Genomic DNA, 144,179 nt, shown 5'->3' with positions numbered 1-144,179 from the left:
GTTGCATTTGGAAAATGCATTTGTTTTCATCCAATCTTCCCAGATTCAAACTGAAACTTTCCATTTTGTTCTGTCTTTGCCAAAACTGGAAGAAGGATGCTGAGTGGTATTAGATGACGTACTCCAACATTCCCCTCAGATGGACTTGGTGAATGGAGAGTTGTCTTATTTTATTATTTTATTTTATTTAAAACATTTGTATCCCTCCTTATATCATCAATATCTCAGGATGGCATACTGATAAAACCAATTTAAACAGTATAAAACAATAAATAATTGAAACAGCTAAAACACATTAAACAAGCTAATACTAATTTCAATCTCAAACAATAAAACAGTTATAACAGTGTGCTACTTTAGGGAATGTATTTAGCCCTCAAAGGCTAAAGCCATGTTTTTACTTGGCGCCGAAATGAGACCAATGTCTGCACCAATCGGGCCTCCAAGGGGAGGGCATTCCACAACCCAGGTGCCATAGCGGAGTGTATGTCTCGCACTGGGGGGATGCAGAGGAGGGCCCCTCCAACAGATCTCAGTCCTCGGGCAGGCATATATAGGGAAAGGCTCTCCCTCGAATATCAAAGATCTGAATTGTGCAAGACGATCTGATATGTGGATATTTCTGCCTTTGGAGAAGGTGTTGCGGAGCATTTCTAGATCTGTGATTTGAGGATTTTCTAGGTCAACAGGACAGTTCAGTTTCAATATTCACTGGCATGGTTTCCAGCAGACCTCGGCACTTGACTGGATGGTTTATGAACGGCTATGCATGAGGTGTTCCCCACTGTGTATCTTGCACAGTAATACAAAGCGGTGTCTTCAGCTTTCAAGTTGGCCAGCTGCAAATATGAAGTGCTGATATAGGTGTCCACAGTGATGGTGACTCGACCTTCAAGAGCTTTAGTATAGGTTGTCTCAAAGTTATCTGTCCTAATTCTACTGACCCTCTCCAGCCCTTTCCCTGGTGCCTGCTTGCTTCACCCAATGCATTGCATGGTTGGTAAATGTGTATCCAGATGCCTTGCAGCTCAATCTCATTGACTCTCCAGGGATTTTTTACTTCAGGACCAGACTGAACAAACTGGATTTGGGACTGGACACCTGTAGATAAAGAGACAGGACACAACTCACAACTGAGTTGTGTATTCATGTTGTACGCTAAGGATGCAATCCTACACACATACTTTTGTGGGAGTAAGCTTGACTGTACATGGTGACATTTACTTCTGACCAAACATGCATGGGGTTCTCCTGTCATTCTCATGTACTAGCCAATACAAGTATGATATCACATATGAAGGAAAGGTCAAACATCTCAACACGCTGTTGATGCTTCTTCTGAAAGGCAAGGAGATATTAAAATACTCTAGTTTTTTTTTTTATTTGTTACATTTATATGGCACCCTTCCTTTAAGGAGGAAAGTTGACATTCATGATCCTCCTCCTCTCTGTTTATCCTCATGGCAACCCTGTGAGGTAGGTTAGCCTGATAATCAGTGACTGGTTCAAAGTCACCCAGTGAGTTTCATGGTTGAGTGGGGACTAGAACCCAGGATTCCCCACTCCTAGTCCAGCACTCTAACCACTACACCACACTGGCTCTCGATCACACTGGCTCTCAGTTTCTGTCACATGACAATAATGTAAAGGTTCACATCACATTCCACAAAGACAATCCTGTTTTGACATACTAGTTGTGTATAGGTCATGCCAAGAAATAGTCACTCTATCGTTTCTAAATAAATATTACATTCATACATTTAATATTTTTATGGTTCCACTAACTTGCACGGTGCTAACATTAGGAGTCAGGTCCTGCCCAGAAGGATCTTACAACCTAAATTTCAGCAGTTAAGACACGACTGAGAGAGGGGAGGGGTGGAAAGGTGGGGTGCAAATAAAATAAAATATAACATAAAATAATACTAGGGGGTGAATGTGGACAAATGCAATATTTCTGCATACTAAGGCTTCCTTTCAGTTGAGGACAAAGCATTTAAGTTAGGGTGGGCCCTAGCCACCCCATGTTGTGGCCCCCACCACACCTTGGTGCCTCCCCCCCCCCAAAAAAAAGATGTCTGTAGCAACTACAGAGAGCCCACTTGGGGAAAATAAGTAATTATAGTGTTCTCTAAGAGGATCTAAAGAGCCTCTTGTTGAGGGTGAAAGAGGAGAGTGCAAAAGCTGGTTTGAAACTCAACATTAAAACAACCAAGATTATGGCATCTGGTCCCATCACTTCCTGGCATATGGAAGGGGAAGAAATGGAAGCAGTGACAGATTTTATTTTCTTGGGCTCCAAGATCACTGCAGACGGTGAGTGTAGCCATGAAATTAAAAGACGTTTCCTCCTTGGAGGAAAGCTATGGCAAATCTAGACAGCATATTAAGAAGCAGAGACGTCACCTTGCCAACAAAGGTTCGTATAATCAAAGCTATGGTTTTCCCAGTAGTAATGTATAGCCGTGAGAGCTAGGGATGTACGAAAATTCCGCCACGGATCTCAGGGAGGCTGAATGCCAGCGCATTCGGCCCCCCGAAATCAGTGGCGGAATGGCCTGCCACCCCCCCCCGGTACGCGACGTACCTTGGGTGGATCTTCCTGGCGGCGACGGCGCTGGTGGTGGCTCCGGCAGCAGTTCAGTGGTGGCGGCTCCGGCGGCCGGTCTTCCGACCGGCTGCTGCCGCCGCCATTTCCAGTTTTAAAAAAAACACACGTGATAGGCTACGTAAAGATTTACGTAGCCTATCACGGCTAGGTTTTAAAAAAAAATGTGATAGGGTACGTAAATGTTTACGTAGCCTATCACGGCTGACTTAAAAAACAACAACGCGCGTACGCAAATGGAAGCGGCCATGGCCGCCGCCATTTGCGTTCCTTATTTTGGCATGTCTTAGTCTACGTAACCATTTATGTAGACTAAGACAGCAAAAATAAGGGGAACGCAAATAGTGTAGCATCTACACTATTTGCGTTCCCCTTATTTTCGCCGTCATAGCCTACGTAAATGTTTACATAGACTAAGACGTGCCAAAATAAGGAATGCAAATGGCGGCAGCCGTGGCCACTGCCATTTGCGTACGCGCGTTGTTGTTGTTTTTTAAGTCAGCCGTGATAGGCTACGTAAACATTTACGTAGCCTATCACGGCTGACTGCAGAGACGCAAACGGCGGCGGCTACGGCCGCCGCCATTTGCATCCCTGCTAGCCAGCGGCCGGATGTCCAGCTGCTGGCGGAGCCGGCCGGTGGCTCCACAGAATCCCTGTGGAGCACAGCCGGCTGGCCAGGATTCTGGAGAGGGGGAGGAACGGAGCGTCTCCCCCCCGGTGAGGATTCTGGGGGGAGGGATGGAACGCCTCCCCCCCAACCATAAACATAATCCGTGAAAGGTAAGTACCTTTCGTACATCCCTAGTGAGAGCTGGACTATAAGGAAGGCTGAGCACTGAAGAATTGATGCCTTCGGACTGTGATGCTGTAGAAGACTCTTATGAGTCCCCTGGACTGCAAATAGGTCAAATCAGTCCATCCTACAGGAAATCGACCCTGACAGCTCATTGGAAGGACAGATACTGAAGCTGAAGCTCAAATATTTTGGCCACCTAATGCGAAGAGAAAATTCCATGGAAAAGACCCTGATGCTGGGAAAGACTGAAGGCAAAAGGAGAAGGAGACGGCAGAGGATGAGATGGCTAGATAGCATCACCGATGCAATGAATATGAACTTGAGCACACTCCGGGAGAGAGCGCAGGACAGGAAGGCCTGGCGTGCTATGGTCCATGGGGTCACGAAGAGTTGGACACGACTTAACGTTTGAGCAACAACAGCAAACTGACTATTTGGGGGCTATTTTTTTTCCTTTTGTGAAGGGATGGCCCATGGGCTGGAGCAAGTGTCTGGGGGGGGGCAAGAGTGCCCCCCCATGGCTTCCAGAAGTTGCCCACACCTGATTTGCCAAAGGCTTCAGAGAAGAAGTGGACTTTGTGGGCTCTGTGGTGTTCAAAGGATGATGTGGCAGCATGCAGGCGTTTTACATTTCAGTTCAAGGCATAAGGGGCTTCAAGGGATGAAGCACAGATCCATTTCACAGAAGTCCTGAAATATATATATACACACACACACATGTGTTGATTGGGGCATTTTACTATTCCATCTTATTTTCCAGTGCATCTCAGACTGGTAAAATGCGTCACAACCAGAAATGTGTCCATGGTGTCACAACAGTACATTTAAAACTTGAAATGTTGGAACTTGAATATCATAAACTCTCAAGGTAAACTTTAGGTAAATGGTATGATTACTAATAACTAACATTTTTGGTCTTATAGGGTATTTTTCTAACCCCATAACAAATATATCTGGTGAAGCAGATGTCCCTCAATGAAATACCATCGGTTATGCCAAACTACTGACACCGAGCTTGCTTCCCTAGACCAGTTTCCTTTGGAAAAATATGCATGGGGACTAGGGATGTCAGAGAATTCCACCACGGATCTCGGTGAGGCCGAATGCCAGTGCATTCGGCCCCCCAAAATCTGTGGCGGAATGGCCTGCCACCACCCTGCCCCCCCCCACGGATTCTCCTGGGATGAGACTCACCTGGGGCGGATGTTCCGGGCAGCAGTGGCTCCGGCGTCAGCTTCAGCGGTGGCAGCAGCAGCGTCTGGTCTTCTGTCCGGCTGCCACCACCACCTTTTGCAGTCTTGTCTTGTAAAAAAAAACAACGATGTGATAGGCTACGTAAAGATTTACATAGACTGCCATGGCTGGGTTAAAAAAAAAAATGCGTACGCAAATGGTGGCGGCTATGGCTGCCGCCATTTGCATTCCTTATTTTTGGCTGTCTTGGTCTACATAAATATTTACGTAGGCTAAAATAGTGAATCAAAAAGGAACGCAAATAGCACCCGCTACACTATTTGCATTCCCATTTATTTTCGCCGTCATAGTCTACGTAAATATTTTCATAGACTAAGATGGCCAAAAATAAGGAACGCAAATGGCGGCAGCTGTAGCCGCCGCCATTTGCGTACGCGGGTTTGTTTGTTTTTACCCAGAGCCCTCCGCGGCCGGAAATCCAGCTGCGGATGGCTCTGGGCTGGGCTGGGCCTGGCCGGCTGCTCCGTGAAGCTGCCGCGGAGCACAGCCGGCCATGGAGGATTCCGGGGGGGAGGAACGGATCGCCTCCCCCCCCATCAATGTTTCCGGGGGGAGGGACGGAATGCCTTCCCCCCCACCATCAACATAATCCGCGGAAAGGTAAGTGACTTTCATACATCCCTAATGGGGACATTTTTGTGTGTCCCACAGTTTTGGGAACATAAAGACACCACCGTCAATAGATTTGGGGGGCTATTTTATGACCCGCATTGTTCTTGTTTTGTTTTGTTTTGTTCTAGAACAAATACGGTTGGAGGTAAGAGGCTGAAATGTGGGGGTATTATGCATGTGACAGAAGACAACAATGTCACGACAGTACTATACAGATCTACTTCCCTGTAAACTGTGCAATGCTTAATTTTGCACTTTTGAGTCAATACGAAAACTGAAGTTCAGTTCTCCTTTGAAATGCACACATCTCCAAATCTTGCAATGGAGTTCTCCAATTCAAAAATACATACAAAAATGTCCATATAAGGGAAAAATGCATGCAAATATGCATACGCTCATGAAAATAATGCATGATACTACAAGAATAGCTTGCAAAACGTGTGCATATTAGGCGAAATTGTGTACACAATGCAGGTAATAGGAGAAATGTAAACAGCACGTATATGGATTTTTTTTGTGAATTTGTTTTTAAAAACCTCAGTGCTTGGGATGAAGCAAATTTAAGATTAGACAAAATGAGAAACTGAGAGAAACTGTGCAGAAAGAGTAGCAGCTGTGAGCATTGCCATGGGAATCCACTGCATGCCCTCCACAGTTTTCTGCTTCCTCCAGGTTGCAGTCAGTCAGAAAGCCTCTAGCGGAGCACTGAGGCATCCAGGCTCTGTGGACGACATTGTGTGGGCCCCATCTGGGCTACTTCTAAGGAAAAGCATTGGTCGAGTGCTGGGTCTGTAGCAGCAAGAAAGAAAAGTGCCCCGATCCCAGGGTGAGATTTGAACTAATGTAGGGATGTACGAAAGTCACTTACCTTCCCGTGGATTATGTTCATGGGGAGGGGAGGCGTTCCCTCCCTCCCCCCAGAATCCTCGATGGGGGGGAGGCGATCTGGTCCTCCCCCCCAGAATCCTTGACGGCTGGCTGTGCTCCGTGGTGGCTCCGCGGAGCAGCCGGCCAGGCCCAGGCCAGGGCCATCTGCAGCCGGATTTCCAGCCACAGAGGGCTCTGGGTAAAACAAACAAACAAACAAAAACGTGTTTTTTACGTGTAAAAACGTGTAAAAATATTTACGTAGGCTAAAATGGCAAATCAAAAAGGAACACAAATAGTGCCCACTACACTATTTGCATTCCCCTTTATTTTCGCCGTAATAGTCTACGTAAATATTTACATAGATTAAGATGGTGAAAAATAAGGAACGCAAATGGCAGCGGCCATAGCCGCCGCCATTTGCGTACGCCATTTTGTTTTGTTTTTTAAACCGGGATGTGATAGGCTATGTAAGTCTTTATGTAGCCTATCACATCTCTGTAAAAAAAACAAAAACAAAAACCAGGCGACCAGACTGCAAATGGCGGTGGTGGCAGCCAGTTGGAAGACCAGTCGCCGCAGCCACTGCTGCAGAAGCTGCCACCGGAGCTGCTGCCGCCCGGAACATCCGCCCCAGTTAAGTCTCATCCCGGGGATGATCTGCGAGGGGGCGGGGTGGTGGCAGGCCACTCCGCCACAGATGTTGCGGGGCTGAATGCACTGGCATTCGGCCTCACTGAGATCCGTGGCAGAATTCTCTGACATCCCTAAACTAATGGTTCTGTGACATTCACAAAAACTGATAGGGGAAGGGAGGTACAGTATAGGGAATCAATATACATTTATGAGCATATGTTCCATTCAGTAGTCAATACACTTCCCAGGTCAACATTCTCTAGCACCACCTGCAGGCCCCTTTCGTGTTAGGCCGAGGTTTTTGTCTGAGCTCAAGTTCCAGGTCCACCACTGTGTGTCTCTGGCACAGTAATACACAGCCGTGTCTTCTGGTTTCAGGTTGCCCAGTTGTAAATAGAAATTTGATCTCTCTTTGGAGGCAGAGAATCGCCCCTGGATGGTCGGGGAGTAGCTGTTGTCCGAAGGTGAATAATAATACACCAGCCATTCAAGCCCTTTCCCAGGAGCCTGCCGGATCCAGTACATGTTATAGCTGCTAAGATCAAACCCTGATACAGAACAGGTGAGTCTGGTGGATTCTCCAGGTTTTTTCACTTCCGGGCCTGACTGGGTGAGGACGACCTGTGAACTGGCCCCTGAGAAGAGAAGGGACACACAGCTTAATGATGTGAATTAAACACACAATGAAACGTAGGAGGAAATGCTCTTTGCAAACAGGGTCTTTTACCGAAACAGCCCACCCCAAATGAAGTGACTTGCTATGAGAACAGTGGATAATGTCTAAGAACTTTGACTTACATGACAACCCATGTATGAACAGCAAGGAATTTAAGAGCCATAACATCGTGAATGGTGGAGATGAAGGCCTGCAAAGCCGGTGAAACGACCAAATGAGGCTGAAGGAGTTTTGTTGTCCCCTGAGGAGCCTGAGGACGGCTTTTAAAGAGGAAATGAGAACCCTCAGATTTGCGTATCTTCGGCAGGGTTGATGCATCCCGGTTAAAAGAGGTGAAGTCCATTGCAGCAAGTGACTGGGTGCAGGGACCAAGGCCAAGGCAAGACATGGGAGGGGGGCTAAAGTGCAACCTAAACGGTGCCCCCAGCTCCCTAAAAGTAGGAAATGACGCAGTGGGACATAACCCCTTCCTCACTTCCTTTTGCATTGTGTCCGTTTGGTCAGATGTGTCCATCTCCCACCCAGCCAACCCCCCCGACAGTCATGCAAAGCACCCCACATCTGCCAGCTGAGGCAGCAACCTCACTTTGCCTCTGGAGGGAACACATCTGAAGAGCGTGGGAATGGAGAGACCCACACCCAGACAAGTAGGGCCTGAGGACCCCTCACAATGGCTGGGTGCTGCACAAACAGGGCTCACCCGCATAGGTTAACCACCCAGTCACCCAGTTAAGTGCGGCAGCAGATTTGAGGGGGGAAATGCCGAAAGTACAGGCCCCTCCAGAGGGAACGCGGCCGAGGCTGTGAAAGGGGAGCAAGGCAACGTGGAATGTCCTGCTGCTCCGCTGCTGCTCCCAGGCGGAGGCAGGGAGTGGGAGGCTCCCCCAAGAACAGCCACACTTTGCCCTTGGGGGTCTGAGCCCAGGGGTTGGGGGTGCCTTGTTGGCCGTGTCACCCCCAGGATTCAACTGGGACCCTGGATGCATCCGGCTGCTGGCTAGCAGGGACGCAAATGGCGGTGGCCGTAGCTGCCGCCGTTTGCATCCCTGCAGTCAGCCGTGATAGCCTATGTTTACGTAGCCTATCACGGCTGATTTAAAAAACAAACACGCATACGCAAATGGCGGCGGCCATGGTCTATGCTATTTGCGGTCTACACTATTTGTGTTCCCCTTATTTTTGCTATCTTAGTCTACGTAAATGTTTACGTAGACAAAGACGTGCCAAAACAAGGAACACAAATGGCAGCGCCCATGGACGCCGCGATTTGCGTACGCACGTTTTGCCTTTTTTTTTTTAAGTCAGTCATGATGGGCTACGTAAACATTTATGTAGCCTATCACGGTGTTTTTTTAAAATCTAGCCATGATAGGCTACGTAAATCTTTACGTAGCCTATCATGTTTTTTTGTGTGTTTTTTAACTGGAAATGGCGGCGGTGGCAGCCGGTCAGAAGACCAGCCGCTGCCGCCGAACCGCCACCAGAGTCACCGCCGGATCCGCCACCCCCAGGAAGATCCGCCCAAGGTAAGTCCCATCCCAGGGGGTGGCGGGGGGGTGGCAGGCCTTTCCACCACCGATTTCGGGGGGCCGAATGAGTTGGCATTCGGCCTCCCCGAGATCCATGGCAGAACTTTCGTACATCCCTAGTGGCCAAAATATTTGAGCTTCAGCTTCAGTATCTGTCATTCCAAAGAGCACTCAGGGTTGATTTTCTTTAGTATGGACTGATTTGACCTCCTTGCCATCCAGGGGACTCGTAAGAGTCTTCTCCAGCGCCACAGTTTGAAAGCATCAATTCTTCGGCGCTCAGCCTTCCTTATAGTCCAGCTCTCACAGCCATATGTTACTACTGGGAAAACCATAGCTTTGATTAGACGGACCTTTGTTGGCAAGGTGATGTCTCTGCTTCTTACTATGCTGTCTAGGTTTGCCATAGCTTTCCTCCCAAGGAGCAAGCGTCTTTTAATTTCATGGCTACAGTCACCATCTGCGGTGAATGTACGCACATGCAAAGTATGCATACTCTGCATATGAGGGATGTACGAAAATTCTGCCATGGATCTCAGGGAGGCTGAATGCCAGCGCATTCGGCCCCCTGAAATCGGTGGCGGAATGGCCCGCCCCCCCGCTTGCCCCCAGGACAAGACTTACCTTGGGAAGATCTTCCTGGCGGCGGTGGCAGCTCCGGTGGTGGCTGCGGCAGTGCTGCAGTGGCGGCTGCGGCAGCCAGTCTTCTGACTGGCTGCCGCTGCCACCATTTCCAGTTTAAAAAAAAAAAAGTGATAGGCTACGTAAAGTTTTACATAGCCTATCACGGCTAGGTTTTAAAAAATAACTTGATAGGTTACCTAAATGTTTACGTAGCCTATCACGGCTGACTTAAAAACAAACAAATGCCCATACGCAAATGGCAGCGGCCATGGCCACCGCCATTTGCATTCCTTATTTTGGCACGTCTTAGTCTATGTAAACATTTACGTAGACTAAGACGGCGAAAATAAGGGGAACGCAAATAAGGGGAATATAGATGGTACGCTATTTATGTTCCCCTTGTTTTCGCCGTCGTAGTCTACGTAAATGTTTACGTAGACTAAGACATGCCAAAATGAGGAACGCAAATGGCGGCGGCCGTGGCAGCCGCTATTTGCGTACGCGCGGTTTTTTTGGTTTTAAGTCAGCCATGATAGGCTACGTAAACATTTACGTAGCCTATCACGGCTGACTGCAGGGATGCAAACGGTGGCATCTACAGCCACCATTTGTGTCCCTGCTAGCCAGCGGCTGGATGTCCAGCGGCTGGCGGAGCTCGCCGATGGCTCCGCAGAATTGCTGCGGAGCACAGCCAGCCGGCCAGGATTTCGGGGGGGGGGGAGGAACGGAGCTCCTCCCCCCCAGCGAGGATTCCAGGGGGTGGGTCAGAATGCCTCCCCCCCAACCATAAACATAATCCGCGAAAGGTAAGTACCTTTCGTACATCCCTACTGCATATAAGTTAAATAAGCAGGGTGACAATATACAGCCTTGTTGTGCTCCTTTCCCAATTTTGAACCAATCGGTTGTTCCATGTCCGGTTCTTACTGTTGCTTCTTGACCCTCATACAGGTTTCTCAGGAGACAGGTAAGGTGGTCTGGGACTCCCATCACTTTAAGAATTTGCCACAATTTGTTGTGATCCACACAATCAAAGGCTTTAGCGTAGTCAATGAAGCAGAAATAGACGTTTTTCTGGAATTCTCTTGCTTTCTCCATGATCCAGCGAACGTTGGTGATTTGATCTCTAGTTCTTCTGCCTTTTCAAAACCCAGCTTGTACTTCCGGTAGTTCTCGGTTCATATACTGCTGAAGCCTAGCTTGTACGATTTTGAGCATCACCTTGCTGGCATGTGAAATGAGCACAATTGTACGGTAGTTTGAACACTCTTTGGCATTGCCCTTCTTTGGAATTGGAATGTAAACTGACCTTTTCCAGTCTTGTGGCCATTGTTGAGTGTTCCCAATTTGTTGGCATATTGAATGCAGCTCTTTAACAGCATCATTGTTTAGGATCTTAAATAGCTCAGCTGGAATACTGTGAACTCCGCTGGCTTTGTTGTTAGGAATGCTTCCTAAGGCCCACTTGACTTCAATCTTGAGGATGTCTGGCTCAAGTTCAGTGACCGCACTATCATGGCTATCAGGGACATTCAGATCTTTCCTGTATAGTTCTTCTGTGTATTCTTGCCACCTCTTCTGAATCTCATATGCTTCTGTTAGGTCCCTGCCTTCTTCTTTGTCCTTTATCATGCCCGTCTTTGCACAAAACGTTCCCTTGAGATCTCCGATTTTCTTGAAGAGATCTCTAGTCTTTCCCATTCTATTGTTTTCTTCGATTTCTTTGCATTGTTCATTTAAGAAGGCCTTCTTGTCTCTCCTTGCTATTCTCTCAAACTCTGCATTCAGTTGGATATATCTTCCCCTTTCTCCCTTGCTTTTCCCTTCCCTTCTTTCCTCAGCTACTTGTAAAGCCTCATCAGACAGCCACTTTTCTTTCTTGCATTTCTTTTTCTTTGGGATGGATTGAGTTGCTGCCTCCTGAACAATGTTACGGACCTCCGTCCATAGTTCCTCGGGCACTCTGTCTATCAGGTCTAATCCCTTAAATCTATTTGTCACCTCCACTGTATATTCATCAGGGATATGATTGAGGTCATACCTGAACGGTTTAGTGGTTTTCCCTACGTTCTTCAATTTCAGCCAAAATTTTGCAACAAGAAGCTCATGAACTGAGCCACAATTAGCTCCAGGTCTTGTTTTTACTGACTGTATAGAGCTTCTCCATCTTTGGCTGCAAAGGACATAATCAATCTGGTTTCGATACTGACCATCTGGTGATGTCCATGTGTAGAGTCGCCTCTTGTTCTGTTGGAAGAGAGTGTTTGCTATGATCAGCATGTCCTCTTGGCAAAACTCTATTAGCCTTTGTCCTGCTTCATTTTGTACACCAAGGCCATGCCTGCCTTTTATCCCGGTGATTTCTTGACTTCCTACTTTAGCATTCCAATCCCCTATGATGAAGAGGACATCTTTTTTTGGTGTTATTTCTAGAAGGTGTTGTAGGTCTTCATAGAACCAATCAACCTCAGCTTCTTCGGCCTCAGTGGTTGGGGCGTAGACTTGAATTACTGTGATGTTGAATGGTTTGCCTTGGATTCGTACTGAGATCATTCTTTCGTTTTTGAGATTATACCTCAGTACTGCTTTTCCCACCCTTTTGTTGACTATGAGTGCTACTCCATTTCTTCTAAGGGATTCTTGCCCAAAGTAGTAGATATAATGGTCACCTGAATTAAATTCGCTCATGCTTGCCCATTTTAGTTCACTAATTCCCAAGATGTCAATGTTCAATCTTGCCATCTCATGTTTGACCACCTCCAGCTTACCTTGATTCATTGATCTTACATTCCAGGTTCCTAAACAATATTGTTCTTTACAGCATCAGACTTTCTTTTCACCACGAGACACATCCACAGCTGAGTGTCCTTTCGGCTTTGGCCCAGCTGCTTCACTCTTTCTGGCGCTACTTGGAAATTCCCTCTGCTCTTCCCCAGTAGTATATTGGACACCTTCTGACCTGAAGGGCTCATCTTCCGGCGTCATCTCTTTTAGCCTTGTGATATGCTCCATGGGCTTTTCTTGGCAAGAATACTGGAGTGGGTTGCCATTTCCTTCTCCAGTGGACCACATTTTGTCAGAACTCTCCACCATGACCTGTCCGTCTTGGGTGGCCCTGCACGGCATAGCTTACGCTTCACTGAGTTAAGCCCCTTCGCCACAACAAGGCAGTTATCGATGAAGGGGTGGTTGGGTTGACTCTTCCTTACATGAAAATACAAGCAAACTGTTTTCCAGTTTACCTAAAACTCAGCCTGGATCTGCCCTTGCGGTTTCCGGGTGGGGGCTCTGATCGTGTGGTTCGCCTAGGGTGCCAGTTGCTTGCATCTAGTTGAGGTCCACCCCTGTTCGCAAAGAATAGGAATAGAAGAGGCACTGGGCTTCCTATCTGAAGGACAATACAAGAGAATTTTGGAGCAAAACAAAAGCTAAATGTGAATAAAAAGGAAGCAGAATCCATCAAGACCATCCAGAGCGAATCACTGTCACAGCCGTACACCAGGAGGGTAGGACCTGCACTGAGTTCTCCTGCAGTGGCTCAGAATCCAGACCGTTCCATTGTTCAAGTCTTCCCATCCCACCCCCGATCAGCTCTGAAACATCTTCACATCCTTAGGAGACAGTTCTTGGGGCTGATCAGGGGATGTTTCAGTGAACACTGGATGAGACAATGCCAGGAGAGGCAGCATTGAGTTCCTCCTGGCTCAGTTGACTGAGGGGTTTCTGTTTTCTCCCTTTTCCTCTGCTGCTCTCAGGTAGAATGTGATACGGATCCCCTGCAGAAAGGGCCTCACTCATGTCCTCACCCACCTAACTGCTCTCCCAAGTGGCCAGGTGGGAAGCATGGGGACCCACTGCATGGGGGTAATCCACAGCTCTCTCCTTCCTCAGAGTTGCAGGGAGTCACACAGCGTCTAGCAGAGCACTGCACAGCCAGCCTCAGTATGGGCAACCTTCTGGGCAACCTCTAAGGAAAACCACTGGCTGGTTTCAGAGGCGTTGTCACTGAGGACAAGCCACCACCACCCCAGGCTGTTAATCTGCCCCTGGCTGATGTTTGTCCCTTTGGAAATGCTGAAACTAGGTCTCTAATGTCAGGAAGTAAGTGGGCCACAATGCCAGAGAGAGCTTTGAAAGAAAGAAATTGAAAGGAAGGGATCGGAGGCCAGTGTAGGCATTAGATATGCGTTTCTGTGCAAATGCTCGATATACCCTTCCCTGTTCAAAGTTCTCTAGTGCCACCTGCAGGCCCCTTTCATGTTAGGCCGAGGTTTTTGTCTGACCTCCAGCTCCAGTTCCACCACCGTGTGTCTCTGGCACAGTAATACACAGCCGTGTCTTCTGGTTTCAGGTTGCCCAGTTGTAGATACAAGTTTGATCTCTCTTTTGAGGCAGAGAATCGCCCCGGGATGGTCAGGGAGTAGCTGTTGTCCGAAGGTGAATAATAGTACACCAGCCATTCAAGCCCTTTCCCAGGAGCCTGCCGGATCCAATGCATGCCATAGCTGCTAAGATCAAACCCTGATACAGAACAGGTGAGTCTGGTGGATTCTCCAGGTTTTTTCACTTCTGGGCCTGACTGGGTGAGGACGACCTGTGAACTGGCCCCTGAGAAGAGAAGGGACACACAGCTTAATGATGTGAATTAAACACACAACGAAACGTAGGAGGAAATGCTCTTTGCAAACAGGGTCTTTTACCGAAACAGCCCACCCCAAATGAAGTGATTTGCTACGAGAACAATGGATAATGTCTAAGAACTTGGACTTACATGACAACCCATGTATGAACAGCAAGAAATTTAAGAGCTGTAACACCGTGAACGGTGGTGTCAAAGGCCTGCAAAGCTGGTGAAACGACCAAAGGAGGCTGAAGGAGTTTTGTTGTCCCCTGAGGAGCCTGAGGTCAGCCTTTAAAGAGGAAACAAGAACCCTCAGATTTGCGTATCTTCGGCAGGGTTGAATGCATCCCTGTTAAAAGGGGTGACGTCCATTGCAGCAAGTGACTGGGTGCAGGGACCAAAGCCAAGGCAAGATATGGGGGGGGGGGTAAATTGCAACCCAAACGGTGCCCCCAGCTCCCTAACAATGGGGAATGATGCAGTGGGACATAACCCCTTCTTCACTTCATTTTGCACTGTGTCTGTTTGGTCAGATGTGTCCATCTCCCACCCAGCCACCCCCCCGACACACATGGAAAACACCCCACATCTGTCAGCTGAGGCAGCAACCTCACTTTGCCTCTGGAGGGAACACATCTGAAGAGCATGGGAATGGAGAGACCCACACCCAGACAAGTGGGGCCTGAGGACCCCTCAGAATGGCTGGATGCTGCGCAAACAGGGCTCACCCACATAAGTTAACCAGCCACTCACCCAGTTAAGTGGAGCAGCAGATTTGAGGGGGGAAATGCCCAAAGTACAGGCCCCTCCAGAGGGAACACGGCCGAGGCTGTGAAGGGGAGCAAGGCGACATGGGATGTCCTGCTGCTCCGCTGCTGCTCCCAGGCGGAGGCAGGGAGTGGGAGGCTCCCCCAAGAACAGCCACACTTTGCCCTTGGGGGTCTGAGCCCAGGGGCTGGTGGCACCTTGTTGTGTATGTCGCCCCCAGGATGCAACTGGGACCCTTCTTCCAGGGACCTCTCTTGGGTGTTGCGGATGGGGCGTCTGTTTCTTCCTTCTGAGGGTGAAGCAAGGAGCTGAAACTTAATCCAGACAAGACGGAGGCACTGAGGGTTGGGAAATCATCAGCTTCAGATAGAGGCTTGCAACTGGCCTTGGATGGGGTTGCGCTCTCCCTGAAAGTCCAAGCACACAGTCTGGGAGTCCTCCTGGACTCAGAGCTAACTGGGGAGGCCCAGGTGGCCACGGTGGCTGGGAGTGCGTTTTACCAGCTCAGGCTGGAACGCCAACTGCAGCCCTATTTGGAGAGGACAGAACTTGCCTCAGTTGTCCACACACGAGTCACGTCCAGGCTGGACTGTTGTAATGTGCTATATGTGGGGCTGCCTTTGAAGATGGTTCAGAACCTCCAGCTTGTGCAGAATGCGGCCGCCGGAGTTTTGGTGGGGGCTGAGCGATTCGATCACATAGAATGAGATATGGATCCCCTGCAGAAAAGGTCCTTCCTCATGTCCTCACCCACCTAACTGCTCTCCCAAGTGGCCAAGTGGGAAGCATGGGGACCCACTGCAAGGGGGCACTCCACAGTGTTCTCCTTCCTCAGAGTTACAGAGAGTCACACAGCTTCTAGCAGAGCACTGCACAGCCAGCCTCAGTATGAGCAACCTTCTGGGCAACCTCTAAGGAAAACCACTGGCTGGTTTCAGAGGCTCTGCTGTTGGGACCTCCCCCCGCCCCGGTGTTAAACTACCCCTGGTAGATGTTTGACCCTTTGGAAATGCTGATACTAGGTCTCTAATGCCAGGAAGTAAGTGGGCCACAATCCCAGGGAGTGCTTTGAAAGGAAGGTTTTGAAAGTTAGGGAATGGGGGCCAGTGTAGGTGTTCAATATTTCTTTATCTGCTTATGTGCAATTCAATACACTTCCCAATTCAGAATTCTCCAGCGCCACCTGCAGCCACCTTTGGTGCTACGCTGAGGTTTTTGTCTGAGCTTGAGCTCCAGTTCCACCACTGTGCGTCTCTGGCACAGTAATACACAGCCGTGTCTTCTTGTTTCAGGTTGTCCATTTGTAGATAGAAGTTTGATCTCTCTTTGGAGGCAGAGAATCACCCTTGGACCGTCGGGGAGTAGCTGTTGCTAGATGATGAATAATAGCGCACCAGCCATTCAAGCCCTTTTCCTGGAGACTGCTGGATCCAGTGCATGCTGTAGCCACTAAAATCAAATCCTGTCATGGAACAGGTGAGCCTGGTGGATTCTCCAGGCCTTTTCACTTCTGGGCCTGACTGAGTGAGAACAACCTGCGAACTGGACCCTGAAAAAGGAATTGGCATGTATGGTGCTGTGAATTAAACACCAAGCAAAAGCCCCAAAGATGGACTTCTATCCCTGCCCCACCAAAATGAAGCATTTCAGCCACAATCAAAGGAAGAGGTGAACAAACAATCACTTGCATGACAACCCAGTTATGAATAGGAAGGAAAGGAGGAGCCCCATAACATGTTGAACAGTGGAGTGAAAGGCTTGAAAAGCCATTGAAGGAGAGGGTTTCTTCTTCTTCTTTTCCCTGAGAAGCATGAAGCCAGCCTATAAGAGGAAATAACCACTTTGGGGTTTGCATATTTCGGGCAGGCAAGGACGCATCCAATTTAAAAGGGGCAGCCCATCATGGCAAGTGATTGGGTGCCAGTCCCAGGGCCAGCACAGGACATGTTCAGGCCTGAAGCACAACCCAAATGGCCCTCACACCTTGCTAATCAGCATGGGGAATCATCCACTGGAAAATGGCACTCCTGTGTCATGTAAACAGCCTTGTGGACTGTGCCCCATTGCTCTCATGTGTCTCTCTCCCACCTAGACACCCCCAAACACCACCCAAACCTGCTACCTGAGGCAACAACCTCACTTCCCCTAGTTATGTGGCTGCCTCTGGAAAGATCATATTCGAAGGGTGCAGCGTGGAAAGAGCAGTACACACAGAAGTGGCACTTAAGAACCACCTGAAATGGCTAGACAACAACAGGACCCACCTGGAGCCTTACCACTAAAGGTAAATTTACAGACTTTACAGACAATGGAAAAGCTAAACAAGAATGAAAAGGAAGCAGAATCAATTAATAACAACCTGAGGGAATTGCAGTCACACGTTAGTAGACCTCTCCCTTCCTGTTTTTAGATCCCGCCTTTGGTAAGACCCTTATCAGTTCTGAAATGTCTTCAGCTACTTAGAAAACTGTTCTTTGGGCTCACTGGAGGACATTTTAATAGAGACTGCATGAGACAATGGTGGGAGAGGCAGTGACAAATGGGAGTTCCTCCTAGCTGCATTGATTGAGGGGGTTGCTGTCTCACTTCTCCCTCTGCTGCTCTCAGGTGAGACGATTGCTGATGGAAGCAGTTGCAGGAGGGGAACATGTAGCAATGGGCAGGTGTGTTAGGTCTGATTCTGTGGCGTTCCTCTCTTTCCCAAATCCAGTCCACTCCAAGCTGGTTCCATGAGGAACCTCTCTCTCTCTCTCTCTCTCTCTCTCTCCTTCTCACCAGAAAAAAAGAAGTAGTGTATGGGGTTTTCTTTGCATATAAAAAGTGATGTGCACTTTTTTTCAAATTCTATGCCTTTTTTGTACACATCCACCCATTGACTCAAGTGTGATTTGATGCATTTTTGAAATGTATGCATTTTTCTTCTTGTGCTTTTCAGCTGTGCGCTCTTTATCGGACATGTTCTTCCTGTTGCATGGAACTCATCCCTGTCCTGAAATGTACAGATTTTCAAACGCAAAGTGCAACAGGGTCTATTTCAATTTCTGGGTTGTGTGGATTGGGGAAATTCCACTGGAAAAACTTGACAGGGCAGATTCCTCACACATCTGTAGGAGCCAAGTCGATGCACTGGAATGCTGGGATAGAAACCAAAGGAATGAAGGAATGAAATAATGAACAAACTGCAGGATTGCTGTGAGCCTCTACTCCTGTCAGGATACAAACTGGGATTATGATAGGGATGTCTGAAAAATTTGTTTCAGTTTGCAAATTAACTGAAAATGCCCCATTCACATGTCCAGCTGTGAACGAGGGGAGGAGGGGGACATGTTCCTTAAAAGGGTCTGCAAATTCCAGAACTTGCATTGGCAAAATGTACACTTGAAAAATGGACCAGGTTCTCAAAATTCATTGATTGATTACATTTTTATACTGCTTTCCGGGGAGTTCACATTTTAAATGCACATTTTTTAAAAAAAACAAAAATGAGCAACTTTTGAAAAAATGTGCAACTTTCCCCACTAGAATGAAATGAAAAGCAGGTTTCAAATGGGAATGGGAGCAAGCGAAGCCAAGTTCTAAAGTAAAGTTTGGAGAATTTCAGTGAGCTCAAGCATCCCTGCTTCCCCCATCCCTAGATTATGATCATGTGGTGTACCCAGGGCCCCAGTCCCGGCCTTTGAAACAGGTATGTATTGAAGTGGGTCAAGGCAGTGGTAGCATGTTGATTCTGAGGTGAGAAATCACACTTCTGGAAGAGGAGTGTTGGAAAGCAGCATGCAGAAGTGGATAGCATAGATAGAAAGGTGGTGAAAGCTGATTCAAGGAAGTGCCTGGTGCATTGACATCTTTGCTGAGCTCCTTTGGAGTACCTCCTTTTCTCCATGCTGAACACTTCTGAGGTTTGCAACATGGAGAGGGATGCAAAGGCCCAGCAGCTCCTATTTCGAGTCCTGGCTGACCCTTTGACTACATAGCTTTTAGCTTGGCTTGGCTTGTCTTGGTTTCCTTGCATCTGGAGCTTCTTGCACCCTATACATCTTTCAGTGGCATATCTGTTCTTTTCTCTGTTCTGGATTAACTAGCTGGATCTGTAGAAGGGGTTGTAGCAGAAATCAGAGTCAGAGAGACCACGGAGTAAAGAAAAATGAGTATTCTTTACTTAACGCGCGGGCTTAAGGCTGGAATCTTTTCCAAAGAGCCAAAAGCCCCGAGGCATAGCCACACATTACTTTTATAGAGATGATGACACACAAGCGACCCTTTCTCCCACCCCCTCTCCTGCGGTTTTATAGTTGGTACAGTTGTTTATAGTACAGGAAATGGGCCATAGGACATGCTATGTTGAGAACAAGGATACAGTCTTGCAGTAAGCAAAAAGGCAAAATCATGACTGTGTTGTGCAATTCGGCTTGCTGACAGGGGAAGTCTCTACATTGCTGTTCCTGCCTATGCTAACTATGCTAGCTCAGCAAGGACATGAGACCGCTTAGTCTGACCCCCGACATGGCTGCTACATTCCCCCCTTAAATGCATAATTTTATTACAATTATAGCATTTCATTACACAAGTAGACATCTCGGTTGGCAAGGCATAACACAGGATTATTATGGCAACTTTCTTATTTTATTTATTTATTTATTTATTTATTGCATTTATACCCCGCCTTTCTCCCTCTCGCAAGGAACTCAAGAATATCTTGTTGAGCTATTAAAGCATAGCGGGCGGCTGTTTTTGTGGCTGAGGCAATAAACAGATTGTTTAAGCAACGCATAAACCAGAGGATGCAGAGGCATAACAGTACCCCTACCACTGCTACTGGTAAAATCAGAACAAATAATGCTTTGACCCAGCTGAGATCTGGAAGCTAAGAGGTCAACCAGTCGAGCCAATTATGTTGCTCTATTTTGATGTCAGTGACTATTTGGTGCAGTTTGTTGATCTGTTCATCTACAGCATTGCCGTTATCAGTTAAGTTAAAGCAACAGAGCTTTTGGTGTGTCTCACAACCTAAATGATGAAGAAGGAAGAGGTAATCTATACTAGCTCTATTTTCTAGAACCGCACCTCTTAGATCACGCAACTTCTTTATTTAATAATGACAATGCTCATGAGGTGGCATTTATACTTTTGGCCAAGCTGCATGCTAACCGGTTGATTTTCAGACCATCAGCCAAGGCTAAACCTGGAACACCAACTAGTGACATCACTAAGGCCAATTTTTCTGAGTCAGAGTATAGCTGCACATGACTATTACAATCTTCAGTCAGTTGAAGTGCTCGAGGCTGCCGTTGACAGATTTTTTTAGGCCACGGGGGAAGGAATGGCACTAGGCGACTGAGGCAACATGGTTGGTTATCGGACAAGTTGGCAGGAATAAATGACCAAGTGCGGGAACCACATGTCTAAAACTATCCATGAGGCAAAAGTATGTGGGCCTCATTAAAAGATATATTTTGAATTTTATTACAGTGGAAGGGGGGGACCAGGGATGGCTTTACATTTTCCAGAAGATTTTTGACAATTGGGCATTCGCGCACACGTAGCATTTGTTCCAGCAACAATGGGGGTTGCTTCAGTGTGTGTGTCACACAAAACTATATGGCAGTATCTTCAGGCTTCAGGCCACTAAGCTGCAAGAGGACCTGGTCTTTAGAGGTTCCCTTCATATCACTCCAGATAACTCCAGTCCACTCCAGTTCCTTTCAAGCTGGTTGATGGGGCTAGTTGATGAATATGCTTGGTACAGTAAATCCAGGCTTGGTACAACTTAGTTATAGATCCTGTACAAGCTGCCACCAAACTCTTTCATTGTAATCTGGGACAAAATGTCTGTATCAGGAAGAAAAAAAAATGAAAACACGCACGCACGCACACAGAATTATGAGAAAACTACTGCGTAACCCTTAGATTGTCTACAAAAGAGAGGAATTTGTAGATCCATGAAAGATCATTAGGGGCACAATCCTATTGCCGCTAGACAGAGGCTAGATGGCCATAGGATTTTTTGGTTTATGGGAACTGACTTCGGAGCCAGTGTTCCAAGGTCGGTTTCCCAAAACCGCCTCCCTACCCCACCGCCTTGTAAGAGGCATGGTTCGTCTCCAGCTCTGTGCTCGTAAGAGCAGCATGGAGTGGGGGAAAAGGGGGCATTCCTGGGCGTGGGGAGAGGAGGGGATGGTGGAAACATCATTATGACGCTTCCTATGTGCTGTCCGGCCTCCCCCCCCGACCCACCCTGGCTAGACAGTTGAAATCGGCCATCTAGCCACTAATGCTGGGTGGCTGGAGTGCAGAGGAAAAGATACACTCCGCCTGCTGTGCATTCGATAGCTGGTCGCCTCTAATTTCGGAGGCGGACAACTATCCCCATTGGATTGCGCCCTAGGAAACTTTTTAAAGTCTTCATTTCCTTATTTAATTTTAATTAATCTCAAAAAACCTACCAGGACTTGAAGGGGAACTGAATGATATCAAGGATATCCAATGCTGTATCTTTTACATTTGGCCTCTGTTTAATGACTGCTACACCAGAAGGTCATTCGCATGATGCCACCAATCCTACAAAAATAAGAGGCAAGCAGAGTCAGAAACTAGTCCTCATGTAGTATGTGTGGTTTGTAAAGAAAGAAGCAGTCCCTCCTCTCCTCTCCACATCTGTCAATTCAATTCTAATGAAAGCAGACCACTGATGCGCTGCTATGACAATTAGATGTTTCCTTGGCTCCTGAAAACAGCATCCAATGAACAGTAGCACTTCCAGACACCCCCCGATGCTATATACACAAACTATTTTGATTCTCTTCCCGTTGACTCTACCTTTCCATGAAAACACAATTGGAATGGTCCCAAGGCCTTGATTTGTGAAATTCCATTTCTAAGCTTTTCACATTGACTGGTAGTAGGGATGTCAGAGAATTTCTCCACGAATCTCTGGGAGGCTGAATGCCAACGCATTTGGCCCCCCAAAATTGGTGGAGAAACGGTCCATCACCACCCCGCCACCACCCCGGGATGGGACTTACCTTGTGCAAATGTCCCTGGCGGCAGTGGCTCCCGGTGGCGGTTCAGCGGTGGCGGCTGTGGCAGCTGATCTTCCGACCGTCTGCCGCCGCCGCCGCCATTTCCAAGTAAAAAAACAACAACAACAAATGTGATAGGCTATGTAAAGATTTACATAGCCTATCATGGCTAGATTTTCAAAAAACACCGTGATAGGCTACGTAAATGTTTACGTAGCCTATCACGGCTGACTTTGGAAAGAAAAAAGTGGGCATGGGCCCATGGGCCCCCGCCATTTGCGTTCCTTATTTGGGCACGTGTAGTCTACGTAAACATTTACGTAGACTACGGCGAAAATAAGGGCAATGCTATTATGCCCAAATAAGGAACGCAAATGGCGGTGCCCATGGGCGCCGCCATTTGCGTACGCGCTTTTTTTTTTTTTCAAAGTCAGCCGTGATAGGCTACGTAAACATTTACGTAGCCTATCACGGCTGACTGCAGGGACGCAAATGGTGGCTACAGCCGCCGCCATTTGCGTCCCGGCAGGAGAGGAGGTTTCGCGGCCAGAGGGACGGGGCGCCTCCCCCCTGGCTAGTATTTCGGGGGGGAGGGATGGGGTGCCTCCCCCCCTGGCCAGAATTTTGGGGGGAGGGACGGAGCGCCTCCCCCCCACCACGAAGCAAGCTGCGGGATCAGGTAAGAGACTTTTGTTCATCCCTACTGGTAGTTGCATTTCTCCTGCTGGCATCTTGACTGACAGTAGCTTGCCAGTCGCACAGTAGAAGCAAAGAAAAAGGAAAGACACACTGGAGAAGCAGTTGCCACATGTTATTAGTAACAATTTGCTCTGGCCTGAGATGAAACGCCCCTGATTTCACCTCCCTACTTATAGGTAGGGGAAAGTTGGGGACATATTGTAGACTGGAGGGGGCACACAAAATGGAGATAATTGTAAAACAATAAGGGGCTTTACCAAAGGCAGTGGGACTCCTGTTGTTGGCCATCAGCTCCCTTTTTAATTTCCCAGAAGTCCTGTAGGAATACAATGAGGACATCATCCAATATAATTCCAAGGGGACATCTAGGAAATTGAAATTGCAGCCTCCCATCACCCAGGATCCTGATCCAAACTGGGATAGATCCATTTCATATCTGCAGTGGCACATCATGCATTTGAGACTGAGGAAGCAGGATGAAAAATGAAGTTGCTGCCATCTGTTGCATGTAAAATAATTGCTGACTTATACCCGTTTTCCAGGAAATGAAGTTTTTGTACCACCTTTCAGAAGGGTTTCCTCAGTGTGTCTCTCTCACACAGTAATACATGGCAGAGTCTTCAGGCTTCAGGCTATTCAGCTGAAGGAACACCTGGCTTTTTGAGGTGTCCCTTGTGATGGTGATCCGATTTTGGAGATCATGGTTATAGGCATTGCTTCCATCACTCCAGATAATACCAGCCCACTCCAGTGCTTTTCCGGTGGGTTGATGAACCCAGTGCATGTTGTAGCTTGTGAGAAAAAACCCAGACACCATACAGGTCAGCCGGAGAGTCTCTCCTGGCCTCTTCACACCACCACCGGACTCTGTAAGGCTAATCTGGGATGAAACGTCTGCATTCATGGAAAAAGAACATAGACAGATGAGAATGTAGCCTTACAAATGCACAGGAAACTATTGGCTTGTCTTCATAAAGAGAAAACTAAAGCTTATCTTACATGCAGGGAAGATCACTAGGAAACTTATCAAGGATGTCAATTCCATGACTTGAATGGATACAAAACAAAACAAAAGAACACCCTAGGACTTATGTCAGAGACATCAAGTTCTGAATCCTGTAGATGTGACTCCTCCTTCTACTTAATGAAGTCCACACCAGAAACTCATTTGCATGATGCCATCAGCACAAGCGATATAAGCAGAGACATAAAGTGGCCTGCGAAGTGTTCATAAAAAGTAGTTGAAGTGCACATTTTCCAAAAAGGGTGGATTGAAGAGCACATTTTGGATTGAAGAGGATTGAAGAAGTGGACTGAAGTGGACTGAAGTGCACATTTCATGGACTGGAGTGCACACTGATGTGCACATTTTCCAAAAAGGGTGGATTGAAGAGCACATTTTGGATTGAAGTGGATTGAAATGCACATTTCATGGATTGAAGTGCATTGAAGTGCACATTGCAGTTCATATTGAAGTGCACATTTCCCAAAAAGGATGGATTCTGTGACTGTGATTGCAATTGCAGTTGCCATCATGATTGTGATTGTGTGCTTTCTCCGGGGGCAGAACCACACACACACAGACCCAATCCCTTTTGTGCTCATGGTCAGGGCTGTGAGCACAGCATGTTCAGCGGGTTTTTGAGAAGAGACTAAATTCTCATACATCCCTAATCTCTTGAGGTAAAAATCTGGATAATAAGGGTGTTGTTGTTGGAGGGGGAGGCATTAGGGAGCAAGGTTACCCACACACACACATTCACATACCACAGTCCCAATCCAAACTGGACCAGATACATTATCCCCACCATCATGCCCAGTTTGGCTTTTGAAATGAGTTGCAGCAAAGGAAGCTTTGTCAACTGTTAGTGTCCCCCCCCCCCCCGCTCCACCTTAACAGATTCACTATAAAACTAGGGATGGGGGAGAATTTCTCCCCGAAACTTCGGGGGGCCGAGTGCCAACGCATTTGGTCCTCTGAAGGTTGTTCGGGGAGAAATTCTTGGCCCCCCCGCCACCCCCAAGATGGGACTTACCTTTCCCAAATGTCGCTCCCGGCGGCGGGTCCCGGCGGCGGTTCGGCAGGTCTTCGTCAGGGGCGGGGGCAGCAGCCGGTCTTTCGACCGGCTGCCGCCGCCGCCATTACAAGAAAAGTAAAAAAAAAAAAACGCCCCTGTGATAGGCTACGTAACGATTAACGTAGCCTATCACGGCTAGATTTGCAAAGTCAGCCGTGATAGGCTACGTTAATCATCACGTAGCCTATCACGGGTGACTTTGAAAAAAAAAAAAAGCGCGTATGCTAATGGCGGCCCCCATAGGGAGCCACCATTCCCGTTCCTTATTTGGAACCTTATTCACTATATGCGTTGCCCTTATTTTCGCTGTAGTCTACGTAAATCTTTACGTAGACTACAGGGACCAAACAAGGAACGCGAATGGCGGCTCCCTATGGGGGCCGCCATTAGCGTACGGGTTTTTTTTTTAAGTCACCCGTGATAGGCTATGTGACAATTAACGTAGCCTATCACGGCTGACTTTGCAGATCTAGCCGTGATAGGCTATGTAAATCGTTACATAGCCTATCACGGGGCTTTTTGTTTTTTTTTACTTTTCTGTGGCGAGATGGGAAGCCTCCCCCCCGGCCTGAATTTCGGCCTGGCGAGGTGGGAAGACACCTCCCCCTCGCATGAACTTCGGGGGGAGAAGCGAAGTGCCTCCCCCCCACCACGAAAAAAGCTGCAGGACAAGGTAAGTCCCTTTCATACATCCCTATATAAAACATGTTGGGGATCCCTGTAAGTCTATGTTGGCAATTCTAACTTTGCAATTCTAGCTTTATCATAAGGAATAATGTTCTACTGTGAATTGCATGGAAACAGACTTCTTTTCTTTTTTTAATGAAAAGGGATGTGCAAATCAGCAAAACCTGACTTCACCGAAGTTATCTGAGTTCCATCTCAAAGCTTACTTGGACTCGAGTCCATGTCAGATTGTGAGCTTTGTTTTCTGTTATTTTTGCATGGAAATTTATGTGTATTTTCATGCATACTTTTCCAACGGTACGCATCAATTCTGTGCATCTTTGAGGTATATGCATTCTCCTCGTATCGATTAACGAGGATTTGTGCATATTTTTCAAAAAGTATGCATTTTTATGCACATTTTTAAAAGGCATGCATGCTAATGAACACATGGGGGGGGGTCCAGAAATAACACTGGAAGCCCGGAAATGTATAGATTTCAACTGCATATTGCATCCAAGTATGAGTTCCGTGCGGAAGGTGTAAACTGGGTATGTTGCTGTTCAGTCATTAAGTCATGTCCAACTCTTCGTCATCCCATGTACCATAACACACGAGGCCTTCCTGTCCTCCGCTCTCTCCCGGAGTGTGCTCAAGTTCATTGCATCGGTGATGCTATCTAGCCATCTCATCATCTGCCATCCCCTTCTCCATCCAGAACATCCACCCCAGGTAAGTTTCATCCCAGGGGGAATCCATGGAAGGGTGGGGGGGCAGGCCATTCCACCATGGATTTCGGGGGGGTCGAATGCCAGTGCATTCAGCCTCACTGAAATCCATGCTGGAATTCTCTGTCATCCCTAGTTTTTTCTCTTCGCATTAGGTGGCCAAAATATTTGAGTTTCAGCTTCAGTATCTGTCCTTCCAATGAGCACTCAGGGTTGATTTCCTTTAGGATGGACTGATTTGACCTACTTGCAGTCCAGGGGACTCATAAGAGTCTTCTCCAGCACCACAGTTCAAAAGTATCAATTCTTCGGCGTTCAGCCTTCCTTATGGTCCAGCTCTCACAGCCATATGTTACTACTGGGAAAACCATACTTTGATTATACGGACCTTTGTTGGCAAGGTGATGTCTCTGCTTCTTACTATGCTGTCTAGGTTTGCCATAGGTTTCCTCCCAAGGAGCAAGCGTCTTTTAATTTCCTGGCTACAGTCACCGTCTGCAGTGATCTTGGAGCCCCAGAAAATAAAATCTGTCACTGCTTCCATTTCTTCCCCTTCCATATGCCAGGAAGTGATGGGGCCAGAGGCCATGATCTTTGTTTTTTTTAATGTTGAGTTTAAAACCAGCTTTTGCACTCTCCACTTTCACCCTCAACAAGATGCTATTGAGATCCTCTTCGGTTTCTGGCATTAGGGTGGTATCATCTGCATATCGGAGGTTGTTGATCATTCTCCCGGCAATCTTAATTCCGACCTGTGATTGATCCAACCCGGCGTTTCTCATGATGTACTCTGCATGTAAGTTAAATAAGCAGGGTGACAATATGCAGCCTTGTTGTTTTCCTTTCCCGATTTGGAACCACTCGGTTGTTCCATGTCCGGTTCTTACTGTTGCCTCTTGACCCTCATACAGGTTTCTCAGGAGACAGGTAAGGTGGTCTGGTACTCCCATCTCTTTCAGAATTTGCCACAGTTTGTTGTGATCCACACAATCAAAGGCTTTAGCATAGTCAATGAAGCAGAAATAGACATTTTTTCTGGAATTCTCTTGCTTTCTCCATGATCCAGCAAATGTTGGTGATTTGATCTCTAGTTCCTCTGCCTCTTCGAAACCCAGCTTGTACTTCTGGTGCTTCTCGGTTCCCATGCTGCTGAAGCCTCGCTTGTAGGATTTTGAGCATAACCTTGCTGGCATGTGAAATGAGCGCAATTGTACGGTACTTTGAACACTCTTTGGCATTGCCCTTCTTTGGAATTGGAATGTAAACTGACCTTTTCCAGTCTTGCGGCCACTGTTGAGTGTTCCAAATTTGTTGGCATATTGAGTGCAGCACTTTAACAGCATCATCTTTTAGGATTTTAAATAGCTCAGCTGGAATACTGTCATCTCCACTAGCTTTGTTGTTAGGAATGCTTCCTAAAGCCCACTAGATTTCTCTCTCTAGGATGTCCGGCTCAAGTTCAGTAACTGCACTATCATGGCTATCAGGGACATTCAGATCTTTCCTGTATAGTTCTTCTGTGTATTCTTGCCACCTCTTCTGAATCTCATCTGCTTCTGTTAGGTCCCTGCCTTCTTCTTTGTCCTTTATCATGCCCGTCTTTGCACAAAACATTCCCTTGAGATCTCCGATTTTCTTGAAGAGATCTCTAGTCTTTTCCATTCTGTTGTTTTCCTCCATTTCTTTGCATTGTTCATTTAAGAAGGCCTTCTTGTCTCTCCTTGCTATTCTCTGGAAATCTGCATTCAGTTGGATATATCTCCCCCTCTCTCCCTAGCTTTTCGCTTCCCTTCTTTCCTCAGCTACTTGTAAAGCCTCATCAGACAGCCTCTTTGCTTTCTTGCATTTCTTCTTCTTTGGGATGGATTTCGTTGCTGCCTCCTGAACAATGTTCTGGACCTCCGTCCGTAGTTCCTCAGGCACTCCGTCTATCAGATCTAATCCCTGAAATCTATTCCTCACCTCCATTGTATATTCATAAGGGATATGATTTAGGTTATACCTGAATGGTTTAGTGGTTTTCCCTACGTTCTTCAATTTATGCCAAAATTTTGCAATAAGAAGCTCCTGGTCAGAGCCACAGTCAGCTCCAGGTCTTGTTTTTACTGACTGTATAGAGCTACTCCATCTTTGGCTGCAAAGTACATAATCAATCTGATTTCGATATTGACCATCTGGTGATGTCCATGTGTAGAGTCACCGCTTGTGCTGTTGGAAAAGAGTGTTTGCTATGATCAGTGTGTTCTCTTGGCAAAACTCTATTAGCCTTTGTCCTGCTTCATTTTGTACACCAAGGCCATGCTTGCCTGTTGTCCCGGTTATTTCTTGGTAGGGATGTACGAAAGTTCTGCTACGGATATCAGGGAGGCCGAATGCCAGCACATTCGGCCCCATGAAATCGGTGGCGGAATGCCCCCCCCCCCGGGATGCGACTTACCTTAGGTGAATCTTCCTGGCGGCGGCGGCAGCTCCGGCAGCAGCTCCGGCGGCGGCTCCGGCGGCGGTTCGGCGGTGGCAGCTGGTCTTCCAACTGGCTGCCGCTGCCACCATTTCCAGGTAAAACAAACAAACAAACAAAAAAACATGATAGGCTACGTAAAGATTTACATAGCCTATCACGGCTAGATTTTAAAAAAACTCAGTGATAGGCTACGTAAATGTTTACGTAGCCTATCATGGCTGATTAAAAAAAAAACCAAAAAATGCGCGTATGCAAATGGCGGCGCCCATGGGCACCGCCATTTGCGTTCCTTATTTTGGCACGTCTTAGTCTATGTAAACATTTACGTAGACTAAGATGGCGAAAATAAGGGGAACGCAAATAGCATAGCGTCTACGCTATTTGCGTTCCCCTTATTTTCGCCGTCTTAGTCTACTTAAATGTTTACGTAGACTAAGACGTGCCAAAATAAGGAACGCAAATGGCGGCGCCCATGGGTGCCACCATTTGCGTACGCGCGTTTTTGTTTTTTTTAAAAAAAAATCAGCCGTGATAGGCTATGTAAACATTTACGTAGCCTATCACGGCTGACTGCAGGGACGCAAATGGCGGCGGCTACGGCTATGGCCGGATGTCCAGCTGCTGGCGGAGCCGACCGGTGGCTCTGCAGAATCCCTGCAGAGCAGAGCCAGCCAGCCAGGATTCCGGGGGTGGGGAGGAACGGAGTGCCTCCCCCCAGCCATGATTCCAGGGGGAGGAATGGAACGCCTCCCCCCAGCATCAGCATAATCCATGTAAAGGTAAGTACCTTTCATACATCCCTATTTCTTGGCATCCTGCTTTAGCATTCCAATCAGCTATGATGAAAAGGACATATTTTTTTTTGGTGTTAGTTCTAGAAGGTGTTGTATGTCTCCTTAGAACTGATCTACCTCAGCTTTTTCCACCTCAGTTGTTGGGGCATAGACTTGAATTACTGTGATGTTGAACGGTTTGCCTTGGATTCATACTGAGATCATTGTATTGTTTTTGAGATTGTACCCCAGTACTGCTTTTCCCACCCTTTTGTTGACTATGAGTGCTACTCCATTTCTTCTAAGGGATTCTTGCCCACAGTAGTAGATATAATGGTCACCTGAATTAAATTCGCTCATGCTTGTCCATTTTAGTTCGCTGATTCCCAAGATGTCGATGTTCGATCTTGCCATCTCCTGCTTGCCTTGATTCATTGATCTGACATTCCAGGTTCCTAAACAATATTGTTCTTTACAGCATCGGACTTTCTTTTCACCACCAGACACATCCACAGCTGAGTGTCCTTTCGGCTTTAGCCCAGCCACTTCACTCTTTCTGGCACTACTTGGAAATTCCCTGACCTAAGGGGCTCATCTTCCGGCGTCATCTCTTTTAGCCTTGTGATACGTTCCATGGGATTTTCTTGACAAGAATACTGGAGTGGGTTGCCATTTCAGTGGACCACAGTTTGTCAGAACTCTCTGCCATGACCTGTCCATCTTGGGTGGCCCTGCATGGCATAGCTTATGGCTTCACTGAGTTATGCAAGCCCCTTTGCCACAACAAGGCAGTGATCCATGAAGGGGATAAACTGGGTATATCCTGATGGAAAACGAATTGAAATGGATTTCTCATACCCCCCCCCCCAATCACTTGTTTCCATCTGTGGCACTCAAACCCATGAATGATGATTGCTCAGATTCTGTGTCCTCTACAAGTTACTTCAGTTTAATGAATGCCACACCAGAAGGTTCTTTGCGGCATCATGATGGTGCTACTCATAGAAGAGATGAGCAGAGGCACAACACTATCCTTATGCAGCATGAAAGTAGTCTTCAAAAAGGGAAGCTTGGGGCCTCTAAGTGAAGTGTAGCATTTCCAAACCCCTGAAGCTCTTTTTAATTATGAACTACTATGATGGTTATTCCACTAGCTTGACTCTCCAATAATTCACAACTGTATTTGCCCCAGTGTACAGACTCAAGGCCTTCGCAGTTTTAATCTGGTGCCATCGACACATGGGCATGTTGGTTCTGCTCGGAGGTTGACTTGCAGCAGCAGCTTCTTCAACTGCCCCACGGGCACAAGAAAAGCAAAGGAGAAGCAAAGCAGTCATGAAGAAGGAAGTCACCACATTTTATGAAGAAAAAATATAGTCTTGGGCTCAGCTGTAAGCACCCTTCCTTTTGAAACCCAGCTTACAGACAGAGAAAATATATTTCAGATTTGAGGGGGCAGACAAAACTGAAGAAAAGGGTAAGCATGTGTGTGTGTGTGTGTGTGTGTAGTGGTGTGGGGGTTGCCAATGGTGGTGGTACTCCTCCAGGCAGGCAGAAGGTTCCATTGTAAATTGCCAGAGGTCCCCTTGGGTGACATATGCACTATGATGCCACTCAGTACCACTCCAAGGAGACTTCTGGAAAATTAAAATGGCAGCTTCCTACCATACTGAATCCTGACCAAAATTGGGAAGTGTGCTTAACAGATGCCTAATCAATGTCTAGTTTTAACCTAAGATGGGTTGGAGTGACACTTCAGATCCATTAAGGAAAGTGTAGAGAGCAGTTTCATTATCCCATGGCTGTAGCAGATTCAGTATAGAGTGTTTTGGTGATTCCTGAATGCATTTCAATGAATACACTATCCATGGTGTGAGACATCATGCATTTGAGATTGGAGAAGCAGACAGGGTGAAAAATGGCTGTGTTTCAGCTGTTGCTCACACACCTGTGAATGACTAAGGCCTGCTATTTTTAAGAAGGCATGTTTTTGTACAACCTCTAAGGACGTTTTCCTTGGTGTGCATCTTACACAGTAATATATTGCTGTGTGTTCGGGCGTAAGGCCACTCAGTTGCATGAACACCTGGCTTTTTGCAGTGTCCCTCGTGATGGTGAGCCAATGTTTGAGAGTGCTGTTATAGTAAAGTCTACCATCATGCCCCATACATCCGACCCACTCCAGTCCCTTTGCTGGGGATTGACGGATCCAGTTCACATCATAGGTTGCTAGAGAAAATCCAGACACTGTACAGGTCAGCTGTAGAGTCTCTCCTGACCTTTTCACACCACCACCAGACTCTGTGAGGGTAAGCTGTGAAGAAATGTCTGCATTCATGGAGAAAGGACATAGAAGGACAAAGATGAGAAAATGCCCAGGGAACCATTGGATTGTCTTCATAAATTTAAAACATTGTTGTTGTTGTTGTTGTTGTTATTCTCATATGCAGGCAAGGTCATTAGGAGACTTATTATGAACAGCTTCAGTCCCATGACTTCTAATGACTTCAACAACCTCCCAAACCCTGAAGAGGAACTGAAGTCCATCAAGGATCCTGAATTCTGTTTCCTCCGCAAGGCACTTCTGATTAATGAAGGCTACTTCAGAAAGTCATTTGCATGGTGCCATCAGTCCTACTAATAGTATAAGAGATGAGCAGAGGCACCAACTATGACTGCTGTTATATGTGTAACATGTAACATATTTGTGAGGGGTTTGCGGGGCTCGCCGCCTAATGAGATTAGCCACTTTTACTTCTCTCTGTTGTGGTTTCTTTCACTCATTTGTGGTTTCTGCTTGCAGATAGTTTTGCTCTGTTGTGCCATGTTGTACGACATGTGCGCCACCCACTGTGCTGAATTCAGCTAATTCCCTTTCATGCAAAGCTCTTTAATGCCACTTGTAATCATTTACTTTCACAGCCTCAAGTTTGTAGTCTCAGCTCATATACTAATCCCACTGCAGTGTCTCTTTGGCGCAATACAAGACAGCCATGTCTTCCTGCTTCAGGTTGTCCACTTGTAGATAAAAGCTGGACCTAACTTCATATGAACAAATAAAGCTGCCCTTTATCAGATCTGATCATGCTGGCCCCAGTGATGTCTGTTCAGAGAGACCGTGGAGGCTTACTCTCAGGTGTACTCAAGCAGAATTGCTTCTGAGTAGAAGCAAGTTCTAATTTGTGCCTCTGCTCCTCTTTTATATGAACAGCACTGATGGCAATATGGAACTGTCTTTCTGGTGTAGCCTTCAGTAAATAAAAGTAACATGTCGAGGATACAACATTTGGAGACTGGGTGTCCTGGGAGTTTTTGCACCCATGACTGTAATGGAAGTGAAATTCTTGACAAGTTTCTTAATGACCTGTCCTGCATGTAATAAAAAACAAGGTATTCCCCTTATGGAGACAGTCCAGTGGATCTGACTATTTTCTAATGGTATGTTTTTGGCTTTCTATGCTCCTTTCCCATAAATATAGACATTTTATACCAGGTAACCCTTGAAGACGCTGGTGGTCTGGTGAATAGGCCAGGACCGCCTCAACGACTGAATTGTACAGTGTCTGGAGTATATATGTACATGGCTGCAGGGAGGGGATGTAAACCACCAGTTTAGAGACACATGAAAGCAAAAAGTACAGTCAGTGAATGACCTTATTAATAGAGGCCATTCACAAAACAAGTTGTGTTGAGGAGCTGATTAACACATGATGCAGCACATTTTCAAGCCACAGGAGACAGAGTCTAGTAAAAGATCAGTTTGAGCCAATGTTTAATGTTTAGGTGCTGCTATCATTTATGACATCACATCAAATTCTTCTTCTCCCTTCCAATGCCAGTTCATAGATTGTTCTCTCATTGCATCATGGGAAATCCACCAGAGTAACCTCTTCTGTAAGACAATGTGCACTTAGTAGCTTCACTATCCCCTTCATAGATCACTGCCTTGTTGTGGCGAAGGGGCTTGTGTCACTCAGTGAAGCCATAAGCTATGCCGTGCAGGGCCACCCAAGATGGACAGGTAATGGCAGAGAGTTCTGAGAAAATGTGGTCCACTGGAGAAGGAAATGGCAACTCACTCCAGTATTCTTGCCAAGAAAACCCCATGGAACGTATTGACTGCTCATTGGAAGGACAGATACTGAAACTGAAGCTCAAATATTTTGGCCACCTAATGCAAAGAAAAAACTCACTGGAAAAGACCCTGATGCTGGGAAAGACTGAAGGCAAAAGGAGAAGGGGACGGCAGAGGATGAGATGGCTAGATAGCATCACCGATGCAATGAATATGAACTTGAGCACGCTCCGGGAGAGAGCGCAGGACAGGAAGGCCTGGCGTGCTATGGTCCATGGGGTCATGAAGAGTCGGACACAACTTAATGACTGAACAAAGCTTCACTATGTGCACAGGAACCTTCAGTTTTCAACATAAAGGCTAGAATGGCTGCTTTCCTATTGTTCATCATCTAGCAACCATCCAAGAGAAATTCACCACCTCTTGGACTCATGCTTGACAGCTCACTGGTCCTTTATTTGAAATTGGGTAACATGGACTGTGGCAAGGCCTAGGAATGAGTCTGTGTAGTGGTAGGTCAGATTGCCCTCCGAATTGGGGACTCTGAACAATGGAAGCTGGGATGAGGAGAGAAAGCAGCAACTGCTAAGAGGGTGGATACAGGAGGGTGGTAGGAGACAGAACCCATTGATTGCCTTGGATTATGGAGCCCCTTGGCCTGCTGGGCAGGACATATATACCTTGCTCTTCCTCCACTTGAAAGCCTTGAATGGCAATGGCTCTTCATGATGAACAACAGTCAGGAGGTGTCTGTTTTGAATCCTGGCTGGCCTTTGCACCTTACACAAAGCAGCTTGGCTTGGCTTGGCTTGATTCCATATGGAGCATCTTGGTCTCTAGAAACATTTCAGTGGTATATCCAGTTCTTGTTTCTCTAAGATCCGAATTGTCCAAGTTGTTCTATAGAAGAGCTGATCTATGACGATTTCTGTGTTAGGACAAGGCTCTGCAGAGAATTTAACTCCTTTCTAGCTCTATGATTTGAGGATCTTCTGGGTCAAGGACAGTTCAGTTTCAATGTTCATTGCCATGGCCTCTGGCAGAAATTTCTCAGCACTTCGCTGGAAGGTTTATGAAGTACTATGCATGTGGTTTTCCCCACTGTGTGTCTTGCACAGTAATACATAGCCACGTCTTCAGATCTCGAATTGGCCAGCTGCAGATATGGAATGCTGATAGAGGTGTCCACAGTGATGGTGACTCGACCTTCAAGAGCTTTAGTATAGGTTGTCTCAAAATTATCTGTCCTAATTCTACCGACCCACTTTTGAGTGAACATGCATGGGGTGGTGCTGTCAATCTAGCATACTAGCCAACACAAGTATGATATCACATGAGAAAAAAAGTTTGAGCAGCCCAATATGCTGCCAATTAGGGATGGGTGGAACACCTACCTTCCATTCCATTCTGTTTCCACTGGGGGGGCACTCCATCCCTCCTCCCAGAATCCTAGATGGGGGGGAGGCGATCCGGTCCTCCCCCCTGGAATCCTGCCTGGCCAGCTCCGCTCCACGGCCAAGCTGCCATTTGTGTACGCTAGTTTCCCCCCCCCGCTGTGATAGGCTACATAAATACTTAAGTAGCCTATCACGGCCTCTGCAGGGATGCAAATGGCATCCCTGCATTAGCCGTCATAGGCTACATAAGTATTTACGTAGCCTATCACGGCGATGTAGAGGAAGCGAATGGTGGCCACAGGACAGCCGCCATTCGCAAAGCAGCGTGGACGGGAGCAGGTAAGTGCTCCATTTTGCATGCTTTTTGAGGGTTGGGGGCGGCGGGGACTTCGTCCCACATGCCTTTCATGGGTTGGGGGGCGGGGGCTTCATTCCGCGACAGATTTCAGGGGGCCTAATGCACTGGCATTCAGCCTCACCGAGATCCGTCGTGGAATTCTCTGACATCCCTACTGCCAATACCATTTCTGAAAGGCTAAAGGTATTAAGATAGTCCAGGTTACTTATTTGTTACTTTTATATTCCACCTTACCTCCAAGGAGCCCAAGGCAGTGTACAAGATCCTCCTCCTCTCCATTCATCCTCATAACAAACTTGTGAGGTAAGTTAGACTGAGACCTGTTGATCTGGTACTAAAAAGGGTTAACAAGGAGTAAAGATGGCTGATTTAATCTGGGGGAGGCATACAAGATGAGCCCCTAGAAGACCGCAGACTCATAACCAGCTTTATATTCCAGACTCTTGACCCCTGGGCGAGAAGACGGTGAAGTGTGATTCTATACTAAATGATGTTATTTCACTAACTGAGACTCTAACTGAGATTTTGCAGGACTGTCTTTGATAGGGATGTCAGAGAATTCCGCCATGGATCTTGGTGAGGCCAAATGCCAGTGCATTCAGCCCCCTGAAATCCATAGTGGAACGAAGCCCCTCCGCCCCCCCACCCCGCAAAATGGGGCTGGAACAGAGCACCTACCTGCTGCCATCTGCGCTGACTTGCTAATGGCGGCCGCGTCTGTGGCTGCCATTCTCTTCTTCCATGTAGCCATGATAGGCTATGTAAATACTTACGTAGCCTATCACGGCTAATGCAGGGATGCCATTTGCGTCCCTGCAGAAGCCGTGATAGGCTACATTTGTATTTACGTAGCCTATCACGGCTTAACTAAGGGAACGCAAATGGCGGTGGCTACAGCGGCCGCCATTTGCATTCCCTTTTTTTTGCCGTTTTAGCCTACATAAATATTTATGTAGGCTATCATGACCAAAAAAAAGGGAACACAAATGGCGGCCGCCGTAGGTGCCGCCATTCGCGTCTGCTGTTTTTTTTGGTATTTTGCTGTGATAGGCTATGTAAATATTTACATAGCCTCTCATGGCAAAATACAGGGACACAAATGGTGGTGGCTACGGCAGCCGCCATTTGTGTCCCTGCAGGCTGCCCAGTGGCCGGATGTCCAGCTGCGGGCAGCCCCGGCTGGCAGCTCCATGGAATCTCCGCAGAGCAGAGCTGGCCAGAGAGAATTTCTGGGGGAGGGACGGAGCGCCTCCCCCCACCGCGAATGTCACCCTTCGAAAAGGTAAGTGACTTTCGTACATCCCTAGTCTTTGAAGAAGGGGAAAAAAATTCAGCTGTCTTTACAAGAGGCTTTACAGAGCTTGCTCAAGGCCATGATGTACTGGTAGAGTGTCTAAGTGAGATGAACAGCAGAACTGAGCATGCTCAGATGCCTGCTGAGAGAAGGACAAGTACTGTTTTGACTTCTCGTGGTGTACACCTGCTGATAAGAGAATGTCCTTACTCGATGCTAGTTGGGCAGGGAAGTGTAGCCCTGAGCACAAGCAACAATTAGGAGGAGGTGTTTGGGCGGATATGACCAAACATGGCCAAAGATGACCGGGAGTTCAAAGAAGATATACCAAAGAGAAATGTGTCAATCAAGATAGCATGTCCAGATGGTCGACTTTGGGTCATATGTTGGGACATTTCAAAGTAGCCCATTTGTAATGGTGCCAGACACGTTCCCGAGACACATGAAATAAAATTATGGGAGATAGATGGGACACCTTGTTTCTGATTGGTGAGCAAATGCTCTAACCACACGCACCCCATTTCCTAATGGAGGGTGATTGTCTCATTGTTCCTTAGGCCCCACCTTTGACCAGAGCAGGGGTATAAAGCCCAGAGAATGAGAGCTCTGGGTGATGCTTTTTGTTCCTGCTGCTGCTGCTGTTCCACTTCCCTCTTTCTGCCGTGCCACCAGATCCACAGATTTAGGTAACTATGGACCCCTTTAGACCCTTAGACTTTGGGACTCAGAGTTATTTCTGAGTTTGGGACTTAGAATGATTTCCAAGAGTGGCACTTAGAGTGATTTCTGGGTTTGGGACTTGGACTGTTTTCTAAGCTTGGGACTTGGAGGTTATATCTGACGAGCGGATTTGGAATCCCCTCTTCAGAGGTGACAACTGGATTATTCCCAAGTCTTGAGTTTTCTGTGCACTTCAACTCCTTCCTCTATTCTTCCTATGCCTCGAGGAACTTAGTAATGCTTCAGCATACGTTTTTGTATTCAAGTAAGAAGCAGGAGGAGGCCATGGGAGGGTTAACACATAGGTGGAATTGTTTTCCTTTAGCTTTGAACCGCAAGTAGTAAACAGGAGTAAGTTGGAAAGAGGAGTCATAACAATGTTAGAAGCTCAAGTGGTTATCTTATTGGCCACGTTCATAGTACCAGCTTTGGCAATTTCAATTCTTTTGATTTGATTTATCTTCTGTTTTTGTTCCATTCTCTTTCCCTGTAATTGGAGAGAAAGTTTCTAATGCTCATATAACCACCATGCCATTTTCTTTATTTTTTTATTTTCCCCAATTTCCTGCAAAAAAGCCATAATATGGTTTCAATTTACAATCTCGTCTGTATTGTAGTGATGTTCTGTGGTGATGTTTACCTGTTGGGATTAGCTTGGTTACCCACTGGGGTGCTTCGGACCCATTTGGTGCAGGTTCTGAGGTTAAACGGGACCGCATTTACAAGACCCAGTGGCTGGCCCAATGTCACCCAGTGAACTTTATGCCAGAGCAGTGACTAGAACCCGGGTCTCCCCATTCCCAGTCCAGGACTCTAACCACTACACCACCCTGGCTCTCAATTTCTGGCATACAAGCCCAAACATTTACTTTCACGTTACATTTGACCAGGCCAGTCCTGATTTGTCATACAGGTGGTCTATAGATTGTACCAAGAAATGATGACTTGATTCCTTGAGGAGGGAAAGGTGTACGCAGAGGCATGTGAAGAGATAATGACAGAGGGCTTCCGCCAGCTTTTGGGGGATCTGGGCAAGAGACAGTGGACCCTGTTCTCCCTCTCTCTCCCTCTCCCCCTCTCTGTCACACATAGGGATGTCAGAGAATTCCGCCACGGATCTCGGGGAGGCCGAATGCCAGCGCATTCCAAGGTCGAAGGAGAGGGTTTCCTCTTCTTCTTCTTCTTCTTCTTCTTTTTCTTCTTCTTTTTCTTCTTCTTCTTCTTCTTCTTCTTCTTCTTCTTCTTCTTCTTCTTCTTCTTCTTCTTCTTCTTCCCCCTGAGGAACCTGAAACCAGGCTTTAAAGAGGAAACGGCTGCTTTGGGTTTTACATATTTAAGGCAGGCATGGACCCATCCAATTTAAAAGGGGCAGCCCATCGTGGCAAGTGATTAGGTGCCTGTCCCAGGGCCAGCGCAAGACATGTTCATGCCTGAAGCACAGACCAAATACCCCCCCACACACACACACACATCTTGCTAATCAGCATAGAGAATCATCCACTGTAAAATGATGCTCCTATGCCATGTAAACATCCTTTTGGACTTTGCCTCATTGGTCTTATGTGTCTCTCTCCCACTTACACACTCAAAAAGACCACCCAAACCTGCCACCTGAAGCAACAACCTCACTTTCGTATGTTATGTATCTGCCTCTGAAAAGAACAGATTTGAAGGGTGTAGCATGGAAAGAGTAGTGCTCAGAGAAGTGGCACTTAACAACCACCTGAAATGGCTAGGAATACCACAGGCCCTGCCTGGAAGCTGGCCACCTAAATGCAAATCAAAGACATTTTACAGGCAATGGAAAAGTCAAATGAGAACAAAAAGGCAGCAGAATTATTTAAGAAAAACTGGAGTGAATAGCTGTCACAAACTAGCAGACTTCTCCCTTCCTGTTTTTAGATCCCACCTCTGATAAGACCCTTCTTAATTCCGAATCTTCAGCTACTGAGGAGACAGCTATTGGGACTTAGTGGAGGATGATTTACTGGAGACTGCATGAGACAATGGTGGGAGAGGTGGCAACTAGTGAGAGTTCCTCCAAGCTGAGTTGATTGAGGAGCTTTATGCTCTCTCACTTCTTCCTCTGCTGCTCCTCTCAGGTGGAGTGATTACTGATAGAGGCACTTGTGGGAGGGGAGCAATGAGCAATGGGTTGCTCTGTTAATTTGATTTTGTGGAGTTCCTCTATTTCTGCACCTCCATTCCATTCCATGCCAGCTCCATAAGGAACGTTTTTTCTTTCTTTTGTTCCTGAAACCGTAGAGATTATTTGGGGGTGATTTTTTTTTTAAAAATGGGCATTTTTCATTTTTTTTGTATTTTTGTATACATCCATGTATTGACTGAAGTGTGACTGTACACATTTTTGAAATGTATGCCTTTTTCTTCATGTCCTATTCAAATGTGCGCATTTCATCGGACATGTCCTTTGTCTTCTGCAGAATAATCCTATGTCCTGACATATAGAGATTCCCAAACGCAAAGTGCATCAGGGTCCATTTCCATATTTGGCTGATGCAGACTGGGGAAATTCCAAGAGGAAAACTTGATAGGGCAGATTCCCTACACATCACTAGGACACTAGGAGCCATGTGAATGCATTGGAAGGTTATGATATAAACATAACGAAGGAAGGAAGGAAGGAAGGAAGGAAGGAAGGAAGGAAGGAAGGAAGGAACCACAGGATTGCTGTGGGGCTGGTCCTGTCAGGATACAGATAGGTCTTATGACAGGGATGTATGAGAATTTTGTTTCAGTTTGCAAGCCACGCAGAAATGCCCTGTTTGCAACCACGAGTGTGAGCGGCACTCCGCAAATGTTTGCAAGTTCCAGAACTTGTGTTCATGATCATAGTTTGGGGGTTCTCCTGGAACCATCTTTGTCCCAGTCCTCCACCTAAGGTCCTCTGAGAGTTCTCTGCTGCAGATGCCTAATGTGAGATTAGCAGCCAAACGCAAGAGGACCATTTCCTTTGCTGGCCCTCCGTTGTTGAATGACCTGCTGGTTGAAATAGGCCTGCTCACCTCTTTGATGGTCTTTAAGTGGGAATTGAAGACTCTATTATTCCAGCAGACCTTCCCTTTTTAGAACTCTCCTTCCTTTTTGTTGACTTTTAGATACTGTTTTTATGCTGTATTGTTTTTATTGTTGGGTTTTGTTGTTACATTGTTTTTAACTCTATACTCCACCTAGAGTATTTGTATACAGGCAGGTTATAAATTAAAGCAACCATCATCTTCATCATCTTCATCATCATGATCTTTGTCACTTGAGGCTCAGGTGGCCTCAGCAGCATGGAGTGCTTTCTACCAATTTTGGTAGGTGGCCCAACTACACCCGTTATCTGGACAGGGAGAACCTGGCTTCAGTTGTCCATGCTGTGGTAACTAGGGATGTCAAAGGAATCCAGTTTGGGGCTCGAGCTCAGTGAGTTTTTGCCAGCTCTCCTCGCCCCCTGGACACCAGCTCGCATACCCCCGAGCTTGCCTGACTCAGCGCACACCAAGTTGAACAAGCTCGTGGCGTCCTGCTTGTCCACGAGCCACCATTTTGGGTAAAATCGCAGATACGCCTTTTACAGAAATGGCATTTTGTGAGCAATCGCACTTCTGGAAGAAGGACATTGGCAAGCAGCACGCAGAAGTGCAGGCAGGTCGATAGAAAGCTGCTGAAAGCTGATTCAAGGAGCTGACTGGTGCATTGGCATTGTTGCTGGGCTGTGTGGGAGAACCTCCTTTTCTCCATGCTGAAGCCTTCCAAGGTTTGCGACATGGACAGGTGTGCAAAGGTCCAGCAGCTCCTATTCTGAGTCCTGGCTGACCCTGTGACTGCATAGCTTTTACCTTGGCTTAGCTTGGCTTGGTTTGCTTGCATCTGAAGCTTCCTGCTCTGTATATGTCTTTCAGCAGAATATCTGTTCTTTTCTCTCTTCTGGATTGCCTAGCTGGATCTGTGAAAAGTGTGACATGTGAAACATTCTGCCTTTAGTCAAGGGGATGGTGTTACAATTGGACCTCGGGGTGCTACAGGAATTCTGTCTCTGCAGACTCTGATGCAAAGAGATCTGAATCTGATACACATTTCTTGGGCTGAGTTTCCACAACAATGGAAAGAGAAGCTAATGGAGGAGTAATGGCTTTTTTCTAAAGTATTGGCTGTGCTGCGAGCAGGGCTCCCCGAGCAGGTTCTTAACAGCAGTAAAAATTGCTTCACGGAACATACTTCCTGGTGGGGTTCGGGGTTGGAGTGAACATAATCTGAGTGGCAGGGGCTTCTCAACCTATAAGAGAGGCTTCTCCGTTCTCCCCCTTGCCCCCTTTCTCTTTTCCCCTGAAAGTCCAGATGAACCTGCATTTCAGGAGCAAGCCTCACTGAGCACAACAGGAGTTACTTCTGAGTAGACACACATATGCTGGGAAAGCAGGGGGAGAACACAAAGATGGCCACCCCCCCCCATTTTAACCCACAGGATCTCTCTAATGAATTCGGCAGGCAAGCCTCAAAAGGAGCCCCAAGCTCCCTTAAGCCTTGCTGAGCTCGATTGCTGTAACGGAGGAGTGGGGGAGTTCTTACTTCCTATGTGCGCATTTGGCAGACAAGTGTCAAAGAACACAATGGCTGTTCCTTCTGAGTAGACGCTACTTGGTTTGTGCTGGGAAACACAGGGGTGGGAGACAGGAAACACTCCTTGACCGGGGTCACAGTGAAAGTCACACCCCCGTGCAGGGCTAGCACACCCGAGGTCAATGCAGGGGTTGGGTCACACAGCAACCATATGATGGAGAACCTGACTTAAAGAAAAGAATCAGACTTTAAGCAGTCTCAGGAAATCTGGGTTTTCCCTGATAAGCTCTGGCGTGGGTGCTGGATGGCCACAGCATCACCTCTCCCTAATGACCTCAACACACAGCCAACTCAGAGTAAATCGCTGGTGCAAACAGGCCCCTGGACTGATGTGTGGACCAGAACCTGATTATCCTTCAGAGTCTGCACTTCTCTGAATATTGTGAAGCAGTTGTCAGCTCAAGACATGAACCAAATGCACGTAACCAAACGTATTTTAGGATAAAATGTATTTTCATCAATGAACACTGCAAAACTGACATGGACTGGAAATAGACGGAGCTGTCCATTCCCAAGTGGAGCAGGTGGTGTGTCTGTGTTTTTGCCTCCCCTCCCCCAGCTCTGCAATGCCAGGATTTTGTGGGTCAACAGTTCAGCGGTTCAGCCATGCTTTTCTTGTTAGGACTTTGTCAGCTGCTCCCTGGAGGTTTTATGAGAGCCTCTCTATGTGGTCTCTCCCACTGTGTGTCTTGCACAGTAATACACAGCAGTGTCTTCAACTCTCAAGTTGTCCAGCTGCAGATATGAAGTGCTGATGGAGGTGTCCACAGTGATGGTGACTCGACCTTCAAGAGACTTCTGATAGAATGTATTAAAGTTATCTGTCCTAATTGTACCGACCCACTCCAGTCCTTTTCCTGGTGCCTGTTTGATCCAACTCATGCTATAGTCAGTAAACGTATATCCAGATGCCTTGCAAGTCAGTCGTGTTGACTCTCCAGGCCTTTTGACTTCAGGACCAGACTGGGCAAATTGGATTTGGGATTGGACACCTGTGAATAAAGGAGACAAACAACTATAATATTTGAGTTAGTTGCTTACGTGGTTAAAACATGCAATCTTTATCATTGCTTCCAATTTTACAACATTTGGCTGCCTTTTTCTTTCTTTTTTTTACGTTAAATAAATTTGAAAGGAGACAAACATTTTGGTGTTTCTCCTTCATATCTGACAGTATTGATACCCAGCCAACTCAAAACAAAATTCCATCTCCCATCTGTAAAAATGGCACCCCAGAGGGTATTTTGTGGGAGCTGCAATGAAGGAACTCTGGGTGCAAGCATGGATCTGGCCCTGAATGATTAGGGGAAGACTCCTTCTTCTTCTTCTTCTTCTTCTTCTTCTTCTTCTTCTTCTTCTTCTTCTTCTTCTTCTTCTTCTCCTTCTTCTTCTCCTTCATCATCATCATCATCCATCTGAACCTCTTTGTCTCTGGAAAACCCACCTTTGTCTTTCCTTACCTGATGATGAAGCTGCCAATAGGAGAAGACATGGCCAAAAAGACATGGCTTTGATTAGCTGAGATGAAGAGATGATGACATTGCTGAGAAGAGTTTTGCTTTTAAAGGTGTTCAGAGAGGAAATCAGCATTTGCAATTTGCATATGGATATTACAGTAGCTTTAATAAGCTGGCTGGCTGGCAGTGCAGTCTTGAAGGACATGTTCGATTTTCCACAGGTTCATCTACATTTTTGCTATTACATACAGTTTTGGGGAGCTAGTTTTACAACTTCACTTTAACAAGAAAAAAAGACAAGCATATCAAGGGTTAATACTTGTAACAGGGATGGGCAACCGAAAGACCTAGGTACATATGTGGCCCTCAACCTAATTTCATGTGGCCCTCAGCCAAATTTCTAAACCCTCTGCATGCAATCAGCAAAGGGAATTTTAGCTGGTGCATCTTGTCACTCCATGACATTGCAAGAGTAAGAAAAGCTGCAGAGCCCACATTCTCTCTTCTGTGCCATTATTAATGTTACAGGTGCCCTGTCAATCATGTCATATGAGACAGAAGGGAACAGAAAGCTCCAAATGGGACCTTCAGACAAAATGCTGCATCGTGGAAGGCCTCCTGTTCAGAAAGCCAGCCACTCTACTCCACCTCTCCCCCCAGTTTCCATTCCCCCACCCGCACAACAGTCAGTTAGCATCCTGCAGCCACTGAGCTTGTACTTTCCTCACTGGGCTGTTTCTGTCCTCCCCTCTCCAAAGGGTGTGCACCTCTACAAAATTGAGTGTTTCCCAGACTCTGCTCATACTTCCCTCTTGTGCGGTGGTGCCATTTTGGATCCATATGTACTCATGCTCAAGGAATTGTGATCACTATTAATATATAAGCTCTAGTCCCAATGTCATAGAATCATAGAATCATAGAATCATAGAAACATAGAATAGTAGGGTTGGAAGGGGCCCACAAGGCCATCTAGTCCAACCCCCTGCTCAATGCACAACACAAGGGTGTAACCATCAACTTCGGAGAGCTGTGTTCTGCCCTAAAACTCTCTTCCAAGTATTTGGTGGCTGGAGTGTGTGTGTGTTTGTGTAATGATTTCAAAGGGGAGGGACAATTTCAAACAAGTAAATTTCCACCAGTTATCCTTGGTTTCATGGAAAAAGAAAACAAAATCCACAGCAACCTTGGGTACCCTACGTCTGAGTGGAAGAAGAAATTGTGGTGAAAGGTTGGTGAGTCCTTTCCCCTCTGATAGTTTCTCAACTCAAAGTCACCCCCCACACACACACAAGCTGGGTTTTCACACCGGAGGGGGTGGAGATACTGGAGAAAATGCAAGGATCTTCCCCTCTGTGGAAGAAAGAACTTGGTTTGTGTGTGTGATATGACCAGATCTGAAGACATAGACATAGAATCAAAGGGTTGGAAGGGGTCTACAAGACCATCAAGTCCAACTGCCTGCTCAGTGCAGGAAGCCTGATTCCCTCCCAGGCGGTCTCCCATCCAAGTACTAACCAGGGCTGACCTTGCTTAGCTTTCAAGATCAGCCCAGGCACATCCCCCCCTTTGCTCGCCAGTATAAGGGCAAGAGCTTTGAAGGGTTAAACAACCCCTAAGAGCTTTTGCTAGAAAAATATTGTGTTGTAAAGAGAGAGAAAAACAAGGCAAAGGGAGATTGTTTCATTTAGCAAATCATTTTTGCATTTGGAATCCAGTGCAGGATAAGGAGCTAAGCAGGCTTCACCGACTGTTCGTGGGTGGCCCAGCTGTCTTCCTTCCTCACTATGGAACCTTCCCATCTTGCACAGTAATATACAGCAGTGTCTTCATGCTTCAGGCTCTTTATTTCCAGAAATAGCAAGTTGTTGGGGTTGTTTCTAGAGATTATGAAGTGTACTTTGAAAACGGTCCCATTATACTGAATGTCTCCCATTGCTATGGGTAATGGAAGGCACCCATTCCAGCCCTTTCTCTGGCCTCCTCCTTGCCCAGTGCATCCCCTTGCTGGGATAGGTGTAACCAGACAATTTGCAAGAAAACTTTACAGAATCTCCACGTTGTTTCAGTTCATTGCCAGACTGGACCAGCTGGATTTCCAGCTTCACACCTGTATGGATACAGTGGTTGAAGTTTTCTCAATTTAAACTGAAAACCCACAAGCCCTGCTCTCCAAGCTCCTGCCCATGAAATCTAAATGCCTAAGTTCTCTCTTGGGTTGAATAGTCTGTGTAAGGTCTTCTTTGTAGAGGAGGAAGACCCTAGAAAGATGTAACTGTGGTGGGACAGTGTGCATTTGTGTATGTGTGCAGGGATGTTGGTTTCTGGAAGAATGCCAACGGGCAGATAAGGCGTAATATTAGAAAGGTGAAAAACACCTTAAACCTTCTGCAGGTTTCCACATGTATTATTGGAATTTAGAGACAGCATAAAGTGTTGGAATATACTGTAAAACATTGAAAGAATTTGAAACCGGGATGTAGGAAGCTGCCTTATGCCAGGTCCGACTGTTTGTCCATGTAGACAAGTATTGTCTACACTGATTGGGAGCAGCTCTCAAGGTTCTCAGGTAGAGAGAGGTCTTCTACCTGATCCTCTTAGTGGAGATGATAGGAATGCAACCCGGGACCTTCTGCATGCCACAGGTGTGCATCAACACTGTGCTAAGCCCCCTCTCTTATCCTACTCTGACCATTCTGGTAAAGTTTGCTCACTTGAAAATCCTGCCACAAAGCAAAAGAAGAACAAAAAGCAATGCTTCCCCATGTCATCAATTTCCGTAATCCCCTCTTTTTCTAGTGATCTTAACCTCCTCTGCTAGTGTGATGGTCTGGACAGGAACAAGCCTCAATTTAACAAAGATGATCTGTCATTTAATTTGCATTGCAGTTTGACAAACAAATGGGATCTACTCATGTTTTCACCAGTTCCATGTTCATTAGTCCCTAAGGCTAAAATGAAGCTGGTTGTCCACCCACAGGGGAAAGGACACAGGAAGGCTATATCTTCCAAGGTGGAAAAGCAGATGGGGTGGTGGGTGGGGGTCGAAGCGGAGAAGCAACAGGAAGAAAAACAATAGTCCAGTTCCTCTCCACCCCTCTTCTTTTTTTGTGTTATTTACATTATATTTTTTTATTGGGATTTATGCTTACCAATCAGGGCCAACCCTATAATGAGGCAGAGGGAGGCAGCTGACTTTGGGTGTCATGAAATGGCAGCAAACAGTTAATGACTTGATTTATTATTGTTGTATTTTTACTGCCAGGGCGAGGAAGTGGCATTTCCTGCCTCAGGGGCCAAAATACTTTGGGTCCTAGGCCCATTAACCACAGGGGAGGGTGGAGATGTGGAGGGTGTCATGCGCTGTTCTCCCTCAGGCAGCACAATGTCTTGGTCTTTATTTATTTATGTGTTTGTTTGTTTGTTTACAATATTTATTGGCCACCTTTCAGGGCAGAAGCCCTCCCAAGGTGGCTTAGAGCAATAAAATACATAAAAACCATTAAAACATTTGATAAAAATGTAAAAACAATAAAAGCCAACAATAAAAACAACCATTAAAACCAACAATAAGAACAACCATTAAAACCAACAATAAAAACAACCATTAAAACCAACAATAAAAACAACCATTAAAACCAACAATAAAACCAACAATGATGTTAACAGCAGCAGCAGCAACAGTAGCAGTCATATCAGTAGAAGGCCAAGGTAAAATAATATGTTTTCAAGGCCTTCTTAAAAGTCTGTGATGATGGAGCATGGCAGGCCGCTGATGGCACCTTGTTCCAAAGGTGTGGGGCCTAGGGATATCAAGAAGATTCTGCCTCGGATCTCAGTGAGGCTAAATGCCAGCACATTCGGCCCCCCGAAATCCATGGCAGAACGAAGCACCCCCACCCCCCCACCCCGTGAAAGGTGCGTGAAATGGAGCACTTACCTGGTGCCGTTCACGCTGCTTTGCGAATGGAGGCCACGTCATTCACATCCCCATTTTTGCCGTGATAGGCTACGTAAATACTAGGGTTGGCGGAGAATTTCTCCCCGAAACTTCGGGGGGGCGAGCGCCAATGTGTTCGGCCCCCCGAACAAGTTTTGGGGAGAAATTCTCCGCACCCCCCGCACCCTGCACCCCCCCCCAGGATGGGACTTACCTTTCCCGAATGTCCCTCCCGGCGGCGGGTCCCGGCGGTGGTTCGTCGGGTCTTCGTCAGGGGCGGGGGCGGCAGCCAATCTTTTGACCGGCTGCCGCCACCACCATTCCAATAAAACTAAAAAAAAAAACAACGCCCCCGTGATAGGCTACGTGACGAGTAACGTAGCCTATCACGGCTAGATTTGCAAAGTCAGCCGTGATAGGCTATGTAAATCGTCACGTAGCCTATCATGGGTGACTTAAAAAAAAGAAAAGCACGTACGGATAATGGCGGCCCCCATAGGGAGCCGCCATTCCCGTTCCTTATTTGGTCGCTGTAGTCTACGTAAAGATTACGTAGACTACGGCGAAAATAAGGGCAACGCTATTTGCGTTGCCCTTATTTTCGCCACAGACTACGTAAAGATTTACGTAGACTACAGCGACCAAATAAGGAACGCGAATGGCGGCTCCCTAAGGGGGACGCCATTTGCGTACGCGCTTTTTTTTTTTAAGTCACCCGTGATAGGCTACGTGATGATTTACGTAGCCTATCATGGCTGACTTTGCAGATCTAGCCGTGATAGGCTACGTTACTCGTCACGTAGCCTATTACAGGGGCGTTTTTTTTTTATCTTTTAATTTCGCGGCCGGGCGAGGCGAGGCGCCTCCTCCCCGGCCTGAATTTCGGCTGGGCGAGGCGGGAAGCCTCCTCCCTGGCCTGAATTTCGGCCGGGCGAGGTGGGAAGCCTCCCCCCCCCGGCCTGAACTTCGGGGGGAGAGCAGCGAAGCGCCTCCCCCCCACCGCTAAAAGCTGCGAGACCAGGTAAGTGGGTTTCGTGCACCCCTAGTAAATACTTATGTAGCCTATCACGGCTAATGCAGGGACACCATTTGCATCCCTGCAGAGGCTGTGATAGGCTATGTAAATATTTATGTAGCCTATCACAGCAAAGAAAGGGAATGCAAATGGCAGCCACTGTAGCTGCCGCCATTTGCTCCCCTGTTTTTTTTGCCGTGATAAGCTACGTAAATATTTATATAGCCTATCATGGTGAAAGACAGGGGTGCAAATGGCGGCCACTACGCCATTTGCGCCCCTGGTTTTTTTTCTGTGATAGGCTAGGTAAATATTTGCGTAGCCTATCACAGCAAAAAAACAGAAAAAAATAGGAATGCAAATGGCGGCCGCTGTAGCCGCCGCCATTTGTGTCCGCAGGCTCCGCACGCCTGCAAATGCACCCAGCCGGCGTCTCCACAGAGTTGCCGCAGAGCGGAACTGGCTGGGTTAGGATTTAGGATGGAGGTGCAGAGTGCCTCTCCCTGACTGTGAATCACCCCTTTGAAAAGGTAAGTGACTTTCGTACATCTCTAGTGGGGCCACTGCAGAGAAGGCCCTCTCACGTGTGTTCACCCACCTGACTGCCCTCATGGGTGGGCAAATGAGAAGGGCCTCTCTTTCTGATCTTAAAGTGTGGGCAGACTGATATGGGTGAAGGCGGTCCTTCAAGTAACTTGGTACCAAACCGTTTAACACTTTAAAGGTCAAAACCATCACTTTGAATTTGGCTGGGAAACACACCGGTATCCAGTGCAGCTGGTGCAGTATAGGCGTTATGTGATCGAATTGCCTCGCCCCCACCAATACTTGGCCAGCCGCATTCTGCACAAGCTGGCGTTTCTGAACCATCTTCAATGGCAGCCCCATGTATAGCACATTACAGCAGTCCAGCCTCGACTTGACTAGTACATGGACAACTGCAGCAAGAAAGTAATTTGTTACCAGTAGAGACAGACCAGAACAGAAGAGGGGTGGGGTGAAAGCTTGAACTGTGGAACAGGTTTGGCGTCAGCTGATATTATTTACCTAGACAGATGTTGCGAGTGCCTGGCAGGGTCTGGGACTCCAGTGGATTCCCCCCCATCTGCCCCCTGGATCCCACTCGCTGAGCTGTGGGGCACTGACGGACCCGGTCTCCATGCACCCAGGGCTTTGCTGAGCATACAGGAGCAACCCGCCCTCAGTGTGAGCGGCTGCCATTGTGCACAAAATGGTGGCTCGGCCTCTTCCGGGAAGAGGGCGCACTCCCACTGTATGCACAATGGCAGCTGTTGGAGTCCAAGGCACCACGCACCAACCACTTGCAATCTCTTCCATTGCAAGCAGACGGCCAACAGTTGGTGCACAGAGACATGGACTCCTCCAACCGCACTCTCTCCCCTCCATGCGCGGGTGGGGAAAGTGCACTGGTGGCGGGTGACTCCTGCCTTCACCAGCTGGCTCAAGCCTTCCTGGGCTCTTTGCAAGGAAGGAGCCCATGAAGGCTTGACCAGCAGCGGAGGCAGGAGTTCAAGTCTTCCAGAAAACAACAACAACTGGATAATGGATCTGAAATGGGCTAACAAAGGAAGTATCTTTTGCATTGACATAGCTATAATAAGGCTCAGTTCCCTCTAGGGCTGTGCAAATCAGCAAAACTAAAGCTTGTTCAGATTCTCCAGTTTCCACATTGAAACTTGGTGTGGCTCGAGTCCATTTTGGATTGTGAGTGTGGGCTTTTTCATGAAAATCTATGCATATCTTCATGCACTCCCCCTCCCACAATTGTCTGCATCGATTGTGTGCATGTTTGGACCATATGCATTTTTCTCCTGTTGCCAAACATCTTTGTGTGCATTTTTCAAATGTATGCATGTCTGAACTAGGGATGTATGAAAGTCACTTACCTGTTTGCGGATTATGTTGATGGTGGGGGGGAGGCGTTCCGTAAGGCGTTCCGTAAAATAAGGAACGCAAATGGCCGTGGCAACTGCCATTTGCGTACGCGCGTTGTTCTTGTTGTTGTTGTTGTTTTTAAGGCAGACGTGATAGGCTATGTAAACATTTATGTAGCCTATCACAGTTTTTGTTTTTGTTTTTAAACCTAGCCATGATAGGCTATGCAAAACTTTACGTAGCCTATCACGTCTTTTTTTTTTTTTTTAAACTGGAAATGGCAGCGGCGGCAGCCGCCGAACTGCCACTGGAGCCACTGCCAGAGCCGCCGCCGCCCGGAAGATCTGCCCCAGGTAAGTCTCATCCCGGGGGGGGGGGGAGGCCGTCCCGCCACCGATTTCGGGGGGCCGAATGCCCTGGCATTCAGCCTCCCCGAGATCCGTGGCAGAATTCTCTGACATCCCTAGTCTGAACACATTTTTTATTGTGGAAATCACAGTGCAAGCTTCGACATTTTCAGACTTCCATCTGCAGGTTGTGTTGGGGTCTGAATTCAGTTCCAGGAGGTGAAACTGGATAAATTCTTTTTTAAAAAGGAACTGAAACTAATTTCTCATCCATTCCTAGTAGAACATAGCTTTCTTCTTCTTCCTTGGAAGATGGCTCACTCTAGTGGCTATGGGAAACCATAGTAGAACTCATGGCACAGTAAAATGGTTGGTTCTTAAGGATTGTTGTTTCGGTCATGTCCTGCTTATGGATTTGCCATGGGGAGCTGTTTGGCCACTGTGTGAACAGAATGCTGGACTAGATGGACCCTTGGTATGATCCAGCAGGGCTCTTCTTATGTTCTTATGATTGTCTCATTTTTAGTCAAGAAGGAATCTTGCCCCCTCCTTTTCCACACAGATTCGTTTCCTGCAGCCTATGAATTGTCTTTGTGTTAATTGCCTTCTCAGTCCAAGTGCCTAGCATGAACTTTTGCAATGCATCTGCTTTCATGTGTATATAATGAACACATGTTCCTACCTTGTGGTCTGTATGTATGCATAGTGAATCAGAAGGCCTTTGAGATGGTTCCAGATTTGTAATTCTGTGATTTCTGGGTCAACAGGTCATCAGTTTATTTTTATTTTCCATGTCAGAGCTTACTCAGCATTTCTCTGGAGGGTTTATGAATTACTATGTATGTTGTTTTCCCCTCTGTGTCTCTGTCTTGCACAATAATACAGTATATTGCTGTGTCTTCACCTTTCAAGCTGGCCAGCTGCAGATATGTGGTGCTGCTAGAGGTGTCCACTCCACTGTGATGGCGACTTGTCCTTCAAAAGCCATAGCATAGCTTGGCTTGAATGTATTTGTAGTGATGTAACCAATCCATGTCAGTCCTTTCCCTGGTGTCTGTTTGAACCAGAACATTGCATAGCTGGTAAAAGTATATTCAGATGCCTTGCAGGTTAGTCTTGTTGACTCTCCGGGGCTTTTAACTTCAGGACCAGCTTGGACAAACTGGATTTGAGATTGGACCCCTGTGGATAAACAAAGAGAAGAGGTGATATTTCCCTACTCTGCTTTAGGGAAACATATAATGCTGATTGTTGGTTCCTATTCCACAATCATTGTCGTTTAGATTGGCTAGATTCCATAAAAGCCAATAGCTTCCTTTGTCACCATGAGTTTTTCATTTCAGGCAGAAAATTTGTAGCACCAGCATCACACTCTCCACACCTTGCTGGTCCATTGCCAGCAGCTGCTCTGGTGAAAATAAAGTATAAAATCTGGGTGCATGAATGGATCAGAAGAACTAGGGGACTGAAGATCATAGATTATATCTGTGATCTCCCTCTCCTTTTCTTCTTTACCATCCACCTCAACCTCTTTGGAGTCTTTCACTGTCTGGCCAATAGATTAGTAGAAGGAATCCACCAGTGGCCATTGTCTTACCTGATAACATAGCTGCCCAGAAGAGAAGACATGGCCAAAGAGACATGGCTTCCATCAGGTCAGGTGAAAAGACGAAGTCATCCTGTTGGGGGAAGTTTTGCTTTAAAGGGTTTTAGAAAAGGAAATGCACATTTTCAATCTGCATATGGATTTGCTGCTTAACATGATCAATTTGCCGCTTAACAAGATCACCCTCTGATGGCCTTCTCTCTGTCCCATCCACCAGGACAGAGGGAGCCTAGGCAGGTGAGGATGAGGGAGAGGGCCTTCTCTGTGTTGGCCCTCAATCTGTGGAACTCCCTCCCTAGGGAACACCGCCTTTCCCCCTCTTTAATGAGCTTCCACCACTCATTAAAAACGTGGCTGTTCAGGCAGGCATTTGGGGTGGGTCAGGGTATTTTTAGAAATATAATGTTTTAATGTAGAATTTTATTGTTTTAAAACTCTTTCTATTGCAGTACATTGCCCAGAGTGGCCAGGTGACTGGCCAGATGGGCAATTAAGAAATAAAAAAAAATAAAAAAAATAGTGCAGTACCTTTTAAAAGAACAATGGGATGATTGCCTAGGGTAAAATCCAGTGTCAGCCCTATATACAGCAGACACATGGAAATGATGAGATTTCAGTAAGTCAGTTTGACTCCCTTTTTCTTAGTTGTTGTTTTAACAGCAGCAGCAGCAGCAGCAACAACATGTCTTCTCCAAATGGACTCAGAACATTGAACTTCAGTGTTCATCAGTGTGGTTGTTTTAGATAAAAAAGTAGGTTACAGAAAAAAGAACATGGACATGAAGCATCATAGAGAAGGGGATAGCAGAAGATTATAAGAAGGGGGGCAGAACACATGATTGTGACCCTTTCACAATCATGTGGCAGAGGGAAATTCAACAGGTGTAGCTCTTTACTACATGTATTTTTTGCATTTATTACATTGGTCACATCCTGTCCCTTTGCAAATGTACAATGCACATTTTTACCAGACAGCAGCAGAGACACATTCAAGGCATGACTCGGTCTGAGAACTCCAGGTAGCAACATATTCATGCATATATTTATAAGATAGACTCAGAAGTGTTTTTCACATTGTTGAGCAAGATGCAGAGATGGAAGGGTCTATTTAGTGGGAGGATGCCAGGAAGATACTTTACATACCAATACTTGTAGTAGCTTCATTTGTATGGGTTATGCCACCCAGTATCAGGTGCTGGAAGTAAGCTTTTAACCCAGTCACACCACTATTCACAAATCAATGCTGTCATCCTTCTCCTCTCCTCCTCCTCCTCCTTTAACTCCACATCCTCCTTCTCCTTCTTCTTCCCCATATGAACAAATGGTAGCCATTTGCTCATTTGGGAGAAAGGAGAAGGGGACGGCAGAGGATGAGATGGCTGGATAGCATCACCGATGCAATGAATATGAACTTGAGCACAGAGGGAGCGCAGGACAGGAAGGCCTGGCGTGCTATGGCCCATGGGGTCACAAAGAGACGGACACGACTGAACGACTCAACAACAACAACAACAACAAAGTGACTGATCCCAGTTCCTTTAGAGAACACCATGGGATGGGATGGTGGAAGTTGTGTTTTGTGTTCTAACATTTCAAATAGTAATAATCCAAAAAGCTTAACAAGGTCAAATGCCCAAACCTCTACATTTCATAATGCTGACTTTCATTTTTGAAGTGGGAAATGTACCTCTGTGTGAGTAACAATTGTACTAAGTTATGCAGACAGCCGTGGAGAATATCACATAAAATAAACACCCAAGAGAGACTGTGCAATACAGTGTGTGTGTGTGTGTGTGTCCTGCCCCACACAGTGATCTGCTTTGGGGGCATATTCCTGCTGTGTGTATAGTTGAGCAGACTTGGCTCAGATTTCCAAACAAGCCTCATTCAGCCTTCCTGAGATTCAGAGTGATCAGAGGGGAAGGTGGCCTTTGCTGCTGATCTCCAGAGGGAGGTGGACAGTTCCAGCATGCGTGCGTCCGCAGAGAATGTCATGATGCTGATGCCCAGTGTGTGTGGCTTGTGAGGAGTATTTCAGCAGCCCCCACCTCTGTCCCAGCACACTCACTATGCTGTAGTATGGCATCCGGGGAACAGCGCTGGTGAGTTCTTACAAGGCTTTGAGCCCCAGCAGGATGCCCATATCATGCTTAAGTGCAGGTGGGGGACATGACAAGTGAGTTATCAGTGAGCAACTGAAAGCTCCTTGAAGGGGGAAAGAAAGGTTCCCGGACCTGCTATCTTGGGATGTGGGGAAGAGAAAGGACCCCCTTGGAGACCTGAATGGGTCACACACCTGGAGTCTTGGGACATGAGGGTGTGGGACCCCTGAGGGACCCCTTAAGGCAGGGGTGGGCAGCTTATGATCTTCCATATGTTATAGCCTGCAACATGCTCCTACTGTGTGGTCTGTTGTGGGCCAAAGCATCTGAAGGGTCACAAGTTGCCCACCCCTGCCTTAAAGTGTTGCCAGAGGGCAGGGACAGCCACGGGGCTGTCTCCGGACTAGGGGCTGAACCAGGTTCACCCATATGAGTTAACCTTAGTAATACTGGCAAAGCTTTCTCTGTTGCAGATCTTCGCTCGAGAAGTCAATAAAGTTGTGGTTCAACCCTCTGTGTGATTCATCTTTATTTCTGGTTATGGCCACAAACAGGATGTGAACATCAGGCAGTTGTGACATCTGGCACTCTTTGCCATAGTTCCATGGTTCTCTGTTGGGTATTTGTTTTGGAGGAAATCACTGTGTTCCAACTCCCACAGTGATACGTGCTCATACATACAAATGCTCTCGATTAATCTCAGAGAAACATGTCCTTAGGGAGAGGGTGGTGGTGGAGGTCCGGGAACTATTTAGGTAAAAGAGAACTGGTTCCTAGAATAGACTGATCTGTCAATCTCAGTCTCATTTTTTCATAACGTATGCACTGAGGTAATGCATATTTTTGTTGCACATTTTTAAGCATACATATTTTTGGATGCTTGCAGCCATTGACTATGGATGTATGAGAATTTTGTTTTTGCCTACAAAACGTGTGTGCATGCCCTGTTCAAAGCCCCAGATGCAGGTGCGAGCATGTGTCTGCCAAACATATCTTCAAATTGTTGAACATGTGCTTGTGCTCATCTCGTTCCCAAATCCTAGTCTGATTGGCATAAATTCCCCAATTGGTGCAAATTTCCCCAGCAGACTGATCAGTCCAGCTTTAGTCTATGGAGGAAATTGGTGCAATTTTTTAAAAAAAATTCTGCAGATTACGAAATCTGTGCAACTTTGGTCCTGAGGAAATTTGCAGAAATTGGCAGAGATTTGTGCAAATGTTGGGAGATTTGTGCAAATCTCCTGTTCCTTCGCTAGTTGAGTTGTGCAAGTTTCCCATTCATGCAAAGCAAAGAGTGACCGCAGATGCAACTGGGAACTTGGCACACAACGAGCAGCGAGACAATATGTGGAGAATCCTGGCAATCTCGAACAGTGCACATTTGCCCATTCCTGCCATTGACTCGAGGATGCATGTGTGCACATTTTTGAAATATGCCCATTTTTTTCTTGCCCATTTTCAAATGTGCACACCTTGTTTAGGGATGTTGAGAGCATCCAAGGGGGAGAGGGGGTGGAGCCCAACAGGCTCCCCTCACCTGCCCTCCAGGTCCCCGAATGCCGAACCACCGTGTCCTCGTGGACCCACTCGACGAGCACCCCGCAGCTCAGTGAGCGCTCAGCAGCAGGCCCTTCCTCCTAGCGAGCCGCTATTGTGAGCAGCAATGGCAGTTTGTAGGGATGTACGAAAGTCACTTACCTTTTCAAAGGGTGACATTTGTGGTGGGGGGGGAGGGACTCCATCCCTCCCCCCGAAATTTTCTCTGGCCGGCTCCACTCCGTGGAGATTCCGCGGAGCTGCCGGCCGGGGCCACCCGCAGCTGGACATCCAGCCGCTGGGCAGCCTGCAGAGATGCAAATGGCGGCAGCCGTAGCCACTGCCATTTGCATCCCTGTATTTTGCTGTGATAGGCTATGTAAATATTTATGTAGCCTATTACAGCAAAACAAACAAACAAACAAACAGCGAACGTAAATGGCGGTGGCTACGGTGGATGCCATTTGCGTTCCCTTTTTTTTTTGGCCGTGATAGGTTACGTAAATATTTACATAGCCTATTACGGCAAAAAAAAAAAAAGGAACGCAAATGGCAGCCACTACGCCATTTGTGCCCCTCTCTTTTGCCATGATAGCCTACGTAAATATTTACATAGTCTTATCATGGCCAAAAAAAAAAAAAAAAAGGAATGCAAATGGCAGCCGCCATAGCCGCCGCCATTTGCGTTCCCTTTTATTTGCCATGATAGGCTTCATAAGTACTTACACAGCAGGGATGCAAATGGCGTCCCTGCATTAGCCGTGATAGGCTACGTAAGTATTTACATAGCCTATCACAGCTATAGTGATGAAGTGAATGGCGGCCACGGCCACCATTTGCAAGTCAGCACGAATGGCAGCAGGTAGGTGTCCCATTCCATGCGCCTTTTGCGGGGCGGGGGGCAGGGTGGCTTCGTTCCACCACGGATTTCAGGGGGGCCGAATGCACTGGCATTCAGCCTCACTGAGATCAGTGGCAGAATTCTCTGACATCCCTAGAGGTTCGGGTACTTCCAGGTGGGTGATGTTGCATAATTGGCAGCCATAAAGGCCCCACTGATGCAACATTATGGGCATGAATGGAGCATTCACGCCTGTAATGTTATGTAAATTGGCTCTTTACAGCCACCAGCTAAGCAACATCGCCTCCCTAGAAGTGCCCGAGCCGCCACTGTTGCTCACAATAGCGGCTTGCTAGGAGGATAGACGGCCCCTCGGCTTTGCCCAGAGCTCAACAGGCTGTAATGAAGCTCGTGAAGCCGGGCGTGGGTGAGTCCATCCATCCCTAATCATGTTGATGTCTTGCTTTGCTTTGCTTTTCTGAAATGCATTGCAAGCTTGGACGTGTATGGATTTCTGACTGCAAACTGTGTATTGATCCATTTTCAGGTCTCAGAAGCATTCACTGGATAACTGCACAAAACCCCTCACCAGAGCATTTTTTTCCCCCACACATGTGATTACTGGAAGTAAGGACTTGGTGGTTCAGAGAGGAAATTAGAAGACAGGAAATGATTTGAACTATTTACAAATGTGATACTTTATTTCTGGAACAGTTAAAAAAACAACATGCCTCACGGGGTTTGGTACAACATACTTCTATGTCGGTTGTGGGAGGAAAAAGCCTGTATGAAGCCTGAACCAAAGTATCAGGCCTGAAACAAAGTCTCCTAGAGGGAAAAATACAGAGAATATTGTAGTGGAGTAGCTGAGGACAACAAGACACAAAGAACTGAGTATGAGGGTAGAATAAACATTCCTGCACACAGATAAAGCAGGCTCCAACTCCTATCTCATGGGCAATGGGTAGGCAAAAACCCAGTCCCTACTGAGATAAGGAACTGCCTGGCAGGCAGAATTTGCAGATCGTTGTGCCCCAGCTGTGTTTTGGGATATATTCACAGTTAGGGAGCACTGATGCATACGTGAGCACCCCCAACCCGAATGTGATTGGATATAGATAACATATGTAAGCTTTTAATTGGCTAAAGTCTTTCTTTTCATATTTTTACTATGTACTTTGTTTTCTTTAAAAACCCATGTAACCTGTTCCCAAACTGTAGTTCCTTTGTGAGCTACCCGTTCTGAGCTATACATGTTCTGGTAATAGAGTGTGATTTCAGATACATGACCACCAGCATCATCCTTTGGGTGGGGTGGTTGTCATTCCCTTTGGGTTCCCCACAGTTTCCCCCACAAGGTAAATGGTATTATGACAGCCAATGTGGTGTCGTGGGTAAAGTGTCACACTTGGAGTAAAAAGATCTGTGTTCACGTCTGCACTTCAGCATGTAATTCACCGGAAAACACAGCTGCTATTTCATTCTCAGCCTAACCAACTCCACACTGGCTGCCAATTTGGATCCGGGCAAAATAAAAAGTGCTGGTTCTAACCTTTAAGGCCTTACATGGTCTAGGTCCAAGGTAGGGATGTACGAAAGTGACTTACCTGTTCGCGGATGTGATTCATGATGGGGGAGGAGGCGCTCCGTCCCTCCCCCCAGAATCCTCGACAAGGGGGGAGGTGATCCGGTCCTCCCACCCGGAATCCTGCCCGGGCGGCTCCGCTCCGCAGCAGCTCCGCAGAGCAGCTGGCCAGGGCCGTCCACAGCCGGACTTCCGGCCATGGACGGGCTGCTGCGGACGCAAATGGTGGCCACCGTAGCGGCTGCCATTTGTGTCCAGCCAAGCTGCCGTGATAGGCTATGTAAGTATTTACGTAGCCTATCACGGCTACCCCCAAAGAAAAACATCGTACACAAATGGCGGCGGCTATGTTGGCCGCCATTTGCGTTCCCTATTTTTCGCTGTTCTAGCCTACGTAAATATTTACATAGGCTAAAACAGTGAAAAATAGGGAACGCAAATGGCGGCCGCCATAGCCACCACCATTTGCGTATGCTGTTTTGTTTTGTTTTTTACTTGCTGTGATAGTCTATGTAAATACTTATGTAGCCTATCATGGCAAACAGCAGACGCAAATGGCGGCCGCGGCAGCCGGTCAAAAGACCAGCCACCACCGCTGCCGCAGGAGCCGCCGCCGGAGCTGCCACTGGAGCCGCCACCACCAGAACATCCACCCCAGGTAAGCTTCGTCCCTGGGGGGAATCCGCGGGGGCACGGGGGGTGGCAGGCCATTCTGCCACGGATTTCGGGGGCCCGAATGCCAGTGCATAGGGCCTCACTGAAATCCGTGGCGGAATTCTCCACCATCCCTATGACATGGACAGGGGCGCAAAGGTCCAGCAGCTCCTATTATGAGTCTTGGCTGACCCTGTGAGTATATAGCTTTCTGCTTGGCTTGGCTTAGCTTAGTTTGCTTGCATCTGAAGCATCTTGATAAAACATATGTTCATGAATGAACACATGCAAAATTGACATGGACTGGAAATAGACCGAGCTGTCCATTCCCAACTGGAGCAGGTGGTGTGTGTGTTTGCCTCCCCCCACCCGCCGCCCCAGCTCTGCAATGCCAGGATTTTGTGGGACAACAGTTCAGTCATGCTTTCCAACCTATAAGGGGCTTCTCCGTTCTCCCCCTTGCCCCCTTTCTCCTTTCCCCTGAAAGTCCAGATGAACCTGCATTTCACGAGCAAGCCTCACTGAGCACAACAGGAGTTATTTCTGAGTAGACACACATATGCTGGGAAAGCAGGGAGGAGAACACAAAGATGGCCACCACCACCCATTTTAACCCACAGGATCTCTCTAATGAATTTGGCAGACAAGCCTCAAAAGGAGCCCCAAGCTCCCTTAAGCCTTGCTGAGCTCAAATGCCGTAATGGAGGAGTGGGGGAGTTCTTACTTCCTATGTGCGCATTTGGCAGACAAGTCTCATAGAGCACAATGGCTGTTCCTTCTGAGTAGACGCTACTTGGTTTGTGCTGGGAAACACAGGGGTGGGAGACAGGAAACACTCCTTGACCGGTGTCACGGTGAAAGTCACACCCCTGTGCAGGGCTAGCACACCCGAGGTCAATGCGGGGGTTGAGGCACACAGCAACTATATGGAAGAGAACCTGACTTAAGGAAAAGAATCGGACTTTAAGCAGTCTCAGGAAATCTGGGTTTTCCCTGATAAGCTCTGGTGTGGGTGCTGGATGGCCACAGCATCACCTGTCCCTAATGACCTCAACACACAGCCAACTCACAGTAAATCGCTGGTGCAAACAGGCCCCTGGACTGATGTGTGGACCAGAACCTGATTGTTCTTCAGAGTCTGCACTTCTCTGAATATTGTGAAGCAGTTGTCAGCTCAAGACATGAACCAAATGCACGTAACCAAACGTATTTTAGGATAAAATGTATTTTCATGAATGAACACTGCAAAACTGACATGGAGTCATGGACTGGAAATAGACGGAGCTGTCCATTCCCAAGTGGAGCAGGTGGTGTGTCTGTGTTTTTGCCTCCCCTCCCCCAGCTCTGCAATGCCAGGATTTTGTGGGTCAACAGTTCAGCAGTTCAGCCATGCTTTTCTTGTTAGGACTTTGTCAGCTCCTCCCTGGAGGTTTTATGAGAGCCTCTCTATGTGGTCTCTCCCACTGTGTGTCTTGCACAGTAATACACAGCAGTGTCTTCAACTCTCAAGTTGTCCAGCTGCAGATATGAAGTGCTGATGGAGGTGTCCACAGTGATGGTGACTCGACCTTCAAGAGACTTCTGATAGAATGTATTAAAGTTATCTGTCCTAATTGCACTGACCCACTCCAGTCCTTTTCCTGGTGCCTGTTTGATCCAACTCATGCTATAGTCCGTAAACGTATATCCAGATGCCTTGCAAGTCAGTCGTGTTGACTCTCCAGGCCTTTTGACTTCAGGACCAGACTGGGCAAACTGGATTTGGGATTGGACACCTGTGAATAAAGGAGACAAACAACTATAATATTTGAGTTAGTTGCTTACGTGGTTAAAACATGCAATCTTTATCATTGCTTCCAATTTTACAACATTTGGCTGCCTTTTTCTTTCTTTTTTTTACGTTAAATAAATTTGAAAGGAGACAAACATTTTGGTGTTTCTCCTTCATTTCTGACTGTATTGATACCCAGCCAACTCAAAACAAAGTTCCATCTCCCATCTGTAAAAATGGCACCCCAGAGGGTATTTTGTGGGAGCTGCGATGAAGGAACTCTGGGTGGAAGCATGGATCTGGCCCTGAATGATTAGGGGAAGATTTCTCCTTCTTCTTCTCCTCCTTCATCATCATCATCATCCATCTGAACCTCTTTGTCTCTGGAACACCCATCTTTGTCTTTCCTTACCTGATGATGAAGCTGCCAATAGGAGAAGACATGGCCAAAAAGACATGGCTTTGATTAGCTGAGATGAAGAGATGATGACATTGCTGGGAAGAGTTTTGCTTTTAAAGGTATTCAGGGAGGAAATCAGCATTTGCAATTTGCATAAGGATATTACAGTAGCTTTAATAAGCTGGCTGGCTGGCAGTCCTGTCTTGAAGGACACGTTTGATTTTTCACAGGTTCATCTACATTTTCGCTATTACATACAATTTTGGCGAGCTACTTTTTAAACAACTTCACTTTAACAAGAAAAAAAAAAGACAAGCATATCAAGGGTTAATACTTGTAACAGGGATGGGCAACCTAAAGACCTAGGTACATAAGTGGCCCTCAACCTAATTTCATATGGCCCTCAGCCAAATTTCTAAACCCTCTGCATGCAATCAGCCAAGGCAATTTTAGCTGGTGCATCTTGTCACTCCATGACACTGCAGGAGTAAGAAAAGTTGTAGATCCCAAATTCTCTCTTCTGTGCCATTATTAATGATACAGGTGCCTTGTCCATCATGTGAGATTGCCTTAGGGAGTGCCTTCTCCCTCATGTCCCATTCTGCCACCTCAAATCCTGGGAAGGTTATCTGCTGTGGCTGCCTGATGTGACATTGGCAGCCACACACAAGAAGACCTTTTCCTTGGCCAACCCATAGTTGTGGAATGACTTGCTAGTTGAAATGTGCCTGCTAACCCTTTTGAAGGTGTTTAAGTGGGAATTAAAGACTCTACATTCCAGCAGGCCTTCCCTTTTTAGAACTCCCCTTCCTTTTTGTTGACTGTTATATGGTGGTTCTATGCTGTATTGTTTGTATTGTTTGTTATTGTGGTTCTTAAATTGTTTTTAACTTTGTATGCTGCCTACAGTATTTTGTATTTTTGAAATGTACACCTTTTTCTTCATGTCTTATTCAAATGTGTGCACTTCATTGGACAAGTCCTTTCTCCTCCACAGAATCATATGTCCTGGCATGTAGAGATTCCCAAATGCAAAGTGCATCAGGGTCCATTTCCATATCTGGCCGATGCAGACAGGGGAAATTCCAAGAGAAAAACTGGATAGTGCAGATTCCTTACACATCACTAGGAGCCATGTGAATGCATTGAAAGGTGAGGATATAAGCCAAAGGAAGGAAGGAAGGAAGGAAGGAAGGAAGGAAGGAACCACAGGATTGCTGTGGGGCTGGTCCTGTCATGATACACAAATAGATCTTATGACAGGGATGCATGAGAATTTTGTTTCTGTTTGCAAGCCATGCAGAAATGCCCTGTTTTCAACCCTGAGCTTGAACAGCACTACAAGTTCTCCGAAAATGTTTGCAAATTCTAGAACCTGTGTTCATGGTCATTAGGGATGGCGGAGAATTCCAACGGACCACTCACCTCCGTCATCCCGTAAAGTTCGCACCAGCCGGATCCTACCAGCCGCAGCCGGGTCCAGGTCCATCTGCTGCCAGACTGCGGATACAAATTGTGTCCGGCATAGCGGACACCATTTGCGCCCCTGCTCTTTGCCATGATAGGCTATGTAAATCTTTACGTAGCCTTTCACACAAGGGAACATGGACAGAAATGGCATATTTGTGTCCCTGTTCCTTCACGCGATAGGCTACATACAGATTTACGTGGCCTATCACGGCAAAGAGCAGGGACACAAATGGTGTCCAATACACCAGACACCACTTGCGTCCACAATCCGGCAGTCCAGCAGCGGACAGACCTGACCAGTGGCTCTGCGGACTCGCCAGGGAGCGGAGCCAGCCGTGGAGGATTCCGGGAGGGAGGAACGGATTGCCTCCCCCTCCCCGCGGACCCCCTGGTGGACTCGGGTAGGTGGGGTTCATACACCCCTAATGGTCATAGCTTAGGGTTTCTACTGGAACCATCTTTGTCCCAGTCTGCCACCTTAGGTCTTCTGAGGGCTATCTACTGCAGCTGCCTAATGTGAGATTAGCAGCCACACACAAGAGGATGTTTTCCTTTGCCTCCCCTTAGTTGTTGAATGACCTGCCTGTTGAAATATGCTTACTGACCTTTCTGAAGGTCTTTTAAGTGGGAATTAAAGACTCTATTACTCCAGCAGTCCTTCCCTTTATAGAACTCTCCTTCTTTTTCATAGACTGTTAAATACTGTTTTTATCCTGTATGGTTTGTTGTTGTTGTTGTTGTTGTTAAAGTGTTTTTAACTTTGTATGCTGCCTAGAGCATTTTGTATATAGGCAGCTTATAAATTCAATTAATAATAGTAACAACAACAACAACAACACAAGGTTGTTGTAAAGTTAAGTTGAGTAACCCCTCCATATGCCTTCCTATTCGCCTTGTGGGGAAATGTACAGGGTTCTTACATCATTTTTTTTTTCAAAAGTAGCTTAAGGGGATGATCTTAATCTAGGGATGTACAAAAGGTACTTACCTTTCGCGAATTATGTTTATGGTTGGGGGGGAGGCGTTCCATCCCTCCCCCCGGAATCCTCGCCATGGGGGAGGCGCTCTATTCCTCCCCCCCCCCCCGGAATCCTGGCCGGCCGACTGTGCTCCGCAGCAATTCTGCAGAGCCGCTGGCCAGCTCCGCCAGCAGCCAGACATCCGGCTGCTCGCTAGCAGGGACGGAAATGGCGGCGGCTGTAGCCGCCACCATTTGCGTCCCTGCAGTCAGCCGTGATAGGCTACATAAATGTTTACGTAGCCTATTACAGCTGACTTAAAACAAAAAACAAAAACGCGTGTATGCAAATGGTGGCAGCCACGGCCGCCGCCATTTGTGTTCCTTATTTTGGCACGTCTTAGTCTATGTCAAGATTTACGTAGACTAAGACGGCGAAAATAAGTGGAACGCAAATAGTGTAGCGTCTACGCTATTTGCGTTCCCCTTATTTTCACCATCTTAGTCTATGTAAATCTTGATGTAGACTAAGACGTGCCAAAATAAGGAACGCAAATGGCGGCGGCCATGGCCGCCGCCATTTGCGTACGCGTGTGTGTGTTTTTTGGGTTTTTTTTAAAGTCAACTGTGATGGCTACGTAAACATTTACATAGCCTAACATGGTGTTGTTTTTTTTAAACCTAGCCGTGATAGACTATGTACATCTTTACGTAGTCTATCACTTTTTTTTTTAACTGGAAATGGCGGTGGCAGCAGCCGGTTGGAAGACTGGCCGCCGCAGCTGCTGCCGCCGACCCACTGCCAGAGCCGCCACCGGAGCCGCCGCCGCCAGGAAGATCCACCCAAGGTAAGTCTCGTCCCAGGGGGTGGCAGGGGGGTGGCAGGCCATTCTGCCACCGATTTCGGGGGGCCGAATGCGCTGGCATTCAGCCTCCCCGAGATCCGTGGTGGAATTTTCGTACATCCCTATCTTAATCTAGAAAAAGGACTAGAGGGGAAAGGTTAAGCAGGCTCTCTTCATGCCATGGCCAGCCCTACCTTTAGACAGTGTGAAGTGGTCACTTAAGGCAGCAGTTGCTGGGAGGCAGCAGCAAGGTGATGGAGGAGGGACCCTGCAGCTAAGGATGTTGGAGAAATTTGTTTCAGTCAATCTTTTATCAGGTTTTACGCAGTTTGCCCCTTCCAGATCGAACACAGATTTGGATAGAATCTGTTGTCAAAGTCCATACCTTTCCGAGCTTGGAATGTGATTTGCAGACACCCCCCAACCCCTCAATGCACTGAACTTCATGTGTACATTTGAGAAATGTGCATGAAAAATGCTTTTGAAAAATGCACACAGGTATACTTTAGTCAATGGGAAAATAATGTGTACCTTTCGAAGATGCACACAACTGATGCATGATGTGGGAAAATATGCATGGAAATACACATGGATTTTCACGTGAAACAAGCAAACAAAGCTCACCACCTGAGACAGACTCAAGTTGGAATGAGCTTTGAAGTGGAATTCAGGGGAATTCGGTGAGCTCACAGCTTTGCTGATTTGCTCACCCCTGTCTGTGTCCTGCACAGTGCCCCCTAAGATAGCCTGGAGGAGGGACCATCTGGTGCTTTGCCTGGGGAACAGAATTGTCTTGGGTTGCCCTGCTTTATTTACCACACCTGTGCTGATACACAGTCTGTCTTTGGCTGCTTTGGGTCAAGACAGACTGACAGACAGACAGATAGATAGGCAGGCAGGCAGGCAAACATGCGCACACACTCACACTCACACTGAGGAAAGGATCAGCAGTTAACACTAGGGATGTACAGATTCCTCACCGTCCATTCTGGTGGGGAATCTGCGGGGGGGGGGAGCGATCTGTTCCTCCTCCCGGAATCCTCACAGAGCAGCTCCGCTCCGCGAGGATTCTGCAGAGCCGAGGGCTGCCCTGGATTCCCCTGGAGGTTTTTTGGCTTCCCGGACTTACATAAATGATTCCGTAAGTACCGCCGAAAAATCCTTTTCACATGCCTGCCATCGGTCTCTATAAGCCTCTGGTCACACAGGGAAAATGCCTATATATTTTCGTAAAAAGGGTAAAGCCCTTTGCGGGGATTCCCCACGTATCTTCCAGTCACTTGACCTCAACTCACCTGACCTCACCTGACCACAACAGACCTGTCCTGTCCTGACCTCACCTCACCTGACTTCACCAGACCTGTCCTGACCTCACCTCACCTCACCTGACCTCACCTGACCTCACCTCACCTCCATAGACAATAAACAGAAAAGATGGAGGATTTCCGTGAACTTCGTGACTCAGCCCCAGAGAAAGAAAGCATCGGGTCACAGGGAAAATGCTATTGTAAAAAGGGTAAAGCCATTTGCGTTCTTCTTTCATTTCTGATTTACAGATTTCTTTTCATGATTATTTTCATAAAGTCCGCATAAAATTTGGCGGACAAAAAATAAGGGTCCACGTGAGCTCTGGTCTGGGCTGACAGGGCTGCCCCATTCCAAGGAGGATTCCATGGACCGGATTTGTCCGAATTCCACCCCATTTAAAATTTGTGTGGAATTCTCTGACATCCCTAGTTAACACATAGTTTGGACCTGAGTTAGAAGCAGTGGGAACACTGTCAACCACAGAGACAGTACACTTAAACTGACCCCAATCATCTCTCCTCCTGCCAGTTCGGATGAACTAGAATGGACTTTCTTGCTTGTAATAGTAAGTTTTCCCAAATACTTGTCCGCTTTCTAAAAATGGATGAAGAAATCACATGAAGAGGGATTAATTCAACATGCATGGTTTCTTTTTGATGTAGATATTGGTCGTTTTGAACCAGGGGCAAGTTGTGATGGAGAGCACATCAGGATTGTGCAGGCTTGAGGCTTCTCAAACCAAACAGCATCACTGTCTAGTTTTTAGAGGGGGAAGCTGTCTTCCTTCCTCACTGTGGAACCTCCCCACCTTGCACAGTAATACATGGCAGTATCTTCATGCTTCAGGCTGTTTATATCCAGAAACAGTGAGTTTTGGGAGTTGTCTCTAGAGATGATGAACCGCCCTTTGAAAATGTTGCCATAATATTGAGTGTCTCCATTGCCATTGGTAATGGAAGCCACCCATTCCAGCCCTTTCCCTGGCCTCATCCTGGCCCAGTGCATCCCGTTGCTGGTATATGTGTAACCAGATACTTTGCAAGAAATCTTTACAGAATCCCCAGGCTGTTTCAATTCATCGCCAGACTGGACCAGTTGGATTTCAAGCCTCACACCTGTATGGATACAGCAAATAAGATTTGTTCAGTTCAAACTTTGAACTCGCAAGTCTGGCCATTAAATGGACCCTTTTGTAGGCTGATGTCCAGTCACTCCCCCCCCTCCTGAAACAGAAGAGCACTGAATGGTTTGTTATGAGACAGAGTAGGCTGTTTGTGTTTGCGCTAAGCATGTTTGTGATATGAGGTATTGATGTGTTCATGGTAAAGGGTAACAAGAGATCATACTTTTGTCTATTAAAAAAATAAAATCCATACTTCTGTGTGCTCCTATGTGCATTGCTGGAAGAGAGAGAGAGAGGGAGAGAGAGAGAGAGAGAGAGAGAGAGAGAGAGAGAGAGAGAGAGATGATAGTGTTGGAATATCTAAGATTGAAAAGAATTGCAAATGAATGTTTCTAACCTCCTTCAGTTTCCTTCCCTGACATTGTTATGAGTTAAAGATCTGTCAACGTTGCTCACCTGAAAAAAATGCCATGAAATATAGAAAGTGCCAGAAGCAATGCTGGTCCATTTTAGCAAGCCACATGGTCTTCTGTCCTTGTAGACTTAATGTTCTTGTCTAGTGATAGTCAGAAATAGATGAGTGGCATTTTAACATCATTGTTCTGTTGACCGATTTGCATAACGCTTCAACAAACAAATGGGATCATCCTATAACATCCTTCATCTGTGATGGTCTTTAGGACAGTACAGACAAGCATGTGTGTGCCAGGACCAGTGGAGGCTGGTGGCTCCAATTTCGGTGGGGCTGTGAGCCATTCTGGGTTTCAGTCAGAACAAGCCAGAACTCTAAGGGAACCCTATTCTCCAAATAGGTTCAGCACCTTGGATAGCTGCTTTGGAGCTCTGTCTGGTTCTGACTGAAACCCATAATGGATTCTCAGCCCAACTGGAGTTGGAAACACCAGGATCCCCTGGTCAGGGCTTTTAAGGTTCAAATTACATTCTACACACAGTTGCATGTTTTCTATACTCAATGGTTTAAGGTCTATCTATCTATATATATATATCGATCAATCAATCATCTATCCATCTAATCTATCTATTTTTCTATCTATCTATCTATCTATCTATCTATCTATCTATCTATCCATCTATCTATCTGGGGACTGGAAATAAAGTCCTATAAGGAGAGACTGAAAGAACTGGGCATGTTTAGCCTTGAGAAGAGAAGACTGAGGGGAGATAGGATAGCTCTCCTCAAGTACTTTGTAACAACATTTCAAGTACTTGAGGAGAGCTATCCTATCTCCCCTCAGTCTTCCTCTCCCCTCAGAGAGGAAAACCAGGATTTCTTCTCGATCATTCTGGAGTTCAGGACATGGAATAATGGGCTCAAGTGACAGGAAGCCAGATTCCACCTGAACATCAGGAAAATTTCCTGACTGTTAGAGCAATATGAGAATGGAACCAATTACCTAGGGTGATGGTGGGCTCTCCCACACTGGAGGCAGTCAAGACAAGGTTGGACAGCCACCTGTCAGGGATGCTCTGACTTGGATTCCTGCACTAAGCAGGGGGTTGGACTCAATGGCCTTATAGGCCTCTTCCAACCATACTATTCTATGATACTATGATATCTATGGTATCTATCTAATCAGGAAAAAATGCAGCAGGGAGGAGGGGTAAATGACATCTGATCATTTCCAGGCTCAAAACACCCTCCCCTGGGTTGCTTTTCATTCTGTAGAGAAAAAGATACAGGCACCTGGTCATTCCTCCTCTTCACAGGAGCGAATGCTGCTGAGTGCTACTTTGAGCAAATAGCAGGATGTCAAGGAAATGAGCAGGCCCCTTCCCTACCAGTCAACCACTTTCAATTGCAGCCTGCTTGTCAGTTTTTTTTTAAAAAAGTAGGGATGCCAGAGAATTCTGCCACAGATCTCGGTGAGGCCGAATGCCAGTGCATTCGGCGCCCCAAAATCCATGGCGGAATGAAGCTCCCGCCCCCCCAACCCACGAAAGGCGCACGAAATGGAGCACTTACCTGCTGCCGTTCATGCTGACTTGCGAATGGCGGCTGCCCTGCAGCCGCCATTGGCTTCTTCATCATAGCTGTGATAGGCTACATAAGTATTTATGTAGCCTATGATGGCAAGCCAAAAAAAAAACAATAAAAAGCATACGCAAATGGCGGTGGCTACGGCCGCTGCCATTTGCATTCCCTATTTTTCGCCTTTTTAGCCTACGTAAATATTTACATAGGCTATTATGGCGAGAAGAAAAAGGAACGCAAATAGCGCCCACTATGCCATAATAGCCTATGTAAATATTTACGTAGGCTAAAACGGCAAAAAATAGGGAATGCAAATGGTGGCCGCCGTAGCCGCCACCATTTGCGTACACTGGTTATTTTTGGCTTGCCGTGATAGGCTACATAAATACTTATGTAGCCTATCACAGCAGCTTCACTGGATGCAAATGGCAGCACTGGATGCTACGGTGGCCGCCATTTGTGTCCACAGCAGCCCGTCCACGGCTGGAAGTCTGGCTGCGGACGGCCGTGGCCAGCGGCTCCACAGAGTTGCCACAGAGCAGAGCCGGCCCGGGGAGGATTCGGGGGGGGAGGGACTGAGCGCCTCCCCCCCACCGCGAAACCAAGCTGCAAAAAGGTAAGTGACTTTCATACATCCCTATAAAAAAGTGAGTGAACGTGAGAGAAAAGACCAACTGCACTAGTGCGGGGTTTAGCCCTTATATTTAGGGAATACTCCACTCTCGGGCTGAATGTACCTGGTCCTAATGTTCTGCGTCAGAGGATTTTTGGAGGCTGCCCTCAGGGAGAAGTGTGTGTGTGCATGTGCTCTGAATTCTTCTTCGCATTGAACTCAATGCACAGGCCTTCAGGTCATGGCCTTAGCACACCTCTACTTTCCTCATTAATATTTGCTTGATGCCAATGGTCTGGTGAGAAAATAAGAAGGTATGGTGAACAATGGCATGTAAGCCAGCCTACTCAGTAGTGGCATCCACCATGTGGAAGCCTCTCCCATATGTAGTTCCAGGGACGGAAACTGGGGTGAGCTTCAGGTGCCTCTTGAAATTGCATTTGCTCACTCAGACTTTCCCCGACTCGTAATTGATCATGACGCAACGTTGTTTTACTGCTTTTGTTGTAAGGATTTTAAGCTATGTATTGTTTTATAATGTGTTTCAGATTGGTTTTTATATTGCATTGTATGCTTGCTTGTTTATGTAAACTTCTTGGAAATTCTGGAATGTCAAGTGGTACTGAAGCAGCTTAAATGGAACAAATCAGTAAAGGAAGAATTAGGTGAGACGTTCTAGTTTTATTTTGGAGGAAGTCAAATTTGAAACCCTCTTCCACACAAAACAAGGCTATGTGGGTAATGCAGCAAGAGAGCCAGTGTGGTGTAGTGGTTAGAGAGTTGGACTGGGAGCTGGGAGATCTAGGTTCTAGTCCCCACTTGGCCATGAAAGCTCATTGGGTGGCTTTGGGCCAGTCACAGACACTCAGCTCAAACTTCCTCACAGGTTTCATAGAATCACAGAATCATAGAACAGTAGGGTTGGAAGGGGCCTATAAGGCCATCGACTCCAACTTCCTGCTCAATGAAGGAATCCAAGTCAGAGCATCCCTGACAGATGGCTGTCTAGCTTCATCTTGATTGCCTCCAGTGTGGGAGAGCCCACCACCTCCCTAGGTCATTGGTTCCATTGTTGGATTGTTCTAACAGTCAGGATGTTTTTCTTGATGTTCAGCCAGGTTGTTTTTGTTGTGAGGTTAAAATGGAGAGGAGGAGGATTACATATGCTGCCTTGGGTTTCTTGGAAGAAAAAAGGTGGGATATGAATGCAATAAACAAACAAACAAACTGAGGAGTGGTGGGGATGATTGCCTTCTGGGTAACTACTAAAAACAGAATGAATGATGGAGAATATGGAAATGTGTGCCTATTTGCCTGATTTCCATACCTTCATTACATGCCGTTTATCTTTACTTATGCAGAGTATATAGATAATACAATCACTTAACAGAAACACCTCAAAGAAGGGGAGAAAACAAGAGAGAGGTTGTCTTCCAGTATTCCCAGATCATGTCCTGCTACTAGGGATGTACAAAAGTCACTTACCTTTCCGCGGATTATGTTCATGGTGTGGGGGGGAGGCATTCCGTCCCTCCCCCCGGAATCCTTGACGGGGGGGAGGCGATCCAGTCCTTCCCCCCGGAATCCTCGACAGCCGGCTGGGCTCCACGGCGGCTCCGCGGAGCAGCCGGCCAGGCCCAGGCCAGGGCCGTCCACAGCCAAATTTCCGGCCGCGGAGGGCTCTGGGTAAAAACACACACACAAAAAAACACATATGCAAATGGCAGCGGCTACGGCCACTGCCATTTGCGTTCCTTATTTTTCGCTGTCTTAGTCTACATAAATATTTACATAGACGATGACGGCGAAAATAAAGGGGAACGCAAATAGCGTAGTGGGTGCTATTTGCATCCCTTTTTGATTCGCTGTTTTAGCCTACGTAAATATTTACATAGGCTAAAATGGCAAATCAAAAAGGGATGCAAATAGTGCCCACTACACTATTGGTGTTCCCCTTTATTTTCACCGTAATAGTCTACGTAAATATTTACGTAGACTAAGACGTTGAAAAATAAGGAATGCAAATGTATCCCTTTGCGTACGCATTTTTTTTTTTACCAGGATGTGATAGTCTACGTAAGTCTTTATGTAGCCTATCACATCTCTGTAAAAAAACAACCCCCCCCGACAAGACTGCAAATGGTGGCAGCAGCAGCCAGTTGGAAGACCAGCCTCTGCAGCCACCACTGCCGAAGCCGCCGCCGGAGCCGCCGCCGCCCGGAACATCCGCCCCAGGTAAGTCTCATCCCAGGGGGTATCTGCGGGGGACCGGGGGGCAGGCCGTTCTGCAACAGATTTTGGGGGGCCAAATGCACTGGCATTCGGCCTCACCGAGATCCGTGGCAGAATTCTCTGACATCCTTACCTGCTACCATTGTATAGACTGGTTCTTCACATTTTTTTTTCCTCATGTGAAGGAAAAGTCATCTGGTAGAAACCTTTCCATATCAACTATAGTTGCATGAATTCAAAATATTAGAATAGAGCCCTGCTGGATCAGACCAAAGCCATATATAGGAATGGGTGACCATGCAATGTTCAAACTCATTGAGGTTCTCTGAATTCTTCAGAACACGACGGCTCGCCTGATTAAAGGCAGCCACCGGCATGATCACATCAGTGCTGAATGAGTTTCACCTGTTACCAGGTGTTTTCCAGGCCAAATTTATGGTGTTGGTTTTGACCTTTCAAACCTTATAGGGTTCCGGCCCTGCCTATCTCAAGGAGCATCTCCAGCAACACCAGACAGGCTGCTTAACAAGATCAGTCGCGGATGGCCTTCTCTCTGTCCCATCAGCCAGGACAGCTAGGCTGGTGAGGATGAGGGAGAGGGCCTTCTCTGTGGTGGCCCCCATTCTGTGGAACTCCCTCCCTAGGGAACTCTGCCATGCCCTGTTTTTAATGAGCTTCTACCATGCATTAAAAATGGTTGTTCAGGCAGGCATTTGGGGTGGGCTAGGGTATTTTTAGAAATACGATGCTTTAAAGTAGAGTTTTATTGTTCTAAAACTGTGTATATTGCTGTACATCACCCAGTGTGGCCGGGTGAGCAGCCCGATGAGCAATTAAGAAATTCAACAAATAAATTTTAAAATTCCTCAAAGCTTGTTTCACCTAATTTGCATTCCTGAAGGAAAGTTTGTTTCTTTGTTTACTCAGGAAAAAATCAGATTTTTAAAATGCGCATTCCCCTCATCGGAAATGCACATTTCCCCCATAGGGTAAAGCATGAAAATCCACATTTTTTGGAAGTGCACACTTTTGAACATGAACACAAGTTTGGGAAATTAGAAAAAATGCCTGAGAATTGTGTTCCTGTTTGCAAACTTGCATAGGGTTGCAAACAGGGCATGTTTGCATGATTTGCAAGCAGGGATGGAATCAGGTCCAGCATTGTGTTTGCACAGTGGGCAAACAGATACCACTGGGTAGCTGCCAAGGAGGCCATGAATGCAGTAGCCTCCTCCTGCCCATGTTCCTCGGCCACAAGTATTCATCAGAGGCATACTGCCTCCTTTACTGGAGGTAAAATATGGCCACCATGATGATTGGCAGCTTTTGATAGCCTTATCCCCCAATAACAGGAGCAGGACAAAACACAACAGAATGCTGTGCTTCCACTGACTGGCTAAAGAGAAGACCCCAGAGAGAAGCCTTTCCTGAATTGACTGCATCTAGATTTGTCCATGTGTTCAGGATCCTTCTGTAATATAGGTATATCCACAGCACCATAGGCAGGAGATGAATCATGGTGACCCTGGCATCCATCAAATGGCAGAGCTGCCATTTCTGGTTTCTGTATGGTTCTATATCACTGTGAGCAGCACAGAAATAGAGGCCACTGTCTCCAGCTTCCAAGTTCCTTATCTTTAAGTAAGCTGTGTTCATGGAATTATCCCTGGAGATGGAGAATCGTCCCTGCAGAACCCGACGGATATTATCTCTAGTGCCATCCAAGTTAACCTCTCCTATCCACTGTATTCCTTGATTGCTGATTTCCCGAGTCCACTCGATCCAGAACTGATCAAAAGAGGAGGAGGAAGCTTTGCAGGACAGAGTCAAGGTCTCCCCTGGGTGTTTAATTTCTGAAATGGGCTGTATCATGGAGATCTGGGATTCAGCAGCTGGAGACAGAAGAGTGGAAACAACACATTATGGGTTTTGATAATAATTTGTCTAGCATTTTTTATGTATCTATCAAAGGTGTCTTCAGCACTTTATTCCCACCATCTGTATAGGAATCTTGTTAGGTAGGTCAGTATATTCATGGGGGTAAAAACAGCTGGAGAGAGCTAGAAGTTTACTGTGTTCAGCTCAGGATCTTCAGTGCTTCAGGGTGTATTCCACCTGAAACACCAAGTGCCTAGATTCAAGGGGAAAACAAATTAGCTGGTGTACAGTGCATTAAAATTGGTTAACCCAGGGCCAGCCACATTGGAATCTTTCTGCCCCTGGGTCACAGATTCATTTACAACTGGATGCATTGGAGACAGCTATTAAAAATGAGGTCAAAAGGCTCCAGAGGTCTGAATATGTCACAGTACACATGAACATAGATGATCCAGCATGAAGTCGTTCAAGGCATGGACATGCAGTTCTGCATTTGCAAATGAAGCTCATGTCATTTCACATCTGCAGTCCCCAGGTAGCTGTGCTCACCAAAGAAGATGCCCATCAGTATGAAGGAGGAGGATATAGCCTGCATGATACTGGCTATATGATGGTAAGTAAACAATGACAATTATGTATTTGGAGGAAGAACCTGTTGGAAGGTCTTCAAGAAAACCCCAAGAGTGTGGTTAATCCTATAAGACCTCCCAGTGGAAGTGGCATTTGCATTGGTGTGTCTATAAACAAGATTCGGCTAAATCTTTTTTTGTGCACAGTTTTTCTAGGGAGGAAAAACAAAGCAATGCTCAAAACACAGCATGCCAAGTTATCATGGAATACTGGCTGTCAGGCGGAAAAGAACAACAGAGACCATGGAGTGGGGTGGACTGGCTGTTTCAGGAAGACATGGCAGGCTGGAACCTTGGACACACCTATTAGAACATGGGGAATGAGTAGTCAGAAACATAGCCCAGTTGTTGTGACTAGTATCGTTGATCGCAGTGTTGGATAGACAGATAACGTCACTTTTCAGCCCCAGCACTACCATGCTTCAAAAACACTTTGCCATACAATATGTGAAAACTGCTGCTCACAATGATATCTGTATCTGTATCTGTATCTGTATCTAATCTATCTATATCTATCTATGCATACATGTGCGTGTGTGTGTATTACACATGCACACACACATACATACACACACACAATGAAAGATAGAAAGACTAACAACAGGGTATTGAAATATATTTTAAGCTAAGCGTTGTGGCTTCCGCCCTCATCAGTAGCTGTGCTGCTAATTGGGTATCAGAAGTCCCAGTTTGGAATGCCTGGAGATAAACGGTTCTTCGGAGAAAAAAACAGAGGCACAATTGGTACAATACTTATGGATTGTCCTCCAGATTAAGGCCACTTGGACTAAGAAGTCAACAGATCCAGAACTTTTCCTTTTTGCCAAGCATATCGGGGTCGTTTGTTTATTCTACTGGAACTGACTGTAAATCTGAGAGACGATGTGCAGGAGAATTGAAATGTCTTGCAACAGGCTGCTCCAACGTTTTTTTTTTTGGGGGGGTGTTGGTTAGAATTGCGGATTTGTGGTAAGGGAATCTTGTTCTTAGGTCTGCTGTAGTCTTGTCTGGGAAGAGCTTAATTGGGTCTGGTTGGTTAAGGGAAGGGAAGAAATGAGACATACAGACATAGCTGGGATAATAAATTGGCCACAACTTTACTGACTCACTTGAATTGGCTTGCTGGCAGTATAGGGCATGGATCCTGTCATCGGCCTCCCCACCTGCTGACCAATTCCCCTTCCTGGCCCCCATGACAGGAGTGCTGGTGGTGGATGGCAGGGCCAGAGGCACACCACAGCATAGACTACTAATGTGAACCCCTTTCCACCACTCTGAACATGGCCAGCTCACAGCCCCCATGCTGGGCTGGTCTTGGTGCCACATCCTCAAGGTTCCTTACGGGAATGCCCACCATGGGGAAACAGGCCAGGGGCCCCAATCCCACTCCCTTTGCCAATGGATCCAGCCCAATGTCTATCACACTTATAGTTGTGACAAATGTTATAAAATGAAGTTTAATGTTTAAAACAAAGCGTTTACTGGTAGTCCAGATCAACTAATTTACAATGGAATCAGCGTTGCAACAGGGAAGGCAAAAAACCCTGCACAGTCTTTGCCAATTGATATGCAGGTAAAACTCCTTCCTAGGCCCATTAACTAGTGATGACCACTGCCACCACAAGTCATTTTACCACCCGGAGTGGGGGGGGGAGTCTGCAACTGCAATCCTGGAGCCACATGGGAGCCCTGCTTTCAGGGGCCTCAGCTTGAACTGGAGTGAGAACAAAGGCAGATCTCACTTCCGCCTCTTTGGCCCCACCCCCATGAAAGCACTGATTGGCTCAGCAGTCCCGTCCTGAAAGACTTTTCCCCCACAGGGGAGTCAAACTCTCAGATTCTGCCTGCACACAATTAGGTTCTTTTCCCCACTGTGCTATACTGGGGAAGGCAAGGATGACAGAGTCATCCAAGCACTTCTTGCCAGCCTTTGCTCTCTTTGCTCCCATCCTGCATGCCTCCACAGATCACAGCTCCCCATTAAGAGGGGAACTCAGCTTCCCTACATATTGCATACAGCACCCATTAAAAAACAAAACAACAAAACATTCAGCTAAGTAAACCTAAACCACAGAAGAAGGAGTGCATGTTTACGACTTATGCAATTGGTTTTGTTTTGTCAGTAATTGTGTTCCTAAAAGAAGTGTTTTCTTCGAGGTAACTGCTGGCAATGCAATGTGTTGATTTAAAATGGTATGATCCTGGGTTGCAAATATCTTGCTTTAATTAACAATTTACACAGATTGAGTGGTTTTTCGAATGCGATGCATGGTGGAGAATTAATATCTGTTGTAACACTTTACACCAACCACATATATATGGATATATAATAGGATAATTGATGCATTTCTCTAGTTTGTGGCCTCCCTGTAGCACCCACCAACAGCCATTGGCTTATATGGTCTCACATCTTGTGATTGTCCAGCCCTAATTCCTCAGATGCATGATGTTTTCCACTATAAGAGAACAAGGAATGCCATTGGCACAGATGTCTAATCCATGATAAGTTATATGGGCTAGCTGGGTTTGATAGGGCATTACTTCAGTTTTCTTTCCTATTCATTCGCACAAGCAGGTTGAGGAAGAGAAGTTCTGAACCTAAAATAATTTAAAAAGAAATCTGTTATTCCCTTTGTGTCAATGACTATGTAGCCAAATCAATACAACAGAACCCTAGAGTGTGACTTCCTTCCTGTTCCTTGAACCACACTGCCTTCCAGTGGTCATTGAAAAAGTCAAAAGTACTTTGAATCAATTATTAGTTGTCTCAATCTTTTGCAGCTGGAGACGGTCTTTTGCTCACCCTTGAGACCTGGTTAATCATCTCAGCAAGGATTTTTTCCCATGTACAGATGGGCAGTGACACTTACTTGTGTTGTCTTTTTGTGTGGCATGTGGCTTGCTTGTATCCATCGTGTGAGTATGTCCAACCACGGTGCTTTGCGAGCATCTTCATTCATGCATCTGATCTCTGGTTGTGTGGCATTCTGTGTGTGTGTGTGTGTGTGTGTGATGAATGGATGGCTCTCTCTTGTGGTATATGTATATAGTGACACTCATGGCCTTTAGGGCCCTTCCAACTCTGAGTCCATGAGTTTATTCACAGATTGAGTGAAGAACTGAACATTTTCCAAAACATAAAACAACAAACCCTGATTGATAAACATTCAAATTTCAGAATCAAGCTTTGACACTGAGTTCAAAATTTAAGTTTTGACTCAAAAGCATGTCCTTTGATGACTTAGAAAGTCAGATCAAAATTTCCTGTAGCAATTCCAAGTTAGCTTGTCAGATGTCATCTGCCATTGTTGAACATCAAATCTCTAGAATATTCACTATTTGCAAATAATGTGTGTGTGTTTCTGTGTGGGACTTTGTTTCTGTACAAATTATAAGTTTTTTCAGTTGCCTGTGGCCATTCAGTGATGCTAATGTCGGACAAGGATTTGAACTTGGGTCTTCCATAGGGATGGATGGATGCCCCAGTGTTTGGGTCCTCCGGACACAGACCAAGCCACTGACATGGCTAGCGTGCCCCTGGACCCTTGCTTGAGCTCCCCCCCACACTTTCTGAGTTGCCCACACTCACCCTGGACCCATCCACGAGCACAACGACTGCCATTTTGCGAAAGACAAGGGTGATCATGAATATGCGCACACCTAGTCTTGCACAAAATGACGCTGTGAATAGCCAATATACGCACGATTACAGGCATCAATGGCCCACCCGTGGCACTATTTCACACAAGACTAAATGTGTGCACATTCACGATTGCCATTTTCTTTTTCAAAATGGCAATCGTGGTGCTCATGGCTGAGTCTAGGGTGAATGCGGGCAGCTCGGCGAGGGGAGGGGGGCTCAAATAGAGGCAGGGGCTCAGTGAGCATGGCTCAGGAGCACAGTGGGGGAGCCCATCAGACTCCCAGACTCAGTCGGGTGCCCACACAACCCCTAGTCTTCCATAGCCAAACAGTTGTTTATTGGCAGAGCATCGCACTGCATGCAGAAGATGCCAGGGACTGAATCCCAGGTGCAAGCCCTGGTGTCTAGGGATGGTGCAGGTGCCCGTTTCGGTCGGCAAATCTTTCGGACCGCTGGCACCCATGGCCCCTGAGCTGCGCCCGCCAAGCCCTCCCCCTCTTGCTGGCCCTCCGGGCTGCAGTCAACCCCCCCCCACTCCGGTGAGCAGCCCACAACTTACCTGGGCCTGTTCGTCATTATCCTGATCACTATGTTTTTAAAAAACATGGCGATCGGCAGCTCTAGGCCATAGACTTGTATGCAAAATGTGCTGTGAGTTGCCAGTAGACTCTAGTTTCACAGCGCTGTTTTGCACATAAGTCTATCTATGTGCAAGCGCTGCCAATCACCATGTTTTTTAAAAACATGGCTATCGGGATAATGCCGAACAGCAGGCCTGGGTAAGTTGCAGGCTGCTCACTGAGCATGGAGGAGGCGGGGGGCTCGACTGCAGCCCAGAGGGCCAGCAAGCAAGGGGAGAGCTTGAAGGGTTCCCGGAGAACCCGATCTGGGATGTCTTCTCACATGCCTACTGGTATCTGCAGGTGGGGCTGGGAACATTCCGGTCCAAAACCCTGGACAGCAGCTCCCAGTCATTGTCAACAATCCCGGGCTACAGGGACGCACGGTCTTGGCATAAGGGTGTTTCCTACATCCTATGTTCCAAACCCACAGCTCTGGCTGCAATCTAGTTTGTTTATTTTTTTTATTATTTACCATATTTGTGCACCTCTCCATATCTAAAACAGATTTCGGAGAGGTGAACATAAAAGGTAAAATATTAAAAAGGATTTTAAAAAATGAAAGCACAATATTAAAATTGTGCTTTTTAAAAACAGAATACCAGTAAAAAATGTGGCTGGTCAGTGAAGGAATACCTCCTGGAACAGTGCTGTTTTCAGGAGACACCGGAAGCAACACAGGGCAGCCTCCAGGGGCAGGGAGTTCCACAGGAAGGGGGCCACCACACTGAAGGCTCTTCTCCTGGTGGACTCCAATCAGGCCATGGGTCCATGTGGAACCACCAGGACCATGCCCTCTGATGACCTCAGTGACCGGGCAGGTTGGTAAGGGAGAATGTGCTCTCTCAGGTGTTCTGCTTCCTAGTTGTTTAGGGCCTTGTACACTAGTACTAGAACCTTAAACCTGGTCCGGTAGCAAATAGGCAGCCAGTGCAGTTCCCTCAGCAAAGAAGCTGCATGCTGAAAAGGGCCAGCTCCCAAAAGCAGCTGAGCTGCATTAGCTCCAGCTTCCAGACCAGCCTGAAGGGCATCCCCACACAGAGTGCATGGCAGTAACCCAGTTTTGAGGTTCCTATCACCTGTACCTACCTTCTGTTCTGGGGGGGAGGGAATCTGCCCACGAGGGGAGGTGATCCGTCCCTTCCCCTGGAATCCTCTTCAGCCAGCTCTGCTCCGTGGTGATTCCACAGAGCCGGCCGCTGACTCCGTTTCATTGGTGATAACCATTTGCGGCCATAAAGCTCTTAGATTAAGCTAAATGCAGCCGTAAATGGCTGCATTTAGGTTAATCTAAGAGCTTTATGGCCACAAATGGCATCCGCTTCACCATTTGTATCCAGAGATCCCTCAGCCAGCGATACAGCATGCCAATGGCGGCTGTTATCGCCAATGAGATGGAGGTGGCCGCGGGAAGGATCTGGCTGAAGTGGATTCTGGCGGGAGGCAGAGGTAAGGGATCTTTTCTGCCATGGACTCCAGAGTCCATGGACTCCCCATGGACTCATTGGGGTCCGTGGCAGAATTCTCCGCCATCCCTACCTGTACCACTGCGGCCAAGCTATCCCTGTCCAGGAGAGGTTACAGTATACACAGTTACCTAGGATGAAGATCCTTTGAACTCAGTGGGACATACCTGTACCACTGCAGCCAAGCTATCCCTGTCCAGGAGAGGTTACAGTATACACAGTTACCTAGGATGAAGATCCTTTGAACTCAGTGGGACATGCTTCTAGGTAGGCATGCATAGGATTGTGTTTTAAGACTTCTGAGGGTGCAATCCTATTGGGATGCCCATCAGCCTCCAAACCTGGAGGCTGACGGGCATCCTATACAGAGCGGGAGCCGGGAGGAGCACGGAGGCAATCTTTGCCTCTGTGTTCCTCCCACTCTGCATTTTTTAGACAGGCTTCTAGCTGGGGCTTTGCAGAGTGGTAGGGAAGGGTACCGGACAGGGTGAAGGACTCTCTATAAGCTACCCTCCCCAGTCCCTTCCCCTCCCTGCCCACAGAACTGCCCCCTTTCCCTCCTCTCTAAGGTCACATTTGTGAGCTCAGAAAAAACAGCCGGTGTGGTCCTCTCTGTGCCAGCTTCAAGGGGTTGGGGGAGGGGAGCTTGGACTCTTGGGTCGGAGGTCAGAATGCTGTCTCTGAGCTCAGATCCAGGAATCCTAACTATATTACCCCCCCCCCCGAGCTTTCTAGGGGACACGAGATTGCTCTCTGAATCACACTAGCAAAGGAATGAGCTTAGCAACCTAGTTAAGAGTAGGAGAAAAATAAAAGCCTGTGCAGACAAGTCCTCTTAATGAGGTCCCATAAGAATATTATTTTTATTATTATTATTATTTGCGTCTTCAAAACTAATTTGTAGCTTGAACTAAAAGCCATTTGTAAAATGTAGCAGACATATAAGAAACATGTTTCTACAGCTGATCATAACCTGATTGTGTTTTTCTTGACTGAGATATGGCTTAGAATTTGTCTAGTTCCTCAAAAATGCTTTGAACTGAACACTTTCCGTTACAGAAAAGTTACTGCATTTTGTTTTCATTTTAAATCTAAGATAAATGTCTTGCCATTGAGGATGGAATGTTGTTTGACTAACCCTGACCATTTCTTCATATAATTCAGTAAGTACTTTTTACCTTATGTGCCTAAGCTGTATTTCACTTGGTGTGTTACAAGAACTGGACACTGGATGATGAAGATGATCTTTTTGTACAAAATGTGCATTCATATATGACATAGGTAGCAATATATGGATCGTGTAAATTTTGTTCCGTTGCCCTCTCATCAACAGAATTGGATTTTATTGTATTTTTGGTTTCTAAATTTGAGTGTACAAATTCACACTCGCATGAATTCACACATTCACAAATTTGTGCTTATGAAAATGTGCAAATCCTCCAAAAATGCACAGTGTCACACATTAGCCTATGGGGGAAACGTGCATGTTCAGCTTTTTTTAAAAAATGCATATTTTTATATTACTAAATTTGTGCAAAATTCTGGAAAGGTGGAAAAACGGTATGCAAATCTGCCTGACTGGTGAAAAGCTGGTCCTTGGCAGAATGATTTGATTCATTTGATTCTGTTTTGGATTTCTGTGAGATCTCTAGACATGGGCTGCATGAGCCTCCTTTGTACTAACAACAGGAAAGTAAATAGCTTAATGACACAGCAATATCTTCTTCTTCTTTCCCTCTTGGTAGTTACAGAAGAGAGCCAGGTCAATGGGTCCACTCCAAGAAGTTACCCAGACAAATCAAACTGTGATCACTGAGTTTATCCTCCAAGGGTTTCCAGGCTCTGCAGAGCTGCAGAAGTATATATTTGTGCCTGTCTTGTTTATGTACATCCTCACTGTTGTTGGCAACATCCTGATTATCTTCATTATCATCTGTGATCACCATCTCCATAACCCCATGTACTTCTTTCTGGGGAACTTCTCCTTCTTGGAGATCTTTTATGTCACCACCTTGTCACCCAAGATGCTGGCTAACTTCCTGGCAGAGAGAAGGGCCATCTGTTTCTACTGTTGCATCACACAAGCCTTTTTCCACTTCTTACTTGGGGCCACAGAATTCTGCCTGCTTGCTTCAATGTCCCTTGATCGCTACATAGCCATCTGCAACCCTCTGCATTATAGCATCATCATGAGCCGTAGGCTTTGCCTCCAGCTAGCCTTGGGATCATGGCTGGGAGGGTTCTTCACAGTCATCGTTCAGACCATCTTGCTGTTACGACTCCCATTTTGTGGTCCCAATCTGATCAACCATTTCTACTGTGACGTGACCCCATTGTTGAGCTTGGCTTGTGCGGACACACACCTGCTTGAACAGATGGTGTTAGTGGGGTCGGCCCTTCTGCTGTTCAGTTCCTTCTTGTTCACTGTGATCTCATACATCTTCATCATATCCACCATACTGCACATCCCTTCTTCTTCAGGGCAGCAGAAAGCTTTCTCAACCTGTGCTGCTCACCTTACAGTTGTGTCCATACAATATGGGACAGTCATGTTCATGTACGTGAAGCCCAGAGAAAACTCATCCCTGGAGGTTAACAAGGTGGTTTCTGTGCTGAATACAGTTATAACTCCTCTCCTCAACCCATTCATCTACACCCTGAGGAACAAAGATGTCAAAGAAGCTTTGAGAAAAACAGCAAACATTAAAAAAAATATTTCACTGACTTGATCTAACCCAGAGTAAATGTATTTGATTACAGTCAAACTGGGTAAAGCAAACATACCCCAACCACACTGATACACCTCTCTCTTCTTTCTCAGTGGCCTGGTCCTGTTTGGGCTACAATCCTATCTGCACTCACCAAATTAGTTTGCTATTAAAAGGACAATGATGTTGTGGCTACAGATGAGAGAACCAGTGAGGCTTGAGCTGATCAGTGCAATAAATGAAATGAATGAAATCAACGTTCTCTATCTCGAAGCTTGCTCTGCCTCATTCCCATTCCTGAAAGTGAGCTTTGTTGCGTGTTGAACAGCTGAAGTGTGCATTTAGGTGCACATTTTTTTAAAGTGTGCACCCAAATGCATACTCCCCCCCTCCATTGACTAAAGCATAAAAACACTCTTTTTTTTCACAATGCACATTTTTCTAATGTATGCATTTTGCAAATGCGATCACAACCTCAAGAATATGTGAGCGTTGCTGGAAAAATACATTCAGGGCTGGGAACAGGACAAGTTCTGATGTTTAAGGAACTGAAATGAAGTTCTCATACACCCTTAGTTGTGCCCTGATCCTATTGTACTAATGGTTGACTCTCAATAGTAACATGTATCTATAGCAGCTGTGGGAAAGGTTTTCAGCAGGTTTAGGAATCTTTTGGCTCTGAAACTACATCCCCAAGGGGGTGGCTTGAGAGTAATAATGCATAACAAATCCATGTGTCACAACTGCTGTCAGACAAAGTCAGCCCATGCTACTCCCAGCTGCAAAAGCCACATCCATTACTTGCAAGTTCCAGCCCAGATGACAACAATCTTTGATGCCCCACTGGTCATGTTGCTTTTCAAGAGTTTGTAGTGCCACATCAGTTGCAGGGTTAGAGCTCAAGTCATGCTCAACCATAATGCTAATTCATGGCAGTTCATTACTGCTCATCCTAACCAACTTCACAGAGTTGTTGGGAGGACAGAATGGGAAGCACACATACTATACGCTGCCCTGATCTCCTTAGAAGGGGGGTTTGTTGGATGCACACACACACTTGTTCTATGTCAGGGGTCCCTGACATTTTGGGACTTGAAGGCACATTTGAGAGCCCGCTGTGGGCACCACCCAAAAATGTCTCCCATGGAGGATGTGGCTAGTCAGATAATGGCTGCCATGGGAGGAGAGAAATAGTGAGGCTAGAGGCTGGGAGGGAGGGAAAAATGGAGAGAGTTGCTTCCTGGCCCACCCAATCTTCTTCTGTCCACACAGCCCTTTCCCCTTTCCCTTTCTCCCTTTGTGCATGCTCTCTCTCTCTCTCTCTCTCTCTCTCTCTCTCTCTCTTTCTCAATCATTTTCTCCCAACACCCAGCCTTTAGTCTCACTGTTTCTCTCCACACAACCCCTTTCCTTGCTATTTCTATCCCTTCCCCATCCCTGGCCTTCTTCCCTCCCTCCCTTCCTAGCCCCTGGCCTTGCTCTATCTCTCCCACTCACCCCTTTATCATGCTCTTTCTTTCCACTCCCAGCCCCCAGCCCCACTATTTCTCTCCCCACCACCTCCTTAGCTTGCTGTTTCTCCCCCTCCTAGCCTCTCACCTTGCTCTTTCTCTCCCCACCACCTCCTTAGCTTGCTGTTTCTCCCCCTCCTAGCCTCTCACCTTGCTCTTTCTCTCCCCTTTGCTTTGCTTTCTCTTCTTGCCCACTGAGCATTGGAGATGTTCATGGGCACTAAATTGGGGGCCCCAGTTCTCTGTGTTCATTTATAATACAAGTAAAGAAAAATATAATAAACCATTGACATGTTTATAATACAGGTTATACACACACACATGTTGATTTTGTTTTAAATTGGGCCTACCAACACTGAAAATGATGCATGCCCTTGAATCACACAGGACTCTTCTTCAGTCTTAAGTGAGATGTCTAATAATAATAATAATAATAATAATAATAATAATAATAATAATATATTATATTGTGGTGTTTTATATTATTTTTCATATTAAAAGATCTGAAAAATCATTGTTAAATGTGTGGAATACAAGTATCACCAGCACAACACTCAGCAGATGACAGATAGATAAATAGATAGATAGATAGATAGATAGATAGATAGATAGACAGACAGACAGACACTTTTGTGATATGCTGTCTCCCAGCGGTAGCCAAGAAGGGAACGGCAGGTCAGTCAGTCAGACCCCCCGAGCATCCAGGTTAGGACTGTTCACAATCTTGTGCTGTATTTGTAGATGAAGAAAGTTCAGTGGGAAAGGAGGGGAAGATGGAGTATTATTTTCAAAGGGCGGGGGATTCGATTAGAACACCAAATATTTCTGGCAGGCAGTGAGCTACATTTACCAGCGCCCTCAGTATTAAAGGAGCCTCCAGAGAGGGCATTTATTTGTGATGGAAATTGCATTAATCTGTGCCAAGGTCCAGTGAGAAGTGTTGGGGTTCTTCAGGCCTGCCTACAGTCGAGCTGTTTCGTTCAGACAGGGAAACTCGTTTTCCTAATCCTGCATGTGTGGGGGAGAGGATGGTGACTGGTAAGAGCTGAGGGAAAGCCACTCTTCCCATGCTCAGAGACACTGTCCTTTACAGCTGCTACAGACATTTTGAGACAGGTGCTGGTCCCTCACTCAAGCTGCTGCTGCTTGTGTCTCCTACAGCTTTTGGCTCCTGGTGGGAGACACAAGAGGCACTGGAGGAGGCAATGGTGTGTTGCCCCCTCCTCAGTCTGTGATTCATTCAACCAAAAATGGGTGAAATGGACCCAGTAATTTGAGGAGAATCTTTGGGGTGAAATGGTCCACTCCCCCAACTTTGTTTCTCAGGAACCTTTTCCACATTCTTCAGCACATTTACTTGGGACTAAGTCCCATAGAACTCAATGGGTCTTACTTCTGATTAGACGGGCATAGCATCGCATTGTTAATCTCGGATTTCCCCACTCCCCCACTGAAGACTCCACACCACCACATGCCAGCAAGGGGCGCCTTTTAAACTTGTGTGTCTGCTTTCGAATGAAACATCTTTTGCTTTTGTTTTGGCAATTCATTTTTATTTCTTGTTAAGAGAAAGAAATCCACACATTAAAAATGTTTTTCCAAATAGTTCAAGGGTGTGTGTGTGTTTTAAAAGGTAGTATGTGACTTCTTCTTGTTGTTTTTGGCCACTGACCTTTCTTTGGAGAGGTATCCGACGTGGCACCTATTAACTGAAATGAGCTGCTGGAGGAAAGGTGCACCTAGTATGTAAAAGTGTATGTTTTTCTGTAGATATTCAATGGCTGTCTACTGTCATGTAGTGAGTGTCAAAGGAGGCATCTTTATTGTATTTTATTTTTTATGGTGGCAGCCATTTTTAATGTCCCCAGATTCAAAAAGCACCTCATAACAGGGCTTTGGGGGGGGGGGGATGGCAGCCAGTGCCATTGTATAAAGGTGACTATATTAATGAACAGGCCTTTGAATTTGCTGTGAACGGTGAACCCCAATGTCTTTGCAGTGCCAAAACCTGAAATATTCCCTCTTCCTTGGTCAAGGCCTACTAGAATTGAATGACGCACGATGCATTCTGGAGGATGGCACATTTTTGTTCCTCTTTCTTTCTCTCTCTCTCTCTCTCTCTCTCTGGTCTTCTTTTTATGAAGCAGAGCATGTTGTCTCTTTGATACCTCTCCCAGCTGATTTCATCTCCCTCGTGGAATGATTAGGAAAGACTGAAATACTTATTCCCATAAACTTATAAATGTTCTTTAGATACAACCTGTGATGAAAAATCTGTGACTTCATGATCGTGTACACCAAGAAGAGTGCAGAAATATGTGATATATATATATATATATATATATATATGCACAGAAGGAGAAACAGATTTTTGTTTTTGTTTTTAATACAGTGATGATCATCAGTCGTTAACCCGTGTTAAATATTATGTTCTACAAGGGAGATAATTTGGTTTTACAAGGGAGATATTTGGTTTCATTCACTATAATGGCTTTGAAAATATTGGATGGTGCACAAGTACTAGAAGATATGACTTTTTTTTGAGAGAAAAAAGAGAAAGTGGTAACTTCAGGAACCAATCTGGGCATTTGATCATGTGAGTAACCTTTGTTTTCTTTAGTGATATGATGTTGGATATCATTTACTTTTCTGTCTCAAGTCAAGAATTATTTTTTGTTCAACCACAACATTCAGGGAGGGAATTAAACACTAAGGGGGGGGTGTCTAAAAATCTTTGTTAGATAATCTAGGAAATAAATGTTACGGACTTATGAAGTTTCCTTATACTGAGGTAGACAATGGATCCATCTCAGCTAGTACTGTCCACTGCAATGTGTTGTGGGTCTTCAAGATCTTAGTCAGCAGTCTTTCCCAGGCCAGATACTCAAGGAAAATGTATCTGTCAGTTTCCATATCTCTCAGTTTCACATTCTTCCAATCTTAAATTCATTTCATCCTAAACTTTGAGATGTACCCAAACTTAAGTTCAGCTCAATCCAAACATTGAGAACTTTAAACAAAAAAAAAACACCCTTATCATGAACATCTGAAAAAATCTATTACAAAAACAAACAAACAAATAAATAAAATGTGTGATTATTACAAATACAGATGGTCAAATGCATAAATAAATGAATGCAATAAATGTTTGTGTTTTTTCAGTAGTAAAACAAAATCTGAAATCAAAAGTAAAATTAAATCCGGAATAGCTGAAGTCCAACTCTGACATTCTGACTTTTGTTTTTAAAATCCCTGAATGAAAACCTAAATTTCATTGCTCATTTAGAAAGAGTTGTTAGTATTATCTAGTGGAAGCTGGTGGCTCCAATTTTGGTGGGGACGTGACTCCATTGTGCGTTACAGTCAGAACCAGCCAGAAGCCTAAAGGAGCTATCTAAGGTGCTGAACCCTAGCCCCCAAATAGAAAGTATCATAGAATCATAGAGTTGGAAGGGGCCTAGAAGACCATCGAGTCCAACCCCATGCTCAGTGCAGGAAGCCCAATTCCCAGGCGGTCTCCCATCCAAGTACTAATCAGGGCTGACCCTGCTTAGCTTAGGTTCAGCACCTCAAATAGCTCTTTTAGCGTTCTGAAACCCAGAATTGATGCACGGCCCCACTGAAATTGGAGCCTCCAGCCTCCACTGCGATCAACTTGCTATGTTATTCCTGTACCCCTTGTTTTGCCAGAACTCATACATCCAGCAGCACCTGTACGTTGGAATGTGGAAAAGGTGATAAAATCGGTCTGTAGAGAGGGGCAGGGAATTAGTATTAATCTTCAGTCCTGAATATGACCATGAACCAGCAACTCCAGATGAATCAGTTGGATGTAGACTAAGTTAGGGTGCAATCCTATGCATGCTTAGACAGAAAAAAGTCCTACGACCCCCATCATTCCACAGCCAGCATGCATAGGACTGCACCCTTACTTGCACCCACCATTCCCCAGCCAGCATGCATAGGACTGCACCCTTACTTGCACCCACCATTCCCCAGCCAGCATGCATAGGACTGCAACCTTACTTGCACCCACCATTCCCCAGCCAGCATGCATAGGACTGCACCCTGTTCAAATGAGTTCAGGTCATGACTAATTTATCCCACTGATTTCAGTGACAGCTAAGTGAAGCTTAAGAAGGGAACATATCTACTGGAGCACCTACTTTGAATGCAGGAAGGTCCCAAGGTCATCCTCTGGCTTCTCCAGGTTGTGTTGGGAAAGGCCCCTGTCAGAACATCTGGAGAGCCGCTTCCAATCAGTGTAGACAATGCTGATAATACTGACTTTTTAAAAAATCTATTTTTGTTTTATTTTTATAAATGAAATAAACACTACCAACAATATAATCAGAATCTTCAGTTTCCAACATTACACTATTCTAAGAAAAAGAAAAAAGGGAGGATAGCAAAAGAAGGAAGAGGAAAAAAGAAAAAGAAAAAAACAGAATTATATTAACCTTCAATAAGAACAAACCAAATATCCAAACAGTCTTATAGCACAGAAATAGAAGCAAACAATCCATTTCCATTAGCCATAAATTACCATTCAGTTAACGCGTATTAATAAACATTAAAGGTTTAGCCAACAAGGAATAGTAATAATAATCATCCCATAATGATATTAATAATAATAATAATAATAGGGGGGGAGAGAAGTTTAAGAAAAGGATAAAAACAGGAACAAATCATTTGTCTATTTTAAGTAATATCATATCTAAAATATGTATGTACATGTGTACACACACATACACACACAAATATGCACTTTATTACAATATAACATAAAAAAGAGGAGAAAGAGCTGATAATACCGACTTCACAGACTAATGGTTCTGACTCAGTATAAGGCAGCTTCCTAACTAATGGGAATCTAGATCCATGCCTAACATAAGTCCCATTGATTTCAGCACATCTGAATCTGTATTCCACCTGCAATCAGTTCGAGCAGAGTGTGGCCCCATTGTAGATCATGCATTAGAGCAGGGTGTTGAATATCTTCCAGGCCATGGGCCAAATTCAGTTTTGGAGAGGCCACATTTCAATAGTGGGTGGGGCCAAAGGCAAAGGGGGAAGGGGAAAACCTCCAAATGCCAGCATAGTTTAGCTTAAAACTCTTACTGCCAGTAACTAATACTGCTGTGCCAAAATTTTCTCCCACATTTTATTTATTTATTTGTTTGTTTGCTTGCTTGCTTGTTTGTTTATTACATTTATATCCTGCCTTTTTTTTCCTCCTAAGGAACCCAAGGCAGCATACACAATTCTCCTCCTCTCCATTTTATCCTCACAACAACAGCCCCATGAGGTAGGTTGGACTGAGGGTCTGCAATTGGCCCAAAGTTACCCAGTGAGCTTCCATGGATGAGTGGGGACTAGAACCCAGATCTTCCGACTCTCAGTCCAACACTCTCGCCACTACACCACACTGGCTCTTGACCATTTTTGACCATTCTCATTCAATTTGATAGAAAAGCTATTGCTTTCGAAAAGAAATTCAAGGGAGAAGAAATTGTGGAGAAATTCTCATGGGTTGGGTTCAGGGTTTTTGTGTTTACCTTACTTAGGAAGTGGCCAAGGGGGGACGGTCCTGACTTTCATTGCACAATGATCTCTGTGGCAGCCTGTAGCCTCCTCAGCTTCCCACACATCAATTGAAGTCCAGGGGAAGACATTGTGAAGTAATGTCTTCCATAGGGCTTTTTCAGATCAGAAAGCACAGGCAGCCTGGGAGGCTGCAGAGCAATTGGAAGATGTGTAATAGAAAGAAAACACACACACGCACAACACCTTTCACCACATCGCAGTAAGCTCAAAAACACCACTGAAATAAATGATAAAATGCCCTGGGAATGATACAGAAAAGTGGAAGCCTCAGCACTTATCATGGAAGCAGGGGAAAAAAAAAAACCCTTAAGAAAAGAGAAAGATCTTGTGATACAACCCCTGCCAGTGGTGCATCTTATCAATGAGAAACTTTTGGAGATGATCTCCTGCCCTTGGAGAAATTTTCTGCTGTGTGGCTGGCACCCCGGCTGTGGAATGAGCTCCGTAGTGAGGTTCGCCTGGCACCTACATTGTATTCTTTCCGGCACCAGGTGAAGGCCTTTTTATTTTTCAAGGCATTTTAGCATTTTAGCTCATTAGATTTTTGGCTTTCCTGTTTTAAATCTGTATTTGAAATCCCTGCACTGCTGCTAAGTTTTATTCTGGTTTTATTCTGGTTGTATTGTTTACTGTGGTTTTAATGTTCTATAAATTTTGTATTGTTTCAGTTGTGTTCTTTGGTTTTAATCTTTGTGAACTGCCAAGAGAGCTTCAGCTATTGGGCAGTATAGAAATGAAATAAATACATAAATACATAAATTCAGAGAAATTGTTCCCCCAATTTCTCTGCACACAAATATTCTGGAGAATTTTGAGAGGCCATTGCATACAGCTCTAGTAACCAAGCTTATGTCAACCTCTCCTAAGGTTGGGGAGAAAACTGTGCAAAAGCTGGGGAACCACAAACGATTGGTGGTCAAGAGGAAGGGCTGGAGACAGGTGTAGAGGTAGTGGCCATCCAGGGACCCCCAGAGGGCCATGTTGGTACCCCAGGTAGGCTGGCTTTAGCCCATGGGCCTGAGGCTCTGGCGCTCTGCTAATGGCTGTCATGGGGAAATCTGGCCTTTTTTGGGCTTGCTGGATTTCCCCAGAGCCCCTGGTTCGGTGTGCATTTGTGAGCCAAGATGTGGGCTTTTCCACCAAATCCAGGAAATCCCACCACCCCAAATCAGCATTTACACAAATTGCAGGCAAAATTTGTAATTTATGCTAATGTTGGCCAAAATTCACTTAATTTGTGCAAATTGCAGGTGTGACATATGTAATTTGGTGCAATGTGTGCAAATTTGCTCAAATCGCAGCTGAAATTTGAGCGAATTGCAGCTGAAATTAGTACAACTTGCAGCCACAATGTATGTGGATGCCAATTTTAGGGTAGGAAACAAAATAAAAATGGAAATCTGCAAGCTGGCCTGACTCATGCCGATTGAGTCAGGGCAGCTTGCGGGTTAGCGAGCCAGAGTCTGAGAGGCCGAGCTGCTGAAAGCTAGGTAAACTTCACTTTCCGGATGGATACCTCTGACATCCCTAAGTTCTGCACACCTCTATTAGCTAATGTAGTGAATTGCTAGATATTCACCATGTTATTGGAAGAAGAATGAACTGGGAGAAGTGAGAGAAGGAGCAAAAGGTGCAAGTGGTGAGGGAACGTGTAGGAGGTGAGGGAAGGTTTAAGCAGTGTAAGTGATGACAGAAAGTATAAGAGGTATATGTGCAGGTCTTCCTTGAGCTCCTGTGAAGGAAGCCTAAAGGCTAAAGTGGAATTGAGAGACAAGGACTGTGGTATCCTTGGCTCTGTTCTTGCTAATGTTAATACATCATTGTGCTGCAGAATTAAATGTCATATTTACAATAAATTTCATTAAGGAAAATTATCTTTCTAGCACACACATTGAAGACCAATTGCAGGGCTGGATATTGCCATGACATCCTGCTTCCAAGGTTGCTTCTCGGCTAGGGATTCTCTGGCTAGCTAGATATCACTACATAGAATGATAAGCTAGCTAAAACATCCCTCTGATCCAGTATGGCCATTCTTATGCTCTTGTGCAGGTCATGATGGAAAACCAAACAGTTGTGGGCGAATTCATTTTACTGGGTTTCCCCAGCATCCAGAAGGTGAGAGTTCTGGTGTTTGTGGGAGTCTTGGTGATCTACATCTTGACTGTCACTGGGAACATTGTCATTGTTGCCACTGTGGCTCACGACACTGCTCTCCACAAGCCAATGTACTTCTTCCTTGGGAACCTGTCCTTCTTGGGAATCATCTATGTGACCGCTACGATCCCCAAACTTTTGGCCAATTTACTTGCAATCAAGAAATCTATTAGCCTAGTGGGTTGTAAAGCTCAAGCATTCTCCCATTTTTTCCTGGGGGCCACAGAATTCTTCCTTCTCACCGCCATGGCATATGATCGCTATATGGCCATATGCCACCCTCTTCATTACCATGCCATCATGAGCAGCAGGGTTTGTGTTCAGCTGGCTTGTGGCTCATGGTTTGGAGGCTTAATGACTGTCTTGGTGCAAACAGTTTTGGTGTTCCGGCTGCCTTTCTGTGGTCCCAATATCATCAATCACTTCTACTGCGATGTCGGACCATTGTTGAAACTGGCTTGCATGGACACTCACGCCATTGAGTGGATAGTCTTTGTTGTCGCCACCATTGTGGTATTCAGCAATTCCTTGTTGACAGTGGTTTCATACGTCTTCATCATCTCCACTGTGATGACAATCCCATCAGCCTCTGGGAGGCAGAAGGCTTTCTCTACTTGCATCTCTCACTTGGTGGTGGTTATTATGCTGTACGGGGCAATCATTTTTATATATGTCAGGCCCACAGGCCATTCCTCACTGAATATGAACAAAGTGGTGTCCCTCCTGAATACACTGGTCACCCCACTGCTGAACCCTTTTATATATACACTACGAAACAAGGAAGTGAAAGATGCCCTGAAAAAGGGATTCACCAGGTCTAAAATATTTGAGGACAACAAATGGTAAATAAAAGGAAGATCATGCACGACTTGGATCTGGCTGGTTTTAGTGGAATTTTCCACCTAGAGATGTACAATACTCACAGCTAGGATCTGATCGATCAGTATACATGTACTGGTTTTTCCACACCAACCACTGAATGTGTGAGTTTATAATGGACAGATGTTATATGATGTGAAGCTGAGGTGGGTGGTCAGGGGCCTGAGGGAGATACCATTAATGCAAACCACTGAGTTGCATCCAAAATACAATCATCCTGATATGCAGGCCCACTAAAGCTATGGACTCACATAGGTTGTCTTGGGCAAGTCACTCATATTCTTAGCTTTAGTTCCCCTCTGTAAAATGGGAACATTAAGGATTACCTTACCGATTGAATGTGAACAGAATAAATTTATGGCTGTAAAAAAACAACAACCAAAACACACACACACACACCAAACACACTTGAGAAGAGTGGAAAATTGTCAGAATTATCACTGTCAGCTGAATTTTATTAGTATTATTAGGCTTCCTCAAATTGTGTCAAATAATGTATTTATTTATTTATTTATTTATTTATCCTCGAACTATGCAGAACTGATGTACAGATATCAAATAATGTATTTTATATTTCTTTACAGAAAGGTCATTGTAGGCTATGTAGGAAAAGGCAAGAGTATACCAGTGCAAGCACATTGTATATTGGCTTTCGTTGTATGAATTATTGTTTGCTTTGATTTTATTGTTGCTTTTGTGTGTTTATTGTTTACAACTTTGTGGATTTTTTTAAATACAAAAGCAATCTATGCATTGAATAAAAATTGGTACATATTCGATTGCATTGTTGTTCATGCAACAACAGTTGCAAAATCTTTGAGGGACCCAAAACTGAAACAAGTGAATGTTTGTGAAGCCCTAGTATTTTCAGGGAAGCAATCTTAGTTCAGCGGCACCATACAGCATATGCTTAGCATGCAAAAGGTCCCAGTTTCTTTCACTGATGTCTCTAGGGAAAAGGATCAGGTAGCAGGTGATAGGAAAGAGAGTGTTCCCTGAAACTACGGGTGGACGAAAGTCCCTTACCTGTCCTCGAAGGACGTTTGCGGTGGGGGGGAGGCGCTTCGCTGCTCCACCCGCGAAGTTCAGGCCGGGGGGGGAGGCTTCCCGCCTCGCCCCGGCTGAAATTCAGGCCGGGGGGGAGGCTTCCCACCTCGTCCGGCCGCGAACACAAAAGTTTTTTTTTTAAAAAAAAGCCCCTTGATAGGCTACGTGACAATTAACGTAGCCTATCACGGCTAGATCTGCAAAGTCAGCCGTGATAGGCTACGTCAATCATCACGTAGCCTATCACGGGTGACTTAAAAAAAAAAAAGCGCGTACGCTAATGGCCGCCCCCATAGGGAGCCGCCATTCGCGTTCCTTATTTAGTCGCTGTAGTCTACGTAAATGTTTACGTAGACTACTGCGAAAATAAGGGCAACACAAATAGCGTTGCCCTTATTTTCACCGTAGTCTACGTAAAGATTTACGTAGACTACAGCGACCAAATAAGGAACGGGAATGGCAGCTCCCTATGGGGGCCGCCATTATCCGTACGCGCTTTTTTTTTTTTTAAAGTCACCCGTGATATCTAGCCGTGATAGGCTACGTTAATCGTCACGTAGCCTATCAGGGGGCATTTTTTTTTCTTCTTTTATTGCAATGGCGGCGGCGGCAGCCGGTCGAAAGACCGGCTGCCGCTCCCACCCCGCTCGAACACCCGCCGAACCGCCGGCCGGACCCGCTGCCGGGAGGGACATTTGGCGAAGGTAAGTCCCATCCCGGGGGGGGTGCGGGGGGTGGGGGGGTGCGGAGGATTTCTCCCCGAAACTTGTTCAGGGGGCCAAACATGTTGGCGCTCGGCCCCCCAAAGTTTCGGGGAGAAATTCTCCGCCAACCCTACCTGAAACATTGGTGACACAGTGCCAGCCAGCATGAAAAATACTTGACCATATACACAGATATTCTAACCTAGTCTAAAGCAGCTTCCTGGGTTTTTAGCTGAATAAGATGTTATCCTTTTGGCTGTGTAGCTGCATGTTTCTAAAATCTTATTTCATGTTCCAGATCTCAATACAGAGTGTGATGGAAAGTTCCATACATCATGCCCACCCCACCCACCCACTGCACACACACATAAAATGTTGTTGTCTGATGTATTTTGTACTGTATTTTGCCTAGCTCCACCTTCCACTGCACATAATTCCACCTTGTGGAAATTAAAAAAAGAAAAACAAAAAAAGATCCCATTTGCACAAATTTCAAGGTCCCCCCCAAGATCAAATTTGCACAAATTACCATTTGTGCAAATTGTGGTACCTGAAAAAAATGCGTAAAACTTTTCTGGAATCAAGAGGGAAAAAGTAGGGCTGTCAGAGAATTTCTCCACGAATCTCTGGGAGGCCGAATGCATTGGTTTCTCCCCCGAAATTGGTGGAGAAACAGTCCGCCACCCCCCCGCCACCCTCGGGATGGGACTTACCTTGAGTGAATGTCCCTGGCGGCGGTGGCTCCCGGCGGCAGTTCGGCGGCGGTTCGGCGGCAGCCGGTCTTCTGACCAGCTGCTGCCGCCTCCATTTCTAAGTAAAAAAACAGCAACAACAACAAACGTGATAGGCTACGTAAAGATTTACGTAGCTTATCATGGCTAGATTTTCACAAAACACCGTGATAGGCTACGTAAATGTTTACGTAGCCTATCATGGCTGACTTTGGGGAAAAAAAAAAGCACGTACGCAAATGGTGGTGCCCATGGGCGCCACCATTTGCATTCCTTATTTTGGCACGGGTAGTCTACATAAATATTTACGTAGACTATGACGGCGAAAATAAAGGGGAACGCAAACAGCGTAGCGGGCACTACTTGTGTCCCTTTTTGATTCGCCGTTTTAGCCTACGTAAATATTTATGTAGGCTAAAACGGTGAATCAAAAAGAGATGCAAATAGCGCCCGCTATGCTATTGGTGTTCCCCTTATTTTCACCGTCTTAGTCTACATAAATATTTACGTAGACTAAGACACCAAAAATAAGGAATACAAATGGCAGCGGCCATAGCCCCTGCTATTTGTGTACGCATTTTTTTACCCAGCCATGATAGGCTATGTAAATCTTTATGTAGCCTATCACGCCTTGAAAAAAACAAAAAAACAAAACCACAAGACTGCAAATGGCAGCGGCGGCAGCCGGTCAGAAGACCAGCTGCCGGAGCTGCCACCGCCGGAGCCGCCGCCGGAGCCACCACCACCCGGAAGATCCGCCCCAGGTAAGTCTCATCCCAGGGAGGATCCGCAGGGTGGCGGGGGGGCAGGCCATTCTGCCACAGATTTCGGGGGGCCGAATGCACTGGCATTCGGCCTAACCGTGATCCGTGCCAGAATTCTCTGCCATCCCTACATTTTCCCCATTCAAAATTCACCCCTTTGCCATTCAAGCAACCTGAAAAACAGATCAAAAATGATAACAGAAGTGAACTGAAATTAACTTTGAAGTGATTTTCTGATAATTTAGGGAAGTTCGAAAATTGCTGGTTCTGCCATCACTATTTATGGTTCTCCAAACATTGAATTGTGACTCCCATCATCCCTCACAATTGGCTATGCTAGCTAGTGTTGATGGGAGTTGCAGTCCCACAACATCTAGTTGCCTACCCCTGCTATAGAGGCATGGGAGGCATGTCTGTCACTTTTCCTCGTGCTATTGTGATAACATTTGGAATTTGTAACCATTAAAAATGCACCACAGAATGACAATAAAATAGGAGCAAGAATATTCAGTTCAATAAAATCAGATGATGACACTGAAGACCATTAAAAACTCAATGAACCACAACAGTCTTCACTGTCCATAATAAAGAGGAGGCTAATCTAAGGCTAATCTAAAGGGAGGGTTCACCGTTATGATACTGTACCTGTTTCAAGTACCCACAACACATTGCCCCTGTAAGGGATGGATGGACCCACCTGTACCTGGCTGTATTGGACACTCGCCCAGCCACTGCCATCACCCTCCCCTGCTCATGATACTGTGCGAATTTCTGGATGGCCCTGCGAGGATGTCACCCAATAAAGCCATTGAGGTGCCATTATGAAAAATAATGGCAGCTCAGGACAGCTCTTCCAGGAAAGTAATGCATGCTCTCTAGGGATGTACGAAACTCACTTACCTTTTCACGGAATCTTTCGCGGTGCGGGGGAGGTGCTCCGTCCCTCCCCCCGGAATCCTCGATGGGGGGGAGGTGATCTGGTCATCCCCCCTGGAATCCTCGATGGCTGGCTTTGCTCCACAGCCAGGCCGTGGAGCAGCCGGCCAGGGCTGTCCGCAGCCGGATTTCCGGCTGCAGACGGGCTGCTGCGGACGCAAATGGCGGATGCCGTAGCAGTCGCCATTTGCATCCAGCCAGGCAGCCGTGATAGGCTAAATAAGGATTTACATAGCCTATCACAGCTAACCCACCCCCCAAAAAACCCAGCATATGCAAATGGCAGCAGCTACGGCGGCCCACCATTTGCGTTCCGTTTTTTTCACCGATTTATCTTATGTACATATTTACGTAAGATAAAACAGCAGAAAAAAGGGGAATGCAAATAGCGTAGTGGGCGCTATTTGCGTTCCTTTATTTTTCGCCTTTCTAGTCTACGTGAATATTTACATAGGCTAGAATGGCAAAAAATAAAGGAACACAAATAGCGCCCACTACGCTATTTGCGTTCCCCTTTTTTCTGCCATTTTATCTTACATAAATATTTATGTAAGATAAATCGGCGAAAAATAGGGAACGCAAATGGCGGCCGCCATAGCCGCCGCCATTTGCGTACACTGGGGTTTTTTTGGGGGGGGGCTTAGCCGTGATAGGCTATGTAAATTCTTACGTAGCCTATCACAGCTGCAAGGATGGCAATGGTGGCAGCGGCAGCCCGGCCGCTGTCAGCCAGGAGACCAGCCGCTGGAGCTGCCGGAACCACTGCCGCTGCCGCATCCGCCCCAGGTAAGTGCCATCCCAGAGGGATTCCGCGGGAGGGCAGGGGGGCAGGAGGCTTTTTAGAATCTTTAGAATCCGGCCTCACTGGAATCCGTGGTGGAATTCTCTGCCATCCCTAATGCTCTCCCCTCCTTGCATGGAGGGGAGAGTGTATGGTTGGAGGGCAACTCCTGCCTTCACTGCCTGACAAGTCTTCATGGGTTCCTTTTTTGAAAAGAGCCCGTTAAGGCTTGAGTCAGGTGGCAGGGACATTCTGATTTCTGTGGGTTGTGAATCCATTCAGGGTTTCAGTCAGAACAAATCAGAACTCTAAAGGGTCTGTCCAAGGTCTGAACCATAGCCTCAAAATAGGTTTGGCACCTTTGATGGCTCCTTTAGAGTTCTGACTGATTCTGTCTGAGATCCAGAATGGATTCACAGCCTCACCAAAATCGGAGCCACCAGCCTCCACTGACTGGGACTCAGGAGATCCAGGTTCTAGTTTCCACTTGGGCATGACTTTGGGCCACTCACTGACTCTCAGCCTAACCCACCTCACAAGGCTGATGTGAGGATAAAATGGGGAGGAGAAGGACTGTTTAAGCTGCCTTGCGTTCCTTGCAAGAGGGGGGAAAATAGGTGGGATATGGATGTCATCAATCAATCAGTCAATCAGAAATAATTTATTTAAAGGATTTTCATCCTGCTCTTCAACCAAATACTCTCCCTGGATGGCTTGCATTAAGTCAAGCAAAGGCCAAAGGCCCTGCCCTCAGGCTTACAATCTAAACACACTCACTCATGCACACACACACACATGCACACACACAGACAAACCGATGAAGAAGGAAGAGGGAAACAAACAAATGCAGGCAGGAGTTCTTAAATTAAAAAGTCCTCACAAGGACCATATTGAATGGGAATAGGGATGGACGAAAGGGACTTAACTTGTCCCGCAGCTTGCTTCGCGGTGCGGGGGAGGCGCTTCGGTTCTCCCCCCAAAGTTCAGGCGAGGGGGGGGAGGTGCCCCGCCTCGCCCGGCTGAAATTCAGGCCGGGGAGAAGTGCCCCGTCTCCCTGGCCACGAAAGAAAAAGTGGAAAAAAAAACCCGTGATAGGCTATGTAACGATTAACGTAGCCTATCATGGCTAAATTTCCAAAGTCAGTCATGATAGGCTATGTAAATCGTCACGTAGCCTATCACGGGTGACTTTGAAAAAAAAAAAGCACATACGCAAATGGCGGCGCCCATGGGCGCCGCCATTTGCATACGCGCTTTTTTTTTTCAAAGTCACCCGTGATAGGCTACGTGACGATTTACGTAGCCTATCACGGCTGACTTTGGAAATCTAGCCATGATAGGCTACGTAAATCGTTACGTAGCCTATCACGGGTGTTTTTTTTTTTTTTTGTACTTTACTTTTTTATTTTGTAATGGCGGCGGCGGCAGCCGGTCAGAAGACCGGCTGCCGCCGCCCCCGCCACCGAAATGCCGCTGAACTGCCGCCGGGACCCGCCGCTGAGAGGGACATTCGCACGAGGTAAGTCCCATCCCGGGGGGGGCGGGGGGCCGGCGGAGAATTTCCCCACCAATTTCAGGGTGCCAAATGCGTTGGCATTCAGCCTCCCGGAGATTCAGAGAGAAATTCTCTGCCATCCCTGAATGGGAACAGTTCAAGCAGAGGAAGAGCTGGTCTCCCAGCACAGCAGAGGGAGCAGCCTGCTTCTGTCCTTTCACTCTTTCTGAGAGAATGGCTGCTGCTAGATGAGATTCGAGGAAGATGAAGAGTCCAGTGGAGCTGGTCTTTCAGCTGAGCCAATGAAGTGGTCTTGTTTTTCATTTCTCCCTCTCATGAGGGGAGAGAGAGGGAGATTCTGAGCACACCAGAAGGACCCAAAATGAGTTTGCAAAATGCATCTGAAGTTGTCAATATGCTTATCGAAAGATTTCGGTTAGTCATCCTAACATCTGATAATCCCATGCAAATTCTGTCAATATACTAAACCAACCAGTCTGAGAATCCATGAATAAGGAAATACCATAGCTGGGTTTCTAAAAGCCTTATATCTCATTCTTCCCATTCTTATACAAGAGCTTGTTCTCCACATTGGGGCCCAGACAACAATGAATCACCTGCTTTACAGTTTTTGAATGCCTGAAATGGGTATACTGTAGGGTGTCATCAGAAGACTGGTAAAACTGTACTCCAAAACCTGGAGAGAGAGAGAAAAACTCAATGGGAACCAGAATCCTGTGCAATCTCCACAACAAGGAGTATTCTAACTCAGCTTGAAACCCTGATTTGCTAGGTTTCTTCTTGCGGGGAGATGTTACGTATGGGAGTGTTGCAAAATACTTTGATGCACATGGATAGAGGATTAGCTCAGATAGCTCAGCCTAGTGCAAAGTACAGGTAACACACACACCCCTCTCAGATCTAGGGGTTAGGGTTACTCCTTCAGATGTGTGTGTGTGGTTTTCCCCAATCCACACCACTCAGAAAAAGACTTACCCTTGGAGACTTGGGCACACTTCGTATTTGGAAGTCTGTATATTTCAGGACTTGTGATGTGTTCCACGGAACAGGGAAAATGTGCCCAATGAAATGTGCACATTTGAAAAGTATGCAAAGAAGAATGTGTACATTTTAAAAAATGCATACAAATACACCTGAGACAATGGTTTTATGGATAAAAAAAGTAAGTAGAATTTGAAAAATGCCCACAGAAATGTGCACATTAAAATAAAAAAGCACACCCAAATCCATACATCCCCTCCCCACAATAAAACAAACACACACAAATCGACATGGAACTGGCACAGAATGGACTTAGAGGTGGGGGGAAAGAGGAACTCTATACAGTCAAAATTGGTAGATCCACTGATCTGTGCTGAAGTCGTGCCTTGGCAAATTCACAGTCCCTACCTTCCCAGCTTTTTCGGTGCATTAAACAATTTAATGTTTTGAATGACTGCCTTCCTGAAAGCCTCTTTCACTTCCTTGTTCCTTATTGTGTAGATGAAAGGGTTCAGCAATGGTGTGAGAAGTGTGTTGAGCACTGAAATTATCCTGTTGAGGCCAAATGAAGAATGCACATTGGGTCTAAGATACATAAACAGGACAGCTCCATACAATATGGAGACTACCGTCAGGTGAGATGTACAGGTAGAAAAAGCTTTCTTCCTCCCAGATGCTGAGGGGATGTGGAGTATGGTGGAGATAATGTAGATATAAGACACCACCGTGAAAAGTAAAGAGCTCAAGATGACTGTGACAGCAGCCAGGAAACCCAGCAGTTCAATTAGGTGGGTGTCGGTACATGCTATCTTTAAGATTGGCCCAATGTCACAGTAGAAGTGGTCAATTATATTGGAATCACAGAAAGGCAATTGCAATACCAAGATGGTCTGGAAAAATATACCCAGGAATCCTCCGAACCAAGCTCCAAGGGCCAACTGAATACAGATGGATTTGGTCATGATAGATGGGTAGTGCAACGGCTTGCATATGGCTAAATAACGATCAAAGGACATGACTGTGAGGATGAAAAACTCTGTTGTGCCCAGGAAGAAGTGGAAGAAAGCTTGCACCAGACAGCAGTAGATACAAATGGTGACCCTTTCTACCACAAACGTTTGCAGCAGCTTGGGGACCACAGCAGTGGTGTACCAGATTTCCAAGAAGGCAAGGTTGCTTAGGAAGAAGTACATTGGTGTCTGAAGCCTGTGGTCAACCCTCACAATGATGAGAATGAATCCATTCCCCATGATGGTAAGGATGTACATCAGTAAGACAACCAAGAAGAAGATGGCATGGAAACTTTGAAGAAAGGGGAAACCCAGAAGGATGAACTCATTCACTATCGACATATTCTGCTTTTCCATAACTAAACCACATGAGCTGTTGTTTTATACTGCAAAGAGAGAGAGAGAGAGAGAAGCTGACAATAAAGTATAGCTGAACTATTTCAAATTAAAAATAATAATAAAAGAAATTAATTCGAGTCCATCGATGTTCTATTTAGGTATGTCTGGTAAAAGTTGAAATTTACAATGAGATCAGAGTTAATATTTGAGTTCTGCATTATATTTCCAGCACTTCCATTTTTCCCCCACCAGTCCCACTTTTTCATCCCTGTTGTGGTTGCAAATAAACATTTTGCTAATGGATCTTAGATTTCTCTCAGTGAGTTGCTAGGCAGTATGCATGAGAGCTTTTCCCCATCCATGGATGTGTCTTCTTCAGATGTGCAAAAGTTATGCATGTATTGTAGGGCATGTGAAGCTCTGCTTCAGGCTGGTGCTCCAGAAATACCATTGTGTGTTGTTTGACCCCGACCCCCCCCCCCCAAATAACTGGTTTCAAATGCTGACAAGATCATTAATCTACAGAATGACTCTGGGCCACTCATTACTCCACAGGTTCATTGCAAAGTTAAGATGGGATAAATCCTTGTAAACTGCAAGGACATCCTTGGAAGAATGGTTGACTTGGATGCATACAAGGGTGATAAAAGACTAAATTTTGCATTCAGCCCCATTCATTTCAATGCAGTTGCTGTGAGATCGAGTGCAGGATTGCATCCTAAACAATCTGATGCAATAAACCGTGACCCATTTTCATGCTAGGCTTCTGTGAGATGAGAGCAATTGTGTAATAATGTGAACATGAATGGCAGTGTCAGCTTTGAACCCCTTGAGCTCTTGATCTGCTTTTGAGCCTGGCTCAGTGTAAGAATGATGGACTAAAAGTAACATAATCTCAAGGATAAACAGTAAGTATACTCACTCACAGAAGAGTCAAGAATGCAACAATTGGGTCTGTATGACAGCTACTTGGGTCATTTGAACATTAACATGATAGAACCTGATTCTGGAATTGTTGGTTTTAGCCAGGTCCTTTTCAAGACTTCAGTAGTGGTAAGAAAAATAGTGGAAGGAAGGAAGGAAGGAAGGAAGGAAGGAAGGAAGGAAGGAGGGAGGGAGGGAAGGAAGGAAGGAAGGAAGGAAGGAAGGAAGGAAGGAAGGAAGGAAGGAAGAGATCTTGATCCAGGGAAAGCAATGCATCATCACCCTTCATTTTCTCCATTCAGTGTATGAATGTATGGATCTCTTCTCCTTTTGCAAACAGTGAAGAAGCCATGCTGGCTCAGTTTGCAAAAAAGTTATCCAGTGCAGCCGTGGTGTAGGATATGGGTCTAACTAACAGAACTGATCTCTTAATATATCTCCCACCGGTCCCTGCAAGTATTGTTCCAAATCCCCAAACTAATAATTGTTGAGACACTCCTATGGAGGCACCATATGGCTCAGATTTTTCTGTAAATGCTCACAGCACAATCAACAACTATTCCACTCTGCAACATAAATCAAACTCAGAAATCCTTCCCAAACATTTTTCATAAACACAGTTCTAGAGCATAGGGATGTACGAAACGACTTACCTGCTTCATTTCGTACATCCGTGGTGGGGGGAGAGACACTCTGTCCCTTCCTCTAAAATCCTCGATGGACGGCTCCGCTCCGTGGCAACTCATAAATATTTACGTAGCCTATAACAGCAAAAAAAAAACAGGAACGCAAATGGCGGCAGCTACGGTGGCTGCCATTTGCGTTCCCTTTGTTAGCTGTGATAGGTTAAGTAAATATTTATGTAGCCTATCATGGCTAAAAAAGGGAATGCAAATGGCGGCTGCTGTTGTTGTTGTTGTTCAGTCGTTCAGTCGTGTCCGACTCTTCGTGACCCCATGGACCATAGCACGCCAGGCCTTCCTGTCCTGCGCTCTCTCCCGGAGCGTGCTCAAGTTCATATTCATTGCATCCGTGATGCTATCTAGCCATCTCATCCTCTGCCGTCCCCTTCTCCTTTGGCCTTCAGTCTTTCCCAGCATCAGGGTCTTTTCCAGGGAGTTTTCTCTTCGCATTAGGTGGCCAAAATATTGGAGCTTCACCTTCATTATCTGTCCTTCCAATGAGCACTCAGGGTTGATTTCCTTTAGGATGGACTGATTTGAACTCCTTGCAGTCCAGGGGACTCGTAGGAGTCTTCTCCAGAACCACAGTTCGAAAGCATCAATTCTTCGGCGCTCAGCCTTCCTTATAGTCCAGCTCTCACAGCCATACATTACTACTGGGAAAACCATAGCTTTGATTAGACGGACCTTTGTCGGCAAGGTGATGTCTCTGCTTCTTACTATGCTGTCTAGGTTTGCCATAGCTTTCCTCCCAAGGAGCAAGCGTCTTTTAATTTCATGGCTACAGTCACCGTCTGCGGTGATCTTGGAGCCCAAGAAAGTAAAATCTGTCACTGCTTCCATTTCTTCCCCTTCTATATGCCAGGAAGTGATGGGGCCAGATGCCATGATCTTCGTTTTTTTAATGTTGAGTTTCAAACCAGCTTTTGCACTCTCCTCTTTCACCCTCAACAAGAGGCTCTTGAGATCCTCTTCGCTTTCTGCCATTAGGGTGGTATCGTCTGCATATCGGAGGTTGTTGATAATTCTCCCAGCAATCTTAATTCCGACCTCTGATTCATCCAACCCGGCATTTCTCATGATGTACTCTGCATATAAGTTAAATAAGCAGGGTGACAATATGCAGCCTTGTTGTACTCCTTTCCCAATTTTGAACCACTCGGTTGTTCCATGTCTGGTTCTTACTGTTGCTTCTTGACCCTCGTACAGGTTTCTCAGGAGACAGGTAAGGTGGTCTGGTACTCCCATCACTTTAAGAATTTGCCACAGTTTGTTGTGATCCACACAATCAAAGGCTTTAGCATAGTCAATGAAGCAGAAATAGACGTTTTTCTGGAATTCTCTTGCTTTCTCCATGATGCAGCGAATGTTGGCGATTTGATCTCTAGTTCCTCTGCCTCTTCGAAACCCAGCTTGTACTTCCGGTAGTTCTCGGTTCGCATACTGCTGAAGCCTAGCTTGTAGGATTTTGAGCATCACCTTGCTGGCATGTGAAATGAGCGCAATGGTGCGGTAGTTTGAACACTCTTTGGCATTGCCCTTCTTTGGAATTGGAATGTAAACTGACCTTTTCCAGTCTTGTGGCCACTGTTGAGTGTTCCAGATTTGTTGGCATATTGAATGCAGCACTTTAACAGCATCATCTTTTAGGATTTTAAATAGCTCGGCTGGAATACTGTCATCTCTGCTAGCTTTATTGTTACTAATGCTTCCTAAGGCCCACTTGACTTCACTCTCTAGGATGTCCGGCTCAAGTTCAGTGACCGCACTATCATGGCTATCAGGGACATTCAGATCTTTCCTGTATAGTTCTTCTGTGTATTCTTGCCACCTCTTCTTAATCTCATCTGCTTCTGTTAGGTCCCTGCCTTCTTTGTCCTTTATCATGCCCATCTTTGCACAAAACGTTCCCTTGAGATCTCCGATTTTCTTGAAGAGATCTCTAGTCTTTCCCATTCTGTTGTTTTCCTCGATTTCTTTGCATTGTTCACTTAAGAAGGCCTTCTTGTCTCTCCTTGCTATTCTCTGGAACTCTGCATTCAGTTGGGTATATCTTCCCCTTTCTCCCTTGCTTTTCGCTTCCCTTCTTTCCTCAGCTACTTGTAAAGCCTCATCAGACAGCCACTTGGCTTTCTTGCATTTCTTTTTCTTTGGGATGGATTTCGTTGCTGCCTCCTGAACAATGTTCTGGACCTCCGTCCATAGTTCCTCAGGCACTCTGTCTATCAGGTCTAATCCCTGAAATCTATTCCTCACCTCCACTGTATATTCATCAGGGATATGATTTAGGTCATACCTGAACGGTTTAGTGGTTTTCCCAACGTTCTTCAATTTAAGCCGAAATTTTGCAAGAAGCAGCTCATGATCTGAGCCACAGTCAGCTCCAGGTCTTGTTTTGACTGACTGTATGGAGCTTCTCCATCTTTGGCTGCAAAGGACATAATCAATCTGATTTCGATATTGACCATCTGGTGATGTCCATGTGTAGAGTCGCCTCTTGTGCTGTTGGAAAAGAGTGTTTGCTATGATCAGCGTGTTCTCTTGGCAAAACTCTATTAGCTTTTGTCCTGCTTCATTTTGTACACCAAGGCCATGCCTGCCTGTTATCCCGGTGATTTCTTGACTTCCTACTTTAGCATTCCAATCCCCTATGATGAAGAGGACGTCTTTTTTTGGTGTTAGTTCTAGAAGGTGTTGTAGGTCTTCATAGAACTGATCAACCTCAGCTTCTCCGGCATCAGTGGTTGGGGCATAGACTTGAATTACTGTGATGTTGAATGGTTTGCCTTGGATTCGTACTGAGATCATTCTATCATTTTTAAGATTGTACCCCAGTACTGCTTTTCCCACCCTTTTGTTGACTATGAGTGCTACTCCATTTCTTCTAAGGGATTCTTGCCCACAATAGTAGATATGATGGTCACCTGAATTAAATTCGCCCATGCCTGTCCATTTTAGTTCGCTGATTCCCAAGATGTCGATGTTCAATCTTGCCATCTCATGTTTGACCACCTCCAGCTTACCTTGATTCATTGATCTGACATTCCAGGTTCCTAAACAATATTGTTCTTTACAGCATCGGACTTTCTTTTCACCACCAGACACATCCACAGCTGAGTGTCCTTTCGGGTTTGGCCCAGCCGCTTCACTCTTTCTGGCGCTACTTGGAAATACCCTCTGCTCTTCCCCAGTAGCATATTGGACACCTTCCGACCTGAGGGGCTCATCTTCCGGCGTCATCTCTTTTAGCCTTGTGATACGTTCCATGGGGTTTTCTTGGCAAGAATACTGGAGTGGGTTGCCATTTCCTTCTCCAGTGGACCACATTTTGTCAGAACTCTCTGCCATGACCTGTCCGTCTTGGGTGGCCCTGCACGGCATAGCTTATGGCTTCACTGAGTTACGCAAGCCCCTTCGCCACAACAAGGCAGTGATCCATGAAGGGGTCTAGGGATGTAGGGACTTACTTTTTCCTGCAGCTTTTTTCATGGTCGGGGGGAGGCACTTCGCTTCTCCCCCCGAAATTCAGGCCGGGGGGGGAGGTGCCCCGCCTCGCCCGGCCGAAATTCAGGCCAGGGAGAAGCGCCCCGTCTCCACGGCTGCGAAACAAAAAGTAAAAAACAAACAAACCCATGATAGGCTACGTAATGATTAACGTAGCTATCACGGCTAGATTTCCAAAGTCAGCCGTGATAGGCTACGTTAATCGTCATGTAGCCTATCATGGGTGACTTTGGGGGAAAAAAAAAAGCACGTACGCAAATGGCGGCGGCCCATGGGCGCTGCCATTTGGGTTCCTTAGTCTGGCACGTCTAGTCTACGTAAAGATTTACGTAGACTACGGCAAAAATAAGGGAACGCTATTTCTCCTGCGTTCTCAGGAGAAAACTGAGCCAAAGTTGGAATTGAGCACCTCTGCCTTTTCTTTGTCATCTGTTATTTTGCCATCCTTATTTAATAGCTGAACAACCATTTCTTTCCTCTGCCTTTTACTATTCACGTAGCTGAAGAAAGCCTTTTTGTTGTTTTTAGCATCCCTCGCTAACCTCAGCTCGTTCTCAGCTTTAGCCTTCCTGATGCCATCCCTGCAATTCTGTGCTACCTGCCTGTACTCTTCCTTTGTTACTTGGCCTTCTTTCCACTACTTATATGTGTCCTTTTTTGTTTTCAGGTCATCCCTAAGCTTTTTGTGAAGCCACATTGGCTTCTTCTGTTGTCTTCCACATTTGCTCCTTGTTGGAATTGTTTGTAATTGTGCCTTGAGAATTAACTTTTTTAAAAGCTCCCACCCATCCTGGATTCCTTTTCTCATTAGCATCACTTGCCATAGGATCTTACTGATCATTGTTCTGAGTTTATGAAAATCAGCTTTTCTAAAATCCAGGGTACGCGTTTGACTACACTCGGGTTTTGCTTCCCTTAGAACCAAGAACTCAAGTACAACATGGTCGCTTTCTCCGAGAGTTCCTGTAACTGCTACTTTATCCACTAAGTCATCTCTGTTGATTAGGATCAAGTCAAGGATAGCCGATCCTCTAGTTCCTTCCTCTACTTTCTAAAGGAGGAAGTTATCCACCACACAAGTCAGGAATGTCCTGGGGGGGGGCATGTTTTGCAGAATTTGTCTCCCAACAAATATCAGGGAAATTAAAGTCCCCCATTACTATTGTATCATGCTTCCTTAAAACATTGGCTACTTGCTTTTCAAAGGTTTCATCCTCATCTTCTTCTTGGTTGGGTGGCCGGTACTAGACTCCGACCACCAGGTTCCTTTTATTCTTTGCTACATCTATTTTGATCCAGAAGCTCTCGATGGGGCTACCAAGCTCCTCCTCCTGTATTTCTGTGCAGAGATATGTATTTTTCACATACAGTGCAACCCCACCTCCCTTTCTGTTCCTCCTGTTCTTTTTGAATTGAATATATCCTTCAGTTGCTGTCTTCCAGTCATGAGAGTCATCCCACCAAGTCTCAGTTATACCTATCAAGTCAGAATTTCCCTCCTGTATTAAGAGTTCAAGTTCGTTCTGTTTGTTTCCCATACTCTGGGCATTAGTATATCAACATCGAAGACCATGTGCGTCATAGTCTGGCTTTCTTCCTACATGTGTCTGAAGACTATTATTGGGCGCTATCAGAGCTGTTCTCTCCGTTGCAGTGCATGCACCTACGTCCATTGTTACCCCCAACATTACATCTCCCTTCCCCGTAGGATTCAGATTAAAGCCCTCCTGATGAAGTTCTTCATGCTGTGGCCAAACACGTTCTTCCCATCCTTTGTGAGGTGCAACCCGTCCCTTGCCAACAGCCCATCTTCCAGGAAGTATAGCCCGTGTATACTTCCTGGAAGTATATTTCCTGTGCTGCCTAAGACTATGAGGACACAATGATGATTTCTCTGGCTCTAAAATAAAATCTGTGCTGCAAGGACTCACGGGGCCCTGAGCAAGATGTCCCCTGACCCCCCACCCCCACTGCCCCACACAAACTTGCCTCCTTTCCTCACCACCACCCTGCCAGTCAGGATGGGAATCAAGAGGTCTATTTTCCTATCTGTCATCAATCTTATTGTAGAGGTTTTCAGGTGCACTGGGGAGTGCAGCTCCAGTGAGACTGACAACGTCTGTAAAAGTTCAGGGAAAAGAAAAGGGACCTGTTTCTTGCCTTCCTTCTGGGGCTTCTCTACATGAGGCTTTTATCAGGTGCTCGTGATTCGCCAGTCACAGAAGTTTGCAGGTCCTTTAGATGATGTCAATCTCCAGGACCTCACCCATCCTTTTTGACCAATATTGCAGCTTTGCTAAGCTTAGGCAAACTGCAGTAATTAATATAATTCATGTTCCAACAGCTGGTGAATTTCCAAAATGGTACTATATCACAGGCCCATCTACTTGCTGTATAATGAAACATATGGAACTTGCAGACAAAGGAGCCCCCCTGGGGAAAAAAAAGGGGGGGGGAGCACATGTAATGGGGCCAATCTTAATCCTGCAAAGAATCCAGAGGCAGAAGCCCTGGTACAGGTGCTCGATAAAAGCCTGGTGTAGAGAAGCCCCCAATACCAAAAAAGTATTTACAAGAGATCCAGAGGTTTTTAAGGCTGTTTGGTGCAGGCTGCTGGGAAAATAAAGAAATACTGATGGCAGTGGAAAGATCATAGGAAGGGAAGGGCAAACTGAAATGGGGCACTCTATTTAGTCTGGTCTCCCTTCCACATGGATCAGAGCATAGGTCTCTCAGATACAGTGGGTATGACTTGGGCATAGCTGGCCCAAATACAGTGGGTATGATTAGGATTCCGCCCCATGGCACACCTGGGTTTTGTTTAAGGTTATACTGAAAATAGAAAATAGATTGTATCCATGGACTGTAGGGATGTGCAAATCAGCAAAACCTGAGCTCATCAAAATTCTATCTTGAACCTCATTCTGACTCAACTCCATACCAGACTGTGTGCTTTGTTGTTCATGTTGTTGTTTCTGGCATCAAAACCCAAACATTTTTTTTCCAAATATACACATTAGTTGTGCACATCTTTGGAATTAACACATCCTTTTACCATTGATTAAAGTGTACTTGGGCATACTTCTCAAAAGGATACTTTTTTTTTCATGCCCATTTTAATTTATTTGATGATGGATTGATTAAAGCACATTTCTTTGCATTTTTCAAAACGCAAATACCGTTGCCCTAATTTTCACCATAGTTTACGTAAATCTTTGCGTAGACTACCTGGGCCCAAATAAGGAACGCAAATGGCGGTCCCCATGGGCGCCGCCATTTGCGTACGCGCTTTTTTTTTTCAAAGTCACCCGTGATAGGCTACGTAACGATTTACGTAGCCTATCACGGCTGACCTTGGAAATCTAGCAGTGATAGGCTACATAAATCGTTATGTAGCCTATACGTGGTTTTTTTTTTTACTTTATTTTGTAATGGCGGTGGCGGCAGCTGGTCGGAAAACCGGCCGCTGCCCCCGCCCCCACCGAACCGCCGCCGAACCGCCGCCGGGACCCGCCGCCGAGAGGGACATTCGCAGGAGGTAAGTCCCATCTCAGGGGGGTGGCGGGGGGGTGGCAGAGAATTTCACCGCCAATTTCGGGGGGCCAAATGCATTGGCATTTGGCCTCCCCGAGTTTCGTGGAGAAATTCTCTGCCATCCATAAGGGGAACGCAAATAGCGTAGTGGACGCTATTTGCGTTCCACCTTATTTTCGCCGTCTTAGTGTACATAAATATTTATGTAGACTAAGACATCCCAAAATAAGGAATGCAAATGGCGGCGGCCGTAGCTGCCGCCATTTGCGTACGTGCGTTTTTGTTTTTGTTTTAAGCCAGATAGCCTATCACATCGTTTTTGTTTTTGTTTTTTAAAACCTAGCCATGATAGGCTACGTAAATCTTTTTTTTTCAACAATGGAAATGGCGGTGGCGGCAGCCATTCAGAAGACCAGCCGCCGCCGCCACCACCACACGGAAGAACCGCCCCAGGTAAGTCTCGTCCTGCGGGGGATCCGTGGGGGGGCGGGGGGGGCAGGCCATGCCACCACGGAGTTCGGGGGGCCAAATGCACTGGCATTCGGCCTCACCGAGATCCGTGGCGGAATTCTCTGCCATCCCTATGTATCCCATGACTTCCCTCCTGGCTGCAGGACCTGGAATAGTGCCCCATAGTCCAAATCGAGGGGCAGGATTGCCTAGCATTTTCAACTACTAGATGCAATATTTAAGTCCCAAATATCTACATTCTCATTTTGGGAATAATGTTGCATTTCAGTGTTAAACCTTACATTCACACAAACATTTCCTGTATGAGTGAAACATGATGAACATAACATATGTGCAGATTAATGAAATGTATGACTTATTGTAATTGTTTTCATGTTTATGGACAGGTGCTTCCCGTTTCTGTGTGCAGTGAATACTGTAGGGATGGCGGAGAATTTCTCCCTGAAACTTCGGGGGGCCGAGCGCCAATGTGTTTGGCCCCCCAAACAAGTTTCGGGGAGAAATCCTCCGCACCCCCCCCGCACCCCGCACCCCCCCCCGGGACGGGACTTACCTTCCCTGAATGTCCCTCCCGGCGGCGGGTCCGGCTGGCGGTTCGTCCGGTGTTCGAGCGGGGCGGGAGCGGCAGCCGGTCTTTCGACTGGCTGCCGCCCCCACCATTGCAATCAAAGAGAAAAAAAAAACGTCCCCTGATAGGCTACGTGACGATTCATGTAGCCTATCACGGCTAGATTTGCAAAGTCAGCTGTGATAGGCTACGTGAATCGTCACGTAGCCTATCATGGGTGACTTTAAAAAAAAAAAAAAAGTGTGTACGGATAATGGCGGCCCCCATAGGGAGCCGCCATTCCCCTTCCTTATTTGGTCGCTGTAGTCTACGTAAATGTTTACGTAGACTACGGCGAAAATAAGGGCAACGCTATTTGTGTTGCCCTTATTTTCGCCGTAGTCTACGTAAACATTTACGTAGACTACAGCAACTAAATAAGGAATGCGAATGGCGGCTCCCTATGGGGGCCGCCATTCGCGTACGCGCTTTTTTTTTTTTTTAAAGTCACCCGTGATAGGCTACGTGATGATTCACGTAGCCTATCACGGCTGACTTTCCAGATCTAGCCATGATAGGCTACGTGAATCGTCACGTAGCCTATCAGGGGACTTTTTTTTTTTTTTACTTTCGTGTTCGCGGCCGGGCGAGGCGGGAAGCCTCCTCCCCGGCCTGAATTTCAGCCGGGCGAGGCGGGAAGCCTCCCCCCCCGGCCTGAACTTCGCGGGGGGAGCAGCGAAGCGCTCTCCCCCACCGCGAACAAGCTGCGAGAAAAGGTAAGTGACTTTCGTCCACCCCTAGAATACTGTCAGCCTGGTCATCAGAAAAAAAGGAAGGAAGGGGAGAAGTTTTGCTGTTATGATTGTGTCCCATGCCCCAAAGGGAAGATTTCAAATGAGACAGGTTATGTAGCACTCCATCCCCCGCCCCCCAGTCATACCAGTTGAATTGACACTCTTGTGTCAGTTGACCATTTACAAGTGATAAATTGTTAGGATACAAATGCATGAGTTGCATACAGCAAAACCTGAACAATTGGTTTAGAACAGTCCATATCCTGACTTTGCACCATAATAGGGCCTCTTTCTTTTTTCTTTTTATTAGATATGGATGATTGTTTCTACTGCCCCGAAGATCAATATCCAAACCAAAACAACGGTTGGTGCATCCAGAAAATGATACTATTTCTGTCTTATCAAGGACCTTTGGGAAGTTCTTTAGCCTCAATTGCTGTTTCATTTTCCCTGATCACAGCCTTGGTGTTAGCAACGTTTATTAAGCACAAAGACAGCCCCATTGTCAAAGCCAACAACCGGGGTCTCACCTACACTCTCCTCATCTCTCTCCTGCTCTGCTTCCTCTCCTCTTTGCTGTTCCTTGGCCATCCTGGGAAACTGACCTGTCTCATTCGACAACCAGCTTTTGGCATCATCTTTTCAGTGGCTGTTTCTTGTTTCCTTGCAAAAACAACCGTTGTTTCTCTAGCTTTCATAGCCACAAAGCCTGGATCTAGGATGAAGAAATGGCTGGGGAAAAGAGTGGCTTATTCCATTGTTGATTCCTGTTCCCTTATTCAAGCAAGCATTTGTATTGTGTGGCTGGCAACTTCTCCCCCATTTCCTGATTTAGACATGCACTCAGAAATTGAAGAAATCATTGTGCAATGTAATGAAGGGTCTGTTACCATGTTTTATTGTGTTCTGAGCTACATGGGGCTCTTAGCAATCACCAGCTTCATTGTGGCATTTTTTGCCCGTAAGTTACCTGACAGTTTTAATGAAGCCAAGTTTATTACATTCAGCATGTTGGTTTTTTGCAGTGTGTGGGTCTCCTTTGTTCCAACCTACCTCAGCACAAGAGGGAAAGAAATGGTGGCTGTGGAGATCTTTTCCATCTTGTCCTCCAGTGCTGGGTTACTGGGTTGTATCTTTTCCCCTAAATGATACATCATTATGCTAAGGCCTGAGTTGAACAGCAGGGAACAACTAATAAGGAGGAAGGATTGAGAATTTCCTAGACTTTTTTTGTAGTACTTTGTTGGAAGGGTAACCATTTTATGAGTAAAGTGGGTATTATACAATGAAAGATAGATATTTACATAAAAATACCCTCATGTCTCCCCACAACTACTTTGCAGTCTTTTCTTCCAGCTTGTATAGATGGAAGGGGTTATCATAGGTACAAGACTTGTGTCAAAAAGTGATTCTACTTCCTTGATTCATGAGAAACTATTTCTTGAAGGCCTCAAGTATAAGAAGATAGTAGATAGAACATGGTAACAGATGTGAAAGTGAGGCACATGGGAGAAATGCCATGGATCAGCCTGTGGCAGAAGGTATTCAAATTATGGTGGCTATAATTCATGTTTATGAGATCAACAAAAAGAATCCCACATTAAACTGGTACTACATATGAGACCTATCAACTCCAACATACTTGTAGTGGAACATGCCAATCTCAAAACAGGTACAACATCACAGAAGAAGTGGTCGATGATATTGTTTCCACAACCTGGGTAATTCTACACTACTACATGTTGTGGAAATATTAATGCACTGACCCAAGCCAGCAAAGTCAGTTGGAAGCAGTGTCTTAGGCATTACCTAGCATACTTGGTGTCTCTGCACTTTGGGAACAAATCATATCTATAGAGAAGTTGATGAGGGATAAGTACACTGGAGTATGAAGCAAGGGTTCCATGGAAACAATCATGGGTATTAAGATGTGACTTGTAACTGACAGAAGAGACATAAGTAGACATGTGGTATAAAATGCCACCTTCGGGACATGTCATTTTGCGGGGAAAAGGCCTCAGTATAGGCCTTAACCAAAGTCCCCAGGATGGACAAGTACAGAGAATGTAACTGAGGAAAATAAATCACAGATACCTAAGTAAGAGGGTGGAATAAACATTCCTGAACTGAGATAAAAGAGACTCCAGCTCCTATCTCATGAGGACAATAGGCAGACAGAAACCTATTGCCTAATGAGATAAGGTACTGCCTTGCAGGAATTTTCAAATCATTGAGCCCCAGTTATGCTTAAGGGTGTATTCAGGGATAGAAAGAAGCACTCTGTACATGTGTTAAATGCCTGATGTGTGCGTGATCAGCATCATCCCTAAAGTGACTGGATATAGATAGCATATGCAAGCTTTTGATTGGCTAAGACCTCTTGCCCAGTATTTCTTACTGTGTGTTTTCTGATCAAAGCCATGTGTAACGTGTTCCCAACTTGTAGTTCCTTTGTGAATACCTGTGTACACGTTTTTGAATAAAGTGTGATTTCAGACACATGACCACCAGTCTAATCCTTTGGGTGGGGATTGTTCTCACTCCTTGTTTTCCCCACATCATTCAGGAAATCCCAGAAGAATGAACTCAGTGGAAAGTGTAACATTTGTCATCTTCTTCCTTCTTTCCTGAAAGAACAGCTATAATGTATGTACATAATATAATCTGGTGGATAAAGGTTTACTTTTAATAGGGGGCTGGGGAGACACTCTCTTCCTTAGTTCCTAAAACTTAGTAGTAGTAATATTACATCAAAAAGAAAAAATAAAGAATGTGCAAGATCGATTTGAGCATGGTTTGGCAGGATGGTCTCTATCTTGCACATGCTATGAATTTCCTAGGCATGTTTATTGTTCATATTAATTGCTGACCCTAATTACGATTGCCTCAATCTAATACTGAATTGGAACCCTGAAGCTTCTTCCTTTCTGATAATTCAAGTAACTCCTCATGCAGCATGCAGTAACTTATGGAATTCACTGCCTCAAGATGTGTTAATGGTTGTTGTTGTGGTTGTTGTTCAGTCGTTCAGTCGTGTCCGACTCTTCGTGACCCCATGGACCATATCACGCCAGGCCTTCCTGTCCTGCGCTCTCTCCCGGAGCGTGCTCAAGTTCATATTCATTGCATCGGTGATGCTATCTAGCCATCTCTTCCTCTGACGTCCCCTTCTCCTTTTGCCTTCAGTCTTTCCCAGTATCAGGGTCTTTTCCAGAGAGTTCTCTCTTCGCATTAGGTGGCCAAAATATTTGAGCTTCAGCTTCATTATCTGTCCTTCCAATGAGCACTCAGGGTTGATTTCCTTGTACAAAACTGACTCACCGTTTTGTCCGGGCTCATTTGCTGTGGGGGGGAAGCGCTCCGTTGCTCCCCCAAAAATTCTTCCTGGCTGGCTCCGCTCCGCAGCAACTCTGCGGAGCTGCTGGCCAGGGCCGCCCACAGCTGGCCTCTGGGCTGCGCAGGGACGCAAATGGCAGCCGCCATAGCCGCTGCCATTTGTGCTCCTGTCTTTTGCCGTGATAGGCTACGTAAATATATACATAGCCTATCATGGCAAAAGACAGGGACGCAAATGGGGGTGGCTATGGCGGCCGCCATATGCGTTCCTGCCTAATTGCTGTGATAGGCTACGTAAATATATACATAGCCTATCACAGCAAAAGACAGGGACGCAAATGGCAGCGGCTATGGCGGCCGCCATTTGCATTCCTGCCTATTGCTGTGATAGGCTATGCATATATTTATGTACCCTATCACGGAAAAAGACAGGGACACAAATGGCATCCCTGTGTTAGCCGTGATAGGCTACGTAAATACGAAGCCTATCATGGCCATTTGAAAGGAGGTGAATGGCGGCCGCAGACGTGGCCGCCATTTGAGGAGCACCGGAACGGCCGACAAAGGTAGGCTCCATTCCAGGCCCATTTTGCAGGGTGGTGGGGTGGGTGGCTTCATTCCGCCATGGATTCCGGGGGGGGGGGGCGAATGCACTGGTATTCGGCCTCCCTGGAATCCGTGGCAAATTCTCCAACATCCCTAGTTAATGGAAAGCTGCATTGATGACTTTAAAATGGGGGTTGCAATTTGGGATTTATTAAGGATGGACAAATTAACACAGGACACAGAAGGGAGAAGGCTAGTGGTCAGTAATCTTGGAAACTGGAGCTTTGAACTGAGAAATGGCATATAAGTACAGACTTACAGTGCAGTCCTATACATGTCAGTCTCATTGTTTCAATGGAGCTTACCCCCTGTGTGTATAGCATTACAGCCCTCCTCAGGATCTATCCCTACATTCCCGTACTAATGGCTTCAGAAATAATTGCTTTCTGATGGATATTTTTCTTTTTGTTTTGCTATGTGCAACACAATAAAAGTAAACAAACTGCTTGGATTGTAATTATAATTATTGTTGGGAGGGAGGGAAGCAAGGAGGAGTGGTTGGGTGAGGGGTGAGTCAGTTGTGTTCAGTGTTTTCTGTTTTGAGAAATCAATACAACAGTGGGTTTTAAGAAAGTACACCAGCAAATTCATGAAGGCTTTGTGTATGATAGGCTGTGGTAGGGATGAACAGACGCACCTCCATCTGGGGCTGTCCGTTACTCACCGAGCCTTCGCCACTGCCCATGCTTGCCCGGTGATGGCTCAGTGAGTGAGTGACAAGGACTGTGGACCTGCCCACCCCTCCCCTGAGACTCCATTGTGCAATGGCATCTTAGGCATTTCCAGGAAGGGAATGCAAGAATCCCAAGGCACCAGAGACAGCTCCTGAAATCCTTCTTTACTCCTGGCCTTCACTAGGACTTGCTTAAAACTGAAACTCAAGCAAACAGTCTCACTCTCCAATCCTCCTGACTCCTCCCTTTCACTTCCTCTTCTTCCCCACTTCTTTTCATGCCTATACTACAACTCCCAACATGCAGTTCACTTACCACAATACCAGAGACTGTTGGGTAGACTACAGTCGTAAAGGGTGATTTACACAGCATTACAGAACGGCCATTCATGCCTGTAATGTTATGTAGATCTCCATTTACAGCCACAATCTAGGCAACATTGCCTTCCCAGACATGCCTGAGCAGCCATTGTTGCGCAAAATGGCAACTCGGGAAAGGAGCGGGTGGGCTGCCGGATGCTTGTGGACTGAGCAGCTCTCATGGTTGGGTCTGGTGAGTACAGAGCAGTCAGAAAATGGCAAGGGAGGGTGAGAAGGGCAGAGTCTGTCAGACTCCAGCCCCATATCGGGCACGTATGACAACCCTAGGCTGTGGTATCTATATACCAAGTACTTGGGACCAAGCACTCCCCCCCCTTCTTAAGTTTAAAAATAACTCTATGGTTTACTATCACCACATAAGTTCCTTAGATTTAATGCCTAGGGATGGGCAAACAAGCGATGTTCAAGACTGCCAGGTTTCTCCAAACATCATTTCGCAACTTGTCTCATGCCTCATTCCCATTGGAGGGGAAACATGCGCCATTGAAGCAGCTATTGAATGTGAGATTTGAGCATGCTTCCAATTGAAATTCCAGGAAGAGTTGACTTCCACCTGCAAAATTTAACCTGGCAGCTGCCTGTCCCCTCACAGAGCCACCATTTTGCAAAAAAAAAAAATGGTGGCTTTGGTGTTTCAGTAAAAGTAACGTTGCATATATGGCAGCCTTAAAGAACATTTAACCTGGCAGCTGTTTATGCAACATTAGAGGCGTAAATGGCCCATTTATACCTGCAGTGATGTGTAAACGGCCCATTTATGGCTGCCCTTTACACCAAATTCCTTTATGGAAAACCCCAAGACACCATTATTCACAAAATGGTGGCTTGGTGAGCAGATGGGTGGCCACCAGGCACCTGCCAGGTGCTCACTGGGCCTTTCAGAAGCTCATGCGCCTTGCCAAGCAGAGGCAGGCAGTGGCGGCAGTTCAGCAAGCACCTGGCAGGGATGGACAGAGGTGAGTCCGTCCATCCCTAGTTCAAACTCAGGACCAATAGGCATCTTTAAAAGGTTCAGCTATTTTCCCATGAGATGGTACCAAGTTTGATTGAACCATTCTATATATAAGACAGAAGCCTGACCACTCTCCGGTGGTAACAGTAACTGCCATACCAACAGCACACCATGTTTACTATATATATATATATATATATATATATATATATATATATATATGTTCTACCTGAAACCTCAGGTAAAAGACATAGATTTCCCCCCTTCTTCTGTCAACTCCTTCAGTCCTTCAGTCATTGAAACAAAACATAACAGTTAAACTTTTACCTCAGTTGCTTCACAGCCCCCAGTACCCATCCCACAGAGTTTGTCCAGGAATATACCATGGTCAATGCTATCAAAAGCCACAAAGATACTGAGCAGAAGAAGAAACTTGGCACTCAGCCACCTTTTAACAAAGAGAGAGAGAGAGAGAGAGATCCTTCTAGGGATACTGGAGAAATTCAAGATGGATTAAAATGAGCTCTGATTTCTAAGAATCCAGCCTGTGGAATCCCCTGTGGAACGGCCCCCTCAGGCTGTGCAGAGTACATGGACTTTCAGATGAATGTTTTACTTTCCCGAAATTTACACATATAAATCCATAGAAAAATACCTAAGTTTCTTCTGAGAAAACATTGAATGGAATAGGGGACAATACACTAAATGTTATGTACTGAGGTAAATTATGTAAATACTTCTGCAAATATTTATATAATTATTTACGTATTTTTCCACATGATGAAAAAAATAATAATATTTGCATTTGTCTGTGGGCAGATGATGAAATTGAGGGCACCTGACAATCTGCGAAACACACACAGAGCAGATTTTACATAGTCTGTCCATCCCTAGATAATAGGGATGTACAAATCCCTTACCTGGCACCTTCCAGGGGCATCCATGGTGGGGGAGAGGCACTCCGTCCCTCCCCCCAGAATCCTCCCTGGCCAGCTCCGCTCCGCAGTGGCTCTGCGGAGCCACTGGCCGGGGCCATCCACAGCCGGAGTTCCGGCCGTGACTGGGCTGCTGCAGCTGCAAATGGTGGCCATCGTAGCGGCCACCATTTGCGTCCTTGCAGGCAGCTGTGATAGGCTACATAAGTACTTACGTAGTCTAGGGATGTACGAAAATTCCGCCACGGATCTCATGGGGGTCCGAATGCCAGTGCATTCGGCCCCCCGAAATCGGTGGCGGAACGGCCTGGCCCCCCACCCCACCCCAGGATGAGACTTCCCTTGGACGGATCTTCCTGGCAGCGGCAGCTCCAGTGGTGGTGCGGCGGCAGTGGCAGCGGTGCGGCTGCCGCCGCTGCCGCCATTTCCAGTTTAAAAAAAAAAAACGTGATAGGCTACGTAAAGATTTACGTAGCCTATCATGGCTAGGTTTAAAAAAAAAATGTGATAGGCTACGTAAAAGTTTATGTAGCCTATCACGGCTGACTTTTAAAAAACAACAACAACGCGTGTACGCAAATGGCAGCGGCCACGGCTGCCACCATTTGCATTCCTTATATTGGCACATCTTAGTCTATGTAAACATTTACGTAGACTAAGACGGCGAAAATAAGGGGAACGCAAATAGCATAGCAGATGCTATGCTATTTGCGTTCCCCTTATTTTCGCCATCTTAGTCTATGTAAATGTTTACATAGACTACGACGTGCCAAAATAAGGAACGCAAACGGCGGCGGCCATGGCCGCCGCTATTTGCGTACATGCGTTGTTGTTTTTTTAAGTCAGCCGTGATAGGCTACATAAACATTTACGTAGCCTATCACGGCTGACTGAAGGGACGCAAACGGCGGTGGCTATGGTGGAATTTTCTAACATCCCTACTAGATACTTCTTTTGAAGTTAAATATGTTGACCATGCCAACGTTTATGAAATTTCTAGGGATGTCAGAGAATTCCGTGATGTTGCCCCCCACCCCAGGAAAGGCACACGAAACAGAGCACTTACCTGCTTCTGTCCATGCTGCTTTGAGAATGGCAGCCATCCTGGCTGCCATGCGCTTCCTCTTCTTCCTAGCCATAATAGTCTATGTAAATACTTACATAGCCTATTACAGCTAATGCAGGGACACCATTTGCGTCCCTGCGGAGGCTGTGATAGGCTACGGCGGGGGGGGGACCCAGCATACGCAAATGACAGCAGCTATCGCCATTTGCGTACGCTGGTTTTTTTTTCCCCCCTGCCATAATAGGCTACGTAAGTATTTACAGCGTAAGTATTTACAGCGGGGGGGGGGGACCCAGCGTACGCAAATGGTGGTGGCTACCTCCATTTGCGTATGCTGGGTTTTTTCCTCCTGCCGTGATAGGCTACGTAAATATTTACGTAGCCTATCATGGCTCAATACAGGGATGCAAATGATGGTGGCTATGACAGCCGCCATTTGCATCCCTGCAGGGCTGCCCAGCAGCCGGATGTCCGGCTGTGGGCAGATGGAGCTGGACGGAGCCAGCCGGGCAGGATTCCGGGGGGAGGGACGGAGCGCCTCCCCCCCGTCAAGGATTGCATGGCACGGAGCCAGGTAGGTGTTTCGTACATCCCTAGAAATTTCCAACTCAAATACTAGGGATGTACGAAAGTCACTTACCTGGTCTCACAGCTTGCTTCGTGGTGGGGGGGAGGCGCTTCGCTTCTCCCACCAAAGTTCAGGCTGGGGGGGGAGGCTTCCTGCCTCGCCCAGCAGAAATTCAGGCCGGGGGGGAGGCTTCCCATCTCCCCGGCCATGAACGTCAAAAGAAAAGTAAAAAAAAAAAAAGCCCCGTGATAAGCTACGTAACGATTTAGATTTGCAAAGTCAGCTGTGATAGGCTACGTTAATCATCACGTAGCCTATCACGGGTGACTTAAAAAAAAAAAAAAGCGCGTACGCTAATGGCGGCCCCCATAGGGAGCCGTCATTCGCGTTCCTTATTTAGTCCCTGTAGTCTACGTAAATATTTACGTAGACTACGGCGAAAATAAGGGATCGTTACGTAGCCTATCACAGGGGCATTTTGGTTTTTTTTTACTTTTCTTGTAATGGCGGCGGCGGCAGCCGCTCAAAAGACCGGCTGCCACCCCCGCCCCTGGCGAAGCCCTGCCGAACCGCCGCCCAGACCCGCCGCCAGGAGCGACATTCGTGAAAGGTAAGTCCCATCCCGGGGGGGGGGGGCGGGGGGCGGAGAATTTCTCCCCGAACCTTCAGAGGACCGAATGCGTTGGCACCCGGCCCCCTGAAGTTTCGGGGAGAAATTCTCCCCCATCCCTATCAAATACTGGCTGGATTTGGTTAGCGGCGTGATCATTGTTTGGTAAGGAGGCATTTCAGGCTTCTTGCAGTAGTTGTGGTCCTTCCCTTCAGCCACCTTTTCGTTCCTCATCTGAAGTTAAATAGGTTGATCATGACAATGTTTATGGGCATTTTTGGATTCAAAAATATTGACTGGATTTGAATAGCCTGTGGTCACTGTTTACATATTGTTCTACACTATTTACATGTGACACAACAGACGTCCTTAGGCCCTGCTTAAGTTAAAATCAGGGTTACCCTCTCCTCTTCTCAATTCCACATTTAACTATTCTAAGTCATGCATTTATTTTATATAGACATTTGACTCCCATTTCCTTGGTAAAACTGGATTTGGGCAGTGACATCTATTTCGGGATTTAGTGCTGCTTGGTCTCCTTAGTCAAGGCGGCCCCAACTTACCTTTTGGTGTTTGGTCTCTCTGGAAATCTGTTAACCATCTGCCACTTATTATGTCACAAGGAGAAGGGGAACCTTGTATTCAGAGATGAAAAAACAACCAAATATGTTTGCTGTCAAAACAGCCTCTCAGGTCTCAAATGCTGTAGAATGAATTATCTCCCTATGGAATTATGCAGATCACTATAATTTGCTCAGCTGGCCAAAGCTTGAAAGGCATTGAAGAAAACAGTGGAAATAAAGCAATGAATAAGCAAGGCTGAAGGTGGTTATAAATATACCCCTGTGCTATGGGCAGTTTGGAGTAGGGGCAAGAGGCAGGTGGGGCTTGGTCAGTTTCATTTGAGACAGTCCCCTGTTTTTTTCATCTTAACCCCCAGACCTGACATTGGCATGCTTGCAGTCTCTGCTAGTACTCAAGGCATGCCCCCTCTGTATGCCTTTTTCAGGCTGAAAATATGGCTGATGCATTTCTTTTAAGAGGTACATCAGCAGAGTTAGGTATGATCCAATGCAGCCTGTTTAAGTCATGCCATTTCTCTGGACGAACACAAAAGAGTCCATCTAGGAAAAAGCTTTGCCACCAGGATGTTGTGGCTACCAACGTTCCAGCTTCTGCTGCCTACCGTACTGTGCAAAGCTGAGCCTATGCAATGTCCCATGAATGATCCCCTCCCAGTTCCACATGAGTGGTACCAGCCAGGTGGCGTCTTCATTGGTGGGATGGCTTCTCAGATCACTTACGGGCATGATGAAGTTTTGTTCCAGGAGCAACCTTCTCTGAAGCTGTTTGGGGTGCCAGAGTAAGTTTGTTTGTTTGTTGTCCCCCCACCAACTTCTGAACATCATCAAATTATGAAGAATTGTTTAGATGAGTGACAGGATGCTGAAAGAAAATGTATGTAGGCTTTACCCATCCCAATTGCTTGGTCAGTCCTGGGCATTCTACGAACTGTCCAATGAATATTGACTTTGTTCTCTCATAATGAGCTCTCTTCATAGTTTGGAATGTGACATGAGAGTAGCTACATTAAAAATAATTAATTAAATAAATAAATAAAGATCCACCAAATTTGTCCACTAGACAGGATGTGGGGAAAGTTAAGATAACTTAAAAGACCCCCGCCCCCCACTACCACATATTGTGGAGCACCTGCAAAAAATACAATGCTCTTGCAAAGATATTAATGGGCAATCAGATATCATTCTTGATTTAAACAAAGTATTGTTTAAAAAGAATGAAGAGAAGAAAATAGCACTGAATTTTAGTCAAGCCACCATTTCTTTATTTTTTTTGCCCAGTATAAATGTCACTTGTGCAAAAACAAACAAACAAACAAACAAACCATATTAGGCATACACTTTCTTTTCCTGGATTCAGAATAGACCTCGTTCAGTTGGCTCTCACATTCTTTCCCAATATTTCCCAATTGTTCTCCATTCAGTTCCAATTATTCTATTATATCTTCTCATCAGGTTGTCTTAAACCACTGAAATTTAGGTCAAAGTGAGTGCTTCATGTCTGGAAATGGCATAAAATATGCCATTTGCATCTGTATTTTTTTTCCACAATAGGCTAATGGCAGCTGTCATTGGCATATCACATATTCTCCAAAGCGGGAGAACCACCCGCCCCGCCGGAAATCCCCCAGAGCCAGAGGTAAGTGCATCCACTCTGCTGCGGACTCCAGAGGTTGGATTCCTTGGAATCCAACCTCATTGGAGTCTGTGGCAGAATTCTCTGCCATCCCTAGTTTCTATATATAATTAGGGATGGGGGAGAATTTCTCCCCGAAACTTCGGGGGGCTGAGCGCCAACGCATTTGGCCCCCCGAAATCGGCAGTGAAATTCTCCGCCACCCCCCAGGCACCCCCCCGCCACCCCCCCCCCGAGATGGGACTTACCTTTCACGAATGTCCCTCCCGGCGGCGGGTCCCGGTGGCGGTTCGTCGGGTCTTCGTCAGGGGCGGGGGCGGCAGCCGGTCTTTCGACCGGCTGCCGCCGCCGCCATTACAAGGAAAGTTAAAAAAAAAAATCACCCCCGTGATAGGCTACATAACAATTAATGTAGCCTATCACAGCTAGATCTCCAAAGTCAGCCGTGATAGGCTACGTAAATCGTCACGTAGCCTATCACGGGTGACTTTGAAAAAAAAAACTCGTACGCAAATGGCGGCCCCCATAGAGAGCCGCCATTTGCGTTCCTTATTTGGTCCCTGTAGTCTATGTAAAGATTTACGTAGACTACGGCGAAAATAAGGGCAACGCTATTTGCTATTTGTGTTGCCCTTATTTTCGCCATAGTCTACGTAAATCTTTATGTAGACTACAGGGACCAAATAAGGAATGCAAATGGCAGCTCCCTATGGGGGCCGCCATTTGCGTACGCGCTTTTTTTTTTTCCAAAGTCACCCGTGCTAGGCTACGTGACGATTAACTTAGCCTATCATGGCTGACTTTGCAAATCTAGCCATGATAGGCTACGTTAATCGTTACGTAGGCTATCACGGGGGGTGGTTTGTTTTTGTTTTTTTTCCCGCTGCCGGGTAGACGGGGCGCTTCTACCCGGCCTGACTTTCACCGGCGAGGGATGGGTCGCCTCCCACCCGGCCTGAATTTCGGCCAGGTGAGGCAGACAGCCTCCCCCCCCTCTCATGACCTTCGGTAGGAGAAGCGAAGCGCCTCCCCCCCACCGCGAGAAAAGCTGCGGGACAAGGTAAGTCCCTTTCGTACATCCCTATATATAATTTCATATGCTTGGGACAAAGCATGGGTAGACTAAGAAACTGAAAGTGAGACAAAGTATTTCCCTCAGTTTCAAACTGCCTCCTCAATGTAGCAAAAGTAATGAACAGTATTATGGTACATAAAGTAGCACTCAAATTGGGTGAGAAAAAAGGAAATGAAGTGAAGAAGAAAAGTGTGTGCACGTGTGTGTGTTTACAACAGATAATAGTACATATCTGGAAGAGCATGAACAGATGCACCATAAATTATATGTGGGCTAAAGAAGAAATTTTATATAAGTGCAGAAAAATCAGTAACAAATATAAGCATATTCTTACAATAGAAATCAACTAAGGGTCCAGTCCTAAGCATGTTTAGACAGAAAAAGTCCAACAACTCCTAGCATTCTTCCGCCAGCATGTAGGGTTTTTTCTGCCTGATCATGCATAGGATTGCACCCGAAGTGACAGAAATGAGTGGTACTGTGATACAGAAGATTCATTAATTCATATTTCTTCTGATATAGTAAACTCACTCTCTTTGTTGCAGTGTTTTGCTCAATGCAGCAAAACTAACAGAAAATATTATGGCTCATACAGGAGTACTCAAAGCTGGAGGGAAACAAAGGAAGTAAAGAAGAAAACAGTGGGGTTTCCTGTTTTTTTGTTTTAAAGATAGATAAGAGTAGACATGTGGAAATAATATGCAGGACATAAATACAAGATTTCTGATTCATCATGAATTATATTTAGGCTAAAGTTTTTATAAGCTCAGTACCATCAGTAACAAATATAAGAATATTCTTCCAATCTAAACCAGTTAAGAGACAGAAATGGGTGGTATTGTGATACAGCAGATTCATACATTGTAAAATTCTGATATAGTTAATTCATTCTCTTTGTTGCAGTATGGTAACAAAATTCTACCAGCACATCCTGGCCTTGGCATTTGCTGTGAATGAGATCAACAAGGACCCCAAGATCTTGCCCAATATCACACTGGGATTCCACATCTATGACAGTTATTATGATGCAAGGATGACATATCGTACCACTCTGGATCTGCTCTTCAAATCACGTAGATTTGTCCCCAACTACAAATGTGACACCCAGAAAAACCTCATGGCCATCATTGGAGGACTTGGCTTTGATACCTCTGTCAATATGGCAGACATCTTAGGCTACTACAAGTTCCCACAGGTAGGATCTGTGCAGCTGGTACAGGAAATCACACTCTTGTTTTATTGTTATGCGAATCATTTGGTGGTTCAAAGGGAAGGAGGGCTATGGCTGGCAGGGAAACTCTATCCCAGAAAATGCATCATATTCTGATAGCTTGATAAAATTCTAGGATGTATACCATTTTCATACAAATGTCCTCATTCATATATATATATATATATATATATATATATATATATAGTGAGGAGGGGAAATGAATCAGTTTCCCCAATCAAAAAAAATGTGAAGTCTCCCCTTTCATAAAATGTGCTACCTTATTCTTCTCAAATTTTGTAGGTAGGAATGTCAGATAATTCCTCCACGGATCTCGGTGAGGCCGAATGCCAGTGCATTTGGCCCCCTGAAATCCATGGCAGAATGAAGACTCCTGCCCCCGCACCCCATGAAAGGCACACAAAACAGAGCACTTACCTGCTGCCATTCGTGCTGCTTTGCGAATGGCGGCCACGTCTGCTGCCACCATTTGCTTCTTCATTATAGCCATGATAGGCTACGTAAATACTTACGTAGTCTATCATGGCTAATGGAGGGATGCCATCTGCATCCCTGAGGAAGCCATGATAGGCTACGTAAGTATTTACATAGCCTATCATAGCAAAAAAAAAAAAAGTGGAACACAAATAGTGGCAGCTACGGCTGCCGCCATTTGGGTTGCCTTTTTCCCCCCCGTGATAGGCTACGTAAATATTTTTACGTAGATGAAAGTAGATATTTTACGTAAATAATATGTAAATACTTACGTAGCCTATTACGGAAAAACAGAGGGGCACAAATGGCATAGTGGCTGCCATTTGCACCCCTCTCTTTTGCCGTAATAGGCTAAGTAAATATTTTCGTAGCCTATCACTGGAAAAAAAAGGGAACGCAAATGGCGGCCGCTACGGCGGCCGCCATTTGCTTCCCTGTGCAGGCTGCCCAGTGGCTGGATGTCTGTTTTGCGGGGGGCCCCGGCCGGCGGCTCCACGGAGTCGCCGCAGATCGGGGTCTGTCGGGGAGAATTTCAGGGGGAGGGACAGAGTGCCTCCCCCCCACTGCAAATGTAACCCTTCGAAAAGGTAAGTGACTTTCATACATCCCTATTTGCAGGTGTCTTATCTGGGGTAGGGGTGCACGAAAGTCACTTACCTGGTCTCGCAGCTTTTCGCGGTGGGGGAGAGGCGCTTCACTGCTCTCCCCGCGAAGTTCAGGCTGGGGGGGAGGCTTCCCGCCTCGCCCGGCCGAAATTCAGGCCGGGGGGGAGGCTTCCCGCCTCGCCCGGCCGAAATTCAGGCTGGGGAGGAGGCGCCTCGCCTCGCCTGGCCGTGAAATTAAAAGTTAAAAACAAATGCTGCCATGATAGGCTAAGTGATAATTAACGTAGCCTATCATGGCTGACTTTGCAAATCTAGCCGTGATAGGCTACGTTAATCGTCACATAGCCTATCACGGGGGCGTTTTTTTTTTCTTTTATTGGAATGGCGGCGGTGGCAGCTGGTCAAAAGACCGGCTGCCGCTCCTGCCCCGGACGAAGACCCGACGAACCGCCGGCCGGACCCGCCGCCGGGAGGGACATTCGCCAAAGGTAAGTCCCATCCCGGGGGGGGGGTGCGGGGGCGGGGGGGTGCGGAGAATTTCTCCCCAAAACTTGTTCGGGGGGCTGAACATGTTGGCGCTCGGCCCCCCGAAGTTTCGGGGAGAAATTCTCCACCATCCCTAATCTGGGGGCACCTTTATGATGTATTCCACTTTTATAACACACTCAAAAGCATGCGGGGATAAGGACATCTATTTTTAGAAACGCCCAAACTGAACATGCTGCTTTTGCTCAAATGGGCTGTTATGAAGTAGCTCTCCTTTGAGTGAACAGTGCTGACTCCATATTGAGACACAGCCAAAAACCCAGGCATCTTCATCCCCAGCCTCAGCAAAGGTGGGAGAAAGGCATAGGAATGGGGTTGAGAGCAACATGCAAGACTAGATCAAGCAATTCCATTTCTAATGGGCTGCTTAAAATGAATCCCCCAAAGGCAAAGCTGGGGGTCTTGCTGGATAGCAAGAGTGATATCTGGTAAGTTACCTAGTCAATCACATACAATATGCTCCTATTGTTGAACACCACCTGTCTTTAAGACAGTCATTAAGATTCAAGATCATCTTTGGCTAAGTGAATAAGAGATAGTAAGTAGGACTTTTTTTTGGCAAGTACAGCCATCATCCCCAAGCACCCTCTTCTATTATACAAGATGGGAGGCCAACTCAGTCTTTCCCCCATGGCAAGTAGCCCCATTAGCCATGCCTATGAGCAGTGTCTAGCTCATCAGAGTTGTGATGTCACTGCCTTTCTCTGAACTGTGCAAGAAGCCTCAGGTTAGGGCAGTCCTGAGTCCCCCTCTTCTCAGAGGTCGGGGGCCATGCTGCTGCTGAAATTACCCAGAGTCTCTCCTCCCAGAGGAAAGGCTCCATGCTGAAATCACTGAAATTGCTAAGCTCTTTGCTTGCCAGAGCAAGGTGCCAACAGCAGGTGCTTTGCCGCCCCTAATCAAGGCTCTCTGCCTTCCTTCCTCTTCACCTGAGACCAGGAATTACAACACGCACTAGTTCCTGTCTGCAAGAAAGGGCTTCAGCCCAAGGAAAGGTATATTGCTTGTAGAGGTTCTTTCTAGAAATTGTAGCCTCCACCCCCTCTTTCCCTTCTGTGTGTGTGTGTGTGTGTGTGTGTGTATGGGCTTCAGTCCTCAGGAAGACTCCTTTCCACAGTCTATGAAAACTACCTTTAGGCCTGGAGCTCAGCTTCACCAAGAATGCAGCTCATTTCCCCACCAAAGCATAACTTGGTGAAGGCTGGAGCATCCTCACTTGGTCCGAAGTGTTAAATCCATTTGCTCAGCTAATTCCCCCAAATAGCTTGTGCATTTGAATCTTTGTAAACCCCAATAAATGTGCCACTGTGGTGTTATCCTCTCCAACAGTGGCTTGAGTGTGAATCTCTTTGGGTGGGAATCGCCTTCTTAGCCATAGAGGCTCTATTGCCAATGTCTAAAGATTCCTTATAAGTGGGTGTGTGTCTCGTTAGAAGGTATGCGAGGCTATCACATTGTTGTTTTTTTAACTTAGCCATGATAGGCTATGTAAATCTTTACGTAGCCTATCACTTTTTTTTTTTTTAACTGGAAATGGCAGTGGCGGCATCCGGTCGGAAGACCAGCCGCCACAGCCGCTGCCACCGAACCGCCGCCGGAGCTGCCGCCGGAGCTGCCGCCGGAGCTGCCGCCACCAGGAAGATCTGCCCCAGGTAAGTCTCATCCCAGGGGGGGAGGGGGGGCAGACTTTTCCGCCACCAATTTCGGGGGGCTGAATGCGCTGGCATTCGGCCTCCCCGAGATCCGTGGCAGAATTCTCTGACATCCCTAGAGTAAAATGTCCTTAGGGATGGGTGAACAAGTGACATTCAAGATCACCTGGATTCTCTGAACATCATCCTACCGCTCGTCTCATGCCTGAGATGTCTCATCCCATTCATAATAGCTGCTTGCTCTGTGCGAATGGGACACTTCTGCAATTTGAGCAGTGATCAAACCAGACATTTGCGCAAGTTTCCCCAAATTTGCACTAATTTCCTAATTCACACAACTTTCCTCCATAGACAAAAGTGGGGCTGACTTAGTCCACAGGGAAAAAAAATGTGCAAATTACGAATTTGGACAAATCAAACTGGGAATCAGGAATGAGGTGAATGTGAGCACATCTTCAATATTTTGTGAATATTTTTGGGTGGACACATGCTCATGCTCATGTTCAGAGCTTCCAACGGGCATACGTGTATGTTTTGTGAGCAAAAACAAAATTCTCATACATCTCATGGTGTACTTAAGGTGATGATATTTTTTAGCTGCCCAAGCTGTGGTGGACTGTTGAGTTAGACGTTTCAGGGGTCTTCCTTCCAAAGCTGTTCCTTCCAACCCTTCTAAAATTTGTATTAAGTAAGTCTTGACACAAGCATGCAGACCTCCCTTCAAAAGAGGAATATGATTCTGCTGTCCACATTTTTAAAATGTTTTTATGATTAATCTATAGAAATCTTTCTATTTACTTCTTAATGAATCTTGGTAATTGGCACAGGAAAACTCTTCTGTCTTGGAAGCCATTCCCATGAGACATAAAACATAAATTAAGATTTCTTTATTCTGAGACTTCAGTAGACAAGGGAATTAAAGTGAATTAAACAAAAAATAACTGCCATAGCTAAGTTAATGCTAATTGACTTCTAATAATCAACCGTTCCTTGGAGGTGAAATTTCTCATGAGAAATTATTGGAAAGTGGAAAAATTGGGTTCTTGGAATAAATGACACATCCAAAATTCATCCATTCAAATGAACGTTCTCAGTTCCCATAGATCTGCAGGACAGAGAAAAATAGTCTGTTTGTTTTTAGCATCTTCACATAACCTATGCATTGATATTTTTATTTATTTATTTATTGCATTTATACCCCGCCTTTCTCCCTCTCGCAAGGAACTCAAGGCGGCTTACATTATCCTCCTCCTCACTGTTGTATCCTCACAACAACAACCCTGTGAGGTAGGTTGGGCTGAGAGTCTGTGACTGGCCCAAAGTCACCCAGTGAGCTTCCATGGCCAAGTGGGGACTAGAACCCGGATCTCCCGGCTCCCAGTCCGTCACTCTCACCACTACACTACACTGGCTCTCTGTAATACTGTGGAACAGATAATACTCATTACTTCTAAAGCTTAATGTAAAAGCAGAGAAAGTGTAAGATTTTTGCATCGAGAGTCCAATTATGTGCAACACACATCATTTTGCCATTGTTATCAATATGAAACAGTAGTGTGAAGAAAAAACAAAACAAAACAAAATGGTCCTTTGCAATGAGTTCACAACTGGTCTTCATAGTACTGTTGGCCTTCTTTACAATGTTTCTTGCCCCACCTCCAGGATCATGAGATATTATTTCCTACTAATGCAACAAACAGGTAACTACTCTTCTAATAAGAAGCAACAAAAATGTAAATATTTATCTCTGCTGTATATCCATATGCAAATTGTAATAGTATTTCTGTTGGCTGAAATTTGACATCAGGATCCTAATCCAAATGTTCATATTGGGTCTATTAATATTTATTTCTGTGTTTCTGTTTTCCTCATCAGTTTGTGAAAGAATTATTACAGGATTGTATTTTACTCTAAGTGTTTCTATGGTATATTCATAAGCAAGGGAAGTTGCATGTGTTAAATTTTTCTGCTCAGATTTTTGGTCCTGAACTCCTTTTTTCTCCCTTTCCCCTTCTATATGTAAACCTAATCTGGAAATACTATGAAAACAATACACTCTTGCTTTGATGTAGGGCTGGCAAGCCACAATGAGCAAATAATGGATTGAATGTGGAGAGATGTTCCAAATATGCCCCAAAACGTCTTCCTGACTCCCCTTCTGAAAAAAAAATATATATTAAAAGGAGTATATTGCTTTGATTTTAGAAGTAGGTGGTGGTAGTCATCTATATATATGAATAAATTCTTAATTTTTACAGGTTATTTTAACTTTCTGTGCTGATGAAAGAAGCAGTTTTTTGAAAACAGAACTTCTGTTTTCAATGGAGTGAATTTATCTCTTCCCCCAACCCTTTCTTCATTGAGCACAGTTACTTTAATTCTGTAAAAGCAGTATCCATTTCTAGCATGGACTTGCATATTTTTGGATGTCTTCTGGGCCACAGAATATAATTTGTTGGTGGTGTTTTGCTATGGCAGAGTGAATGAATACATCAACAGTGACTGAATTTATCCTTCTTGGGATTCCTTTTCTATATGATCTACATAGAGTCTTCTTTGTAGTGGGTTTATTCATGTATATCATAACTATCATAGGGAATGGATTCATCCTTGTCATTGTAGCCATTGACCAAAAGCTACAAATGCCAATGTACATCTTCTTGAGGAACCTTGCTTTTCTGGAGATCTGCTACACCACTACTGTTGTGCCTAAGCTGCTACAGACACTTGTAGAAACACGGACCACCATTTGTTTCCATTGCTGCATCACACAGGCATTGTTCCACTTCATCTATGGAACTACAGAGCTTTTTATCCTCACAGCAATGTCCATTGACCGTTACGTGGCCATATGTAAACCACTTCAGTACCCAATGATTATGACCAAGCAGGTTTACATACAAATGTCCCTGTCCACTTGGTATGCATCACTCATCATTTTGGTTTTTCAGTTTGTCATTGTGTGGAGGTTGCCATTCTGTGGGTCCAATGTTATTGACCATTTCTTCTGTGATATTGGGCCTATGTTGAGTCTAGCTTGTACTGATACCAGCCTCAGTGAATGGCTGTCAATGGTCAGTGCTATCATAATTGTAATCATGACTTTGATCCTCACCATAGTGTCCTACATCTTCATCATCTCCACCATCCTGAACATTCCCTCAGCTGTGGGACGGAAGAAGGCATTCTCCACCTGCACATATCACCTGATCGTGGTGTCCATATTGTACGGTGCCCTCATTTTCATGTATGTGAGGCCCAATGTCCATTCCTCATCCCGTGTAACAAGAGTAGTGGCAGTCTTGAACACTGCCCTCACCCTAATGCTGAACCCTTTCATATACACAATCAGAAATGCCGAGGTAAAAGAGGCAGTCAAGCGTATAATCCATAAGAAGAGGAGCGTCTTGAGAGAAGATTTTTAAAATTTGTTCCACGTGCTTTGTGATCTGAACATTAGGAGATACAGATGCACTGAGACAGGGGAATCATTTCATATATCAGGTTTTGGAACCCTGCACTCCCCCTCCTTCTCCTCTGCCAATGGAGCCATGAAGAGGAAATTGAAAGCTTTTGCTTCTGTTTTTATCTTATCACAATTAATTCCTATGTCTGCTTATAAGTTAACAGTTAATTCAGTAGTGCAGCTATATAGGACAAGATCCAGGCAGAGTTATGAACTTTTTAATTCTTATCCATTTCAAAGCGAAACACTGAATCAACCAAATAAGAGTTCATCTGAGCAAGACCTCATTCTTTTATATATCCCACGTGTGTATGCTGTGCAGCAGTAACAATTTCATACCAGGGAGGGAATCTTTGACATTAGTACAACCTTGCAGGAAATATGCCAACTGAATTTGGGAACAAATCCTCATTTGTCTAAAGGTAAAAACATTGATGAACTTGTTATTCATAGTTGTATGTGTTCTGTGGCATTTTTTTAAAAAAAAATACCTAGAATCATTTAATGCAGTTCCTAAAAGTGAATAGGGATGGGCTAACATTTTGTTTCAGTTCGGTTTTGAAAATAATTTATCAAATTTTCAATCTTCTCCAAGTTCAGGACAAAAATAACTTGAGCGTTAAAAAAAATCAAATGTGGGAGAAAGAGGGGTGTCAAAGGAATCCATTTGAGGAGTAGAGCTCTGTGGGTTTTCACCAGCTCAGCCCCCTGGACTCTGGCTCACCCATCCCTGATCTCGCCCGACTTGGTATGAAACAAATCGGGCCAGCTCATGGTTGTCCACTTTTTATATATATGCACAAATCAGGACATGCACATAAAAACTAGCAAAGTTCCCAAGTTTTGGGAATTGACCCACTGCTCAGCTCGCAAATTCGTCCTGAGTCAAGGGCACCCCAGCGAGCTGTCAAAACCAAGCAGGATTTCCCTATGAGGCCATCCCTAAGGAGAAACCAAAATGGACAGATTTGTCATGCAGGCACAGAGGTTTGAGTGCTTACCTTTTAAAAGTCTGGATTTGACGTGCAGTGCATTCATCCATGTTAGTGCTGAATTATGGTTGCCAGGTATTCTTTTTTTCTAACAGGCTCATCATCTTTAACAGATCTTTGGCAGGCAGGTATAACATAGTCCTTTCCGTGCTGGGGATAGCTGTGCCTACTGAATTTGGCAAGTGCAGATGGATGGGAATTTCATTTCCGTTTCTTGGTTTTTAGAAGAATTTAACTAAATTCACAAAGTTCTTCATATTTGGGAGAGAAAGAACTTGAGCTATTCCCATCCCTAAAAGTGAATGGTGGTTAATTACTCATGGTTCTTGGTTGAACCAGCAATCAGTGTTGATGACTAGGCAGGGAAAACAAGGGCTCTGAAAGGAGATGAGTTGAAGGGTGATAGATGCAGACCAAGGCATCCTTCCATTGCTGAATATAACTTGTCACTGCCATCCTTTCTTAACAATAGAATTCACTAACTGTCAACCACACATTATCATTATTATGTATTGTATTATGCAACTCCTACCTATTGGCATCTGGGCTCATGGCACTTGACAATGCATCACAACCAGAAAAGACAGGTGGCTGCCCTACGATGCTTAACCTCAGCTGTGCATGAGACAATAAATAATAGGAAGGGAGTGAAGGGGTGGAGGGAAGAGAAAGGGAATGAAAGATGAATGAAAGCAGATGCAATTATATGAGTCTGATGTTGGCACTTTCTATTCTCTGATTCCCAGGACCATGCAAGGTAGCCACTAGCTGATAGTAACTCCATGACTAAGCTCATCCTCCCTAGCAGAGAATACTAGTAAAGTTCTCCTAATCCAGGCATGTAAAAGAAAGATTCTTTTCCGATCCAGATTGAAATCTGAGCTGGAGAAGGATGGTCAACTTTATCCCTGCAACTGCAACAGCTTTACCAAACTTTCTTGCATGCATGAGGAACCCTGCATCTTGCATACATGGGAAACCCTGTAGAGGCAAAATCCAGAGGACCAGGTTATCACTACAGCTGCATGACTTTTCATTTGTGGGAGGGTGGGGGGGGTGGGGAGGATCCTGCTGAGATGAAATCAGAGAATAGGGAAAGGGGCCCAACCACACACCCTCTACATGGAAGCTAGTGGAGCAACTGAGTGCTATTACCTTGGAAATGGGAAGCAGAGGAAGAGGGTAGGTGGTGTGTGGGCAATGGATGTGGTTAGGGATGGTGGAGAATTCCGCCACGGACTCCAGTGAGGCCGGATTCTTTAGAATTCTTTAGAATCTGCCCCCCCAGAGTCCATGGCAGAATGGACTGCTCCCCTGCCACCCCGTGAAGTCCCCGTGGACCAGATCCTACCTGCCTCCAGCAGGTCCAGATCCGGCTGCTGCAGTCTCCTGCTCTGGTGTGCAGCTGCAAATGGCGTCCTGCATAGGGGATGCCATTTGCATCCCTCGTTTAGCCGTGATATGCTACGTAAATATTTACGTAGACTATCATGGCAAAGAGCAGGAACGCAAATGGCATCCGCTACACCATTTACGTCCCCGCTTTAGCTGTGATAGGCTATGTAAATACTTACATAGCTTATCACAGCAAAGAGCAGGGATGCAAATGGTGTCTGCTACGCCATTTGCATCCCTGCTGTTTGCTGTGATAGGCTATGTAAGTATTTACTTAGCCTATCATGGCTACAGGGGGGACACAAATGGCATCCCCTACGCAGGACGCCATTTGTGGCCGCAGCAGCCAGGCAGCAGATGGAGGTCTGGCTGCGGATGGGCCCGGCCAGAGGCTCCGCAGAGTTGCTGCAGAGCAGTGCCAGCCGGGGAGGATTCTGGGGGGGAGGAACGGATCACCTCCCCCCTGGCAGACCCCCCGCAGACACAGGTGAGTGTGGTTTCGTACACCCCTAGGTGTGATCTAACTGGGAGGAATTGACTACCGGATAATATTTTTCATGTGAACTGGGAAAGTGACAACATAATTTCCTCTATTCCAGCTATGACTACCATTGCTACTCAGAGAAAATGGCATCATCCATGCACAAGAAGGAGAAATCAGCAGGGGGGCAAAGAAGCTTAGCTGACCCACCCCACAAAACCATAGCAAAATGTGGACAACAAATTCTCCCTGATGGTGGGAATCCATGGGGGTTGGGATGGAATAGACTGATGGAATCCCACAAGATTTTGCAATACACATTTGCAATATGTATATTGCAACACTTGCAATATACATCTAATTAGGAATGTTAGAGAAATCCACCATGGATTCCAGTGAGGCGGATCAGCCTGACTTACCTCCGCTCCAGGAGGGTTCCGCGCAGGATGGCACTTGGCTGCTTGTTCCACCAGAGTCGTTCTCCTTAGGGGTGGACGAAAGTCACTTACCTGTCCTCAAAGCTTGTTCGCGGTGAGGTGGAGGCGCTTCGCTGCTCCCCCCGTGAAGTTCAGGCCGGGGGGGGAGGCTTCCCGCCTCGCCCGGCCGAAATTCAGGCCAGGGGGGAGGCGCCTCACCTCGCCCGGCCGTGAACTCAAAAGTTTTTTGTTTTTTTTTAAACGCCCCCGTGATAGGCTACGTGACGATTAATGTAGCCTATCACGGCTAGATCTGCAAAGTCAGCCGTGATAGGCTACGTAAATCATCATGTAGCCTATCACGGGTGACTTTAAAAAAAAAAAAAGCGCGTATGCAAATGGCGGCCCCCATAGGGAGCCGCCATTCGCGTTCCTTATTTGGTCCCTGTAGTCTACGTAAAGATTTACGTAGACTACAGCGACCAAATAAGGAACGGGAATGGCGGCTCCCTATGGGGGCCGCCATTATCCGTACGTGCTTTTTTTTTTTTTAAGTCACCTGTGATTGGCTATGTGACGATTTACGTAGCCTATCATGGCTGACATTACAAATCTAGCCATGATAGGCTACGTTAATCGTCACGTAGCTTATCACGGGGGCGTTTTTTTTTTTCTTTGATTGGAATGGCGGCGGCGGCAGCCAGTCGAAAGACTGGCTGCTGCTCCCGCCCCGGACGAACACCCGCCGAACCGCCGGCCGGACCCGCCGTTGGGAGGGACATTCACCAAAGGTAAGTCCCATCCCGGGGGGGGTGGGGGGCGGGGGGGTGCGGAGAATTTATCCCCGAAACTTGTTTGGGGGGCCGAACATGTTGGTGCTCGGCCCCCCGAAGTTTCGGGGAGAAATTCTCCGCCAACCCTAGTTCTCCTCCACAGTAATTAATTTTTTTTAAAAAAGGCGATTGGCAGGATGTGCCCATAGACTTATACGCAAAATAGAGCTGTGAATCTTGAGTATAAGTCTATGTGTCCCTAGGCTTATATGCAAGATTCACAGCTCTATTTTGTGTATAAGTCTATGGGCACATCCTGCCAATCGCCATTTTGTTTTAAAAAATGGTGATCGGCACAGAGGAGATTGGCTCCAGCCATTAAGGTAAGTGGCCCTCAAGCCAGGCGGCTCTACGGAATCCTCGTGGAGTGGAGCCACTCCGGAGGATTTGGGGGGGGGAGAACAGATCACCTCCCCCCCCGGGTGGATTCCCCACTGGAATGGATGGTGGGGAATCTGTACATACCTACATATAATTCATAAATGTACATATAATGGGCTTCCATTTGTTGTATATCCTTAAGTTAAAAGTGATGTGAGAACTTCCCTTGGAGTCTGTCTTCTATCTGTGCGCAATGTTGCTGCATAAGTGCTGATGGTGCTCTGTGCACGCACATTCTCCCATTGCCCCCTGTGAATTGTGGTTTGGGTTCACATGCCTGCAGACATCCCATAGAACAGGAGTGGGCAACGCATGGGTCACAGGACACATGCAGGGGCCCTGTTGTATTTTGCCATTCTCATTGCCCCCAGATGGCTCCTGCTATACTGGCAAATTGCTGCCGAAATTCCTCAGCACTGGGCAGCAGCAAGAAAAGTTGCATTTTCCCTTTAAAACAAGAGGCATGGGGGAGCATATGGCTTGTTTTAATGCCTATGAGGCTTTGGGAGCATGATTTTGCATTAAAGCATGAAGTGCACTCCCCACATCCCTTGTTTTATAGTGAAAATGCAGTGTTGATTTTGGCGGGCAGGTGTGCAGCCCCCAGTGGGATCAGGGGTGAATTGGCCCCCAGACTCACAAAAGTTGCCCATTCCTGCCATCAAGGCTCCTGTGACAGAGAACTAAGAAAGGACGAAACCTACCCAACTTGGTCCACATGCCGCTCACTGAATCCCTGCCACTTACCCACCCCAACGAGTGGCACAGGTGAGCCACTGGGCCATATGGGGGCTCTCTCTGATGAGCCTCTATTTTTGTGTAAGATGGGGCTCTGGTTTTGTTCATAGATCTACTGTCTTCACAGTAGGTCTACACAACAGTGGCCATAAAAGTTCATTTCTCTGGCTGAAATGGACCTTTGCGGTCACCGTTGTATAGATCTACTGTGCAAACAGTAGATCTATGAGAAGTTAGAGACCCATCTAGCACAAAAATGGACACTCACGTGGATGCTGAGGGGCTCTGGTAAGTCCCGGCCTTGTGTGAGGGGTGGGGGTTCACCGAGCTGGGTTCAGGGGCATGGGCAGGGGGGCATTATTCGGCAGGTGCCCAGACTGAGTCGGGCATCCACACCATCACTACAGAAAATGGCCTGGAAATTCAGCCACCCTGCCTCCCCCAAACAAACAAGGATAACGAAGTCTTTGAATTCTGAATGGGAAACTAGGGAGGAGTGACCCCAAAGACCAGATACACACTAAACAAAGAGCTTCTTGGCCAGGTGGTGGTTCATATAGTCCAACAATCCAATGACGATTGCACCATGAATAGAGGGTTAGAATGGAAGAAAGTCTGAACATGCTCCCACAAAGCAGTTGCCATGTAGTGCATCCAGTTTCAAGGGGATCAACACATGTTTGAATCAGACTTTAATTGAAAGGAAGGGCTAATGTTAAAGAATGTTTGTGCATACACCTACAAGGCAGCCTGGTCAACCTGAATACTAACCTCACCAATGATGACCCTTGTTCTTCATTCTGATTTGGAGAGTATGGGGGGGGGGGAGTAGTGCTCAACCCAGAACCATCTGAGCATTATGGACTGGATTAATGGATGTTCCATCCAAAATTCAGTGACATCTCAGTTTGGAGTTTGCAGGGAGTGATTGGGTGACCTTCAAGAGATATGATAGCTCTCTTCAAGTACTTGAAAGTTTGTCACAGAGAGGAAGGCCAGGATCTCTTCTCAGTCATCCCAGAATGCAGGACACAGAATAATGGGCTCAAGTTACAGGAAGCCAGATTCCAGCTGAATGTCAGGAAAAACTTCCTGACTGTTAGAGCAATACAACAATGGAACCAATTACCTAGGGAGGTACTGGCCTTTCCCACACTGGAGGCATTCAAGATGGGGCTGGACAGCTACCTGTCAGGGATGCTCTGACTTGGATTCCTGCATTGAGCAGAGGGTTGGACTTGATGGTCTTGTAGGCCTCTTCCAACCCTACTATTCTATGATTCTAAGAGAGCTTCCTAGTGTCTTGCCCTGGACCAGGGTGATTTGGGGAGGAGGAGGATACATGAAACAGTGCTTCAGCAAAGTAATCAAGGGGCTAACTCAGGCACCAGTCAAAAAAAACTATCATAAATATCAGTTAGCAAGGTGGCAGCACTGATTCCCTGATTCTAGGGATGTCAGAGAATTCTGCCACAGATCTCAGTGAGGCTGAATGCCAGTGCATTCGGCCCCCCGAAATCTGTGTCGGAATGGCCTGCCCCCCCCGTGGATCCCCCCCGGGATGAGACTTACCTGGGGCGGATCTTCCGGGCGGCTGCCGCCGCCGCCATTTCCAAGCTTGTGAAAAAAAAAAAAAAAGACGTGAAATTTACGTAGCCTCTCATGGCTAGGTTTTTTAAAAAAAGACGTGATAGGCTACGTAAATCTTTACATAGCCTATCATGGTTGGGGGTGGGTTTAAAAAAAATGCGTACGCAAATCATGGCGGCTATGGCCGTCACCATTTGCGTTCTTTCTTTTTACCAATTTAATCTACATACATATTTACATAGACTATGATGGCGAAAATCAAGGGGAACACAAATAGCGTAGCGGGCGCTTTTTGCGTCCCCTTTTGATTCGCCATTTTAGCCTATGTAAAGATTTACGTAGGCTAAAATGGTGAATGAAAAAGGGACACAAATAGCACCTGCTACGCTATTTGCGTTCCCCTTGATTTTTGCCGTCATAGTCTACATAAATATTTACGTAGATTAAGATGGCCAAAAAGAAGGAACGCAAATGGTGGTGGCCGTAGCCACCGCCATTTGCGTACACGGTTGTTGTTGTTGTTTTTACCCAGAGCCCTCGGCAGCTGGAAATCCGGCTGCGGACGGCTCTGGCCTGGCCGGGCCGGGCCTGTCCGGCTCCTCCGTGGAGCTGTCACGGAGCACAGCTGGCCGTTCGAGTATTCTGGGGGGAGGAACAGAACACCTGCCCCCCACCATCAACATAATCCGTGAAAGGTAAGTCACTTTCGTACATCCCTACCTGATTCGTAGCTAGCCTCCAGTTGATGGGGTTCCATTTCTAAGTTGATCTTCTTTGCTTTTCAATGAATCTAGCCCCTAGACCTATGCTTCCAATATGGTCCACTGAACTCCTTGTTTGTTTCCTCAGCAAGTACTGCTGGATGACCTTTTCTCATGTTTCGGCCTTCCTTTCCTTGCCAACTACAGTGGTAGCATTCACAAACCCAATTGCCACAGTAATTTGTTGCCCCCACTTCTCCTGGTCACACACAGGGCTGGCATCAGATGTAGATCCATTCCGCCATGGATTCTGGGGGGCCGAATGCCAGTGCATTCGGCCTCACTGGAATCCGTGGCAGAATTCTCCGCCATCCCTAGTCAGTACAACAGGGATTCTGCTTTATTTGGTTGAACTAATATAGTGCTCTGTCAATTACTTTCACTGGAATTGATGTGTTGGGTTCTTCTTCAGAGATCGTACACACTAATATTTCGGTCTGGACATCTTAATTCTAAGACAAGAAACTCCATATTTTTTCCATTGATGTCAAACAACTAGAGATGTGAGTGTTCTCCCCACTTCGGTGGGTGATGATATAAAGTGCATCTACATTCATTATTGTATTTACATTTATGTGTCATATTAGGTATGCATTGGAGGTTGACTTTCTTGGCTCTTCATCATATGCATGGTTCAGTAGAGCACAACACTGAGGTGAACAATTCTGCATTCAAGAAAAATAAGGGGGAAAAGGTGCAGCAAATGGCAACGAAATTATCAGGGGACTGGAGCAACTCCCCTAGAGGAAAGGTTACAACATCTGGGACTGTTTTGCTTAGAAAAGATGCACGTAATGGCTGGCATGATAGGGGTGTACACTGTTATGTATGTTGTGGAGAAAGTAGATAGGGAGACAACTCTCTCTCTCTCTCTCTCTCTCTCATAATACTAGAACCTGGGGTCATCCCATGGAGCTGATTGGTGGGAGCTTCAGGGCAGATAAGGGAAGTCCTTCTTCGCACAGCACATAGTTAAACTATGGAATTCACTACCACAAGATGTAGTGATGGGCACCAATTTGGATGGCTTTAAAAAGGGATTGGACAAATTCCTGGAGAAAAAGGCTATCAATGGGTACTAGCCCTGATGGCTATATGCCACCTCCAGTATCAGAGGCAGTATGCCTATGTACACCACTTGCTGGGGAACATGGGTGGATTGCTGCTGTTTGCACTCATGTCCTGCTTGTGGGTTTCCTGTGGGCAGCTGTTTGGCCACTATGTGAACAGAATGATGGACTAGATGGTCCTTGGTCTGATCCAGGACATCTATTCTTATGTCCTTAAGAACAAACATACCTGAAGTGTGAAGAAGGCATGAGATGCTGCTGTTGACAGCTGTTGTACAAAGAATCAAGACACTCTCAGTTTAAAAGAATAGGATGACTTTAACAATCTTCTAAGGAGGTACCAAGGGAGCCTTGAGTCATTTCATATTCATAATATGTCAGAAGATTTGAGAGGACACTGATGCAGCTAATCTTAGGGGACAGGTTTGTTTTGGAGGAAAAACACACTTCATATTTTTCCTGGATAATTCTACTACACTCACCACATGATCTGCTATGTAAGTATCATTATATATAACTTTTTACAAAGAAGGAGGGAGGGAGTATAATTGTCAGCCTACTGCATTATTGGGGATGGGAATGACTGGCTGGATAATGTGTAGATCATTTGGCATATGAACAGATAAATGTACATAGAAAGAATTAGTCAGAAGATCTTGAAATTAGAGATGTATGGACTCACCTCAATCCATGCTGTGCACCACCTGCCCGCTGCTGTTTGCCATGCTGTGTGAGCCACTGTGTGGTCCGTGGGCACATGGCAAGCAGCGCACGGCCTCCCAATCCCTCGCCAAGCCACCATTTTGTTGGGGGGGGGAAGGCAGCTTGTTTTTTTTTCATGAATGTTATGTTGCCTATAATGTTGTGTAAATGGCCCCTTTACAGCCTCCATTTACGCAACATTCCATTTTTGAAAAAACGAGCCACCATTCTTCCACAAAATGGCAGCTCAGGGAACCAGCGGAAACTGCCACACTTTCCCATCTAGTCATGTGCTGAGTCGGGCAAGTGTGGAAGTCCATAGACAGGAGTCTGGGAGGCCAAATGTGTGTGTGTGGCGGGGGGGGAGTCCACCAGACTCCACCCCCTTCCTGATAGGAATGTACGAAAGTCACTTACCTTTTCGCAGGGGTGCTTCACGGTGGGGGGGAGGCACTTGGGTTCTCCCCCCGAAGTTCAGGTGAGGGGGGGGGAGCCATTCTGCCTCGCCCGGCTGAAATTCAGGCCGGGGAGAAGCGCCCCGTCTCCCCGGCCACGAAACAAAGTGTAAAAAAAAACACAAAACCCCGTGATAGGCTACGTAATGATTAATGTAGCCTATCACGGCTAGATTTCCAAAGTCAGCCATGATAGGCTACGTAAATCGTTACGTAGCCTATCACGGGTGACTTTGGGGGGAAAAAAAGTGCGTACGCAAATGGCAGCGCTCTATGGGCACCGCCATTTGCGTTCCTTATTTGGTCCCGGTAGTCTATGTAAAGATTTAAATCTGACTTTCGAAATCTGACTTTGGAAATCTAGCCGTGATAGGCTACGTTAATCGTTATGTAGCCTATGACGGGGTGTGTGGGTTTTTTTACACTTTGTAATGGCGGCGGTGGCAGCCGGTCGGAAGACCAGCTGCCGCCCCCGACGAAAGGCCGACGAACCGCCACCGGGACCCACCGCCAGGAGGGACATTCGCCAAAGGTAAGTCCCATCCCGGGGGGGGCGGGGGGCAGAGAATTTCACCACCAATTTCAGGGGGCCGAGTGCGTTGGCGCTCGGCCCCCCAAAGATTCGGGGAGAAATTCTCTACCATCCCTACTTCCTGAACTCCCTCAATATCCCTACTTGAAAGAAGTACTTATTTATTGCCTGCCATTTAAAATGTATGACACCATCATCACATACTAGATTGGTATAAAAAGCTATGGGCCATAGCTTTATTAACTAACTACATTTATTATAGGGTAGCAAAAGGGAAGAGCATTTTAGCTAAATTTCTGGAATAATGGATTTTATATTTCTACAACAAATACAGAATTTATATTTGATATTTATATAATGCTTTTGTCACATGACGTTTATTCCCTGTGAAGACAATTTAAGTAGACTGTCCCATCTTTTGAAGGATCAACACACTGTGCCCTTCAAAACATCTCTGAAATGCAGGTAGAACTAGGGATGTCAGAAAATTCCGCCATAGATCTCAGTGAGGCCAAATGCCAGTCCAATCAGCCCCCCGAAATCTGTGGTGGAACGGCCTGCCCCCCCCGCGGATCCCCCCCGGGACGATACTTACCTGGGGCGGATGTTCCGGGTGGTGGCGGCTCTGTCTCTGGCGGCGGCTGGTCTTCCAACTGGCTGCCGCCGCCACCATTTGCAGTCTGGAGGGTGTTTTTTTTTTTTTTTTTTACAGAATCATGATAGGCTACGTAAAGATTTACATAGCCTATCACGGCTGGGTTAAAAAAAAAACGCATATGCAAATGGCGGTGGCTACGGCCACCGCCATTTACATTCCTTATTTTTGGCCATCTTAGTCTACATAAATATTTATGTAGACTATTATGGCAAAAATAAAGGGGAACACAAATAGCGTAGTGGGCGCTATTTGCGTTCCCCTTTATTTTCGCCGTAATAGTCTACGTAAATATTTACGTAGACTAAGATGGCCAAAAATAAGGAACGCAAATGGCGGCTGTAGCCACTGCCATTTGTGTACACGGGTTGTTGTTGTTTTTTACCCAGAGCCCTTCGCAGCCGGAAATCCGGCTGTGGACGGCTCTGGCCTGGGCCTGGCCAGCTGCTCCGCGAAGCCGCCATGGAGCACAGCTGGCCGTTTGAGGATTCCAGGGGGGAGGAACGGATCACCTCCCCCCCCCGTCGAGGATTCGGGGGGAAGGATGGAATGCCCCCCCACCATAAACATAATCAGTGGAAAGGTGACTTTCGTACATCCCTAGGTAGAACCAGGATACTCTCAATTATGATGACATCTGTTTGAAAATGCTGCAGATGAAGCATGGTCATCCGAATGACCCCTGTGTTAACCTGCTTGTCTATACTTCAATATCAGGGTGCACAACTTTTCAGCCCCAAGGGGTGTATGGAATGTTTTTTTGGGGGTGGAGTGGGATCACACTGTGCGCAGATGCATATACACATGCACATACACACACATAGAGATCTATACAGGTCTTTGT

The 144,179-nt window shown here is 46.1% G+C and overlaps 4 protein-coding genes across 4 annotated transcripts; 3 read left to right on the top strand and 1 right to left on the bottom strand.

Moving 5' to 3' along the window:
• Positions 1 to 81,579: 81,579 nt before the first annotated feature.
• On the top strand, positions 81,580 to 82,542 carry LOC146342818 (olfactory receptor 6X1-like). The gene has a single exon (XM_084808011.1). The coding sequence runs from the start codon at positions 81,580 to 81,582 to the stop codon at positions 82,540 to 82,542; it is 963 nt and encodes a 320-aa protein (XP_084664137.1).
• A 9,152-nt stretch (positions 82,543 to 91,694) lies between these two features.
• On the top strand, positions 91,695 to 92,642 carry LOC146342817 (olfactory receptor 6X1-like). The gene has a single exon (XM_084808010.1). It carries the CDS (start codon positions 91,695 to 91,697, stop codon positions 92,640 to 92,642), a length of 948 nt encoding a protein of 315 aa, XP_084664136.1.
• A 7,897-nt stretch (positions 92,643 to 100,539) lies between these two features.
• On the bottom strand, positions 100,540 to 101,502 carry LOC146342816 (olfactory receptor 6X1-like). The gene has a single exon (XM_084808009.1). The coding sequence runs from the start codon at positions 101,500 to 101,502 to the stop codon at positions 100,540 to 100,542; it is 963 nt and encodes a 320-aa protein (XP_084664135.1).
• A 14,276-nt stretch (positions 101,503 to 115,778) lies between these two features.
• On the top strand, positions 115,779 to 132,783 carry LOC146342815 (uncharacterized). Its single transcript, XM_084808648.1, has 4 exons — positions 115,779 to 115,843; positions 125,264 to 125,555; positions 128,757 to 128,868; positions 131,989 to 132,783. Exons 2-4 carry the CDS (start codon positions 125,265 to 125,267, stop codon positions 132,291 to 132,293), a joined length of 708 nt encoding a protein of 235 aa, XP_084664774.1. The 5' UTR covers positions 115,779 to 115,843; position 125,264; the 3' UTR covers positions 132,294 to 132,783.
• Positions 132,784 to 144,179: the final 11,396 nt, after the last annotated feature.

The sequence above is a fragment of the Heloderma suspectum genome, chromosome 6 (genome assembly GCF_057233095.1).
Source record: "Heloderma suspectum isolate Gila_16-S chromosome 6, 16-S_ref, whole genome shotgun sequence".
Taxonomy (NCBI): domain Eukaryota; kingdom Metazoa; phylum Chordata; class Lepidosauria; order Squamata; family Helodermatidae; genus Heloderma; species Heloderma suspectum.
Note: the sequence above shows the minus strand (reverse complement) of the source record. Positions and strands in the feature narration are given on the sequence as shown.

What these genes read in the sequence shown, in the direction of transcription:
- LOC146342815 (XM_084808648.1), top strand. Translation starts at nt 125,265, where the DNA reads ATGGTAACAAAATTCTACCAGCACATCCTGGCCTTGGCATTTGCTGTG. An exon ending in GCTACTACAAGTTCCCACAG is followed by an intron (nt 125,556 to 128,756) that starts GTAGGATCTGTG and finishes TGGAAATGGCAG; the next exon opens with TGGCGGCATCCGGTCGGAAG. An exon ending in ACCAGGAAGATCTGCCCCAG is followed by an intron (nt 128,869 to 131,988) that starts GTAAGTCTCATC and finishes TCCTCACCATAG; the next exon opens with TGTCCTACATCTTCATCATC.
- LOC146342818 (XM_084808011.1), top strand. Translation starts at nt 81,580, where the DNA reads ATGGGTCCACTCCAAGAAGTTACCCAGACAAATCAAACTGTGATCACT.
- LOC146342816 (XM_084808009.1), bottom strand. Translation starts at nt 101,502, where the DNA reads ATGGAAAAGCAGAATATGTCGATAGTGAATGAGTTCATCCTTCTGGGT.
- LOC146342817 (XM_084808010.1), top strand. Translation starts at nt 91,695, where the DNA reads ATGATGGAAAACCAAACAGTTGTGGGCGAATTCATTTTACTGGGTTTC.